This window comes from Castor canadensis, chromosome 8, assembly GCF_047511655.1.
Source record: "Castor canadensis chromosome 8, mCasCan1.hap1v2, whole genome shotgun sequence".
NCBI lineage: Eukaryota > Metazoa > Chordata > Mammalia > Rodentia > Castoridae > Castor > Castor canadensis.
The window spans coordinates 40,820,578-40,964,756 of NC_133393.1; the positions used below are offsets into that span (position 1 = coordinate 40,820,578).

Sequence of the window (144,179 nt, forward strand, 5' to 3'; positions counted from 1 at the left end):
TCAAGCTCCAATATCACAAAGACAGAGGTCCCCCTGACAAATGACCTTGTCCCCCAGTGTACTTCTTACATGGTGGGAGGCTCGGATTTCCTTTTCTACAGACGTGAATGCTCTTGATTCATTTTCTCAGTGCCTTTGTGGCTTTGAGCCCAGGGTTGGGAGACCCATACAGGAACATTAAGAAGGAAAGGGATGGCTGCCTGATTTTTGTGAGCAGCTTGGTATTCAGTCTTCTCCTTCTTTGTCCCCTTCTTCCCCATGAGCCCTGGGGAAATTCTTCTTGGAGGGTACTTGAGGCCACCACACCAGGGAGTGAGCTGAAGCAAACATACTCTGTGAATAAAGGAAACAACGGCATGCCCTGAGCCCTGCACCCAACAAATGGGGGCTTGTAGCCTTCCCATTCAAAGAAAAGGGGTCACTATATTCACTTCATAAATGGGGGTGCAGAGGAAGGCAGGCTTTTCTCCAGTTAAGAGCACAGGAGTCAGAAACCCAAGCAAAAGTCTGACCCCATCTCTGCCTACCTGGGGAAGTCTCCCTGGCAAGGCGGGGCAGGTTACAGGCTCTGTCCAAACATACCAATTTCCCAAGAAAATGTTCAGGGGTGAGTGCCCTTCAAAAGGGACAGCATAAAGAAATCATTTGGGGAAGCATAAATGAGTGAATGCAGCAGTAAAAGCTGGGACCTGGGTCAGCTGAGGGGCGGGAGATGCCATCCAATGTAGGATCCTGGGAGGTCACCTGCTACAGGGGAACAAGGACGCTCAATATGCTCCTGCCTGGGTGCTTCAAGGACTTTGTGGTGGAGGCTTCTTCTTCTTCTTCTTCTTCATCTTTTTTCCTGATAAAATTTTAAAGCAGACTCGCTTAGGACTTTAAAAAAGAGGAGTGTCCTTAATGGAACTTGATGCAACTATTAGTACCTCAAGATGGAGCCAGGGCCTAGTCGCTAGTGTCTAGCAGATTATGTGGGAGAGGGAGTATGGAAAGAAAGGAGGGAAGGAAAGAGGAAGGAGAAAGGAAGGGAGGGAGGGAGAGAGGAAGAAAGGAAGAGGGGAGGGTTGTAGTCAGCCATCTCTGCTTAAAGTATCTTTTTTTTTTTTGGCAGTACTGGGGCTTGAACTCAGGGCCTCAAGCTTGGTAAGCAGGTGCTCTACCACTTGAGCCACTCCACCAAAGGAGAGTATCTTAACACTCACAATCATTACAAAGGATACTAAAACCTTCAGGGCAAATCCAAGTCAATTTTTCCATCATTCTAAGGTAAGAATTTAACGTATGTCATCATGGGGGTGGTGCTGAGCTGGATAGAAAACAAATGCTGAACACAGGAAGAGGGCCAGGGTACCAGGAGGTACTCACTTTGGCTCACTAGCTCTCCATGTGCACAGAAGGGACAGCTCATGTATGATGTGGCATTCACCAGAGGGTGACTTCCAAGTGAAGAACAGTGGTGGCAGTTGTCTTCACGGAAATGGAAGAAGCGAACTCAGGACATGATTCGTTTATTACAGCTCTGATCTGCCTCTGGTCGCTGTGGCCCACATTACAGTGGGGGCTGAATCCAGCTGCTGGTAGCAGGAATGTCTGTTGGTTATTTTCACTTAGTCCTCCTCCTTGTGGTTCATCTTATCAACCTGTGCAGACCTCTATGTTCAGTGCTGACCTATAGTTGTTTACCCACTACCACTACATTTGCAATTTGTTTTACTCTCATAATTGTCATTACAATTATAATGTAATGTGTTCCATTTACAAATAATAGCTTATCATCCACATAGAAACCTGTCCCACAGTCTTTGCCTATCTCATCCAACCCATCATTGAGGAGTGGCATCTCCTGTCATGCTCTGGGCAGTGGAAACTCTGACACATTGTAGAAGACAACAAAAAGCAGAGACAATGACAGGATTCTGGCTTTTCATTTTGTTTTATTTTAAAACATTCAAAGTGTTATCTGGCTTTTCTTCATACTTTTATGTAATTAATCTTTCAGGCAGGGAAGTAAATTTTTGTTAATTTCTATACTAATGGCAGAGATCTACTGAAATTAGGAATATCAGTAGCAGTTCCTTTAACTCATTCAGCACATTTTGTTGTGTATCTGCTAAGTGTCAGTCACTGTTCTTGGCACCAGGAACAAAACAGTGGGTGAAGTGAAATTCCCTCTGAGTGATCACAATCTCCCGGAAGGGGTGGGGAGTGAGCATGTCTATGGAAAGTCAGGTAGTGATGCATGGTAAGAAAGAAAAAGAGAGCCAGGTAAGGGGACGGAGAGGGTCTATATGCTGTTTTTTGGTAAGATGGTCAGTGAGGGCCTTTTGATCAACTGAGAGAATTAGGAATGTAGTTTTTCTGGAGTTAGTGAACCAGATAGAAGGAACAGCCAGTGGAAAGGCCCTAGGACAACAGAACCTTGGCAAGTGAAAAGAAGAAGAGCAAGGAAGCTTGTGTGCTCAGAGTACATGTGTGTATGTGGGGGGCGGTGAATTGCAGGAGATGATGTCAGAAAGGTGATTGGAGGGTGAATCATAGGGATTCCACAGACCACAGGAAGAAATTTGGGTATTGTTCAGGGTGAGCTGGGGGTCTCCTTAGAGGTTCTGAGCACATTGTCCATGACATACCCTAGGCTTTAGAAGGTCTTCTCTGGCTGCTGAGCAGAGAACAAACTTAGGGAGAACAGACCTAGGGACAGGCAGGAGCAGAGGTCCTGGCATGAACTGATGGAACCTCAACTCAACATCACATACATTTGCTGTTTGCTGTATTTCTCCCTGACTCACATCAGCTATGTTGCTTGTTTGATTTAGTTTTTCATCCTTGGTAGAAATTGTTTCATATTTCATAGCTAACTATGAAGTACAGACTTTTTAAAATGGAATATAATATTGACTAAAATTATGTCATCAATATAATCTTTTCATTCCATTCACTCTGCTTTAAAGAAGGAATTAAAGATTTTTTTCTGCATTAAAAATCCTCTTAGCTGTCTCAAACTATTGAGGCTTTAGTAGACTATTACATTAGAAATTAAGAACTTTGTTGAAAGCTCTTTTCCTGTTGTGAAATTGTGTTTAATCACTTCTAAACTGCTCATAGCAGACTTTCAGTAGTTATCCTTAAAAAAGAGTCAGTGTGGCACTCATTTTCAGAGACCGAATCACATTCTGAATTACAGTATCTGGAAGTTTTCAATTCTACAAATATGAGATCATCACTTAAGGAGAAAGCAAAATATGTCATTGGTATACATTGCATCATTTGTTCGTAATATTCATTATTCCGTGTCCTTCTGTACAGACCAGTTCCTGCTGAACAATTATACTTCCGTCCCTTCCGACAGGCTTGATGCCTTGATTTGCTTTGGCCAGTGCACTGGAAGTGGCCTGTACCTCTTCTGAGCAGAAGCATTCAGAACTAATACGTGATCTTTCCTTTGCTCTTCCCACCAGCCATGAGGCAGACAGGGACTCATCTTAGGTTCTGGAATAAAAACAACACAAAGTAGAGCCCAGATGGCCTGCCACTACAACTTCAGAGAGGAAAAGACCTTGTTTTGGTTAAGATACTGAGAGTTAGGGATTGTTTGTTTTGCAGAATAACTAAACCTGAGCAGACTGATAAAGATATTCATAGTCCCTCCTTATCCACAGATGACATGGTCCAACATCCCCCAGTGCATGTCTAAACTCATGGATTGTACTAAATCCTACATATCCTGTTGCTTACTATATATTGTTTATATATTATTATTTGCTATATATTCTTGTTTATGATATATTGTTTTCTACATACACTATTGTTTACTATATGTTTGCTACAGTTTGCACTTAGAAAAGCATCAATGCTTGATGCTATTGGGGAAAGGTGGTAGAATCCTTTAAAAAGTAGGGCCTTATAGGAGGTCTAAGGTCTTTGGTGGCATGCCCTCAAAGGGGACTGTGGGACCGCATCTCTTCCTCTTTCTCTCTTGTGCATCCAACCAGGATGTGAGCTTTACTCCACCATGTGCTTCCACCATGATGTAAAGTGTCAGCACAAGCCAAAAGCAATGGGGCCAATGAATTGATTGAAACCCTCAAAGCTCTGAGCCAAAATAAACCTTTTCTCTGTATAAGTTGGTTATCTCAGGTATTTATTACAGAGTTTGAAAGCTGACTGACACAGAGATTAACAATTAATACTAATTAACAATTAATATTAATAATAGAATAATTGTAACAGTGTACATGAATGTCATCTTTCTCAAAATATCTTAATTACTTTATTTCACTGCAGTTTCAGACCACAGATGATTGAGGGTAACTGAAATTATAGAGAAGAAAATCATGGATGGGGGAGGTCAAACATACAAACTATATTTGACCTATTTTTGCCTCAAGTAGGTAAAGCCCTGAAATAGGATCTATTTCTCTATCACATATAATTACAACCAGATTTGGACTTGCATAAAAAGACCTGGAGAAGACTTTTGTGACATTTAGAAGAACTCTGAAAGTCTCAAATGGTCTCTGTTTGCTGCAGTGTAATTTTGGGAATTTTCTAATTTTCTAATCCAGAAAATATCCAAGGTGAATTTCATATGGACTTCAATTTCTTAACCTGGGACATAGGATACAACATATTTCCAAGTTGCCCTATAAACAGTGAGCTCAATTTTGAGCAGAGACCTGGTGGCATATGAAGGAGGCTAAGAGGGATGGATGAAATGCCATGTTCTCCAGCAGACTAAGTGATGTTGGCAGATGGGCCTCCTGGATCCTGGCTTGAGTACTGTTAATGTCTGTCAATAACTTCTCTCAGGAAGTGTTCTGAAGTTACCTAGAGATATTCCTGGATGTGTGTATAGAGCAGATAATTTATATTGGCCAGCTTTAAAATCCTCAGCAGCTCATCAATGCACTTAAAATAAAAATCCAAACTCTTTAACTTGACCTTACATGCTCATAAGCATGAACTGGATAGCTCCTTTAGCCATTGCCCGCCCTCTTCCCATTTGCTCACTCTTCTATTCATACTGGTCTTCCTTCAGTTTTCTGAATACATCAAAACCTTTTCCATATTAGAGCTGTGATAATTATTTTTTTCTCCTGGAACATCCCTGAATCTTCACCTGTTTTACTTTCCACAGTATAAAAGATGCTGCCTGAGCAGTTGGACCCCCTGAAAAGTCACGGTGTTTCAGCAGCCTACATGCTTGTCAGCTCTTGGGATAGACAAGAAAGCATGGAGGTTGGTAAGGGAAATTCTTCTCCACTCTTGATCAGGTTTTCCCAAAAGCCAGCCTTCAAATTACTGCTTTGCCCACTTTTTTACAGAGGGTCTACTCATGCCATTGAAAACCTCCTATGAATCAGAGGTACTAATTAATATCAATAATACTCCCTTTGTTCCCTAACTTTTCTGTCCCTGCCTAATTCAGTTTTCTTCCAGATTGCTGCCTCATTCTGCCTATATAAACTGACACATAATCAGAAGGCAAAGATTTTTACCATGGGGAATTAAGTGGCTGGAACTATCACCAGTAGAATTTTCACGTCGTGAAACAGTTCTGCCCTGAAGTGCAGCTGTTTCAGGCCCTACATTTGATTGTTGTCACTTTGTTCCCTAAAACCTACAGGATCCTCTTGAAAGTATCTTGGTTTTCTTTATTTCTGTAGGTCTTCCCTCCAACAGTGAGAAAAGAATGAGTTATTTTATTTGTTGTGTTTAATTTTCCAGATTTCTTCAGGGACCACACTGAAAATACACCAAACAACAGAAGAAAAATGAAATTATTGAAAGATGATTGATCCCAATGCTGTTTACTTGGCTTTAGAGCTAAGAAAAAGGTCCTTCAATGGGCTCTGGTCTATTTTCAAGGACTACAGAGAGCTTTTTTTTTCCTGTGACATTCAGCATGACAGAAAACGTGCTTCTTTTACACTTAGCAATATTGTACACATGAAGCACATACACAGACACATGCACACTTTTGCACATGTGCAAACCAAAAAAGATGAAGGGTTCCTTCTGTGATCTAGTTCTACAGCTACACCTAGCTCTACAGAGCTACATTCAGTGATGATGCCTGTAAGGGACTAAGCAAATACTCAATTTTTGATTATGACCCAAAATATGAGGGTTTTCTTTTTAACTCTTTTCAAAATTTTTGCTATCATCAGCATTAGCCCTATTAATCCAGTACAAACAATATAAAATATTAGTACTGCTGTCACTAATAAAAGCTAGATCTTTGACAACTTGTTATATGCTAGGAAATAGACCAAAAACATTCACAAGCATTATATGATTTAAGTTTTAAAATGACCTTACCAGATAGATATGATCGTAATTTGGTGGTAGTAGTGCTAGTATTATTATGATTTCCCACATCATAAAACTAGGGCTGAATAACTTGTGCAAGGAGCTCACAGCTCAAAAGGCGCTCTATCCTGGATGACTGTCTCCCAGTGACCCAAGGGTTAAAGATTTGGTGTCCAGGATGGCATTGTTGGGAGGTAGAGGAACCTTTAAGAGGTAGGGCCTAATGGAGGTACTTAAGTCACTTGAGGGCAGGGGGTGGTGTGCCTTGAAGGGAATTCTGAAACCCTGGTTGTCGTCTTCTTTATCTTTGTCTCCTATCCATGTCACTCAACCATGTGTTCCCCATATTGCCCTGGGTCTAAGAAATGGGTAAGCTGATCTTGGACTGGAAGCTCCAAAATCATAAGCCAAAATAAACCTTTCCTTTTCATAAGTTGACTGTCTTGGCTATTTCATTAGAGTGATGGGAAGCCAAAAAATACAAAAGAGGTAGAGGTGGGTTTTCAATCCCATTCCTCGGACTCCAGGGCCCTTGCTCCTAAGTAGAAATTGGTGCCTCACTATGTAAGCTACATGACAAGAAAAAGTAGAACAGCAAGACAACAGAAAAGTCACCATTTAAGTAAGGCTAAAATCAGTAACCATTTCACCTAATAAATCCAGTTCTACCAGCAGACTCTCCCTCTTACTTCAGTAAGAGGTTGAAGTATGCACTGCAACCATTGCTCCAAATTCTGGTCTCCTTCCTCAGTAACACTATTGCAATGTTATGTCACATTGGCTCTACCCATAGGAACAACAACGTATAAGAGCCCCAGGCTTATAAGAAATCCCTTTGGGTAATTCCTTACACCTCATTGTCTGGGATACAAGATGGAACCTTCTTATACTAAATTCTACTCTAAATTTTAAAATATTTTTGTAATCCCCCACTGTATTTATAGTATCTGTGAATATTTCTCTTCTCACTGGCAAAAGCCAGGGATTTTCTGGGTGAGATATTGCCACCAAGACAGATCATCTTTTCCGTATTAGGACTGTGAGGGACCAAAGAAATGTCATGATCTATTGGAGAGGAACAGAATGGAAATCATCCCTTCCAAAAGGACTTCATGAAATACTGTCTTAGAAAAAGGCACTCATAGTTTAGCTTCTGTACAGTCAAGGAACAAAGTTGAAATAATTTATATTTGATATCCACATAGCAGGGAGTATAGAATGCAGCTTTAAATATTAAAGTAAAAAACACAGAAAAATGTCTCTTTGGGGGAGTACAGCATGACAGCCAGGTACAGGATCAACACTAATGTGGCCAGACACTTATGTGATCACCTGCAAAAATCACAGCAGGTGTGGGGCTCCAGGCAGCCTCCTGGAAAATGTGACAAATAGTCTAGCTACCCACCCTGGGACATAGCTGCATATATTGGGATGTGAGTCTGACTAGTACATATATTAATTATTTCAAGGCCTGGCAATAACTCTTAGGGTGTCTACAATAGGATTTCCAGGCAGCTGTTCTGAGCACTGCAGAAAGAGGCCCAGGGTAAGACTGGGAATTTTCCCACGTGTGGCTCTAGAGTCCCCTCCAGCAAATACCTTCCTTTTCTTTAGCCAAACTTATATAATGTCCAAAGCTGGCTGGAGAATGGAATAATTTAGTTACTTCTCAGAATAGGTTCCCAAATTTGGACCCATTATTGTGCTGTTCCCAGCATGGCAAGATCTCATCATTCTCACCTCCAACAATTTCCTTTTATCTTCTCTCTGTTCCAAGCAAACCCATCTCTCACTGCACCTCCATACCACATGGTCATTCTGACCTCCTGGCTTCAGGTACTGCTTTCTCTCAGCATGGCATCTTTTTTACCCCTCTCCCTAAACTCGTACTTAAGTCACACTTGAGCAGCCCCTGAAGTCAGCTTGGAACAGCGGACTAATTATCTGACAGCTTCATAAAAAGTTAGTGTTATGATTTGAACCTGGAGTAGCTCACAAAGGCCATATTTGAAGGCTTGGTCCCCAGCTGATGGAACTATTGGGAGCTAGTGAAACCTTTAGGAGATGGGGCCTAGCAGGCAGAAGGAATTAGATCATTGAGGGGTGTGCCCCTGAAGGGGACATTGGGACCTCCATCCCTTCCTCCCTCTCTCTATTACTTTCTGGCCAGCATAAAGTGAGCATCTTTCTCTTCACTCTTGTCACAGTGTTCTGACTTGCCACAAGGCCCAAAGCAAAAAGGCCAAGCAACCATGAACTGAACATCTGAAACTATAAGCCAAAATAAATTTTTCTTCCTTATAAGTTGCTTATCTCAGGTACTTTGTCACAGTAACCCAAAGCTGACTAACCCAGGCTGTGGGAGATGACTATATACTCCATATCCTTGGGCTCCATATCCACAGATTCAACCAACTTCAGATGGAAACTATCCACAAAAAATGAATTGTACCTATACTGAACATGCACAGACTTTTTTCTTGTCATTATTCTCTAGACAATACAATATGACAACTATTTACATATCATTTATACCTAGAGATATTTCAAAGCATATTGGACTTACATGAGGAACTGGACATCTATGGATTTTGTTATCCACAGGGGTTCTGGAACTGATCCCCTGGGAAAACCCAGGAATGACTGCAGTTAGAAAGGAAAAGCATTATCTTTTGGATGCTCATTTCTGAAGACTGACAAACCTAAACCACATGCAAGGTAACACCATTCAGGGCCAGTGAATGTAAAACCCCCTGCTGTCCACTCCTGCGAGAGCTCCAGGCTGGAGCATAACAGAAAAGTGGGAGAAGTAAGGATTCATCTGCGACTACTCTAAATCAACTAAAGGGTGAACCAGTGGGAAAAGTAAAGAACTGTTTCACATCTTCTGGAATGTGGTGTGTCAAGAACTTCCTATCAGCAATATTATTTTCTCACTTCCCAAATGGCTTTTGAGACATGATGGAAGATAGCAGCAGGGTTTCAGAAGATACTCAGCTGCCAATCCTTGGCACATCCTTGGCACATCCTCGGCTGTGACTGGCTTCATAATTTCCCAGTATTCATTATCCATACTCCACACATTTGCCCTTTAATAAATGGCCCTCTATTTTTCTTGCTCTCTGAATATATTTCTTTTGCTACATTTCTAAAAAGCAGGACTCAGGCCCCATAGCCTGAAACTTAAGCATGTGCTAAATCTATATAATTACATAACCTCTAATAAGATATAATTAGATAGTTTCTCTGTCTTCGTATCATGTGAATACAACGGGGTGGGTTTTCATCATCATTGCAGAGTTTTTGTTTTTGTTTTGGGCTTAAAACAACATGAGTTACTATCTTACAGTTCTAGAGGTCAGAAGCACAAAATGGGTCTTACACCTGGGCCAAAGTCAAGGTATCAGCAGGGCTGCACTCTTTCTGGGGCCTCTAGAGCAGGTCATTCTCCTTGTCCTTCCAGCTCTGGAGGCTGCCCACATTCCTGGGCTCGAGCTCCCTCTCACATCTCCAAAGCCAGCAGCAGGACATCTTCAGACCCCTCTGCAGCTCAGATTCTCCTACCTCCTTCTTCTACTTATAAGGATCCTTGTGATGGTGACATGTATCACCACAAGGGGTTCAGGCTTGGCATGCTGAATATTTTGAGGTGAAGGAATTTCAGAACTAGCATGCACAGGAAGGTGTGTTAGTCAGCTTTCTATTATTATTGCAAATACCTGAGGTAATCAACTTATAAAGAGAGATTAATTCTGCCTCATAACTTTGAAGGTTCCTGTCCATGGTTAATTGACTCCATTGTTTTTGATCCTATAGTGAGACAAGACAGCATGCCAGGAGCATGTTGAAGCAAAACCACTCACTTCATGGTCAGGAAGCAAAAGAAAGAGGAGGGACCAGGGTCTCCTCCTCCCACTAGCTTCAACTCCTAAAGGTTTCACCACCTCCTAGTAGTACCATGCTGAGGACCAAGTCTTTACTACATAGACCTTTGAGTGTACCTTAAAATATAAACTATAGTAGAAGGTGTCACTGACTTTCTTCTGCCCTCCTCCCTAAGGCAGGTCACAACAGTGTCATGTGAAAGGCACCCTCCCTGTACCTGGAAGAATGAACCATCCTTATCTTTGGATGAGGGGCTCCAGAATCTAAAAATACAAGCCTTGCTCCAGTTTATTACCCTTATCTCATACTCTTTTTTAAGGTTGGGGGGGACATCCTATTTTTCCATGACTTTTCATTTTTCATCAAATCTACTACAAAAACACTTTTTAACTTTTTTGGAGGGGAGCTTCATTTTCTTATTAGGGCTCTGGTGTCACATAAAACTTATACTTAAGTCTGTATGTTTTTGAAGATCTTGCTCATCTGTCTTTTGTTACAGAGGTCCTGAAGAACTTAAGGAAGGAAAAGATATTTTTATCTCCCTTACACCTAGACAATCCAGAAAAATCAGTCCATCTCAAGATCCTTAACTTTATCACATCTGCAAGTCCCTTTTGCCATTAAGAGAACATGTTCACAGGTTTCAACTATTAGGGGGCTATTAGTCTGCCTCACACAAATAGAGAACTGTTACTGTGTTGGTAAGTTCTCCATCACTGTGACAAAATACCTGAGGAGATATGTATTTTGGCTTATGATTTCAGTGGTTTCAGTCTGTAATCACTTGGCCCTATTGCCTTTGGGCCTGTGTCAAAGCAGTACATCTTGGCAGGGAGCACATGGTAGAGCAAAGATACTCATTTCATGGTGACTGGGAAGTACAGAGAGACAGAGAAAGAGAGAGTAATGGTTAGGGTCCCAATGTCACCTTCAAGGTCACACACACATTGACCTAACTTCCTCCCACTAGACCTTACCTCCTAAAAATTCCACCACCTCCCAGTAACACCATAGGCTGATGACCAACCCTTTAACACATGACTCTTTGGAGAATATTTAAGATTCAAATCATAGTAGTTGCTGTCCCCAGACTGGAAGGGGCAGAATACAAAGAAATGTTTAGTGGGGAAGGGACATGCCAAGAGGTTCCATGGTAGTGTGGATAAATACCAGACCTCAATCAATCTCTTCCTGATTTGCAAAGTATCTTTGAGTCTATCTGACTTAAAATAGAAGCTGCGTAGCAAACACACACACACGTGACTTTATAGGTCTTAGAGGGAGGGTTAGTCTATCTGAAGGGTGGTCACTGGAACACAGTGGAGGAAATGAGTCCAGACTGTGGAACCACACTGCCTGAGTTCAATTCCCCGTGCTACCATTTACCAGCTAGGGGACCTTGGGCAAATCGTTTCAGCCCTCAGTAGCCCCTCTATAAAGCAGAGGTGACAGTAAGAGTGTCTAACTTGTAGAGTGATTGTAAGAATTTAATGAGTTGGCATTCATGGAGCACTTAGCACTGCTAATAGAAAGTGCTATTGTTATTATTCTTTAGAGAGGTTGAAAGTGGATTTCAATGAGAGCCCTCTAAATGCTGCAGACAAAGGAGACAAAAAATGGTTTCAAAGTAGAAGCTATGAGGTCAAACACTCAGAACCACAGACCCTGATTTTCAGACAACCTGTTTCTCATATTGGGCAGCTCTATGTGGGCTCCCTTCAGAGTCTGGAGTAAACAGGATTTACATATTTAAGAAGCACATCTGGAAAGTGTCCAAAAAATACCTGTCAAATTGAATTGACCAACAGCTCTGTGATGGATTTAAAATATGTCTGCAAAGTCTTCAGTGCTCTTGCCTTCAAGAGGTGAATCTTAATTCCCCTGCCCCTGAGTATTGCCCGGACTTAGAGGTTGTTCCTAATGAACAGAATAAAGCAGACGTGATAATGTGCAACTTTTGGGAGTGCACCATAAAGGGAGTTGTGGCATCCTTCCTTTTTTTCTCAGTCACAATTCTCCAGAGAAATGGAACCAATAGTGTGTGTGAGTGTGAGTGTGTGTGCATGTGTGTGTGACAAAATACCTGAGAAAAATAAAAGAGGAAATTTTATTTTGGCTCATGGATTCAAAGGTTTCAGACCATGGTCCATAGCTCCATTGCTATGGGCTTGGTGAAGGGGGCATAGTGGAATAGAGCTGCTTATCTAATGGCAGCCAGGAAGAAGAGAGACGAAAAGGGGCTGGGACAAGATAAACCCTTCAAAGGCATGCCTCAGTGACCTGCTTCTACCAACCATGCTCCATTTTCTAATAGTCTATTCAACTATGAATTCATCAATGGATTAATCCACTGATGAAGTTAGAGCCCTCATGATCCAATCACCTCTTAGAAACCCATCCACTAGCAACCAAGCCTCTAATACATGAGCCGTCAGGAGATATTTTTAGATTCAAACCATAACTATATAACATACATATATATATATAACCATTATATATACATAAATATGTATATGGATTTTTTAGCAATTGGCTCACATAATCACAGAAGTAAAAAAGCTGCATAATAGGCTGTCTGCAAGCTGGAAAGTCAGAGATGTCAGTAGAGTGGTTCAGTTCAAGAAGCCAGAAGCCTCAAATCAGAGAGGTCAATATGCAGCTCCCAGTCTGAGGCCAAAGGCTTAAGACCTTCTGAGGACCACTGGCACAAGTCCCAGAGTCCAAAGGCCAAAAAACCTAGAGTCTGATATCCAAGGACAGCTGCAAGAGAAAACATCCTACTCCAGAAGGAAGAGCCAAAGAGGTTTCCTCCTTCTTACACTTTCCTATCCATCCAGGCCCCAGTCGATTGGATGGTAGCTACCACCCACACTCAAGCTGGGCCTTTCCCTCTTGGTTCTTTGACCCACACACCAACCTTCTCTGAAAACACTTCACAGACACACCCAGAGACAGTGTTTAGTGCTTCACCAGTCACCTATAAATCCCTCAGCCCAACAAGCTGACACCCAATATTAACCATCACACTCACACGGACACTCAGGAAGTCTATGCAGAGGTTCACATGAGGATCTGAGACCTGACAGCAACTGTGAGGGGGTGTGCACCATCTTGAATGCAAATCTCTCACCCAAGTCAAACTGTCAGATAACTGCACCCCAGCCAACATCTGACACCCATCGTAAGAGAGCTACAACCACTCAGCTACTCTGTTTTCAGATCCCTGACCTTCGGTAACTGTGAGATAATGAAGACTTGTTGTATTAAATCACTAAGTTTTGGGTTAATTTGTTAGACAGCAATGGAAAACAAATAGGAGCTCTTTTGTTAAGATGTCAATCAGTCGGATTATTTTACTGGAATCATCTTAAAGCTTGTTTTAACATTATGCATATGTGCCTTATTCTCTACATTGGGCAATGAGCCTGAATCCTGCAGGATTTGTAAAGATGTTTTCAACATGTGCGTATTTGTATCCAGAGCACTGGGGTACATCTTGGGAGTTCTCTTCATAGAGCCCTTTTTTAGAGACAGACAAGCCTTAGACAGTGCTGTGTGATCTGCCCTGTTACTACATGTGGCCAGCCAGCCTTTCACTATCTTTGAGGGTCATATCAAGAATTTTCCTAATTCATTTCTCTGGCAATGACTCACACACACATATACATACACAAACTTAAGCAGCGCTAACGTTCATGCATGCAGCATTAATTAATTACTAATAAGTAGCCGATTAGTAATGGATGTGCCAAGTCCTCATCTTGACAAAGACAAAAAGATATAATCCCTGTCTTTAGGAACTTATGACACAATCACTGGAATACAATTTTGAAGGGACTGTAACAGAGAAGCATTCTGGGACTGTTGGAGGAGGATGGGAGACTGTGCAGACATTAAAGAAAAGAGATTGTTTCCACTGAGACTTGAGTCTGAGTTTTATAAAGGATTTTTGTAGCAGCTTGAAGATCATTACTCTTGCCCTGAGTGGAAACCAGAAGGAAGAGGAATATGATAGTTCTAATCTCTTATGTTATACAATGCTTCATGGATTGTTCAATCTCAACAAAACCACCAAATAACAACCATAATCTGAGTGTCCACATTAGCCCTAAACACCCTCTTGGTTTCTGTGAAAGGTTGGAAGTTGAGTGCTCTTTAGCTGACATTTCTTTTCCTTGCAGGCTTTGTTCCATGTCAGTTTGAAAGGTGCACAATCTGGCCTGGGCTCAGAATTCTAGCAGGTGGAATTCTGTATCTGTAAGAGCCTTCAAAGTGTTTATTCACTTGCCAGATTTATTTATCAGGTATGGGACTGAAAGGATATCCCCACAGGATATGTAGAGATTAGTGCTTTTTCAACTAATGCTTACACTAATCAGTCTTGGTTTCCATTTTCTAGCTCAATGATGCTTGTTACCCTTCGCTGGCATTTCTGGTAAGAACAAACACACGCACTGACAAACAAAACCAGCTGAATTGTGGACATCTGTCTATCACTCTGAAGAACAGCTGTCACTTTTTTTTTTTAAGTCCACAGCATATTTTAATGGTATGTTAGGTTAGTCCTTTGACAATAAATCCAGTCAAGGTCTACCTGAACCTCAGACATCTAAATGAGAAAAGGAAATTTCTTCCATGCAGTGCTTGTCTACTCTCAGAGTCAGTCATCAGATGACTTCCAGAAGCTTTGCAAGCCCATCCTGAGTCCTTGGAATGTGTTTGTTTGGATTCTGCCTCATCCAAGCTTAAAGATGCAGCTGAATGTACACCTACCTGTTGAAGGCATGGAAAAGCAAGGACAAGATTGCTCCAGCTAGCTCTTTGGATAGCTACTCTCTTTTGTGTGTCTACAGAGAGGCTAAAATGTCCAGATGAACAGTGAAAAACTCATCCCCTCATCTGGTCTGGCTGACGCCAAGCATCTGGATGTTATATAATAAGCCACTTGGGGTCGTTTTCCTTGCTCTCTTTAAAAAGCAATCCTAACAATTAAATCTGGGTTTTAAACTGCACAGTTCCTAGATTTTCCATAAGTTCTTTCAGCAGACTGGTCTTGATTATTCTTTTCCATTAAAAACTGTATAGTAATGCTCAGAGAAAGAACCACTGAGCTAGAGCTGACAAACCCAAGGTTATCACTGACTGTTTTCCCGATCTCTCAGATGTCCATTAATCATAGGCAAAGAGCCTTGCCAAGAGGAAGATGCCAACATGGCAACGTTTATAGGCACCAATGACCTACACTTTGAAAAAGCACTTATTCTGCACAGTGGCTTAGTTTTATACAAAGGTAAATTACACCAACAATTCAAGCACTTTCTTTTTGTTTCATTCCTTACAATTTCTCAAAACACTTTGAAATAGGACAATGAAATAGAAAGTGCTCTCAGGTCACAGCTGACTACGAGGTCACCAAGTTCTTTGTCAAACACAATGTGTAGTTATGAGAAGAGAGCAGCCTGTCCCTCACTGTGTCACATCCTCTTTTGATTGGCTCCTACCCCTTGCTATTTTCTTTTTTGCTTCTTGGTTGTTCCCATACCTCACTTACTGCCATCCACTTTACCCCAAAGAAATAAGCCCATAAGCAAAAGCAGCAAAACACCATGTTGCAGGCACTGTAGCAGACACTTTCTCCTTTTGAGAAAGGTATTATCTCTGTATCTCAGTTTCTACAGAAACTGAGGCTCAAGGTGATTAAATAATTTGCCTTCTATGTGACTGAAATGAGATTTGAATTAAAGTCTGTCAATCAAATGGCAGTGTAAAATAGCCATTAGGATCTTGGTTTTTGGAGTTAGCAGATGTGGGTACAAATATGAGCTCTGCCTTTACTGTGTAAATTAAAGTGGTTGTATGTCTAACCATAATCCCAGTATAGGGAAGTAAGACTGCTCTGACTGCTTAGACCAAAGGACTGCAAAGTTTTCTGTAAAGAATCAAGTAATAAATGATTTAGTCTTTGCTATCATAGGGCCTCTTGTCACAACTACAAATTCTGCTTTCATAGCGTGAAAGTAGCCTTAGGTAATAAGGAAACAAATGTACTGTCTTCATTCCAATAAAATTTTGTTTTCCAAAAGAGTTGGTAGGTAGGTTTGGCCAATCCTTGTCATAGACCAGTGATGATATTACTGAGCACATGGCTGCCCTGATTGCAATTAGATTCTATTAGCAAAGAAAGAGAAATGGCTTTTGGTAGGGTAAGCCACAGAGACACTAGCGTCACTTCTGGAAAAGAGGAAGGATTTCAAGTTGAGAAAACCAGTTTCTCATTAGTTCTGCTAGGAACTATACTTACGTAGACATGCAAGGAGAACATGCCCTTCAGGGGTTCTTGGGGTCTACACCACTGGTTGGAACTGTTTTGGAAGAGCTTTGAGGTTCTTCAGAGGTATCTGGCATGTGTGATAAGGAACCACAGGGAGGAAGTTGGTCCCAAGTCCCCTCTCCCATAAATTTATTCAGAGATCTTTTATGTCTATAAATTGTATTTCTATATATGGTGCGGGGAGCTTGCAGGGAGGAGAGGAAGCTGGGAAAAATTGTAATGATAAACAAAAAATTGAAGCCACTGGCAACAAAAATGAAGATCTCCTCTTCTCATAAAATACTCTAATTATATGTCTAATTCCCTCAAATACACTCAGCCCCCAGGAGATGCTCCACTCAAGTAGCCACTGTCTCTCATGATATTCTATCACTGTACCTGTCCTTCAGTCTGTATCTTCACTCATCTGCATTGCTGGAAACCCCTCCTAACTCTGCTTGGATGAAAAGTTTCCCCAATGCACAAAGTTTCCTGGCAGTCTAATGAAAACATACTTATTTTGTACTTTTTATGAACAAATCACCAAGTTACATACTTGGTATAAAAGAAAATGTATAGAAGTAGAAGACACAGTCTTTTTCCTTACAATTTCATCATCTAGTTACACAGAGAAAACATAAATTAAGATTGGGTATGAAGTGAAGAGCATGATTTTTAATATATCTTAAAAAAAAAAAAAGAAACAGATACTTCCAAGTGAGTTTTATCCTGCATAGATCTCTTGGAATATATGCTTTCCAGTAAGGCTACCAAGGCATATCTTCTGGAAGGATTTTCTGTTTTGGAATTACACTTAGATCCAGTGCTTCAAACACAGAAGAAAATTAATCCCATTCAGTTGGAGTATACTCTGTTTCATTTTACCCTAAATGGTTTTTCTTAGTTTAATTGCTGGCTTTTGCGCTGGACTTCAGATCACATTGGGATGGTTCCAAAGATCCAATCCACCATCAAAAGAGCAGTTGCCAGCATTTAAGGGATGCAATAGACATGCCACAGTTTCTAAAGGTGATTCTGCAGGGGAGGCCCCCTCCATCTAGAGAAATGGCTACTCTACAGCCGTTACTGTACCCTTGAAACAATGGAGCAAGGGAGGCTCTTTCTGTTAGCACAATTAAGGAAGGTTCCCAGCTGCGGAGGACTGGAAGTAAGCCAGGAAGTCAGGCAAGAGTTGGTCAAGGATAGGAACAAAGATTTCCACCTTCGGAACACACTTTAGTTATACAACTAGACTCTGAAACCTGGTTCAAATCCAACCATTGCCATTTACTAGCTGCAGACCTTAAATGAATTTCTTAACTATGAAATGGGAGTAAGAAGACGATTGATCTCTCAAGGTTGTCATGAGGATTAGATAACTTAGTATATGTAAGACACTTAGCTATAATGCCAATGTTGGCTTTTATCAGTGTCATAATTCCCCACCACTGAATGAAATCTCACTGACCAGCCTTCCTGGTCATGAATTGTCTCATTCTTCAGCTATTATAAAGTGTAATACAATTGAACTAAGACACCTAACCATCTCATTCAAATTGGCACTCTATCTTCCTGCTAACACCTGGAGACTGGCTTAGGTGTGTAAATTTGTGGCCAGGAGGGAATGTGATCAGTGTTTGTTCCTTCTTTCTGTATCCTCTGCCTTCTACAGTCACTGGCTTGTCTTAGTCCAGGCTGCTATAACAAAAAACCATAGAGGGGGTAAGGTCTACATAGAAATGTATTACTGTTCTGCAGGCTGGGAAGTCCCAGATCAAGGCACTGTTGTCTGGCATGAGCTCACTCTTTGCTGCACAGGTGGTACCTTGTTGCTCTGTCCTTACATGGTGAAGAAGGCAAGGCAACTCCCTTCAATATGTTTTATCAGGGCATTAATCCCTTAATCATGAATTAATCAATGCTCCACCTTTTCATACTATCACATTGCATATTAAGTTTCAACATGAATGAGGAGCAGAAAACACCAATATTCTCAAGTCTCTCGGGGCTCAAAGAACAGTGCTCTTCAAGGTGAGTTCAACTACTCAGGGGTTTATGCAGTTGGGGTTGGCAATGCATACATGCTAGTTCATTCTCTTGGGACTTTTTTATCCCCATTGTTGGATATCCCCTAGCTTCATTTCCTCAATATAAGCAGCCCAAGCTGCCTAGCCAATTACCAGCCCTCAGGTCTTGGTTTGTGGTGCTCACCTTGCTCCTGCCCCATATGGAGAGTGTGCTTTGCCAACTCTTGGAAGTCGAGCACCACTCTCTCACTTCTGCAAATGGCTTTCTCTGCTTTCAGGTCACATCAGTTCCCCAGCCTCCCAAACTCTAGGTGGTTTTCTGGAGTCCCCCTCAGTTACACTGAAGACGGGTGGAAAAGCACAGCAGGCAGACACTTCTCTAAAAAGAAATGTTCTGTTCTGGCCTCTCCTAGTCCTTGACCTGGAGGTGAGGGATGGCGCCAAGCACCCACCACAGAGAGGACTACACCTCACCTGAGAATGGTGGTGGTAGTTGTTTGTCGCATGTGTCTGGGTCTCAGCAGAAATTTCAGAACACGGGAGCCCCTGTTCAGAGTGGACAAACACCAGGTGGAGCAGACTAGGAGCTTTGGGGGAAATTACCTGGAAAGCAGCTCAGGGGGACAAGGCAGGGAATGGTGTAGACAGTGGGCAGCCCAGGTGTGCTTCTCGTAACACAAGTAAGTAACGCAGCCCCAGTTACTGGTCTGGCTTCCCGTCCACACACCTCGCTCGCTCTCTCTCTTTCCCAGTGTCGCAGAAGCCCAGAGAGCGCTAGGAACATTTTATTTAAAGTAAAAATATTGAGTGACACACATGTGCTTGGGAGAGGGGGGGCTAGACAGCAGTAAGGGGACATAAGACCAGCCACAAGCCAACAAGGAGAAAAGAATTCCAGGCAGCAGAAAGAAAAGGAGACTCCAATGGCTCACACTAAATGAGGACGCCTGGCGCCTGCGGCGGGGTCAAATGAGGTCAGACAAGCTTATCGCTCGTGTCCAGGGAATTAAGGGCACCCCGGGGACAGCTGCAGAGCTGGAGGTTCCGTGTCCTCCGCTTCCTAAGCAGGTCAGGATCCCAGGAGGCGAGTGCGGGGAGGCCGGTCCGTGGCGGTGGGGATTTTTGTGTTTTCCACCCACAAAAGGGAGGCAGTGTTCAGCGCAAAGCTCATAAGAGAGACAAAGAATAATTGACAGAGCGTTTATACGTCTCTTTAACAATCAACTCTTAGTGTACGGTCCCTAAAGCAAAAGCAAAACAAAACACTCCGGGAAACATCAACGCACTTGCACTTGAGTTCGGAAAAACGGAAACCAGGAAGTGCAAATCGCTGGGAGGCAACCCGAGAACCCGCCGGGGGTAGCTGGCCGGTCTAGCAGAGCCCGAAGCCCGGGAGCGTTCGCACGCATTAAAACTTTTGCAGGACAGGGCTGCACAGGCACGAGCGAGGGGACACGCGGCGCGGCACTGCCACCTCGTGGGTTTCCGCAGCAGCGTCCCAGCCGCTCCGGGAGCCGCGCGATGAGCCTAGCAGGCGGGGCGGGCGGGCGGCCGAGGGCTGGAGCCGGCGCCGGGCAGCGCACGTCCGCAGGAACCCGCGGGGGCGGGGCTCGCCGGCGCCTGTCACGTGGGTTAGCAACAGGCAGCAGCCAATAGGAGCGCGAGTCAGGTGTGCGCGCGCTCGCCGCCCGCGGGAGGCGCGGGGCTGCGGTGGGGGCGTGTGTCCCTGACGCCAGCGCTCGGCGAGGCTGTGCAAGGGAAGCCCCGGGTGCTCTTCTCCATTCTCTTGCGACAGAGCGGGGAAATCCGAGCTTTAAATTAGGACGGCCCCGCTCCCACGCTCCGCACCCTGGGGCGGGGAGGGTGGGGAGGGGGGAGGCAGGTGGGAAGGCACCCCGGAGGCGGGAATCCCTGCACTTGTTGCTTTGCCAAAGCCTCGGAACGGAGACTGTCACTTGCATCCACTTAAGGGGATTAGAGCAGAAATAAGGAAGTTCCTGGCAGTCGGTGGCAAGGTCCGCGTTGGCCGCCCTGCCCTCCCTGTAGCGGGTGGGGAAGATGGGCACAAGGACCTCACAGAGCTCCAGACCAAAGCAGAGCGAAGCTGGGAATTGGGTCAGAGAGGAAAAAGGCAGCTTAGTTGGTTTTAATTATTTTAAATGGGAAAGCCACATTCAGAAGTACAAATAATGACTTTTACGGTAATCCCAACATGTTGGCATAAACCAAGGCCACCCATGAACGCAGAGAAGGCCACAACACAAAATATCAGAGGTATATTTCAGGGCGCGGGCAAAATCGGGACCGACAGGCAAGCATGATTTCTATGAGATCGTTTTTTCTCTGGTTTCTTGGACTGGGCACATTGCATCCTGCTAATGAGGTCTCTCTCCAAGAGAGCAGATGACCTTAGAAGGCCATCTTATGCATCCCCCTATTTTGGAGCACTTTGAAAGACTGTAGGCTCTTAGACCATTGTGAAGTGTTATTTCAGAGACAAGACTCTCAACCTGCAGGATCTAGCCATCCTGTTCTTAAAGATCCCTAGGGAAAGATGTTGCATACTATTCTTTGATCACCCACTATAAATGATAACTACCTTAGCTAGTATATAGTAACTTTCTGATCCCAGGTTTTATTTGTTTCTCTTTAAGGTCATTCGGGGTCAGGCTGCCCAGAGGGTGACTGAACATTTGTCCAGTGGATGTGCACTTCCCTATGTTAGAAACAGGAATCAGTGAGCCAGCTGACACTGCGAACCAAGCCTGGTGCACAGACACCATCGGGGTCTAACGGGCTGGTTTGAGAAGGTGGTCCACTCTGAGATACACTTTATTCTTACACTTTGTGATCCTGCCAGCAAAATTCACTGATTGATTTTAAGAACAGGCCTGTGGACCTCTCATGTGTTGATTCATGATAATATCTCTGCAAGTTTGATATAGTATTTGATTTTTAAGTATATCAAACTCGTGATTCCTGACTAGGACAGGGCTTTTAAGATGTGTATTTTGTCTGAGTCAATAAATGTGTTGAGCTGTATGTAAGTGCCAGACCTCTGTTAGATACTGGGGATATGACATTGCAGTAAGGAATCAACAGAAAGAAATAGACTCATGAGGAAAGAAGGTAAGAATGGATCACCCTGACTCCACAGCTCAGAAGTAAATCATCCCCTGCACTGCTCACACTGCTCCCTCCAGCTTCTGCCTCTACGTTTTTCATTCTTCCTGGGATTTAGGGTTAGAATTAGGACCTCCCATACTTAACATTATTAAATAATATGATGTGATTGGAAGAACCATGGGCTAGGAATAAAAGAAAGTATATACCTAGTTCCGGCACTGGCTCTGCCACTTGACAAAATCCATAGTTTTCTACAAATCTTTATCATCTGAATCTTGGTTTCTTTATCCCTAGAATGGAAGGAAAATTCTTACTTGGAAACTCCACAAGGTCAAGAATCAAGGTCTTAGTTTTCTCAGCTGTGAATTGAAGGATTTGAACAAGATTTACAGTTTGAAATTTTTATTTAGCAGTGGCTCTCCCTTTTAAAAAATAAAGTCTAACATAAAATGTCAACATATAAAACAAACTTGCTTCTCCTGGGGATGAAGTCTCTTGAGTCCTGCACACTGGCTTCTTTCACCCTTGAAAGGTCCTTAAGGCACCTGTGTGCATGGAACCCTGGTGTCGCATTGAACATAGTTTGAAACTCACTGTGCTAGATGACTGTTTTCAAGTACCTCTGTTTCTAAAATCCTATGTTTTCCTAACATTGAATGTTTTTATGATGATCTCGAACTCCTGTTGCCTTTCTTCATTTAATAATAGGTTGCAAGAGACAGTCACCAACTTTATTGAAACTAAAATATGCTTCATTGCTTCCTACCTATTCATAAAACCAATCTCTCTGTCAAAGAATAAAGTTAGATTTTGATGGAACATAGTATAGTGTTATGAGAAAAACTCTATGCTGGGGGATGCCTTTAACTAGCTCTATAACCTTGATCAAGTTAAACAGTCCTATTAACCTGGCCAAAACAAGAAAATAAGGAGGTGGAGTAATTTCGTAATCCTAGGCATGCACTAATCACTAATCATTCCTGGATCCAAGGTCCTAATGAGTTTGTTTCCACCTGCCTACAGGCTGAGTGGCTCCATCACCCTCTCTACTAAGTATATACCCACCCTATTTAGAGAGGGGGAGGACAAGGAGACAGATTAGGTTACAAATGACACTATCAGGACATCAAACTAGAAACACCAACTGAATCGTTGTGTTTGCACAGATGGTTTGAGCCCACATCAGGCCTTGATCCCAACTCAAGCAGGAGCCTCCCCCCATTACTACAGAGAACCTGCTGTTTAGGCATGTTCATGAGAGCAAACTATAAAACCCTACAAAACCCCAGAGTTTGGAGAATGTTTAAAGCAAACAGTCTGGGTTAAGGACCCAGGATTGGACCAAAAAGAATGACCCCACAAGGGACAAACTATGAGTCAGGGCCTCTGAGCAGGCATGTCCTGGGAAAAGACAACTTAAGGGATAGACCCAAGAATACCAGTTCTGACATGACTGTGACTTGGTTACAAGTTAACTTAATGGGTCACTGAGTGTCTGGAAACAAACCATAAAAAGAAGAAAGGATGACTGAAGAGCTTTGTGCTGGAAATGGCTGTGACAAGTTGCTTCTGGAAGAGAGATGTGTTAACCACAATAAACCTTGATAGGTTCAGCCCTTGCCTGTTGAGTAATTGGTATGAAGCTGTGTTTAAGAGCAGGAGCAGAGGGAACTTCATTCCAAGCAGTAAACAATATGGTACCGAAGTGATACACATTACCAACCCTTCTTAAGAAGATGACTTCTAATCCCAGGAGACTACCTGGTGGCATGTCCTCTAGGCTCATCCTAAGGTCCAAGCAAGTGAGTAGAGTTTGGCTTTCATGATACTGGCTTTAAAAAAAAAAAAATCTTGTTCTTGGAACAGGAAAATATTTAAAGTAAAAATAAAAATATCAGCTATTGAGACTTGCTACCCTTAACTGTGTCTGTTTTGGGGAAAACAAAGCAAATACATAATGTTAACTTCCATCCAATCATCGACTCTGACTTTAGCATCCTTTGGTTAGGCAACAATTATTTAGTAAGCACATACTTTGCATAATCTGGTAGTATAGAACATATTATCCAAAGTTGTAGGCAAATGAAACAAGATTCTACCAGAAATGCTTCAGAAAACACACATCATTTTTTTCACTTGTTTTTCAAGGTTGGTAAAGAGGGTTAATTGCAAATTTCATTTAATGTATAATGTATAGCCAGACATTATAAATCTGTAATTCCAGCACTTGGAAGACAGAAGGATGGTAAGTTCAAGGTCAGCCTGGACTATATAGTGAGTTCCTGTTTCAAAAAATGAAAGAGAGAGAGAAAGAAGAGAGGGAGTGACTGGAGAGAGAGAGAGAGAGAGAGAGAGAGAGAAGAAAACAAAGTATGGTGAACAATTTTGGGGAGACCAGAAGACTGATCTTAACGATCATTACCCTGAGCCATGTGGTGATGGAACATAACATCTCATCTCTGAGGCTCTGAAAAAAGTCTCTGAGGGAGGTTAAACGAGGTCATATTCCTTTTCACAAAGATTAACTATAATAGTAGATAGTATCTATTGAGACAAGCACTTTGCATTCCTTATCAGTTATTCCTCATAACCACGCTATGAGGGGCACATTGTTCCCAGTTTCAGATAAGAGAACTTGGGTTAGAGAGGTTTTGCAACTTGTCCAAGGTCATGCAGTGAGTAAGTAGCAAACCTGACATTGAACTTAAGTCTTCCCACTTTCTAACTATTTCACAATACTGAACTGCCTTAAAGTTAACCCAAGAGGAAAAAAAAACATATTGTGCTACTTATACTGGCTGAGTATACTTTACATGAAATAATTAGGACCAGAAAGGTCTTTGATTTCAAACTTTTTCAGATTTTAGAATATTTGCAGGTACATGATGAGATATCATAGAGATGGGACTCATAAATCCATTATGTTTCATATATACCTTATATGCATAGCCTGAAAGTCATTTTATACAATATTTTTAGTGCACCTGTGTTTTGACTCATCACAAGGTCAAATGCCACTTGTGTATCATATTGGTGCTCAGAAATTTTGGATTTTGGATTTCTGGATTAGGCACTTTTTTTTTTTTGCAGCACTGGAGTTTGAACTCAGGGCCTTGTGCTTGCTAGACAGGCACTCTACCATTTGAGCCACTCTCCACCAGCCCAGATTTCTGGATTAGGGATGCTCAACTAATATCATATTTTCACCTTGACTTCCTCAGAGCTATTAATAGAAATCCTACATTGTCCAGTACTCTAAGGTTTCAGAGACTCTTCCACAAATACCTACTAAAGCAGAAGGTAGAAACATCTACTTAGGGAGAAGGGAGGTAGCTTCAGGGGCAGTGTGGTCCCTGCTGTGAGGATTCAGTAGGAGACTAGACTTTTGGTTCGTGACTATTCTGGCATTCAGGATCCACAAAGAAATGGTGCAGTAAAAAGACAAAGGGGGCAATGATGCCTGGCTAAGATCTTCCTGTCACTTCCTCTAACAGACCTCTTAGATAAAGCCTTAGAACATTTCTAAATGTTCCTATACCTGTTCAATCAACACAGCATCAGGTATATAGTTCAGTACAACTAAGAAAGAACAGTCAAATCCTTGTGTTGGTTAGCTTTTTGTCTTTGTGATTAAAACCTTAAAAAAAAAAAAACTTAAGGGAAGAAGGATTTATTTTGGATTATGATTTCAGAAGTTTCACTTCATGGTCAACTGGCTTCATTGCTTTTAGGCCTGAGGCAAGGAAGAACATCATGGCGGAAGGACATGGTGGAGAGCTTCCCACTTCCTGGTGGCCATGAAGTAAAGCGTCAGGGATAAGAAGGGGCTGGGGTAAAACATACCCTTCAAAAGACATACCTCAGTAACCTACTTCTTCCAAACAGGCCTCACTTACTAGTTTCCACCACCTCTCAGTAATGCCATCAAATTATGAATCTATCAGTGGATTTACCCACTGATTAGGTCAGAGAAGTGGGAATTCCATCACCTGCTAGTGATTGGGTCCACCAGCTGGGGACCAAGCCTTCAACACACGAGCCCTTTTGGGGGCTTCTTCATGTCCAAACCATAATAATCCTTCTTGGGAAACTGGGTGTTCAGAACACAGGCAAGGTAACCTGCTATGGATTCTGTTTTCCCCACACCTGAGGTCATTACTTCTGTATGGACATCTGCAGTGGCCCCGTGTTCCTCCACATGAAACACCACTTAAGCCCCTTATTCCGGGTGACCAAGACTCAGAGTCTTTGGAATTAAATGACCCCATTGATGCAATCAAAGTCTAACAGTATTACCTCCAGACCTTTGGGGGAAATGTTTTGGTTTCTACAAGGTCAAAAATTTTTAAAAATGCAATTTGTTCTGAAAAGGACAAGGATGACCTAAAGATGGATTGCACCTAGTCTCTGCTCTTGGAAAAACTCAGTCTCGTGGGGCACACCAGGGCTGCTTCTTAAGACATCTTTGGTTAGATCAGTTATCCCAAGACCAGAAAAAAGGTACATGAGAGATAAGTGCAAAAAATATAGAGAGAATATATATTGTATTTTATTATAAAATAAATAATGTTAAAATATTGTTTATTATATAAATTAATATTTAATATTATAATAATATAATGATGTTAATATTTATACATTATAATATGTTACATATTATTTATATATATAAACATGAACTTAATGGATTAAATAGAAAGCAATCAACTGAAGAATTTCAACCTCAAGAAATTTTATATTTTGTCTTGAAAATACTGGAGCTGTCAGAAATAATAAAAATAATCTTATCCATTATCAAGCTAGAGGAAGCAGTTATGCATATTCTCAAAATAACAGTAGAAGAGTTAATTCTCCATTACTTGTTTATATTATATTATTTTGAATCTGTATTGTAGATATAAATTACACTTCCTCCAGTAAATTTAATTTTGCAGATATAGATATACTTTTCTTCTGATCTATTCTTAGTTGCTTGAGAAATGCCCTACATTTTGCTGACCACACATATATTCTACAAACCCCTTTATCAGCTCCCTGGGGTAATAATCACTGTTTTCCCCAGTCTCTCCCAAGGAATGAGTGAATATTCCAGTACAAAAAAGTCTGACTTAGACCTGGGGGACCAAGAATTGATTCTAGTTCTGCCCCTAACCAGATGTGAATTTATACGCAAATAACTTCACCTCTCTACTTCTGCTTAAAGATAGGGAGCAGAATTTGGTGGTATCTTTCTAAGACTCCTTTTAGCTCTAAAATTCCATCTTGAGCAATTCTCTCAAGCAAGAGCAGGAATTCCTTGCTACATGAGAACACTGGAGCTAGGGAAAGTATCACAAAAGGGCTGAGAACTAGAGACTGAGCCTGGGACCCAGGAATGAGAGACAGCGAGGAAGACTGACACCTTTCCCCAGGAAAGAATTGGAAGTGAATTCCAGGTAAAAGGAGACATTCCTGCTTTTATCATAGAGTATAGAAGATTGGGACAATGGGAGCCTTTGAGGTGGCACATTGGGGAGAGTCATTTATTGTCCTCTGATTCAGCCAAGACTTTTCATCCAGCTACTCTCAAATGAATCCGTGCATGTATCTACATGTTTCTATGTGTATATGTGAGTCTCCATGTGTATCCTTGTGTATACGAGTCTGTGTGTCTGTTCACACAGGTCTATGTATGAGTGTCTGTTTGCCCATCTATCTGTCCATATTTGGATAGTAGAGACATGGGCAGTCACGGTATAAGGGCTTATAAGGGAGATGATGCTCCAGGCTAAAGGATGGCTTTCAATTATTTCTAAAATGCTTGAAAATTCCATCCTGAATGCTGTTCCTGCCCCCACACTCCTTGCTCAACACCCCATGCACAACAGCTAGTGTTCTCTCCAGGGGAGGTTTCAGCAGGGCTGTGCAGATTCCCACTCCACTGCCTATTCAGGTAGCACCTTTTCTCTCCTCTAGTCTCCCTTGAAATGATCACACATTCTAAGCCTCAGTTCCTTCATCAGAGAGATTGGAATGACAACACCCGTTGCAAAGGAGCAGTCTAAGCAATGAAGGAATTAACACAGAAGAAACACAGTGCTGGGCACATGGGAGGTGATCAGACATTTAGCAAGAAAAGAGAAGAGTGAAGTTGGGAGCTAGGCAGATATAGGTCAGGTCAAGACCTTGTTCTCACCCTCCCTCACTGTTTAACCTTGGGCAAGTCACCTAACCTCTCTAGACCTCAGTTCTAGCCTCCATTTCACCCCTGCTCCATTACTAACTCCACCTCCAGCCCCAGGACTAATCCACCTACACAGTGCTAGCCCCCTTGCCCAGTAAGCCAGGAAAAGCCACCGGCCAGACCAAAATCTTAGGTTCAGAATTGGACAAATGACCTCAGCTCTTCTAGCCAACAGGAAGCATATGATTTCTATTTGATGATTGAGAGAGAAAAGCTCTCTTTGCCAAATGGACATGAACAAGGAAATTTGCAGCCTCCTTATGTGGTGGCCATCATCTTGTGCTCATGTTGGAAGCGCCAGGTTCAGGGTGATGTTGATTTTAGGAGGCTGGAGAGGCAGGAGAGCGCTAAATCAGAATTATTGCACAACCACCACAGCCAATCTCACCAGAGGCCTACCCTTCACTGCACTTTTCAGCTACAGCAGTAAATTAAGTCCCTGTTGTACTTAGGCCTGTTGGAGCAAGTTTTCTGTTGGGTGTAACAAAGATACTCCTAAACTGCAGTACCACCTTATGCTATGACATGTTGCCAAGTGGAGCCAGATGATCCTCAGTTTAACTCAGGCCCATATAAATGGTCCAGAAGACGCACAGTGTCCCAAGTCCTTCAAAATGCTCATGTCTCCCTTCCCTCACTTTTTGCAGCCTGATTGCATAAATTGAGCCTCAGGATCTAGAGACAAGTATAGATCTGCTATGGTCTGAATGTTTGTGTCTTTTAAATATAATAAATTCATATATTAAAATTCTAATCCTCTAACTGATAAAAACTTTGGGGCTGATAATATCATGAGAGCAGAGCCCTAAATGAATGTAACTAGTGCTCTTACAAAATAAAGCTGAGAGAGGCCCCTCACTCCTTCCACCTTGTGAGGTCACAGAGAGTAAGCACCATCTACGAAACAGAAAGAAGGCTCTCTCCAAACACTGTGTATGCCAGTGCCTTGATCATAGACTTCCCAGACTTCAGAACTATAAGAAACAAATTTCTGTAGTTTGTAAGTTACCTAGTCTATGGTGTTTATTATAGCAGCCTAATTAGACTAAGATAGGATCATAATCCATTTCTACCCCAAACCATCCATAAAACAACGAGCATAATATGCCTGACCTCCCTACTATTGTACTGGTTAGCTATTGCTGCATAACAAAGTACTCCCAAAACATAGTATCTTAAGAGAGCAAATATATAGTACCTGAGAAGTCCAGGTAGAGCTTGTCTGAGTGGGTCTGGCTCAGGGTCTCTTATAGGTTGATGTCAAGGTATCAGCCAGAGCAGTTAACTCAAGATTCAACTGGGGTTGAGTCAACTGGGGTTGACAGATTTATTTTCAAGTTCACCCAAGTAATTGTAGGCAGGACTCAGTTTCCTATTGCTGCTTCTGTGGTCTAGAGTCTTCAGTTCTTTAGCATTTGAGCTTCTGTCTAGCTGCTGCTGCTGTGTAATCTTGGAGCTGATATATCATCACTCCTGCCATATTCTATCTAGTTACATAGACCAGGCCTGGTACAGTGTGGGAGATGGTAACATTGCATGAATACTGGTGTTTATACCAGGAAACAGTGCTTGTTAGGGGCCACAGCAACACAACTGCAGTGGGTGGGTACTTCTTGGCCCTTATTCTAGTCCCAGGAGACTTACTTAGTTTTCCTTTTCTCTCCTCTCCACTCATCTCTCTCCACCAAACAGTGAACTCTGTCCTTTAATCTTTGTCTTCTCTCCATGTTGGCAGTATTTCACCTGCTCCATAGGCATTCTCCAACAGCTCTCTCACCAAGAGGAATTATAAGTAAATCTTTTAAGAAATGGGAAGGGTTTTTTTTTTTATCCTGTTCTGGTATCTATAAATGTATTTATATATCTATTTATTTATCTTCCCTTGATAATAAAAGGATAAACTTTAAAAAGCTGGAAAGCACTGACCATTCCTTAAATTCTTGTCCCAATTTTCCCCACTCCTCACCCAAGATCACAGTGCCCTTTTCCTGTGGGAATTATGTATTTCTTGGAAGCTAGTGGGTGTCCATGTCACTGTGTGCTCTCCCCTGCACCACCCTTCTTTCCCATGCTTCTTTCTATCCAAGCTCTGTGAAATAGGCTGAGTCTGAGATGGTAGCTTCCCTCCTATGCAAGATGGTGGCGACATCCTGGGCTACATTCAGAATAACATAAATGGAGGTGGCTGGGCAGGGACAAGTTATTTTTCTCTGGTACTGCTATTGAGGTTAAAAGACCTGAGTTAAGAGGGGGAAAATGATATAGTAGAAGATGTTAGATCCAGAGTGTCCAATGACTAATTCTCATGTATGCCTATATTTAGTCAATATTAATGAGCATTTACCAGGAACCAGGCATGGTATAAATATATCCTAGAATGAGAAGAAAAATAAAGCAGAGTGACAAGATGCACATTTGTTAGATCAAGCAGAAAAGGCCTTTGTGGTACCCATCCTGTTTACTTTTATTTCCAGCTCTTAGACCTATTGAATCCAAAGAGTATAATTTAAAAAATGTGCTTTACCAAGTAAAGAATGTCACATAATAATAAGCCATAAGAAGTGGTAAGAGATAAAGGAGTTAAAAAAGGATTATGTCTTTTAAAAAACTCTTTATATAATAAGCACATATCACCTGAATCCACCAAAGAATGTATTAAAAAATCTGTCATTACTCTGCATCCACTGAATGTATCTGGGTTTATCTTACAACAAAAACAACATGTTATAAATAAAACCCTAAATATGTAGTAGTAGAAACAAAATGAGTACATGCCACTGATCCATTCTTTCCTGGAAAATTGGAATATTCAATGCACTTCCAAATCTTGACAAATAATGTAAAGCCAACAAACAAAAAATATCCATAATGAAAAATATATGAAGTGTTTCTTCCCTGGAGAAATCCTTCTTGATTGCACAGGGAGGATGGCAAATTCACTTATCCTCAAAAGCTGTTGCTGCAGCTTTCAGAGATGGACGAGGGAGAGGAGATGGCTCCTAGATAAAGACCTGACCTCACAGATTGGCTCCTGTTATGCTTTTCTTTCCAAATGTCTTACTAATATCTTTATCCCATGAGTCTGTTGTACGGTAGTCAGTGACCATTGCTCTGTGAGATCTGTGCACTTACACAAGATTAAACATCCTTCAATGGACTCATTTATCTCCCCCTTGCTATCCATACTACCTGCCCACACTCAGCCAGCATCAGGTTGTTTCCTGGGTGGAACCTTCCCCCACACCGTTTTAGCAAACTGTTTTTGGTATTGGCGATCAACAAAACAAAAAGATGAGAGCTCTAAAGTGCCAATGTTTGAAGTTTTCCTGTGCTTGCATGTCTATATATGCAAGCTGCCATGTTGGCATTTCTAACATGTTTTATAATGAACAAAACCCTCATTTCATCCCACAACAGTCCTGTGATCAAAGATGGAAGCTGGAATTGCTGGCCATTTGCCAAAAGCGTTTCCTTTTTGTCCCTGAACACGTTGTGAGACTGCTTCCCAGTGTCCCTTGTACTTAGGTGTGGATTTGGGACTGAGCCATGCAAATCTCCTGTAGGAGTCTCTCAACTCTTTCCTCTTCCACAGAAAATCTGTGAGGATGGAAGAGCTGCCACAAAAGGAGCTAGGGTCTCTAAACTACTGCACAGAGTACAGGTACCTGCCAATTACGAAGACTTATTTTGGGAGAAACAAAATGTTTCTTGCATTACATTGCAGATAGGTGGGGGGGGGAGTTTGTTATAATGGCTGGTGTTACCTTAATGATGCATATTTTTCCAGAGTTGTACATTAGTAGCACAACAGCTTCATAGGATTTATTTCAAGTGGGAAAGCTGAGAGCAAGTATTTCTGTTATGTCTCCCATATTTTAAATTGATCAAACAAAGGCTCAGAGATGTTAAGTACGCAAGAGACTGGTAATAGGTGGCATTATATATCTGATTGAGGTTGTTCACCCCAAACCATGTGGGTTTTTTCCATTAAACCATTCCAAACCCCTAAAATTTTGGCTATCACACTGACCTTTGTCTTCAAGGTCATTCTGTAGGAACTGATAGAGGGAGATTCTTTGGTACCTGCATTTGTTGCCAATGTTCTTCTGTTAATTGGAGAATTAATCTTTGGGCACAGTGTCATGACTTCCCACAGGGCTCTATAAATGGTCTTGTGGTGTAAGCCATTGTTCTTAGGTTCCTCAGATGCCATCTATCTACTGGACTTCATTTTCCTAAAAACCAATAGGAACAAGTTAACCTTTTCCTTCTCCTCCACTTAAAAGCACTTTAAGTTTATTCTTTAAATAACTATTGAAGGACTATTTAAAGCCCACTATGTGCAAAGCGCTGAGTATTTTATTTTGAGAGATTTAAAGATAAACACAACACAGCATAGTGACTGTAAGAAATAGGCTCGACTGTCCAAACTCAAATAATGGACTCCTAGACACATGAAGTACTGCAAAAGCGAGATTTTAATGACAGTCTGGCAAGATCAGGTGTCTGGTGAGCCAGGCACACCCAGAGTAGTTACAATAGACATTTTAGGGCTAGTGCAGAGGTCCCTCCCCCAGTTCTTCATTGCCTGAGTACTGCAGGATATACTCTTTCCCTGCTTCATCTGAAGTTTTATTATTCCTACTGGTTTATTTAAAAATGTCTCTCTCTTGGGATTGGTCCAATTTTAGAAGCAGACTTAAGTCTCCACCTCCCTTTGTCTCTTTGTGGCCAGAAGTCTTCCCTGTGATACTTGCTTTCTGGCACATACATACTCATTTCCTCATTTTATTTCGGCCCCTCCGCTATACCTTGTTTGTGACTTTCCAGATGCATACAAGCAAGTTATCAGTAATTTTTCATTCAGGGTTAAATGCTTTGCCTTGAAAATGGACCACCACTGACTTTATTTCTAACAGTAACTAAGAGGGCAGACTAAGTGCCTGAATTTAAGTTCTGATTCCACTAACTACTAGCTGTGTGATCTTGGACAAGTTCATTAACTTCTCCATTCCTTGGTTTCCTGATCCATGTACAGGATGTTAGCACCTACTGATGAAAATGTTGTGAGGATTAAATGCAAAAGCACATGTAAAACATTTAAAACGCACCTGGTCCCAAATAAATGCTAATAGCTATTAACTGTCATTCCCTGATAAACGAGGCAGATGCGCAGAAGCCTTGGCTCTCAACAATTATTTTTATCAGAGATTCCATTTTCCTCTTATGACTTAAAATTACCAAAATCTTGGTGCAATTTTTCTTAAACCATGTACATCTTTTTCTTTCACTTACTGGTGAGTAGCGTGTTTCCCATTCTCCAATCCTTCCTTCCTTTCTTTCTTCTATTTATTTTTATTATTATTGTTGCAGTGGGGGTACATTGTGACATTTGCAAAAGTTCTTATATCATAGTTGAATTCACCCCCTCCATCATTCTCCTGTACCCCCTTGTCATCAGGCATGGAGACACTTTTTTTCTTTCTGCTCTGCCAGGCACTACACTAAGCACTTGTGTGTCTTTGGTTTTGTTGTATTGTGTTTAATACTCTCAGCAACCTCAATTTCTCATTTGCAGATAGGGACCCATAGACTTCAGAAAGGATGGTGGATAGGTGTCAGAGCTGGGACTCAAAAGCCAATCTCTGCTGCTCCCCAGTCTCAGCTACTAACCCTTAAAACTCATCCCCTCCCTGGCCCAGTGTGGTGCACACAGGTTGCTCTGCTCAAAAGCCCCAGAATTTCACAACCTTCTAAGAATAAAGTCAAGAAAGAAGAGATTGCTGCTTTAACCTGCCTCTGAGTCTAGGAAATGATGATCCTTTCTGTTAACGAGGCAGCTTCTCTCCTTTGTGGGAAAGACCCTGGACTGGGGTGTTTTAATCTTGGGAGTCATACTTTATGATTGTGTCTGTTTGTATTTAGTACACTTGTTATCCTTGATGTTTTCGCCTGAGGACATCCAACAGAATGAAATTGCATACATCTTTGTGGATTACCTTTCTGCATCCATAAGTTATCTGTCCTTTTAAAATAATTTGCGCTAAAGCACCAAGTGTTTTTTCTAATGGGAATAGACAGCTAGTGTTTTTTGATGCAAATGACTTCTCTTCACAATCTCACCAGCCCAGAGCTAAATCTGCAGCAGCAAGGAAGGCTCAGAGGGCCCGGTGTTTCCAGAAGCAATTTAAGCACAGCAGTTGAGAGTTGCAGGGTGACTGAAAGCCCTGCTCTGTGTGAGGGACTGCTAAATGAGACATCAGAAAAAGATGAGCTATAATGAGCTGGGATGTTTTAAAGGCATTTATTATAATATTCGCTACTCTTGTTTTTAAGAAATTAGATTCCTTTCAGGTGGGTTTTGTGTTTATGTGTAAAGATTTAACTGGTAAATAAAAGTTTTGGCATAATCTATAATAACACACGGTTTTGGTTTGTCCTCGAGGTCAAATGATGAGTTTTCAAAAAAAAAAGAAACTTTAATAGTATTTCTAAACTCTATCCATTTGAAAACCAAGAACTTAGTCTTAACTTATACTCTTTTTCAGCACTTACTCTGATGTTTTGAGTTTCTAAGTATGTACTTTGGCTTAGCTACCTGAATAAATCACATGTCAGTTCAATATAATAATAGATCTAAATATTTAAGTAAAGAAAGGGGACAGAGGACAACTTGAGAATTGCTATCTCTTGGCTAAAACTAAATATGATTTTCACTATAGTCTTTTTTTTTTCCATATAATTGACTTTGGAAGAAAAACATGTAGGAAAAAAGACTATTATAAGACTGATGAGATGTTTAAGAAGTGGGCTCTGTAGGCAAAAGAAAGAATTATGCACTATCTCGATTGTTGTTGGGATCACAATTAATAATTGCTGTTAGTTCTTAAGCAGTAATTGCTACAGTGTCACTTCCAGCCATATTCTGGCCAGGGCACCCAGCGCAGTGGCATCCTGCCTATTCGCTGCTGGCCCTGCCGGCAGCTCTCTGTGGTGGGAATGGAGACAGTCTACCCTGGGAACCCTGACTGGAGGATGTTAAATCATTTGCAGACCATTCAGGGATCTGCACCCTGGGGGAGCAGAGTCCCAGAGCAACTTTCTCATGCATTCCACCCCCAGCCTCCCATGCCTTCTACTCTGTCCTCATCTACCCTGGATCTTCAGCCCCTGGTTCACTCTGTGACCTGGGCTTGCAGGACACAGACCTCCCATTTCAGTAGCTTCTCTTTCAACACTCCCCTCCATTCATTCCTCCTAAGATTTTCCTGGGATTCTTGACTCTACCCCTTTATCTCCTAAGGTAGCTCATACCAGTGTTTCTCAAGGTTGGATCTGCAGGGCCCCCACGTCAGGATGCATGCTTAATGTGCAGATTCCCAAAGCCTGCTCCAGACCTACTGCATTGGCGTCTCAGTAGGTCCTGGGAAAATGCACTTACTAGTTACCTTTCTACCTCCCCTGATTCTAATGCATCCTGAAGATCCAGTGCACATGGCCAAGGAAATGATTCACTTACTTTTCTTGGGCATCTCTCCATGCCTTTTCTTCTTAGGCACCTCTTTTTTTGATAGCTCATCACCATTCCCAAACACACAAAAGAGAAAGGCTCTAATGATCTTTGGTCCTCTTCTAAAAGACTCCCTTTCTTTCAGCATCACTTCCTAAACTCTTCTCCATGAACAAACTCATGGTCATTTAAAATCTCACCCTTCCCTCCTCTTGTACTTTAAAAGCAAATGCTTGCATCCTTTAAATAATCCTTCTGTCTAGCTGCAATTTCTTTTAGACCCTTAAGCATAACGACAATCAGAGTACAAATGCAGGCTCTTTCCTTGCTTTCAGGAACCCCGGGATCAGCCATCATATCTTTCTACCACTGACACAATGACCACTCCTCCTTCCACCTCGCATCACCACATCCGGCTTCAGAACAACTGGCCACTGGCTTCTCTCTCTCTCTTTTTCTTTCCTCTGAGCCCAAAAAGAGGAATGGTGGATTAGTGTTAGGATTAGTATATGAAAACATACATTGTCAGTATACCAAGCTGATACTAATCCCCAACAGTGGTCCCTCCTGCAGTTACACATGGACTGCAGGCAGCCTAAGAAAGTTCTCCTGCTGACAGCAAGAGTCATGCTCTTCTGGGCTTTTAGAGACAACCAGAGGGATGGGCAGAGGCCTTTTCTCTACTTAGTTCACAGGGAGAAGCTATCTCTAGGTCGTTGTGCAGGAAGGGTCATCTAACTGGCTCTTCTCAAACCCCTCCAGCGCCCCTTGTGTGGAAGGGGCATTACGAGTTCAAAGGACAACCATTAACTCATTTGAAACACTCTCAGCCCGCACATGAGTTGTGAATACTAAAAATCAGGATATTCTCACTTTCCCCTCTGTGCTCAGGGCAAATACTCCAGTGACTGCATGAATATAATCAGAGGAAAGAGCCGGCATTTAGGCACAGAAGGAAGCCCTTGGAGCATTTCATTTTGTTTTTGGAGTTGTGAAATCTACCCCTCTAGAGAGATATTTTTTTCTTTATGAGGTAGAATATTATTTTTTCATACTGATTCCGTGACAGAAGAAGAGAAGAAAAAAAAGGAGGTAGATGAGAAGGAGAAGGAGGAAGAAAAGGAGGAATGATGAGATGAGAAGGTTTAGGGTCTGAAATTTGCTCTCACATTCTATTCAGGGTGAGTAGGAAAGATTTTGAGGTGCTGTTTCGATCTCAAAAAGTCAGTGCATATCCTCCTCTCTTACTCTCACTGTTTAAGCAAAAACCAGCTGTGCTCAACATCTGGAAGAATGATTTCTGACTCTGTTTCATCCTATTTGATTCCCACTGACTTTTATGTTTTCCATAAATGATTGAAGAAAAGTTCTCAGTTGGAAAAAGCAATAAAGCCTTCCATAAATTCTTGGTTAGTACCAGCTTCAGGCAGCTTATTGGGTTCTTCCTCTGTATAGTCCTGAGTCTGTTAAGGCTGACGATCCAAGATGACACAAGGGCCAGCAGAGACAAAGCCCAATGACCGGTGTCTACTCCTTGGTCTCACTTCTGATAGCCATAGAAGATCAAGTGTTTCTTTTCAACCAAGGTCTCAGAGCCTCTACGTTCCACCTGTTGCATGAAGATAATATTAACATCTACCTCTAAACATGAGGACGATACCTAGCACATAACAGATGAATTTTTATTATTATCAATTTAATTATCTGTTGTTTAATCCTCAAAATAGTCCCATGAGTTGGATATTATAATTCCATTTTATAAAAGAAAACTTGAATTTTTCTCAAAAGTAAGTAACAAACTCTGGGTCTCAGCTTATAAAAAGAGGAGAGACCATGTTAAGTCAGTGCTCTTTCCAACATTAGCAATGCCCAGTGTTTATAGCCTATTGTGTGTTCTAGGTTCTGGGGACACAGAAGAGACAAAGTAGAGAAGGGCCTAATTGTCACAGACTCTGCATGCCACTTTGCCATGACTCCTAAATCCTAAGAGATTGGCAGTGATGTCACATATCATCAGTTGACAGTCAACTCCCTATAAGACAGTTTCTTTCCCTTATTCCTACCCAGTCCCCTGCTTACCTGGTCACCTGGCTTAGTCTCTGGCAGCTCTACTCATCTTGCAACTCTGGGTATTGCAATTCTCCTAGCTTCATTTCCATCTATTGGTAAACTAGGAGCTTTACCCAGACCAATTGTCTGTCAATTGGCTCAGAAATCTCATGTTATACTTGGGCAAGAACCTCCTCAGAAAGCCTGGCCAGAGGATTACTGCTCCCCAGATCCCAATGTCTGAAAACTGGAGAGAAAGGAAGCCAACATTCAATAAACTCTAAGAAAAACTGAGAAAACCAACCCAAAGTTGACTTAGACGCTATGTCATCTCCAGCTCATACTACTCACCAGCAGTAAGAGCAACCATCCTTCAGAGAATATGTGAGCTCTCTGATCTTCAACATGTGACTTCTTATCACCTCTCCAGGGCCAGATTTGACAATAATTTGACTCTAGCTAATAACTACATGAGGGAATTTTGCAAATTAAAAATTTCCGAAGGGCACATCAGCCAATATTCTATCATAACTTCTTAACTCCATTTCTTTCATTAAAGAGCTATTTTTGTTCTCAGAGGGGTCATTAGCATTTTCCCCATTTTGACTCATTTAACTCATATTATCAACTACTATCTGAGGTGGTTGGAACTGATGGGAAACTTCCTTCTTGTTTTGCCCAGCCGTTCACCAAAAGGAATCCTGTTAACTCCAATCATGTTTAATGGACTTGAAATGTGTTTCCTATGATGTTTTCTAAAACTGTAATAAATGAAGGCTATTTCATGTTTCCCATAGGATAGTCTTAACCTCACTACATCACAAAATTTCGGGTCAAATTTTATCTGGTCTAGAGGCATTTTTTAATAATCTAATGTCATTGTCTTAACTAAATCAAACTATCATTTATCTATCCCAAGTATTTTTCTTCCTGTCTACTATTGCCTGCTATTGTTTAGTTTTGGGTCAAAGTAAGGAGTTTATCTTCTGGTTTTGTTGTGGTGGTGGTGGTGATGGTGGTAGTGGGGATGGAACCCAGGACCTTACACATGCTAGATAAGTAGCCCCACCACCCAAACCTGCTTTTTAGCCAACAAGGCCATAGACTCAGGGACAAACCGTCCCAGTGAGTATAAGTTCCTGAAAATAATGGAGTGAAATAATTTTGTGACCTTTTCTTACTGGGCCCAAAGACTTCTGAGAGGTATAAAAATGGAAAGAATACTAGTGAGGCAAGCTAGTTTTCCATGGGCTTGGTGGCATTTTTCAGAAAAAGTAAATGAGGAATGGGATTGAGAAAATGTCTATTTTGGATTTGTCTTTACACCAGGATTTCACTATCCTTTCCAAATACTTCCTAGCATTTGCTGTACTTTCTCCCATCTTGTCTTGAAGCCAAACAACACTAATCAGTCATGGGAGAGGAAAGTAACATGCAAATTCTGCCTTCTTTTGCTGTGTCAACTTTTGCAATTGATTTTTCACAGAAATGTGAACAAATTTTGGATTTTGTCAATGTCTACTTAGTGCTGAGCATGTCTGAGTCCTCTCTCAGACTAATGAGATGGGAACAGTGAGGATAGAAAGGTAAGAAGCCAAACTGGGAGAGAGAAAGAAAAGAGCAATGTCCACAAACATGAATATGATGAACTCAGGTTGTGGAAGCCAATGAAAACTTTGTTAGGCCCAGATATAAATATTTTGCACCTTTCTGCCAGGCGCTGTGGTTTATTACAGGAACCATGGCTTAGAAATTCACAGGCAAGTGTTATAAATTTGAGAACGTAAGTTGGACCTCTTCCCATTCCAATAAGCAGTCGCAGGTGTGGTTTTCATGAAGTTGTATATTTAGGGATGGAGTAGGAGAGAGGGAGGTGAGAGAATTGCATGTTCTAAGCAAACTGTATTTGCATACACATTATGCATGTACTCAACACACACTTGTGCAATGATGATCAAATATGTTCTGTGTTGGCAGCCTCTTCCTGTGTTTCCTTAAAGCAGGAATAGCAAATAGGTTTATCTTGCATGCCAAATGCAATCTGTAGTAGCTGCTGGAAGTGCTATGTTGAGAAGGATTCAGAGGTCCTATCTGGGTTCACTCAATAAACTTTTATTTTGGCCCTAGGGTGTCCCAAGCAACAGTGGCAGGACTACATGTTATTACTGTGGAAGTACCTTCCCACAGAATATAATACAGCTGGTGTCTCCAGTATGGCTCAGTCCAGTAGCCCTGAGTGTGAGGTCCTAGGAATTCGGACAGATTTAGGAAAAGTGTAGTGATGGATTAGCCTTGTTTGCCAAGGCTTCAGACCAGCATTGGGGGCAGCAGTGTGTGTAGTGGGATGGATTCTGAGGCATGTTGCAACATTTGTGTCATGTATTTGTCATTCCTAATGAAGAACCATTAAAAATATGCCCACTTTACCATATGACATATACTTTGTTCTCCTGAACAATTCAGTATCTTGTCATGAAAGCACTTATACTTGGGACAAGGCAATGCACAAGGTAAAAGAATTCTCCATTTAATATAGTGGAAACAGAATCATTTCAGTGCTCCTGAATGTTCTGTCATCATCTTATCAGAGACTAAGTTTCTTAAAATTCTTTCTGAAATCTCTTTCTGTTCTATCTCCAGCTTCCTGCTCAACTTGGACACACTTTAGCTCTTCTTGTTGGGCCATCCATGGGCAGTCATTGAGTCCTAGGATAGAAGGAAGCTCACAGGTCCTTTGTGGGTTATTCTGTCACTTTGGGCAGGACCACATCCCAAAGGAAGTGAGACTATGTTTGTCCCTGATAGAATTCCAGTTGAGGAGTCTGCTGGAGTTTGAATGCGCTGGAAACTTAATGCTCATTGTGTTTGAGGTGGGAACTTTGGGAAGGTAGTTAAGGTTAGATGATGTTGTGAAGGCGGGGCCTCCATGATGACATTAGTGGCTTTGTAAGAAAAGGATGAGAGACCTGAGCTATACATGTGCCCTTTCTCACTTTGAGATGTCCTCCACCATGTTAGATGGAAGACGAAGGCCCTCACCGATGCCTGCACCTGCTCTTGAACTTCCCAGACTCAAGAACCATTAGTCAAATAAATTTCTACTGTTTATCAGTTACTCCAGTCTGTGGAATTTTGTTGTAGCAACAAAAAAAGAGACTAAGAGGAGTCCCACAGGCAGCCTGCAAAGATCTAGGCTGCATTCTTCCCTTTAGTATTTGAGTTCCTCCTGAGACAGAGGTAAGACCATGTACATTGAAATACACTGTTCTTCTCCTCAGCCTTCTGTAGATTAGTGTGAGGAATAAAGCAGGCAAAATGCTTTCATGCACAGAGGGTATAAACTAAACTAATGGTAGGATCTCAGAGCCTGTGCCCATTAATTGCTACAGATACAATTTCTTCTGCTTTTTCCTAAGTTTCCTTAAAAGTTGCAGATACAAACAGGGCTAATAAATTATTAGAAATTCCCTTATTTTGCTTTGATTTGTTTTGCAGGGCATGTTTTATGTGTAAAATATACTATTGGATAGAATGTAGTCAAGCAATGATCATTTGACTGTAGAGTCTACTAGGAATTCTTTCTCACACATGCATTTAGTACGCATCTGTGCATTCAACTGTGAACAGATAGACTCAGGCTTGGCCTTGGGAGTTCAAGGACCCCTGATAGTTCCAGGTACTCACAGGACAGTGCGGGAGGTGCTGAGGTGGGGAATGAGCTGGGTCACAAGGGAAAGGGCGTCTCCCTCTGACTTAGGTGTCAGGAGTGCATGCTCAGAGGATGCAACATTTAGACTTGGAAACTGAAGAACAATTTCCATTCAGGGAGGATGAAAAGAAAACATGTTAAATGCCTTAAAATTGTACTTGTCAAATGTGCTTTTCCTTTGAACCTGCAGCTCTGTTTCTAGAATAATTTCCTAAGGAACTAATCAGAAAAGTGCACAAATATGTAGATACAAGAATATTCATCACAGCCCTATTTACAATAAGAGAAAGAAGAAGAAAGAAGAAAGAAAGAGAAAAAATGAAAAGCCTAGATAATTAACAATAGAAGGTTGGGTAACTAAAGCAAGATACATTCATTTAACTAGGTATAAATTCAGCCATTAAAAGTCATCTTGTAGATGATGTTTCTTGATATTCATAATAAGCTCCTAACAGAAAAAAAAATCAGACTACAAAAAAATGGACCATTGGCAATCCACCAGTCAAAGAATGATCCATAGGCCTACTATACTGGCATCATTTGGAGCCTAATACAATGTCAAAGTCAGACCTACCATAGACCAATTGACTCACAATGCCCATTTTGATGGTCAGGCTGGTGACACTTGCTTATGGTTCCAGCTACTTAGGATGTGGGGGTAGGAAGATCCCCTGGGCAAAAAGAGACCCTCTCTAGAAAAAACAACTAAAGCAAAAAGGGCTGGAAGTGTGACTCAAGTGGCCAAGCACCTGCCTAGCAAGTGTGAGGGCCCTGAGTTTAAATCCCAGTACTGCCAAAAGAAATGCATTTTGATAAGATGCCTGAACTCTCACCAAAAGAGCCCATTAAAGTTTGAGACGCACTGGACAAGACTATAAACTGTTAATTAGCTTACAGTGAAGTCTCTGCAGATCCAAAGCACTGTAAGAGGAATAGGGGCAAAATGTTGATTCTGAGATTATAACCTTGCATTTATGAAGTTAGACATCCTCTCATGCAATGATGGTGCGTTTTCGACAGTAGGCTTCAGTTGCTGTTTTGTGGCAGTTTCAGTGGCTTTAGGTGGCAGAATAAACAGTTGGTATGGAAAGTCTGTGAAATTTTACTAAGAAATCTGAGAATCACGAAGAATGCTAAAGCCCACTGTTTTCTAGTAAAATGTGTATGGATATGCAGCTTGGCAAGGTGTCAATTACACAGGAATGATGCTTGCCTGAGGAAGGTGAGACTGGGAGCACTTTCAGCATATTCTTCTCTTCTTTTCTGAGTTGCCTGAGTTTCTGTGTTTAGTATTTAAACAGTAGGTTGAAGTGGAAGCTGAAGGAACATACAGAAAACAAGTTAGCCAATAGTGGAAGAACCTGTGCCTATCAGGGACTCCCACTACAGTGGTTATGCGCAGGGGTTGTGATGTCAATTAAGGTGGGATCTAATTCCAGTGCCCCACTTATGAGGCTTCGAAACCCTGGCCAGGTTGCATAGTGTCCCTTAGGCCTCGTGCTCCTTAGTTATAAGAAAGGTTCTGATAATAACAGCACCTAAACTCTAGGGCTGTTCTGAAGCTCATGGGAACTAGCATATGTTTTCTTTGACCAGGGCTGCTGAGACAAATCATCACAATCTGGGTAGTTTAAATAATACAAACTAATTATTTTATACTTCTGGAGGCCAGAGGTCCAAAATCAAGGTGTCAGCCAGACCATGCTCCCTGAAGGTCCTTGTGGAGAATTCAGCCTTGTGTTTCTGGTAGCTTCTGATAGTGCCAGGCATCCCTTGGTAGGGCTTCAATTTCCATGGGAGCTTCCCTTTGTCCCCTGTGTCCTCTTCTGTCTCTGATCAGCACACAGGTATCTCAGTGTATGACATCCCTTGGTAATCCAGGATGATCCCACTTTAAAATCCATAACTTACTCATGTCTGCAAAGACCCTTTTCCCAAGTAAGGAGACATTCATACGTTCAGGCTGAACATCCCTAATCCAAAATCCAAAGTCTGAAATGCCCCCAAATCCAAAACCCTTTGAGAGCCAACACAATAGAAACTCTATACCTGATCTCATGTCACAGTCAAAATGCAGGTGTGCTAAAAATACTGTCCAAAATTACCTACAGGTTATGTGTATAAGTTGTATATGAAACAGAAAATGAATTTTCTGTTTAGACTTGAATCCCTTCCTCAAAATATATCATTGTGTATATGCAAATATTCCCAAATCCAAAAATATCCAAAGTCTGAAACACTTCTTCCAAGATTTCAGATAAAGGATATTTGGAGTGTACTGGGGGTTAGGATGTGGGGACCACTATTCACCACTACAACGTGCAGTTTGACTTAACATATGACATGTACCAAGTGTCATTTTTATTCCACTTCAGTCCCTAGTGTCTGGGAAAATTTTATTCCTATGTTTTCTCTAAAGAAGCTTGCTTGGATAGAAGTCTCTTGTCTTTCAATTTCCAACCCGAGTGAATTATTAATGTTATTAAAGTTACCTATCTCGAGAACTGTTATTATTAAGGAAAGCAGAGCCTGTATTCCCTGTGATTACCACTTCCATTAAGAAGCGAGGATGAAGGAAACCATGGCAAGTCTTAACAGAAATCCTCTCCAGATAAAAGAGAAAGTAAAACTCGATCAAGAGTCACTTTAATCATCAAAATTCATGCCACTTTTCCATTTCTCCAGGCAGTCATCTTGCATTCATCTAACAAATAATTAATTCCCAGAAAGCACAGGAGTGGTTCATCTCCCAGGACAGCCTTTGATGAGGACCTTGTCAAAAGTGACATAGAAAGATGCAACCACATCGTCTTAAGCCATCATCCTGATGCAATGGGCAGCCTTGTAGCAACTAGGACAGGAAAATTGCTATCAGCACCAAATAGGATCCAACCTTGACTTTCAAAAGCTGAAATACCAGGCTTTTCTTGCAAATTGTGGCTTTGGATAAAGTTGTGCATCGAGCTGTAAGTACAGCACTGACCTGTGGCAGGAGCCCAGCATGTGTTTTGTTGAATGGATGACTTAGTGGCTTGGGAAGAGTCAAAATGTAGAATTCTAGGGGGTCATAGTTTTATCAGGCAAGTTCTGTTGATAAATATAGGACTTCTCACACCAAATGGGGTTTTCTCTACATGGGAGACTAACCTGCCAGGAGGTCGCATCATTTCTGCTTGCTGCCAGCGAGTCAGCCTTCCTCTGATGCATTTGCAGTGTCAGATGGAAAGATCCACAGCACGGCTTGTCCTGGACATGTATGGGGTGAGATCACCTGGTGGCTCCCCCATGGCGAGAGTTAGCATCACCTCTGTGTGACACTCAGTCTAGTAGAATAACGGGACACAGAGAGCCACAAGACACAAACTTCATCTGAGCCTCCTAGGTGGATCCAACCTCTGAATTGCCAACTCTGGCTACAGATTCCCTTTTCACAGAGAGATGTAGGCTTTCCTCATGTGTGCTCAGGAACACACTTGTAGCACTCACCAGCAGACCTGAGGACCGCGTAGAAGTCACTTAGGCTCTCATTTCCAGTATCTATTGAAATCCAACTCCCTCACACATAGCCCCTAAAATGGGCACATAGTGTCAAAAAGCTGTCATCTGGATATTTCAGACGGAAAATAAGTATTACCTCCTGAAAAATTTAAGCAACTCTGGCCAGTGCTGAAGCTGTTGTTTGGATTAGTGAGAAAATACTCAGCTCTTCCTTCAATCTGCAGTCACCGGTGAATGAAGGCCAGCATGACATCCAGCTGTTGGTTCACTGGCTTCCTCTGGAGTTCACCTCCTTCAGCATCGAAACCATTTTCAAAGCGTGTGTAAGTAGCGACTTCTAAAGAACCAACAGCAGTTACAAAAGTCTCACAACTGCGCTGTAGAACAGCTAATGGTGTTGCACCCACGTTACTTGGTGGTGGGTTTTGTTTTTTTTATTGCAGACTACAGGCTTTGTAAGAATGTGAAAATCAATAGGAAAGGTTTGTTGAAGGTGACATGTTTGTTAATGTTTTATTGACTGTGCTATTGGTTGTAAATTTTCTAACTTAATAAAGCTCAAGACATTTTTTTGCAGTAAAAGACAGAGGTTATTTATTTAACTGGCAACTTAATGCAAACTACTAACATGATACATTGTGACTGTTTCAAAGTAATACCCAACTATATCACTCTACAAGTAGGCATAATCACACACACACACACACACACACACACACACACACACGAGGATATTATGCCCTGGAAGGGAAGGCCGATATCAAAGGAAAAGCATCCCTACAGTGGTACTCAATACAAAAGAACCTGGCAATGTGTATTCACTGCTAATTTTTTTTTTTAAAGATTGAGCATGCACACAGCCATTTTCCTTGTAACAAGATTAGGTATAGGCTCTTTAAGAGCTCAGGGAAATTACAAGGGCCCACAATTAAGGCAGCATTCGTAAAAATAAAAAAATTCATGATAATCCATGTTTTGTATGCAAAACAAAAACTTGGTAACTTAATTCAATGATCTTGTGAAATCATAATTCCTCATTTAGTAAATGTAAGGAAGCCAGGTATAGTGGTGCATGCCTGTAATCCCAGTTACTCAGGAAGTGGAGGTGGTAGAATCTTGGTCCTAGGCCAGCATAAGTAAAGTTAGTGTGAGACTTATTTGAAAAAGAAACTAAAAGCAAAGGTGATGGAGCACAAACTGGAAGCCCTGAGTTCAACCCCCAGTACACCAAGAAATAAGATGAAAAGTAAGAAAATACATTTAAGAAGTTGCACAAATCCAGTCTTGGTATGGTTTATGTTATTCTTCCCCAGAACTGTTTGGTCTGTTCTATACACATTGTATTTTCACTGATTTTCTATTTTGAGTTCTGATTATCTTCTAATGAAGCATGCTGAAGCACAAAGCATTTATCAGTGACAAGTTTTCTCTTAAGAAGACAACATAGTCCCCTTCTCTCTGTTATCCTTGCCATTTTGTTCTGTTTAGCTTTTCCTAGCATCAGCTCTGACACACAGAGCTGTCTCTTGCAGCACCCTTCGAATTACATCATTGCATTGACCTTGGAAGGGAGATGGGTCCTGGTTTATTGCCCTGGGAGTGAAGTCTCCTGCTGTCCTCCATCGTCATTGCCTTCCAAGCCACACACAGAATGGGAGCTGGGAAATACCTCATCCAGTCCTCACCTTCCATTCTAGCAGCTAGCTGCCATTCATTCTACCTTCTTCCAAACTTCTTTCTTCCGGAAATTATTTAAACAAGTGTTTTGTGGACAAAAGCCTCTTGAATCACTGGCTCTTCCAGGAAATGGTAAAGATTCTCATGGAGCTGTTTCAATAAAGCATTTATTTTCTCTGAAGAATAGTGGAAGGGGAGGACTCCCTTCTGAGCACTAATTTCCTCAATTACCATCAGTGGGTTGTCTCTGTCCCTGCCAGGTTAATAACGACTCTGTTTTTATCACCCTGGCCATATAAAAAGCCTCCATAGTTGGTAATTTCCCTCTCTCCCTCCCTTCTTTCATGCCTCCTCCTTTTCCTGTTTCTCTCTCTCTCTCATTGTTTTTAACATGTCTTTTCAAGTCCTTTCAAGCTTTCTAATGGACCCCTCATGTGAACATTTTAAAATTTTCTTCTATTCTAAATTTCACATAAGCTTTTATAAATTTTCGATAATTATTCATTGATAAAATTTTCTATAAGACACTAGTTTTTTTTCTTTTCGCTCATTTATAAGTCTCCCACAGGATCCTAAAATATTGGGGAAACAATTTTTAAATGAAAATAATTCTACAAATATGTAACCATGAAACCAGATTCTCTCGGGACTTCTGGAAAAGCCCTTTTATTCTCTTTCTTTTCTTTTTATACAGCTTTGTACTTTTCAACACTATGTTAAGGAAAAAAATCCCACAATCAAAAAATCTTAGAGCTTCATATAATAAGATAAAATTGCATAAACATTTAAGAAACAAAGTATCATAGGATTATGGTTGTACTTTCCTTGGGAAAAGAGATGGGCTGTCCTGGTATGATGGCACAATAAAATGTTTATCAAGTTTCTAGTTTTACCTTGAGTGATGAGTTCACAAGAACTTATTAAGTAAAAATGAATAAATGAAGGCATACCTGGACCAGTCCTGAAAGTGATTGAGACTTAGCCCTTTATCTTTAAAATGAGAATAAGGGTGCAGCAGCTCATGCCTGTAATCTCAGCTTCTTGGGAGGTGAAGATAGGAGAATTCTGGGTCTAGGACAGCCCTGACAAAAGTTAGCAAAGCCCTATCAGAATAGTAACCTAAAAGCAAAAGGGCTGGGGATGTGGCTTAATTGGTAGAGCACTTGCCTAGCAATCACAAAGCCCTGAGTTTAAAACCCAGTACTATCAAAAAAAAAAAAAATTCATACACATGCTACTTGAGTCATTTTCAAGGGTCTTAGTGTTTTAATCTATAAAGGGGAATAATGATTTTATGCTTCTTGATTGGAATGTAGTGAGAGCAAATAAAAGTTGTTTAGTATTTAAAATGTACTTTGCATGTAGTAAGTCACATCAGTCATTCTTGTTTTGGGGTGCCCACACTAGCACAGGTGTGAGGTTTAATAGACAACTTGTAATGATTATTTTCCCTTTTCCCATGTCCATAAGATCATCTTGTGGAGTAAGTGAGGTAAGAAAGAATCGGCATGGTTAACTCTGAGGAACTATTGAAATGAAAGGGTGGTTTTGACAATAGCAAAGAGAAGAGATCTGGGTACCACCAGAGCCCCCAGCTCAGGTAGGAGATGCTGTGCTCTGCTGCACCTGCCTCTTCCCCACCAAGTGCCTTAATCTCACAGAGATAAAAAGTGAAAAGCTTCTTCATTGGTTTGTTTTACATTACTATAATGAACTACCTGAGATGCAGTGACTTATGAAGAGCAGAAGTTTATTTAGCTGACAGTTCTGGAGGTTTGAGGGCATGTTGTCCACATCTGTTCAGCTCTGGGTAAAGGTCTCATGGCAGATGGCACCACAGTGGTAGGAGCAGGGAAGAGGAAGAGGTCACATAGTGAGACAGGAAGTCAGGGAGAAGACTCTCTCACTGGGCCCTACCCGTTAAAGGTCCCAGCACCAGCCAGGCACCAGTGAATCACACATATAAACCTGGCTACTCAGGAGGCAGAGATCAGGAGGAATCATGGTTTATAGTCTGCAAGATCCTAGCTCAAAAAAACCCATCACAAAAAGGGGTTGATGGAGTGGCTCAAGGTGTAGGCCCTGAGTTCAAACCTCTGTACTGCCAAAAAAAAAAAAAAAAGTCCCACCACTGGGGGCCAAACTTTCAAGCCATGAGCCTTTGGGAGACAAATCATTTCCAACCAAAGCAGTTCCTGTGCTTTGGCCAAGCTCTTCTTCTGGTAGATTGAATGCATCATCTTTCAGAAGAGTTGTAAGAGAAGTTACATCTTCTCCAGGAAGCAGAGTGGCCCTCCTTGCCTGCTAATATTGTCGTTGTCTTCTCTCTGGTCAAACCCACTCAGTGATGAGTGCATGAGGGATTTCACTGCAAAGAGGGACAGACACAGGGACAAGGCCTTCCTGGAGGGCCACTGAGGAGGAGATTAGCACCCATTTCTACAAACTGGTGGTACAAGATCTTGGGTGGGGGCTGAGGATTCTGTCTGTCGTGGAGCTCTGGACTCTGTCCCTGGCTGTGGGATCATCCCATTGTCACATTCTGTAGGTTCCTTTGGTCTGAGGAAAAGCAGCCTGTGCCTTGAGAGGTGAACAGTGAGCTCAAGACCCCTGAAGACTGTTGATCTCAGCAGCAGCGGTGGAGGATGGGCACTAGCCTCTTGCTGGGTTTGGGGCAGCAACAACAGGGCCTTCTCAGTGGAGATAAGGAAACAAATTCTGCCCCCTCCTGGACTGTCCATGTTTAACCAGTCCACAGGCCCTAGAGTATTCTGGGAAGATGCTTTGATTCTCTCCTACAAAATGAGGGCAACTTTTGCCAGAGAACTTGCTGGAAGCCACCAAGCCATGACAACTGAGGAGCAGATGCTCGAAGCTGGCTGAATATTTGGTAGTTATAGCTTCATTATCATGCTTGACTTTTCCACTAAGCAACCACTCTTGGGCATGATTCTGAACTCACGACTTCTTCTGGTGGCCTGATTATCACGTGTGACACTCTCGGGCAGAAAGAAACCATGTTGAGACTAATTACTAATAATGAGAATACATTTGAATGCCTCTTCTGAGCAAGGCACTTACTTTGTTTAGCATTTTTATAAGCATCAAGTGCATTTTCCTCATAAGCACTCTAGAGAGAGGAACTGTGTTAACCTCTATTTTAAGAACAGGGAAACTGAAGCTAGGAGAAGTAAGATCACTGAGCTAGAAGTGACAGCACTGCCTAGCATTACAGCTATAACAGGGACTTAGAAGTTGTTTTGGCTGAAAGGCACTGGCTCCTCACTTGGACCTGCAAATGTCTACAGGGCAACTAAAAGCAAGAGAAGAGATTTTATGTTTGCCTCCTTTATCATCATTCTTTCTGCAGTCACCTTACAGCCACCTTGGAATCCAGGAAGGACAGGACTGATGGATAAACATCTCCTGACAAGAATCAAAACTGCCCCCAGATAACAATACCTTTCATATGGTGACTGGCTCAGCCTGACTATCCTGAGACGATGATCACCAGACATCACCTGTGACGCGGGCTATTTAGTTATGTGTGCCTCTTGCCCATGGGCTCCAGCTCTTCCTATATTGAAACCTACAGCTTATGTGCATAGCCAGAAGATGGGCTGCAGTGCTTATTTGCCTCTTCCTGGCATCATGCCTGTGACACATGAATGAACCTCCTTTCTCTGCCCTTTACCACGTTTGCCTCTTCATTTGGCATACTGGGGCCAGTGGCCAGATCTGACACGTGCAACCCTTGGAGTTGGGCCTGCAGTCTAGAACTGTGGTTTCAAAGCCATGAAGTGGCAGGAACAATGTGGATACAAGTTTTCTGGGACCCAAGGGTTTGTGTTCACCATGCAGTGATCTGCCTCTCAGAGGATGCTCTGTGTGTGTGTATATGTGTGTGTATGTGTGTATGTGTGTGTGCATGAGTGTGCATGTATGTGTGTGCATGTGTGTATATGGGTATGTATGTGTATGTGTGTGTACATGTGTGTTTGTGTGTGTGCATGTGTGTACATGTGTACGTGTGTGTGTGTGTGTGTGTGTGTGCATCTTCACGGAGATAACGAGATGTTGAATCTGGGGGTGAATAGCTCCCAAATAGCTATGCTACCTGTGTTTATTAACACAGTAAAGTCAAGGAAGGGATGGAATTTACTGTGCTTATTTACATGCAATATAATCTACATGTTTTAAAGTAAACTTTGAAATTTCTTTTCCAATTATCTTAGAGATGACTATGAATATTCAGAAGTGTCACACACAATCCTTGGCCTATGTAATAAATGTGGTCTTCTTTGGGATGCTTCTTTAAGTTGAGACTTTTACTAACATGGCTGTCTTTGCCTAAACCCTTTTCCTAAGCACTTTTAAGCATTGACTCACTATCATTTGGTTTCTCCAAAAACCTTTGCTTCCTTCAAGTATACCTTGTCAGGTGTTACCTTCAAGCCATGGCAACTCCCTGTCTGTGTATCAAAGGTATGTATTTGGCCCTTCCTTCTCAGGAGCGTGCTCTTTGGCACATTGGGGCTACACAGGATATAGCTTCCTTGCTAGAATGATTGCTGTGAGGATCCTCTCTTGGGAAGTTGGGCTCTTGCCCTGGTGTCTCACATGAACTCAGATGTACATGGACACATCTTAACCTTCCTTTCTGCTACCCAAGAGGTAATGTTGATGTTACTCACCAACAGGTTATTATTGAACACCTATGATAAAATTGGTATATGTGTTGGCATACTCAACCAAAGAGTCATTGTTTCTTCTACTGAGACCCTGAATATTCCCAACTTGTACGAAAGCAAATTAAAAGGTGACTTCGATTGCCATGCATTAATTAGTTCAAGGTCCACCTCTAAAATCTTCTCCAAAACCCTTGTCTTTCTGACTCCTTTCTCCATTTTGTTCAGTACCTCATCCTCACTCAACCCACCCAACATTGGACTATTTTCCTTTGTGGAACCTGGTACTCACTTAGGATTTTGCTTCCATTGCCTGCCTCTTTGAAGGAACACCTCTCCATTCCTCATACATGCCAGATACCCCTTTCCACCCTTACTTTCAGTGATCTGCTCAGGCTTTGGAAATAACTGTAGTCAAACTCTCTATCTTGACTCACAGAACAGCCATGACCCCTTAGTTAGGTGCCACTACTCATCTCCCTATTCGGCCATTCTAATGGAAACAACTCATGTTATTTGGGTGTATGTGGTTAAGATACCTCTATTAAACAAACACTGGAATAAATTCAGAGCTCTATAAACACAAAAGATTGCACTAGTTAAAAAGATCAGAAGGTAGCATTTGTAAGTGAACCACACTGGAGGGTAACCAAAGCATTTCAGTGTCTAAATATAATGAATCTTTAAAATAAGGGTGACAGTGATTAACCTACAATATTTCCAGGTGTTCCCCATCATATCTTCTAATGAAAGCATGATGGCAGCTATTTAGTGAGAAGTCCTAGGTTGTTAATTCTCTCCTGTCTAGTCTGTTTTCTGGCATTTCTTTGTACTGTTTCTGTCCCTTTGTGTTGGCTACTTTGCATATACCCTGTTTCTGCCAGAACAGATCTTTTCTGACAGCAAAGCTGATATGCTAACTATGGAGACTTTACCTGCCTGTCTTCCTGTCATCTTTCTGTCTACAATTTTTGAAATTCATCTTTTTGTGTATTTCCTGCTGCAGTTGTACCAAGTTTGTGTCTGCATTCTGATTAATACTGTACAAACCTGACCAAGGTTAGGACTGAAGGTGGAAGACCCAGTGGAGGCAGCAAATGAGTCTGCCTGGATGCAGACCATCTACTCTTCAGAGAAGAGGGTTTGTAGACTCCTCTGGCTTTAGGTGAGCAAAAAGATTTTTCCTTGACTGGGAATTTCCTGCTCCTCCATTGCCCAGTGGTCACCCTCCCAGGTGACTTCCCATCACTCCTATAAATGAAAAGTCTTTGCTGAAGGATGGAGACACTCTAATCAGCCAGGACAAGCTGCTTGGCTGAAAAGAGGGTAAGGATACAGGAGCTCATAGTGGGAATGTATTCGGTTCCTATTGCTGCTGTAACAAATTTAGTGATTTGAAGTAATGGAAATTGATTATGTTACAATTATAGAAGTCAGAGTCACAAAATGGAGTAATAGAGCTTCCTTCTGGAGTATCTAGGAATGAATTCAGTTCCTTCCCTTTTCCATTTTCTAGAGGCCACCTGCATTCCTTAGCTTATGGCCCCTTCCTCCATCTTCAGAGCCAGCAACATAGCACTTTTGAATCTCTTTCCCTCTCTAATCTTGACATTCATGCTTATCACTTATAAGGAAACTTGTAATTACATCAGCATCTCCAGGAAGAGATTAATCTCCCCATTTCAAGAGTCTTAACTTAATCATGGCAAAATCCTTCTGCCATGTAAGGAAACATGTTCACAGATTCCAGGGATCAGAATGTGGACATATTTAGGTCATTATTCTGTCTGCCACATGAATAACACGAAACAAGATTACCAATCTGAAAAAAATCAACCCCTAGTGGGGGTTGATTTGTCAACAGAAGATTCTCACTATCAAGGTTTCATGGAAGCCTACTACTATGGTTTGAATGAGTTCCTCCCATTTCATGTGTTGGAAATTTAACCTCTCAATTCATATGTCTGTAGTACTTAGAAATGGGGCCTTTGGATTAGATGAGGTCATCAGATTGGAACCCCATGATGGGACTGGTGGCTTTATAAGAAAAGTGAGACCTGAGCTGACACAGGCTTGCTCTGACTTGCCACATGATGTTCTTGGCCTCTGTCATGATGCAGTGTGATACCCCTCATCAGATGCTGCGAAGTTGCCAGTGCTATGTTCTTGGATTTCCAGCCTCCAGAACTGTGAGCTAAATAAATTTCTTCCCTTATCTAGGGCATACCCTTATAGCAACAAAAAATGGACAAAGACATCTGTGAAGTGGCCCTAAAAATGATCAACTGACACCCTCACTTATGAATAAGGAAACTCAAGTCCAAGAACATAAAATGCTTGCCACATATGCACAGTGGTTTAGTGCCCCTATGGGGAATCTAACACTAGAATCTAGCACTTGACTCCCGGTTCACCAAACAATCAAACCCTTTTGGTCACCTTCTTCCACCACACATTTTCTCCTCCCTCTGTTAAAAGAACCATGGCACCAAATGTAGCCTCTTCATTTCCTAGCCACTTCTGTGTCAGCAGGCTTCCCTTGAAGCTGAGAACCCCTTGCTCCAGCCTTTCTATCACACGTTCTCTAAACCTCATGCATTGTGCAGCCTTTTCTTTGAAGATTCTTTTCTTTCATCTTTGTTCAAAATAGCACCTGCCAATGCATTAGCCTCAGAAGCTTCAGAGGAGCCGGAGGAATGGGCAAATTTATCACCCAGTGAAGTGACCTACATTCTGCCTAATTGTTTTTGGCCTGACCATTACCCCAGGCCTCAGAGTCAGAAGGAAGAAAAGAGGTGGTTAGATCTTCATGCAAAGAGATTTTATAACTTGATTGATCCTTCAAATTAATAACTTGTCAGGAAGAAATTTAAAGGAAAAGGATTCTTAGCATAGAATTATTAAAAAAAACACTTCTGCTGATGTTTGAGGAAAAAAAATTCAGAATGATGATGCAGGCATTTTTCAGGGACAGGGCATCTTGATTAGTTTAGCTGCTCTTTTAGGATGATGTGCTGGGTCAGGTTTTATTTTATTTAAAAAAAAAACCGAAGTACATGCCACATCTTTTTTGTATAACTGAAGGAACAAAGTGAGTTGTTTTGAAATATTTACTGAGGGTGTTTTCAAAAGATATTCAAGATGTTTCTAAGGTCACTATTAAATGCATATTATCTCCCTGTTTCTTTCTTTTTTTTTTTTTTAATGTTTCAGTTGTAAAATCCTTTTGGAGTGCTTCAAAAAGGCATTTGCTTCCTCTTTATTTGATCATTTGGCACAATTGGCAGCTGTTGACTTTCATTTTCTAACATGTTTCCAATGGAGAAGTACATGGCAGGAATTGTTTAATACAATTTGTTGTTTATGCTTTAGCATTTGCGGCATTGCATTATCTACTTAAATGTGCAAAGATGAACAGGGTGAATATCTGGTTTGGTTTAACTTCTTTCATTGTTTCTTTTAGATTTTAAACCAACATGATTTTTCTGCATCTTATGAAATGTAATCAGTACTAGTAAAGTCTACACATTTCAGCAAAAGATTGATACTTCTTTGGATCTCTTCAGTCACCAGATCTCAGATTCTTATAGTAAATGTAAAATAAGTGAAATTCTAGAATAAAGAATGGCATAGCAAAAGAAATTTCTGGACTGTCAGGCAACTTGCATACCCCAGATGAAGAGAGCAGAGAGATAAACTCTGCTCACCTGACCACAGTAGGGTTTACACAGAGACTGTCCACTTGCATACTCCAGCACCATAGACACCTCCAAGTAAACAGCTGTACACCTGAACTGGTCCTTCCTCCAAGGTCAATCTTTTCCCACAACTTCCCATCTCAGTGGTTGACACCACCATCCCTCCAGCTGTGCGATCCCCATATCCAGTCACCAACCCCATCAGTTCTTATCACCTGAGTAAATATCTCTTGGATTCATCTATGCAACTTTAGGTCTGCTTGTATGGTCAAAGCCACATCATGACTTCAGAGGACCCTGGGCACTTTTGCCTTCATGAGCCATTTCCATCATTTAAAAAATCTTACAATTATGTTTTAAGACTTTGTTGATATAAAGACAAGTATCATCTAAGCTGGATTTTTTTGTTTGTAAGAGTTTTTAAATATAATTGAAATACTAAAACCTTATCATATATGTTCTCCCTCTCCATGAGCTGTCTTTCACTCTCTCAACAGTGTCTTTTGATGTGCAAGTTTTAATTTCCATGAATTCCAGTTTATCTATTTAAAAAATAGATTTGCTTTTGGTTTTTATGTAATATTTAAGAAACCATTGCCTAATTAAAGCTCACTACAACTTATATCTTTATTTCCTCCAAAGAGCTTTATAGTTTTACCTGGTATAGTTAGGTCTTTGATCCATTTTTAATTCATTTTTGCACATGTTGTGAAACAGAGGATCAAAATTCATTCTTTTGCATGTGAATATACAGTTGTGTCAGTATCTTTGGTTGAAAGAATTACTCTGTTCCTGCTGAGTTGTCTTGATCTTTGTTGAAAATCAATTGACTCTAAGCATAACAGTTTAATCTCTGGACTTTGAATTCTATCTCATTAGTTTATTTCCCCTTCCTTATGCCAGGACCATGTCATCTCAATTCCTGGAGCTTTGTATAAGTTTTCAAATCATGAAGTCTTCCAACTTTGTTCACTTTCAAGATTGTTTTTGCTGTTCTGTGCCCATTGCATTTCCATACAAATTTTAGTCAATTTTGGCAAAAAAAAGGACAGGTATATTTTGACAGAAACTGGGAAGAATGAGTAGCCTTGCCTTGTCTTGACTTTAGGGAGAAAGTTTTCAGTCTCAAGTATTGTCTTGGCATCTTTGTTAAATATTAACATTAAGTATGAGGCTTGGTGTAGGTTTTTCTAGATGCCTTTTATCAGCTTAAGGAAGTTCCTTTCTGTTCCTAGTTTTCTCAGCTTATGTGGTCCATTGATTGATTTTTATATGTTGTATTCCTAGGATAAATCCCACTTGGTCATGGAGTATGATCTCTTTAATATGCTGCTGAGTAAGTTTGCTAGTAGTTTGGTAAGGAGTTTTACATCTAATTAATGAGAGATATTGGTTTACCATTTCCTTTTCTTGTGATATTTTTGGTCTGCTTTGGAATTGAGGTAATATTGGTCTCAGAATAAGCTAGGAAATGTTCTTTCCCCCTTGTATTTTTGGAAGGATTTTAGAATGATTGGGATTAATTCACTAGTGATGCAGTTTATCCTGAGTTTTTATTTTCCTTTTTAAAATCTAATGATTTCCTATTTCTTCTTTTATTAGTTTTGGTGGATTTTATGTTTCAAAGATGCCTGCCCTAAAACTTTGCTCATATAGAGCTTTGTACTCCCACTTAATGTGATTATTGTCAGATTACATCTTCATGCATTTTATCACTATCAACATAGATTTATATGTACTGCTTTATGTAATTGTCATTTACATCAGATAGAAAAAATGAGGATTACAACAAAATAAAACATTAATTTTTTCATGTGGATTAAGTAATGGTTTAGTGGCCTTTTATTTCAGCATGCAGGTCTTCACATTTCTTATAAGGGTATGTCCAATAGCAACAAACTCTCTGTTTGTTTAGGATGTCTTCATTTCTCCCAAGTGTCTAGAGGATCATTTTGCTGACTTTAGAAGTTTTTCTTGAAGTTTCTTTTCATCATTCAACACTTTGAACATGGCATGCCACTGCCTTTGATTTCCATGGTTTCAGATGAAAAGTCAGTTGTGCGTCTAGCTGAGGCTGTCGTGTGTAAGGAGACTTTTCTCACTCATTGCTTTCAAAATTCCTCCTTTGTCTTTCAACAGTAACATTGGATAGAGCAGAAAAGGCAGTGGCTCTGGCATGAGGCAAATGTGTGTTTCAAGCCCAGCTATATCACTTTCTAGTTGCTTTACTCATGTCTGAAAGGAATATGATGATATCTACTGTTAGGGTTATTGAAAACAATGAAATATAAGTGAGGTATGAAGACAGATAACAAATCATTGTTCAATTTTTGTAGACACAGGACATGGCTCTGCCCAGGTTTGGTACTGTGGTTTGGATAAGTGTCCCCCAAAGACCCGTGTGCTAAAGCACATCCCAATCTTTAATGTCATTGGAATGTAGCAGAGCCTTTAGGACATGGGATATAGTGGAAAGAAGTTAGGTCATTGGAAGCATGCCCTTGAAAGGGATATTGGGACCTCAGTCACATCTCTTTCTCTATCTTTGCTTCTTAGTCACCATGAGGTGAGTAGATTGTTCTACAACATACTCCTTGCCATGATATGCTGCCTTACCATAGGCCCAAAATACCAGGACCATCTGATCATGGACAAGAACCTCTGAAACTGTGAGCCAAAATGAAGCTTTCCTCTTTTTAAATTATCTTAGGTAATTTGTTTTAGTAATTTAAAGCTGACTAACAAACACAACAGGCTTCCATTTCTTTGCTGACTGATTGGTTGTCATTAGTACTGACGTTTTATTCATTTTAAACTACATTTCTCCTCTACAAGAGCTACTGCCAGTAAACGTTGTTCCCTGTACCTAGGTTGCTTTGGTGTCTCTGAAACCAGTATTATTTCTTTTTTTTATTCATTTATTTATATGTGCATACATTGTTTGGGCCTTTTCTCCCCCCTGGCCCCCACCCCCTCTCTCTCCCCTCCGCCCCCCTCACTTTCACCTCAGGATGCTTAATAGAATACAATGTTGCCTCATGCTCCCCCACCCCCACCCCAACACAGTTGGTATTATTTGACTTTCCTTAAATAATGCAATGTTTTGAAAAAATGATTTCATCTTTTTTCTCTTAGAACTGTGTATTTCAAACTCTGCCTCATGAGGGGTCCCTAGTTCCATGTGTATGAGACACAGCAAACATTTCTGGATGGGTCCTCTGCAGAGAGAGCACTCATCTATAGATGTATAACTTGCTCCAGAAAGATTCAGTCTCTTTGAGCCCACAACTGTCCACACCTCCAGACAGTACCCAACACTGTAAGGCTTAAGAAAATGCAAAACCCAAAAGTCAGCCTTAGAATGCTAAGGTCAAAGGTCTGAAATCCTTCCCAACACTGCTTCCTGCACCCTAGTCTTGCCTATTACGTCCATGGCACTTGCCTGTTCCTACCCAACCTCCCTGCCTTCCAGGGACAAAGTTCCACCTCTAATTCTTGCTGACACTGTTGGATCTCTCCTTCTTGGCCAATGTACGAGTCTTGACTCTCCCTAAGCCTGTTTAATTTATTCAATAAATACTAATTGAGCACTTAGTAGATGTAAGGCTCTGCTTTCGGTGCTAGAGTTGCAGCCTGGAGCTTATCAGTTAGTTACAAATCTCCACTTTCCTGGAACTTACATTCTAGTTTGCCTCTAATACTCTGGTGTAGCAGAGTTCACTACCATGTCTCAGGAAATGGAATGGCTAGGGTAAATCTGTGTTCCTGAGGTGCTGGAAGACTCTCTTTAAATCTTGAAAAGGGTAGTTAGATTTGGGAAGAGGAGAAGGATCAGTGGGAGTAGGGAAGGGAAGACAAGATGGTAATGGGGAAAGAATATGATTGAGGTATATTATATACATGTATGGCATGTCATAAGAAACCCATTGTTTTGTACAACAAACAAATCAAAAAGAAAAGAAAATGGTAGTTAGAACTTTATACCCCAATGACCTCTAACAAACAGGTCAGGACATCCTTTTCTCTAAGTGTTTTGTGTGCTTCCTTTGTCATGTTTCTACTAGGATGGAAGCTGTAGAAGCAACTCTTTCATTGATGTTCTTGGGCACCATTTGGAGAATTTTGTATGGATGGGAATCTCTGACAACCTGTCACTACTTACTCCTGTACATTACATGTAATGACCAAACTTGTCATAATACTGTGCTTCTGTTACTGGTATACTCTTGGATGACAAGTTAGGGAACAGAGGATTTTTTTTTTCTTTTCTTATCTAGATTTTTAGTTTTAGAGTAGCCTGTAATCTTCTGGGCTTTTTTTTTTTTTTTTTTTTTGATATGTCTTCCCAACTTATTTCAACAAAATTTTAGAATTATGAATCCTTCAACATGGGAACCCAAGTCAGACCTCCTTGAGTCCCCAGACATCTTATGTAACATGATTATTAAGTGGCCCCTCTGTTTCTGTAGTGCATTTATTCCTTTTTTGTGTAGAAACATTTACTCATGGTGTTTACATTTTTAAACTCTTTTCCCCTAATTAATATTGATTCGTACCTGACAAATCACTTTCATAATCTCCTCCTCTGTTTTTTAAAGGGTGAGTTCTTTCATTCTGCTAGTTAGCCATATAGGATTCTTTTCTGAGGAAACTTGTAGTATACTATCTTCAGGCTTCCTATATAGACCCCACCTATGTATCAGCAGCACCTTTATCTGCTTCATTTGTTGTTATATGTCTATCACCCAAACAAGCACGATAAATGACTGAGTGAACTTTTAAAATAAATTTCTGTTATTCCTTTTTCATATTTTTAATTGTGATTCCCAAATTTGAGTCCCTATTTAATGGCTTTGCTTCCTCTCTTGTGGGCTAGTGTGGTTTCTCTTTTCTACCTGAATGCTATGTATCGTCATGCCTCGTTTGCAGAAACTTAAGGTTCTAGTACGGACAGATGCTCCCAGTCCCTGATCTTTATTAAAAAAAAAAAAAGTTTTACATTGTTTCCTTCCTTGAAGAGCTACAACTAACAAACTCTAGGACACAGAGCTAAGAACATCTTGTATCATGTGTTAGTTCTGGCAGAATGAGTCTCAGAGCAATGTGACCAAGACTGCATGCTACTCCCATGCATGTGTGGTCCACACCTGGGCTGTTCCGTGAACTAATGGTATCACCCATGTGCGTGAGTAAAGAATGTGAGAACAAGCACTTAAAAACTTTGTGCTCTTTGGCATTGTCACAGTAGCCAAGCACCTAGTTTTATATTAGTATTGGTCCATGATATAATGGAAATAAAACCACAGGTTCTTCACCACAAGTAAAGTGAAAAGCTTTCTCTTTAGTTCCTGGCTGGGTCAAAAGTGGAGGTGGCTCAGTTGATCTATGAAACTTGAGGATTGTCTGTGCCATGTGGCTTTCAGAAAAACTGAGGTAAAGACTACTGGTGGGTGGGATTCATAAGCCTTATATATGTTTCAATAGAAAAAGATTCTGTTTGTGGAGTAATGCACATTACCCCGAAGTTATGTAGTACAGTTTCTAAACCAATTTATCATCCATCTTTGCAGCACACAACTGTAGCTGCTCTACAAGGAAAACCTCATTCACTGATATAAAAAGCCAGCTGTGCTAGAGAAGAGGATAATAGGGGGAGCTGCATTGAGTCAGAATGTACCTCATTGACACTAAAGCTGATTGATGAGCAAAGAGCCTTGTAAGTCCAGAGGAGCACAAAATGGAAACAAGATAGACAAATGGTACAAATGATGTATATGAAACTGTAGGTGTGACACAGATGTGTGTTCTCTGTGCAAGAGAAGATTAGGGTCTTTCAAGGCTGACAGTTGTTGTCAGTGCAGTTGACATAAAATTTGCTAATGTTAATGGAAATGTTCTAGTGTGATTTACCAAAGCCATTTACAGCTGTTGAGTTAGGGTGAAATAGAAAGCAATTGGAGGAAGAAGAACCCAAGAGGCTTCACACTTGTGTGCACCAACGAATGCATATTTTAAAACTGCTAGATACATAGAATTTCCCCCTAATGTGGCAATTTTTATTTTATTCATTCAGATGTTAAGAAATCACAGCAAATTCTGTGGTTCCAAGAAAGCCTTCTCAAACTCTGCTTTCTCCATTCTGAGATGATACTTCCTATGTTAACAGGCTTTTATTTTTAACAAATCCATTTCTTAAGAGATTATACCCATTCATCCTTCCTCATCATGCTGGATGCAAAATGCTGGACATTTTACCTGTGTGGAGTCATAGGAGTCACAAACTATTCTGGAATGCCAAGACATTGCTTTTAGCCATGGTGTGGCAATGCCAAGGGCACGTGAAGTTGTTCCACATAAGCGACCCAATGTATAGAGCATCAAAAGCCAACCTTGAGGGGCAGAAGGTGTGGCTCATGACATTTCAATGCTGCTGCAGCCAATGTTTGCAAAGTAAGCCAAGGGAGTTGGTGGCCTAAGGTGCTAGGCAGCGTGGTGTGAAGGAAGCCAAAAGCTGGCCTTCCAAGCAAATAGGTTGCCAAGAAGGCTGCATTTGGTAGTTGGGGTAGTCCAAGGTAATGGTTGGTACAATTAAAAGGAGTCTATAAAAGAGAAAATAGGGGATTTGAGCAAGGACGGAAGGTGGAGAGTGGGTGAGGAACTCATAAAAGGATGAAACTAAGTTTGTTTTGTATAAGAGATGAAATCTGACATCCTGGACTGACTTCTTAAATGGAATGAGAAAGTCGGCCCAAGAAAGGAGGGAAAATGATAGCCCTGGTAACAACCAAGGCCTTTCTCTAATTCAGATGCAAATGTTTCTCCCTGCCTGGCATCGGAAACAGGATGGCATGGGATACAGTGCTTTCTCCTATGTTTTGCCCACTTGAATTGCACAGAAGCTGTGCTTCACTCGCTGCCTCTGGCTTACACTCCTGCTGTCTGTTAGCATCACCATGAGAGATGGGCCTGGGAAAATGGGGAACTACACAAAGGCCCATCAAATGCCTCTTTTCATCAGTGTCCTCTGCAGAGGAAGTTGAAGCTTCTGTGTTGTCCAAGGGGAGTAAAAACCTTGCTACACTCAACTCGCTTCACATTAATTCTCTGGTTTCACAATGGCAAAGATCTTGGAGACCCAGGGCAGATCAGCCACCTGAATTGTTTCTCTCCAAGCCCCCTCCAGGTCCCTTCTGGGCCCTAACCAGTTCATCCACTCATGGAAAAACATTTTGAAGTTTCCTGCTGACTTGGTTCTCCCTCACTCTCTCACCTCTCCTTACTCCCTACCCTTCCTTGATCTTGCCCTCAATAGTTCTTGGTTTAGCTGGATTCTGAATCCTTTTCATTATTCTTTGGATCTAGACGTGCACTTGCTTCTACATAAGCTCCCAAGTCACCCTTTATGAAAACTCATTCTTCCACTGATTTCCACATTTCTCCAGAAGCATTTATTGAGCTTCTGTGTGTCAAGACAGCAGACAGAGCTCAGGTTCTGGTTTATCCCCAGGGTCATAGTTTTCAACTCAGTATGCTGATATTATAATGCTAACAGTCTAAGGGGAGGTCATGTCTTCATGGTCCCAACACAGGTATTAAAGTCATGAAGGTAACTAGTTGTATTAGTCTGTTCAGTCTTCCACAACAAAATACCACAGACCCAGTCACTTAGAGAGCAGAAATGTATTTCCTCATAGTTCTGGAGGTTGGAAGTCCAAGATCAAGGTGCTAGCAGGGCTGGTTTCTCCTGAAGCCTCTCTCATTGGTTTAAAGATGGCCACTTTCTTGATGTGGAGGAGTAACTCAAGTGGTAAAGCACCTGCCTAGCAAGTGTGAAGCCCTAAGTTCAAATTCTAGTACCATTAAAAAAAAAAAGATGGCCACTTCTTTGCTGTGTCCTTGTCACCTTTCCTTTGTTCACAAACATTTCTAGTGTCTCTTCCTCCCCTTATGAAGATACCAGTCCTATTGGATTAGGACCATTTCCTTATGACCTCATTTGACATTAATTACCTGTTTACAGACCCTGTCTCCAAATACAGTTGTATTGGCAGTCAGAGCTTCAATATATGAATTTTTCAGGAATACAATTCTATCTGTACTATCAGTGAAGATGCTTTTGTCTATGAGTTGCAGAAAGTCAGTTCTCACATTGAGTTGTCCACTGTTCATTCTGGGACTGACAGAGTTATCAAGGGCCCAGATCAACAGTAGCCATTGGAAATATGTTCAGTTATGTGTATAGATCTAAAGTTAATTATTCTCGAATCCAAAAATTGTTTTAAGATTTTGTGCATCCATCCTGCCCGAGCTGATTAATATTTGTGAGAACTACCAACAAAGAACAATAGACCAGGCTACATTATTGCAGAGGCACCAAGGGGGATTCCATTTTCATCACGATTGGAAATGACATTGATATCATTTTCTTACTTCACTTATTCAGAATAGCTAGTGACCAAGAGTCTAGCATTTCTGAGGCCTTGAGTTAGGAGCTTTCAAGGCCACCAAAATGAATCAGACTTTGTTTTGACAATTTTGGGGCAAAGTTTAGCCACTTACACTCACAATGGGAGAAGAAATTTGAAAATTCAGATGTTCAAGACAACACGAGCAAGCAGTAAATAAATAAATGGTGGCCGTCCCCAGAAGCAGGCTGCACCTGACGCTGCATTAAAGTTACTGACAGTGAAGATTCGCACTCAGGGGACACCAGAGAAGGCAGTTGCTACTTTGTTTTACCGATTAGTGGGCTTGGGGGAGTTTTGTGGCTTTTTTCACTTGCCTCCCTATTTTCTTGATTTGTCACAGCTTCTAACAGTTATTAATCCTAAAATGTTCCACCTTTCTTTTCGCAGGCTGGATCTCTGTCTCCTCCTCCTCCCCACTAGTCTTTAATCTCCCTCCTCTCCTTCATGTTTCCACCTATCCCCACTAAGGGCTTGAGAGATCCAGACCCCTCCAGGGACCCTGGGTCAGTGTTCTAAACTTACCTCTGAAGTCATTTCTTACTACACATAGATACATTAGGTGGGACCAACAGCACTCTGTCCGGCCCAAATCTGTGTGGCTACAGAACCAAAGGCTGCACTGAAATGGGAGCTGGAGCACTGGGTGTTTCAAAAGACCATGGAATTCTTTTTCCTCAGCTCAGAGTCCAATTGGATGAGCACATGGAAGGTGAGACAGAACCAGGTCAAACTTTGGTAATTCCTTCAGTGACTGCTTCTTCCCTTTTGAAGGCTGTGGATTTGGGCACCCTTGTTGGTCAATTTCATGGGTTTTATTATTCTTGTCATAATGCACTGCTGGGAATTGAACCCAGGACCTCACTGCCAGGCAAGCATTCTAGCTACCACTGAGCTACTCCTCCAGCTCTAATTTCATATATTTGAACCACGTTGAATGGGGTATGCGCCTTGATGCTGGAACACCGTCTACCCATAAGGCCAGATTTTCTGGAGTTCCATTGTAGAAGTAAATTAACTCTGTCATTCATAAAAGCCAATAGCCAAACTCATCCTCCAAACCTTTGTGTTTATGAAGAATGTAAAATGCCAACACGTGTAACAGGACTTGGGACCAGGTGGACAAGAGATTAGTGCCTGGGTAAATTAAAGTTTCACCCAATAATGATGTTTATGTGCTTTGATAAAGAGGTGTTTGCTTATTTGCTTGTTTGTTTGTTTGTGTAGTTGGTTGGTTGGTTTTTGAGACAGAGTCTCCCTATGTATTCCAGGATGGCCACAAACTGGTGATCTTCCTGCCCCAGTCTCCTGAGTGCTGGGATTAGAGGTATGTATCACCACACCTAGCTGATTAAGAGGTTTTTAATAAACGCCAGTAATTAAAGAAATTTAGCAATCTTGGACTCAAAAGGCCTTGAGAATGGGCATATCCTCGTAAAAGAAGCTTAGGAAGCTGAGGGAAATACCTGGCATTATTGTCATCGGCAGAGTGAAGGATTTGTAAAAATATTAAATAACAGTGATTTGTTCGATTGGCATGTAAAGCAAATGCACAATCACCTGGCTGAGGAGCTTTAGGTCTGAGGCAGATGAGAACAGCCTGCAGGTGACAAGACATTTCCAGGAATTCCTCAAAACCAGATGCACCTGGTGAGCAACATGACAGGTTGTCTGGATATCACAGTAGTTTGTAGGGCAAGGGTCCAGGACAAACCCATGAAGAGCTGCAGCTCATGTCCAGCTCAGAACTCAAGCAGTAGAACAGGGAGTCACTGCAGAGATATGCAGGACACACAAAGTATAGTGTAAGTGCAAGCTTGTCTGCTAGAAGGAAAACAGGTGGCTGATTGGGAAGGATAAACAATTCCTAGATGTAGTAGCCAAAATGATTGCAAAGAGCATCAGGAGAAAAAGCATCAATAAGAAAACAGAATCGGGGCAGGGGCCAGGGTGTTAGTACACACCTATAATTCCAGCTGTTTGGGAAGTGGTGATTATAAGGATGGTGGTTCAAGGCCAATCCAACCAAAAAGTTAGTGAGACCCTATCTAACCAATAAGCTGGGTACAATTATGTGCACCTATAATTCCAACTACTTGGGATGCATAAGTAGGTGGCAAAAGCATGAGATCCTATCTGAAAAACAACTAAAGTAAAAAGGGCTGGGTTCATGGCTCAAGTGATAGAGCAACTGCCTAGCAAGTACAGGCCCTAAGCTCAAATTCTGTAGAACTCAGAGAGAGAGAGAGAGAGAGAGAGAGAAGGAGAGAAGGAGAGAGGAAGAAGAAGAAGAGGAGGAAGAAAGAAGAAAGAAGGAGGAGGAGGAGAAAGAATCACGAGTGAATGGAAAGCCCATGGCACAGGGAGAAGCATGCCCACCTGCAGCACAGTGTCTGGTACACACACTCCATGCTTATCACTAAAGAAGAGAATGAGACTCTAAATGCATATGTAGCAAAACTATCACCCCTATATATTTCAGGAATAGCCTTTCTCCAAGGTGGGGTGAATCTGGAGCTTCAAGGGGGGAACAACAGACTGCATGTCCTAATTCATGGGTGACCAAGGCTTCATTCTGCCCCTGGAAAAGGAAACTCACATGGTGGCTGGTGATTCCCCTTTGCTGGTCCAGAAGCAGCTGTGCACACACTTCTCATGGCCAATTGAGAGATAAGGACATGTGATAGACACATTTTCGGCTCCCCAGACTCTCCAACAGCCACCCACCTTACCTGCTTCAAGTGCAAGCAGATAGCAACCATATGAGAAGCAAACTTGACTGAGTAAAAGTAGTATTTTCAGCTATTCTTCTGTCAAGTGTCATGACCTGGGCAGTAAAGAGGCCTTCAGGAACTAGTAGTGTAAGTTATTCTTCTACAGTACACCCAGAGTTTTTTAATCAAAGTGGGCACTGCTTTTGTTTTGGAAGGAATGATAATTCATTGGATAGGTGCAGGCCTGCCTGCTGCCCACCTGTTAACACTCCCACCACACCATGTGACAACCAAGAAATGCCCCAACACAGTTCCGATCACCATCCTGTGGGCCATTATCAAAGGACTGGGTTTGTCTTCTGAACTACATAGTATGCAGTACTAAAATGAATGGCTCTTGGGAAAGAGTAGAAATTATCTTATAAATTTTGTATTCATATGCTTGGCAAGACTTGATAGTGGATTCAAGATGACTTTGAATGATATACAATGTGGAATAAGAAAAACTCAAACATGCACTTTGGCCTTGCCCAGCCCACTTTGCCCTCTGCAAATGTTTGCTCCATTACTGGCACCTATTGGGTGCCAAGAGTTGAGCAAACCTACTTCCTAAGATACTCCAGGCCTTGAATGCCTGCCTCACTTGCAATCTTGCCTGCTAATCATTTCACTCTCTGCTCTTCTACTTTGCTCTCCTGTCCAGCTAATATCCAGCTCCAGTCATGTCTTAGTTTCCTGGGCACTGATTTTGTACTGTTGTCCCATTGTGACAGCCCAGAAAGATGGCTTTGTAATGACCATTTTGCTCAACTGAGCCTTCAGAGAGCATCTACCCTTGGGCAGCATTGTTTCAGGGAGCCCTCATCCAATCCTGCTTCAGCCTCAGCTGCAAGGCCAAAGCAGACATGCAACAGCATGAACTAACAGTGTAAGACTGATACCTAATCCAAGGGCTGACAGCTTTACAATTTTACATGCAAATTCTGAGTATAGTGATACATCAAGTGATGTTCTAGAAGTAGAATATAAATGTGATCTCATGGGTTCAACTGAGAACCAGTGGCTCATGGAACAAAAAGTCTAGAGTAGAATTGGTTTTAAGCATGGGTGGATCAAGGAATTCAAATGATGATGGTCTTGTTTTTCTTCTGTGTTGTCTTCATCTTTGAGAAAATGCTCACACTTGAACTATGATTAAGAGTGCCACTAGAAAATACAGTCTACCTTCTGTCAAGTTAGTAAGCCCAATGTAAAAAACTCCTTTTCCCTCAATTATTAAAAAAAATCCTGGGCTCTTCTGGTTTAACAAAACATACACCTTATCTAATCACAAAGAGTAAGGATTTGAAGAACTCATATTGGACTCTGTTAGGCCAGAGGTTGGGAGGAGGGTTCCCCAAAGGAAAGTCAGGGTGCTGCTGTCCAAAGAAGGGGAAAAGAGTACTAAGCAGCCAAGAAGGACAGATGTCTATCATGCTGTTTAATAGCTCTCAACTTGGATTTAGTAAGGGGACCATACAGCTTTATTTTTTAATATATATATGCAAACTTATGTGTGAGTACAGATGTGATAAATATACACACTTACCTTATAGCACAATCATCAGTATCTTAGAGAGTAAGCTTGATAGGGCAGAGATTTCCTTCATCTATTTGTTCCCTTCTGCGTTACAACTATCTAGTCAGTGCCTAGAACATGGTGGGTTCCCCCAAAACAGCTGATGAATAAATGAGTATGAAAATCCATGCTATGAAGAGGAAAGTAAATCCCTTGGATTGCATATGAGTGGACACCATGACATATCCTGTAGACCACCCCCAGAAGGAGGATATTATTAATGCTCCCCTCACTCTGGCCCACTGGGGATGGATTTAAACTCTTCAGCCATGTTCATACCAATGATATGCCTTCTTTGACTTAGCTTGCTAGTAATTTCACTTTCATAGAATAATAGAGGTTGTGTTCCTTAAACCTACCTCTGGCCAACAAGTTAAAACCATTTAGAATTAAATGTGAAAGAATTAAGAGCCTAAAAAGAAAATGGCTATACCATCCAAGTTTTAATGGTATAGATAACATGCACTCCTAAAAAGGCAGATATATTGATTCAAATTTTCATGTGGACCAATAAGTAAGATTTATCTGGAAAAGTATGATTAGGAAGAACAATGTGGGCTCACTGGTAGAGGACTTGCCCGGCATGCACAAGGCCCTGGGTTCACTCCCCAGTGCAGGGGGAAAAACCGAAGCAAAACAAAACTAAACAATGCAACAAAATCAAAATTGGCAATGTGGAACTGAAGTGAAGAAAAACAATGATAGGCAAATTGTAGACTAGATATTAAAACACGGTCTAAAACTTAACAGTCAGAATGCACGGGGCTGCCTCAGAATAGACAGACAAATCAAAGAAACAAGTAGAGTCCAGAAATAAAGTGGAACGCATCTGAGAATGTGGTGCATGATACAGAGGACATTTCAAATGAGAAAGGAGAAAATGGGTTATTTGATCAATTTTGTCAGATTAATACAGAAGTCATCTTGAAAAAATAAAGTTGGATCCATACCTCACAGCTTGTATCTGGACAAATTCCAAGTGTAAAAAACAGAAACACCAAAGTAGGAGTAGAAAACATAAGAGTTTCATAACTTGAAGATGGGGAAGATTTTTCCAACTGTAGCATAAGATTAAGAATCCATACAGGAAAAGACTGATAAAAATTCTATCATGAAAAAAATAGAAAGAAAATTCTCTATGTAATGAATATTATAAGCAAAGTCAAAAAGACAAATGACAAATTTGAAAATAAAATATTTCTTCCATCACAGACAAAGACCTAATTTCTCCAATATGTGTTTCCCTCCAAATTAATTTCTGAAAGACCATCAATCCATTTTTAAAATGGCCAAAGAATAAATACAGTTCTTAAAATATGAAAAATGTTCAACGTCATTCATTTAAAACTACAGGTTTAAACTGCACCAAGAGGCTTTGTTTTTCTGTTCAAGATGGCAAAGATCCAAAAGTGCAATAACTCAGAGAGGCTTGGGGTAGAGAGAACTCATATATCACTGAGGGAAAATAAATTGGAGATTTACAAAGGTCCATACAGCAATATCTATTAAAAATTACAAATGTGCCTACTCTTTGACCCAGCAATTTCATTTCACAGTCTTTACCATGATCCCTATAAATACACAAAAGTCTGCAAATGCAAGGTTATTTGTTGAAACATGTAAGAGTAAAATAATGGAAGCTACATGTCTATAACAATGGACATAGACAAGGAAATATTGTTCAGCTGTTAAAAAGAATGAACGATCTCCAACATGTACTGGTATGAAGGAAATTTAAAAAATGAGCTGTAAAACAATGTGCAAAATGGAGGAGAAAGAAGGTATTCTATATGTGTATATTATATATAATGTATGAATATATGCATATATTATATAATACATGTTATATATTATAATTGTATAATATAATTATGTAATATAATATATATTCAAGTGTATAGAGGTCTCAAAGTGCATAAAAGCCTTGCAATGGATATGCACAGGACTGGGTCACTAAGGTCAGGCCATATTCAAAGGGAGGAGAATTAGATTCTATTTTTTGATGGGAGGAGTGTCAAAGAATCTGCAGACATATTTAAAACCCTACTGTGTTTATACTCCTAGGATTCTGAACAATGTGAATATATGACCTATTCAAATGTTTAGTAAATCAAATATTTAAAAAGCAATGATCAACCGTGAGTTTCAATATTGCAGCAGCTGGCTTTTATTAAAAGAAAACTTTCTACTTTAGAATTTTTTGCAAATTAGGCTTGATTTCATCCATAGAGCAGTCCTAGAAGGGGTTCTTCCTGGATTCTGGTGTTGATTCTAGCCAAACAGGGTGGGGGAATATACCCTGGTTAGCAGGGTGATGGTTGTTATGGTCTTCTCTAAATTCTTTTGTAATTCCTAACAGTTCCCCACCAAGCAAAAATAACTTTTATAGCCAGAAAAACTGCTATCTTAGCATATACATATTCTTTAATATTCACCTATTAGTTAAAATTCACATAACATTTCAACTTACCTTGCCTTCCAACAAAGGCTAATTCTTGGGAAGCATGTTGTTTTTGTTAAGCTAAAGGACACTCGTTGGAAATTCCAAAAGAGAACTGTACTAGTCTCCATGTTTTAAATAAAGGGAACTTGGGTGGATGAGCAGAAACGTAAGAGGGGTAAAGTCTGTAGTAAGGTTTGCTGGAGAGGTGGTAGGGAAATGTCACTGGGACAGAATGCAGCCATGGAAAACCCATCAAAAGGGAACATGGGGTCCTTCCATAGTAAACATTTGACACATTCATTGTATTGGGTATCATTAAGTGGGGTGTTATGATGGATTGGCTGTGCGGTATAGAATGTACAGTCCTTTCCAATTCCATCATGTAAGCATCAAAAGTTACGCATGGAAGCATAATTTTGTGCGTTTGAATGTATTTTTCACTCTTCTTTCCAATGGAACTTAGTGAAAGCAGCCTGTGCAAACCTCTAATTGGATAAGCGCATCCATGGCAGAGTCTTGGGACAGGAAATAGGATGGTCTGGGCTAAGAGTGTAAGAAGGTTAGCTGACCGGAGCAAAGCGTAATGGGAAGAGAGCGACGGGAGATGGAGTGTCTGAGATTTCTAACAAATTCTCACAAGGGGCTGAGGCTGGAGTGTGGGTTGGAGCGGTCAAGACTGGTGATAGCTTAGGGTTTTATTTCATACAAAGCTCATGGATGAGAATGGCAGAATAAGGATCATGGGCAGAAAGAAGCATGCAGGTGGGAGAACTCTTCAAAGGATAGCATCAGCAAGAGGTAGTGATGGATTTGATTTAGGTTAAATGAGGGAAAGGTGTCTGCAATGATGCCTAGGCTTCTTGGACTGGATACTGCCAGCAAAAAAAAAAATAAGAGGAAGCTTCTTTAGAGCAGAGCAATTTTGTAGGCCTTGCTGGTGGTTGGAGTCTAAAGTTTGGGAATTAACCTGGGCTAGAGGCATAGAAGCCGTTAGGATTCAGGCACATCAGCTCTAGAGAAGGTATGGGTTTGCCCCTGGAAGTTCAGCACAGTGAGATGGTGATGGGTCAACCATGAAGCCTTGGAGAGTGATGTTTGGAGTTAGGGACTTGATGACTCTAGAGTTTATGGCACAGATGGCAAGGTAGATATTTAAGTTCAGCACCCTTATCTTGCAGGTAATTGGCTCACTCAATTTATCTCAACAAAAGTAAGGGTTTGGGGAAAGATCTGGAACCAGACCTGAACACCTGAAAGAAGTGGGCAGGTCTGGGAGTGTCTGCCTCTCTTCAATCCTACTTCTGTGCATTTTCTTCACTTTCTCAGAACTCATCAGCTTTATTACCTCCTTTCTAGGGCTCATCACTGCAAGCTCTGGAAGGTCTAGGAACACCCTAAAGCTGTCAGAAAAAAGTCCCCTTTGGAAAGAATCCATAGCTTTAATAAGATTCTAAGGTGACCCAAGGTATGAAAGACGTCTAAAGCCTCCCTCATTCTTCTCTCAGAGAGAGAGAGAGAGAGAGAAAGAAGTTTTGATTTGCCTCTGCCCCAGCTGAGCTCCAATATCCTTTCACTCCAGAATATTGCAAATTGCAAAATCCTTTTCCTTTTCCTAGAGCAATTTTAGAGAAATTGATTTATTACATCAGGCCAAAGGAAGTAGAATTATTACTCTTGAGTCAGGGTGATCTAGGGAGAGGGGTGTGACAAGAGAATATAAAGCCAGGCTGCCAAGGTAGGAGGTCAGGCTAAGAAGCTTCCATAGAAGGAATGTGGTATAGACAGGGTGGAAGGTGATGCTTGGCTTAGGAGCATGACTGTTAGCCTTGATATAAGGCCCTTGAGGTTCTATATCAGGTTTATCAGGTTACATGATTAATAGCTGGCTTGTTGAAATTACCCCAAGATATTGGCTTCATGGATCAGTATTGAGTTGGAAGGAGATCTCTAATGGAATTGTTCAGATTGTATTCCTCAACCTTATCTTTTCAACATTGTTTGTCAATAAAAGCATATCAAACATAAATATCAAATTTGCAGATCTCATAAAGCTGTAGATAACATATTGGAAGACAGACCTTGGTCTCAAAAGGATCTTGGCAAGTACAATAGAAGACCAAATCAAACAAGATTCAATTTGATGGGACTGAAAACAAAATATCAGATTTAGAATTATTGAAATTAAACAGAGTGATAGCGTTAAGAGGAGGCCTGGCTGTATGTTCACACATAGCTTCAAATCATTCCAAGCCATCAGTGAAATGTTTGATGAAAAGAAAGAAGGAAAAAAACCTTTATTAAGTTTTAAATACCTGGATCCTAGTGGAATGGTGAGCTCTCTGCTGGTCAGATGCCTCTGTTTTCAGTGCTCACCTGTTGGGTCTGTATTTGGAAAGGTGTAGTCCATTCAGCAACTCTGTCCCTTGTGATAGATGTCTAGCAATAATTTGGATTTCTTCCTAAGATATTTTCTCTTCAGTTGCTCATCCATGCTCTATTTTTCTGATCCACAGGGAAATGATACCCTTATTCCGTACCTGGCAAAGTTCTAGCATCCAGTCTTCAGTTATTTATCCTGGGGAGTCATGCAACCCTGAACTCAAACCCTCATCTTCACAATCTTGCAGTTGTGCCAACTCCACATTTCTAAACAGATTTTTAAAGATGCCAATGAACAATCACAAAGACAGATTGTGTAGTCTTCATGCAGATCACAACAGAAGAAACTGAGACACAGAATAACATCCCTAAGTAAGTTACTAACACAGGGTTCAGACTCCATATATTTCACTCTAAAGGCATGTCCAGCTCAAGTCCACTTTTTTCAGTACCTCTGTGCACTATGCCAGTATGAAATCCCAGGAATCAATTTTTGCATCTTATTCTGCCCACTTGGAATTCTCTTTTCATCCCTCAAGTTATCAGCCCATCCGCCCTGCCCCCAAGAGGGCAGTATCTCCCTGCCTTGCCCTCTCTTTCACACACAGTCAACTCAAGACTAAATGTGGATCTGTTTTTGTTTTGGCACCAGGCCTTATTGGAGTTGGTGATCCTTGCTCAAAGGACACTGACAGAGATGTGGATAGCTTTGGTTACAGCTTGGAAAGCACAGGAAGCTGCAGCCCTGGCGGTGTGGCTTTCCAAGCAAGCTTGCACATAAATCTGAGTAACCCACACACCATGAGTGATATCAACATGCTACCAGATGAAGTTGTGAATGTCCAAAAATTGGTTGGTTTCTTTTCACATGAGATGAAAGTCAGCCATGTCGGAAATTGGGTTAATTGCCTAAGTGCAAACTGTGCAAAAATCTCAGACAAAATCCACTGAGACCACATGCTTGTCAAGAAGGGACTCAGGGAAGAAGAAACCACAGCTGTGTCCATTTCTAATTTCCTGGGGTTGATAGTACAGAAGGAGCAAGAGGCAGAGGCAGGGAAGGTCATGGGGGTAGGGAGGCCAGTCAGCTGGAGAAGCATGAATGCGACATCCAGCAGAGCCAAATGCTTGTGCCAGGCTCCCCCTGGGGAGCCCTTGCACTGACCTCAAGGAAACAGGGCAGGGCACACCAGTCCCAAGCACAGATCTAGCCAGCTCAGGGCTCTATAGAAGCCACAGAAGGCTGCCTCACTGGGTAGAGTGTGCAGCCTGCGTAGTCCCCATTCCTGTCCTGAAACCTACCTAGCAAGGCCAAGTATACATTTTCAGGCTAATAACCTAGGAGGATGCCAAAGTAAACTTCATTTTCTGTTTGAAAGGTTTTTCCATTTGGAGGCCAAGTAAAAGGCTTGGCACTTTCTTACACACGCAGTAATAACAATTAACCAAAAGCAACTGTGTGCCTTAGGGTATCAGAGCCCCACAGAATGTGTAAATGAGTCCCAAGACAGGAGTCAGACAAGGAGGTGGGGGCACAATTGCTGGTTTTCTTTTCCAAAATCTCTGCAGCTCTAAGATCCCATCTGGGCTTGCTAGGAAAGTGCAGCCCCAGTGACTGGTCGTTGCCAGCGGGGGCCGCACATGGCTCCCCAAGGAGCAATTCGGGGTGATCTTCCATACAACCAAAGAGCAGTTCCACACACTGAGCAGTAACACAACTCAGACTTCTGTGGTTTGTGTGGACTTAAATAAAAATTACAGCCTACTCTTGGAGAGCATAATGAAAACTTGGTCTTTTTTAAGGGCTCCAAACTATTTAATTGCACCAGTAACATCTGTCCCTGAACCTTGCACCTACAAAGTCACAGAGAGGACACAGGTTCCTGCCTGGGGCAGAGGGTGATGTCACCTATGCCTCTCCACAGAGGCTCTGGAGCACTGATCTGGCACAAGTCCCCGGATGTTTCTTGCATGAAACCTCTTACCCAGCATTTTCATTATGATTAGCCAAAAATGTGGAGCATAATGAAAAAGATTCACACATACAATCCACATTTTACTTTAATCCAAAAACAAATGTAAATTAATTTGCTAGTTGTCCTATGCCAACAATGCCTGATTCCCATTCCCACCTTAGTCAAGTAGAAAAGAAAGAGAAACCTTATACAATGTTCCCCTGGGGAAGTTACCAAAAACAAAATGGAGTCACTTTTGTCACAACCTAATAAAAAATAATAAATAAAGCAGGGAGGTTTCGAAGGAGGGGAGCTCATGCATGTGTGTCTGATAACAAGAACCACTCACAAAACACTGTCAGAGCCACAGCCTAACAAAGGCCATCATAACCTTATATAGAAAGTAATTCTGGGAGGGCTGGCAACTCTGTATTGTTGATCCAGAGACCAAGAATTATTGCTGAAAATATCTTCTGTAACCCTCCTCATTTGCTTTTAAAAGTTTCTCTTACCTCCATCTCCTTGAGTGCACATGCATTCCTATTACAATGCCTGGCTCATCCCAAATAAATTTACTGATCCTTGCAGATTCTTTCTCTGTATGCTGTTTAGGTGACACCCCCAACCTAAATTTCTTGACAAACTGTAAGGTAGTCTGGAGCTTAGAAGACACTTGAAGGATTATTGGCTCATACCACTCCTATAATAGGATTGCAAATTGTATTAAATATTTATCATTTTACAGATGAGAAAAGTGAAGCCAGACTAAGGCTGTTGGGAAACCTTGGAATGCTGGATCTTAAGTGTCTGCAGAAAGGAATCCCAATAGCAAATAAGCTTCCAAAGCCCTAGGAAGACCCTGAGTGTCACTGAAGGGGAAACCATGACACTGAACACAGGAAGGTGGATTGGATGTTATGAAAGAGGCTGGAAGTCTTCCCACTCTGCTTGTCCAGCCAGGAATCAAAACCCCATGTCCAACTACCTAGAGATGCAGGATCTTATTTGGAAGACAAAATGAACAAGAGGGACTCCAGAATCAAAACCTGGGGGAAGGTCAAAGAGAGGGGAGGGGCACTCAGCTGACATCAAGGCAATGAGGAAAAGTCCCCAGCTGGATGCTAAGACCTCATCTCCACCCAACTTTAAGAAGGCTGGCAGCCAGGCAGTTACCCTCAGAGAGGAAACTGAGTGTGACAGTAGGGAAGGGTATGCCATGGCCCAGAGGTTGAGATGGTACTGTAAGTGGCCAGGCGGGGAGAGTAGTGGGCTTCGAGCAATGTGAGGTAGATAGAGCCAAAATGGGTATTTTGCACCTTGCCTTCTAGGCTTGAAGGCAAGTGTCACCGGTTCTGGTAATCCAGAGAGGAAATCTCCAAAAGGAGAACAGGAAAGAGGCCTCTGTCTGACCTTGGGTGCCAAGTTTGTGATGCTGTCACAGAAAAGAATTTTAGGACACATGGAAATAGAGACCAAGAGTGTGGTTAGTAAAGTAAAACAAAGGAAAGATAGAAACAGTATACAACCCAGACATTGGTGTGGGTACATCTGATAACAGGTGCAAGGAATTCTCTAACATCAGGGGTATTTATAGTGAAAAAAAGTAGGTTGGGGGTTCAGCTTGAATTTACCTTAGGAAAAGTGCTCCTCTTTGTTCTGACACCTGATATATTTTATGATGTTTGCTGTTACACTGTTTTATCAATTGGGCCCAGAGACTTCAAGGTTGACATGCTTTTTAAATTGGGACATTATAACACGGATGTTTGTATCCCTCTGAACAAAGGGTGGGTCCTTCCAGATGCTCCCTTAAAACAGGTGTCCATCTCTGAGATAAGTATTTTCCTCTGTAAAACACTGCACCCAGAGGAGTGTTTTCTCCAGGATGCATATCTTTCTTTAAGATATTCTTGCTCAGTTCCCAGAGCACATTAATTATTTGGGCAAGCAGGCAAGGTCAGAGGGAGAAAACTGCTCTTTTTCCCCTTTTAAAAACAAAACAAAACAAACTAAAAGTTGCATCTTATGGAGGAGGGTGTAAGGCTTAAAGCAAAGAAAGCAGTATCTATATGCTTTTAATCAAGCTATTCATTATGCAATGCTTATTTTTAAAGTCCTGGTTGCTGTTTCCTGTGGCTCTATTTCCCTGACCTTCCTGCCTCAGCCTCAGAAGGACTTCTACAGAGCTCTAAAAAAAAAAACCAAAAAACAAAACAGCATAATGGTGTGATCACATCAGCACTTGAAAACAGTCGCTCTGGTGGCAGAGGGGGCTCTACATGGTTAGAGAGGTAAATGTGGGAAGTCTGGGTGGATGCAGTCATGAAGCCACCTCCTGAAAGAAGGTGCACAGGAGCAGGAAGAGCAGATTCGAGATGGGAAAGAATATCCAGGAAAAGTTAACCAAAAATATTACAGTACATCAGTCTCTCGCTGACCTCTTATTCCAAAGGGTCCAATGTTGCCCTTGTGACTCTGCCGGTTAATAGACTCAGAAAAACCTGAGCTATTTAATGCAAAGTCATATTACAAGTTGAGCAGAGTGATCGCTGTGATATTTTCAAACTTTTGCCCATCTCTCACCAGGCAATGTCATTTCATTTTGGGTTAGATGGATATGCCAGGAAATATCCAAGAGTGCAGAAAAGCTGTGGAATACTGGTCAATTTCACAATTATGAAACAGCTAGTTCTTCCAGAAGCACCAGAATTCATTGGACCACCTCCTCAAAGCACAGTTACTAAAATTATACGTGCAAGCCTGTCACTGGGGACCACTTGGGTGATGGTGATTTGTGTATGGGGAGTATTTTGGGGGGCAAAAGGCTTCCCTACAAACCTCAGCAAGGACAGTGCACCAGAAATAAACTTGACCCTCTTCATATCCCCCCATGACCTGTACAATCTTGGACTATCCATGGGATGTACAGATTTGGCACTGTCCCCAAGAAAATGAACTCCCCTTTTCTCCTTCTACTTGGTACTTACTAGAGTTTGTCCCCTAACAGCTCATGCGCTGGAGGCTTGGTCTCTAATGGTACGGAGACAAGTGGACCCTTTAATCAGTAAGACCCCATGGAAAGTAAGTAGATCATTGGGGCACCACTAAAAAGAGATTAACGCCCAGCTTTTGGGAGTGGATTAGCACTATGGCTTGGATCTTGCATGGCCTCAAAGGCCCATATGCTAAAGGTTTTGTCACCAGCCTGTGGAGTTATTAGAAGGTGGTAGAACCTTTGGAGGGTGGACCCTAGTTGGAGAAGCTAGAGATTTTGGGTCATGCCCTTGAAAGCTATATTGGGATGCAGCCTCAAAGTCTCTCCACCACCCCCTTTGTGCTCCTAAGCATTTTTTTTTTTTTTTTTGTGCTGCCTTATTGAAGGCCTAAAAGCAATAGACCAACCAATCGTGGACTGAAATCTCTGAAACCGTGAGCCAAACCAAATCTTCCCCCTTGTATGTCATTTATTCTAAGCATCTTGTCATAGCTGACAATCAGTTACTGTGACAGCATGTAGTTATAAAGTTTGGCTTCCTCAGCTTTCTCTCACGGTGTGATCTCTCTTTTGCATAGGTTCCTGACTTGTGATGCTATCCACTATGAGTCCTCACTGCAAGATGACGCCGGGCCCATGATCATGGACCTCCAGAACTCTGAGCTAAATAAACCTCTTTCTTTATAAAATGCCCACTGTCAGATAGTCTGTTATAGCAACACAGATGGACTAGGCACTAAAATAACTGTAGCTGTGACAAAGCAAATAAAATATGAATTCAGTTCTGGACTTTATTATGAACTAGAAGAATAGTTCAACAACCCCTTTTCAGTTAGAAGATGGGGAGTAAATGTCAGCTGGTATCTTTAGCCAGTCAGAACATTCACCCTGCCCCCCAAGTCATACAATGCCTAAAGGGGGCTGGAACTAAAGGGAGATGAGACAGACTCACCTGGTGGGCAAAACACAGGGAGCTCCAGAAACTCAGCCATCATGATCAATGATATCTTCATTCAATATCTTCAAAATCAATATGAATTTTTAAAACTCCACCATGGACAAATTAGCACCATTTTATACAACGACATTAAGTGCCTTGCTGAGTCACACTGGGACCTGGAACAAAAAGAAAAATCAGGAATGCTAGCTGTTTATTGTTTAAATTTTTTTATTTTGCTCCTTGTGAATTTTTTGGCATTCTTTTTGATTTTTAAAAATTTTGACATTTAAGAATTTTTTAATTGAATTTTTGGATACCTCCTTAAATCTTGTGCCAGGGAACATGTACTCCAAAGCTTGGAGAATTTGAACCATTTGACACATTCACTCATAGCTTCAGACACCCCACTCCACCCCAACACACATGCATGCACACATGTGAACGTTACATGTACACCCACTGACAGGAAGAAAAGAAAAACCACTCTGGAAATCCAAGCATACATCTTGTCCAGTCGTAGAGGTTACCAAGGGCATTCTTAAAACAACTTTTCTCATTTATCTCTTCAAGAGCCCAGCTATCCCCTGTAAATACACACCTGAGGTCGGCATTTGTAACAGAGCTCTGCGCACAAGTTGTGCTCACAGAAAGGAGGAAAATCAATTTCAATTCCCAAAGGACTGAATTACTGGTGTAGAAGGTCACTAAATGCAAACGCTTGCTCAATGGGCTTGGAACAAGATCCTTGTCTTCTTTGCCTCGCTGCACTTCCAGAGAAAGAAGGGGGAGTTCTGGAGCCTGGCTCTCACCAGGAAAGAGAGAGCTGTCACTTGTATCAGCCACAGGATAAACATACCACACAGTGAAAGGGACGAGACAAACACATGCACATGGGTTGGCACCTAACACTCTAGAGAAATTTTCAGTTGATATTTCCAATCAACTGAAAATATTACTGCTGTAATTCTCTCGAGGTCACTTGTCAGACAGGGTTAGCTGCTCCCCAAGGGCTTGCCACACAGATCATCCTTACCAAAGAGTCAGAACTCAGGCTTTTTCTTGGGGCCCTCCCAGGTCTGGTTGCCATTTTGCTCATGTCCTTGCTTGCCAAGGGCATCTGATCTGATTCAGGCCATCTGTGGTCTACAGCTGAGAGCCTGTGCCAGTGGTCACAGCAACCCTGTGCCCTTCCAGACATCAACAGACTGGTGTCATTTCTGTTGCTTCAGAGATTATTGTAAATATTTGGTTGGAAACCACACGAACAGTAACAAGGTTTGAGGCACAGGGAAGCAGCTGGGCATACTCTGTAGGAGACATGTGAGAATTGTACTCCTATTCCCAGGAATAAATGTGGCTTCCCCCCAGGGGGTGGGTTAGAGTTCAAGGAAGCAAGCTAGAGCCCAGAGGTCACATGGATCTGCTGACCCAAGTGTGGATCCTGGCTGCACACTAGCTATGGAACTTTGGGACAACCTCTCTGAGGTCCAGTTACCTAATCTATAAAGTGGAGGAAAGCTAATGGACGTAAGTTCCCCCTTCCCAAACAAAGACCTGTACCCTGGGGCCTCTTTTATGACCTTCTCTCCACAGATCCATTTTCCCCGCAGCATCCCAGACTGCTCTTGCTTCCTGTCACCCCACTGGAGGCCTGGCCTGGCCTTCTCTTTACTAAGCATCTGGCATGGGGAGACGACAGGATTTTCATGAGAAAAAAATGAGCCGGTATGGTGTTTAGTAGGGAAGTGGTGACAGAGAAAGGACCAAGTCACTTCTGTTCCTCTCTTTGCTCTTCCTGTGCTTCCACCTAGCCCCAAAAGCTGGTCTCAATGCCACATTCCAGTCAATCATCTGCTATTCTGAGTGAATCAAGGGAAGGTCATGAAGGAGCTATTTAAGGAGGCTGCAGGATGTCTGGTCCCTTGTCCTCCCAGGAAAAGTCACAGGAGCCTGATGGACTCTAGCTATCACCCAGAGCTCTAGTATACCTGAGCAGAAAATATGGTGCACTTTTTTTTTTGAACAAAAAGTCCAGGACTCATTTGCTGGCAGTGGGAAAGAAGAGTAGGGAATCTAAGATATAGGGCTACCAGTAGCAGTAGCCTTCTGTCAGCCTGAATAACAATCACAGAGACATTCTTCAAAGAACAATATTTATTTGGGAATAGCAGAGCTTTGAAGTGGGAATATGGGTACCACAGTATGCAGAACAATTGAAGGAAAGAAAAGTTTATAAAGGCAAAATAGAGAGAAACTTACATAAGCTACTTGAAAACAGACTCCATTGGTCTTGGAGACCCAGGCAGGAGATGGGCACTCACTCATTGGTGGATGTGTCCTGTTGGACAAGCGTTCTCCTAAGAGCAGCTTATCTGAATTGTTGCAGTCTTCAAGAGTGTTGAAGATAAACTTTCTTAGAGACACCTGTGCGTGTGGGTGAGGCATGCAAAGCACGAGAAGTGTGGAGGATGAGAAGGAATTCTTGTGGGCCTGTAGGAAGCTCTTGAGAAAGTACTCATCCTTGAGAGGAAGGCCTGAACCTTCCCACTTCATTGCTTCCTGACTGTAATTGTGCTGGGTCTGAGAAGCATGATGTCAGGCTGGCATCCTCATCTTTCACACTCCTTAAGAGAGATTATTTGGAGATTGAATCTGAAGAGTCAGGCCCTTCCTGGGATTAAGAGTCCTGTGAAGCCTTCACAGGCGGAATGACAGCTGACATGCCTGGGTCAGACCATGGTTTTTTGCTAATTGTTGGGGAGCAAGATGTTTCTAAATACAGCATTGTGCTGGTGGGAAGTACCTTAATTCCAGGAACTGAAAGAAAGCTCAGGAAATTAGTTTCTTATTTGGGGAACTTTCTTGACAAGAGAGGCTTTTCCAACCCTCATGGGCCCAGCAACAGCAGGAGCAGCAGTAGTCAGCTTCTTGCAGCCTAAGCAGGAGGAATGGGGGGAGGGGTCACAATTGCTGAATCAACCTTCCAAGGAGCAGAGCAGAGAATGGCAGTGGCCATACCAAGAAGAAAACATTGATGGCAGCCAAGGGCAATGGAGGGTCACTTGGAACACACAAGTAATTGTGCTGTGTTTGGGATTCCAGCCTTATTTGGTGAGGGGAATGCAACATCAAAGGAATTTTTATCAAGGTTGTTACTCATGTCCCTGATCATGGAGAATTTGGGGAAATAAAGTTATACCCAAAACTTGTTAATATTTGTAAAGAATATCAAAACACAATGAGCCATTTGGTGAAGATCATTTGGTTTAGGAAAATTGCAGTTGATGGATTTAATTAAGGTTCAGAGATTATTTATCTATTTGTGCTGAGGTTTGAATTCAAGGCCTCGTACTTGCTAGGCAGGCATTCTACACAGTGGTTTAATAGGCAGTACCTTACAGGCAGTACCTGTAAGACTATTAATGACACAGGTGATGTTTTTTGAGCCACACCACCAGCCCTTTCTTGCTTTAGTTATTTTTCAGATAGGGTCTTATGTTTTTATCCAAGGACAGCCTTGGACTGCCTACCTCTTACCTATGTATCCTGAGTACCTTACAGGCATGTACCACCATGACTCTCTTGTTTATGATATGGAATCTTGCTAACTTTTTTCCTGGACTGGCTTTGAACTACAATCCTCCTGATGTCCGCCTCCCAAGTAACTAGAATTATAGGAGTGAGCCACAGCACCCAGCCCTAGAAACCACTTTCAAAGAAGGTAAGATGGCTGATTTCTCCTCTCTCTGGTTCATGTTCATCCACTGTTTGGCCTAGTCAGATGGGAGCAAATTCTCCTCCCTTCCTTTGTTCTTCTTGACTCAATCTATAAAGAGGGGGTCCACTGACAATTTCAGCTGCCTCTTGCTGCACCTCACATCCATTCTCTGGTTCCCCAAGACATGAGCCTAGCCTCAGAAAGAAAAGGTAGAGAAGGAAGCAACTCCACTGTCACTCCCAGCAGCTCTGGGGGACCCTAGACAAGAAGAAAAGGAGGACCCTGGGAATGGGTCCACTGAAGCCAAGTAGAGCAGGAAGCAACTTCTTAAATGGCAGATCTAATTATGCAGCATCTTTCAGAGGGTATCTTCCGGCCTCACCCTTTGTCCCCACTCAAGCTGCCCTACATCACAGCTTCCATCCTCCTAGGGAGGAAATCACTTACCGAGCAGAAAAGAATGTTGCTGACAATTTAGCACATTCTTTAAGCCAGGTTTTACACAAATGTCAACTCATTTAGTTCTTACAACACTTCTAGGAGAATATTATTACACCCATTTGACCAAATGAATAAATTAAGGCATCAAGAAGTTATGTGAGGGCTGGGCATGGTGGTGCATACCTGGAATCCCAATAAGGCATCAAGAAGTTACGTGAGGGCTGGGCATGGTGGTGCATACCTGGAATCCCAAATACTCGGGAGGCAGAGATAGGAGGATCAGTCATAGGCAAAAGTGCAAGGTTGTATCTGAAAAAACAAACTAAAAGCAAGTGTGAGGCCCTGAGTTCAATCCTGAGTATTGCTGGAGAGAGAGAGTGAGAGAGACATGTTAAGTGATTTTCCCGGTATCCCTGGACTAGTGAATGACAGAGCCTGGATTCCAGTCCACATCTGTCTGACTCCAAAGATTATTTTCTTTTAAGAACAATGTGTATTTTGTCTTGTCTTATGTGCTACCCATGTTTGTCACTGTGACAAATGCCAGAGAAGAACAGCTTAAAGAAGGAAAGACTTACTCATGGTTCATGGTTTCAGAGCTTTCAGTCTGTGGTTGACTGGTTCTATGGCTTTGGGCCTGAGGTGAGGCTGAAGAACATGATAGTAGGAGTTTGTAGCACCTCATGGTATCCAGGAAACAGAGAGTGAGAGAGAGTGACAGAGAGGGAACCAGACAAGAAATAGGCCCCAAGAACATGCTCCCAGTGACCTACTTCCTCCAACTAGGCCCCACCTTTGGATGTTTCCATCACTGCCCAATAATGCCATCAAATTATGAATGCTTCAATGGACTCATCCATTGGTTAATGAGTCAGAGTCCTCATGAGCTTGTGGGGAGATTGTGCCAGCACTCTTCAAGTTGTGGGGGCAGATGGTCTACTCTTTTATGTATGAGCTGGGTCCTGCTAAGAAATGGCCCAGCAGGTACCCTATGCACCTGTGCACAGCCTTGAACTCACAAAGGAAAAGTCCCCACTCCTTTTTCTGAGTCCACAATCCACACATATCATAGCATGGCCTGGTTCCAACTTCACTCCATGCATATGCTTCTCCTCCTTCCACCCCCCGCCAGTTGGAAATAGTGATACACAGCCATCTCACAGGGCTGTGGGGCAATTTAATTAATGTTTATAAAGCGCTCTGAGGTCTTCAAATGAAAACTGCTGTGTAAGTGCAAAATTATTATTAGTTCTCAGCCTCCCATCCCTTGACTTCTGACACAGGCTTTTGTTGTCCTTGAATGGGAGTCATTTATGGGCTGTCCAGCTGGCTTTTTCAGGGACATGGGCAAGTGCATACACATTTGTAGATTTTTTTCCCCTCCTTTGAAAAAAGCATTCCAACTCTGTGGGATGTCTCAAAGCTTTTCAGTATCTGAATTTCTCTCTACTTGTCTCTACTAAGTACTGTAATCTGCAGGAGTAGACTGTAAACAGGTTGCTTTGGCAAAAAGTGGAAAGGAAATGGTCAATTTAAAGAAATAGTTCCTCTGATAATGAAGAAAAAAACAAAACAATATCTCCTTCTTATACAGAATCTAAATGAACCACTAAGTGAGGTCTGACTCTCTTGCCCAGAGGGATACTGTACGTTTTATGCATTGAAAGGAGAAAAGAATAGATTTGCTTTTAGTGCCTGAGTTTCGCCTCCTTCTTTCACCCTAACTTCTCAGGAACCATGGAAACAAATACACCCAGCCTAGATGATGTTTTCCTGATAGTCCTTTGTACCAAACAGTGTGCTGCCTGGAATCCCATGGGGGGGAATGAAATAAAGAATTGGAAAAGAAAAGAGTTATGCCTGCATGTGAAATGCCTTGTCTCTGAAGGACAGAGTGGGGCACGTGTGGAGTTTATTGAGCACTGGGACAATGAGCAGTGTGATATCTATGATGTGTTCATATGCGTCCTCTGTTACGATGCATGACCCATCATGCTGCCTGGAAGGTAGCTCTTGGTTTAGCAGCAACTTTGTTAGGAAGGTTTGCTCGTTACCCAACTGCTGGAAGATTTTACTTTTATAAAATTGCTAAGGAGCAATTACATAACATGTAATCACTGGGATAAAACATAAAGGCTCAAAAAACGAGAGAGCGAGAGAGAATCCAGTGTTAGTTATATGATTGTAAGCATAAGAAAAATAAACCAAGAGTTCAGACAATGCACACCATGTTTCCTAAGTCAACTAATCACTGATTAAATGTAATATCACGTGACACAAGGGGAAAACCGAGAGCATTCTTCGAGGGCAGGAAAGTTGAAGTGGGAGTAAAAAAGACCAAACCCAGTTTGAAACATGGAAAGTATGACCATGGCCGTGACAGTCTCAGTGGCTGTCTCAGGAGCTTTCCTGGCGTCTAAGATAATTAAGTGCAGCCTGTTGTATATAGATGCAAAGATAGGATCTTCCTTTCCATTCTGTCATTTTTGAAAAGGAAAAGAGGCCTTGATAAAAACAAAAAACAAAGATAAAATCCCAACAAAAATAACAAAGCATATTACAGCAGCTAGATCGTAAGTAAACCCAGAACTGAAAATTGAAAAGACAATGTACAGGAGCCAGCTGGTTTCCATCTCTCCTTTTTCTTCCACCGTGCTGTGCTTTCTGGGCTATCAGTCCCCTGCATGGTTTTAACACCTTCCACTCCTCCAGCTCTTTTGTTTAGTTCTTCATTTTGTTTTCCTGATTATTATTAAAAAAATTGAATCCAGGATTCCTCTCTACTGCCCCACCATGCAAACACTCTATGACAACGGGCCCATCTTCACCACTGCCTCTTCCCTACACCACCTGGGTTGGGGGTGCCCTGTGTCTCCACAACATTCAAACAACCTTTGGGTCAAGCCTGCTTTCCACTTTCTTGACTGAAAGACTGTGCTCTTGACCATTCCTACCACCGTTTTCTGCCACTCAAAATCCTACTTATCTTTTCAATCCAAGTTCAAAAGAATCAGTTCTGCAGAGTCTTCTAAGGTGTTTCCAGAAGAACTTGGACATTTCCACAGTCTTTTCTTCTATGTGTGTGTGTGTGTGTGTGTGTGTGTGTGTGTGTTTACACTCCCCATTCTTATACCTCCCTGATGTTAATTAAAACAAGAATCTATGCAGGTGCACTGAGTTAATTTCTCCTTCCACTAGATTGTAAGCACCTCAAAAGGAACTATTAGGCCATGCTTTTTTATGTTGAATTTCACCTATCACACTCACACAATTTTTTTAAAAGCAAGTGGTAGAATTTTAATTTCTTATATAATTTATTGGTGAAAAATAGAAAATAAGCATGGCCAGTCTTGAGAGAACAATAAATAGCAATAGTAGACTCTGAACAAAGAGCTGATTGAGGGTACTGGGGTTTGAACTCAGGGTCTCGCACTTGCTAGGCAGAGGCTCTACCTCTTAAGCCACTCTGCAAGCCCAGTGGAGAATGATGGAGGGGGTAAATTCAACAATGACATATTGTAAGAACTTTTGCAATGTCACAGTGTACCCCCAGCACAACAATAAAAGAAAAAAAAAGGATGATTGATTGACTCTTACCAACCAATTAAATCAAAACTAGCTCTGTAAACAATCAGTCACAAAACTCAAAGGGACAATTGCTGGTGAATTAAGCAAATGGCTTCTATCCTAAGGTTTTTAGCCTTTGGCTATTTTTACAAAGGAAAGATAAAGTATTAAACAATTACCCAGTCAATGCCACCAAATAAAACTGCCAATGTGGAAAGGGGTAGGGAATCAGAATTATTCTGACACTCCCAATTCTCACTGTGGTGTGAGGTCAAACACATGGATTCACTTTTCTGTCTCTGTGTCCATAGGCCACAACCGCAGCAAATAATCACACCCTGCTGGATTCCAGGAGTGTGGCCAGTCTTTTCTATGATGGAACCTGCTAAGTATTATTATGAATACAAAAAACTGCACGCTGTCTTTTGGAAGAATGAAGCTGATATTCATGCCTGTATTTGTGTCCTGAGACATCCCAGGGAAAAATTATTCCAACCGTGGACCTAATTCCATGAACAAAGGAGATCCCTGAGAACAAAGTTTTCCTGGCAGTGAAGACAAACAATACATGTGGTCCATGAGCGTCTTCCTCTCTCTGAAATATCTTGCTAGGACTCAGTCTAGGCAATAGAAAACCAATTCATTCTCATGATAAATTCTGCCCTCCTATCCCTTCTTCTTTCTACCTCCCCCACTTTCTTTTTCTCTCTCCCTCTTTCTCTCTCTCTCTCTCTGTGCTCTCACTCTTGCTGTCTTTCTCTCTCACAAAATACTAGGTATTAAACATTGAGTCTCAAGTTTCAATCATGTCTCTAGTTTAAGGCAGTTCAAATGGACAAGGACAGGCCTCTTCCCTGCTCTCTCTCACACTGCAATTCTAATGGCCATGAAGCATTTAGTTTATCGTGTATTAATTCTCTGAAGACAACATGAGCCACCCACCAAGTCAATTCACTCCTTTTAACAAAGCTAGTTTGTCAAAGATTCATGGGCACTGACAATTTCTCTACTCCCTTTTCCTTTCTTGTTCTAAGGTCAATCGTAGGTTCATTATTTGGCTAGATACTAGGCCAAGTCTTTGGATATGTTATTTCATTTAACCCCCACAATGCATCTATTAGGCAGATTACTATTATTCTTATTCTAAAGATGTGCCAAGTGAGGCTTAGAGAGGCAAGTCCCCTAACCAAGGGTTCTACATTACCGTGTCTAATGGTCTTCCCAGCACTTTTGGTAAAGTTCCCTTCTTGAGAATGGAATTGATTCCGTTGAAAGGAATCCATAGCTTTTAGAGACCTCTTATGCACATTCATCTTTGTAAAGAGCCATTCACCTGTGATGATTTTCTATCACCATTACTTGTACAGATTGTTAACATTTGTTTTGTTTTGTTTTGGCTGACACTGGGTTTGAACTTGGGACCTCATGCTTCCTGGGCAGGACTGTTAACATTTGAGGGTTAAAAGAGCTAAAATCACATGAGAGTAAAACCTCATGAATCCCAGGTTCAAAGTCCCTGAATTTACACATCTTTCTGAAGCATATACCCCCCTTCTTTCCATCTGTGGAAAGCTGATGTGTACTAGTTGTGTGGTAACACAGCTCCAGGACTGGTCAGAGAGACTCTTTGGAAGGAAGGGTGCTGTCTTACAGAGGCCAATCCACCATGTGTACCTCCTTCCCAGAGGAAGGATAGACTCGGCCAATCCTTCATCTGCAATTTCATCTTGGATTCTGGTTCTCCAACACTCATCCCAAAGTCTTATGAGTTGTTTTGAATATTAAAAACAAAAACACTCCCTAGTCACATGCATATTTTTAATAACACAATGAGATGACAAAGAGGCAAAAACACTAAGTCAACATGTTATCTCTTTCACTCTGTAGTATTAATGAGGGCCATGCACACACTACAAGGAAGACACAATCTAAGAAAAGCAAGTGGGAAAGGGGCGAAGTTTATTAAGTGAAACCTAACAACTGCCAGAACAACAGTGCAACATTTGTTGTGAGCTCCCTCCTGCCCGTGGCCCAATGGCTCCCAAGTATCCATCTGTTGAAGAACTTTTGGCCTGTGCTTCAACATCAGAACACTGAACTGGTCTCCTTACTGTCCCAAAGAAATTCATACAGAAGACTATGAAAATGTCCTCCTTGTAGCCTTCTTTGTTTGGAACAATGGGAAATATGAGAGGGGAAAGGTACCTTCTCATCCCCAGAACCCCAGCATAATAGCAGGGGTTATGACCCAAAGGAGTTTTGACTTTGTATGGTGCTTCGTGCTTTTTAAAATCATTTTCATACATTATTTTAATCAATTCATATAATAGCTTTCTTGTTTACAACTAAGAAATACAGCCCACAGAAATGTGCCCAGGATCTTAGGGCTAGGCTGGGACAACTGTGGCTAGAATCCAGATGGCATGGTTGGCCCATTCTTTCCAGCAGGTCTTGGTTCACTCTCTAACTTTTTGCTCCATATTCAGGTTGCTTTGTCAGTTAGCAATGCCATCTAACTACACATTGATTTCAAAAGAAGAAAAACACAAATCCTTCATTGACATGTATATGTAGATACAAAAATAAATGTAGCATTCTTCTTTATTGCTTTTTTTTTTTTTTTTGTTAATGGATGTCTTTCCCAGATGAAAAGGCCCTGTTGGGGAAGTTTGTTGATCTTTTATTTCTAGGTACATATAATACTCCCTAGTAATAGCACAGCCTTCACACCAGGAAATTATATGCTAAATATTTCCCACTGTCTCACAGCTTGGCCTGTCAATTTCTCCCAGATGTCAGACATCTGAGTGAGTGCAACAACACACAGCAAATTCAAAGTGATTTTTTCAAGATGTGGAAGAGGACAGCTGTCCTCAGGAGTCTGTCATAAGTCCAGCTCTGGGCATCCACATTTTCCAGAACCCCCTTCCAACTCATCTCCCCATAGCTTTTAATGACAAAAAAAGTGTCCAGGAGGTTGACCAGATATCTGCATAACGTACGAAGCCTGAAGCCATGAAGAGTTAGTGATGGCCCCATGCAATGTGATCTGAAATGGTTTTCCAGACCCTGCTGGCAGAAACCGGGGCAAGATCCACTCTCAAGTGTTTTCAGCTGAATGAGGATGTCACAGGAAGATGTCATCTTCAGTGTGGGGCTGCTGTTCAGGGTGGTATCCGGGCACCACTGAGCCCCTCGACTTTAGCAAAATACAGCAGAAATCCTGCTCACACCGTTTCTATCTTGGGAAGAGTCACTGGCCCCAAATGTTTATTTGGGGAAGTGACTGGAAGAAAAGCTTGTTCTGCGCCAGGTTTAGAAAAATCTGGGAAAATACTCTGTAGTCGTGCAAATTTCTGAAAAAAGTAAAATAAAAGAGACAAATTGAGAAGTGAATGATTGCGACGATGCAGCAGTTGTCAACCCTCACTTGACTGCCATTCTCTAAGAACTCTCTGGGCATCTCATTCTGGAAGCCCTTCTTATACCTGTCACCTCATTCACTACAAATTTGGGCCAGGAGATTCACTACTTACAAACTTCAGTAGTCACAAGCCTCTACTATTAGAGATCTGTGTGGAAAGGCAGTGCCCATGGAAGCAGGCATTTGCCAACAAGAAACTAAAGTTTTTAAATTTCTGTTTTTTTAAATTTACTGTCTTGTAATTTTAATTATCTTCTTACATGCAACTAACCCTAATAACAAAACTGTAAGCTCTATGAGAGCAGGAATAATGTCTTAACACCTTTTTATAGCCTCTAGAGTTTTGGCAGTGCTTTGTATTCAGGAGGTGCCCACAGGAGCCTTTTCTTTGCTTATATCTGGGTTTTTTATTTTAAAATCTTATAAAATAAAATAAATAAAGCAAGGAATTTATTTAAGATTGCTCCACCATTTATTTAAAAGCAAGGCTTTATTTAAAGAACTTGCCTGACATGGATGAGGTCCTGGGTTTGAGCCCCCCCAAAAAAAAGGAAAGGAAAAAAATTACTTTAAGAATTCTTTTCAGATTAATTGACATAGGTCATTCTTTGAGAACTTGAAAACATCCAGAAAAGTCATGGGTATTGTAAAGGTATAATTTCTCATCTTGGTCTGATTGTAAAAGACTATATTTCATCTTGCTCTGATATTTATTTTGCTTTTTAATAAGCTTTTTGAGCTACATGTAGTAATTGTACAGATTTATGAGTCTGTTAATCTATGTCTAAAATAGCAATCAGAGGGATAGTCCATAGCCAAAGAGGCAAGTGAGTGAATACAGGTCACAGTGTGTGACAAGAGCTGGTCCTAAATTAGATCCTGGGTGAGTCTATTCTGGTCCCTGTGGAGCTGGGGAGCCAGCTCTCCCTGGTGGTACTAAGACATATAATGAAGATACCTTCCTAGTGGGTCAGAGCTTCAACTACCCTATTCTGCCATGACCATGGTCAGCCCAGGTGCACAGCCATACAGAGAGGATTGGGGGAGCTTCAAGCTAGACACTGAGACTCCAAGGCCTTTGGCTCTTCAAGAGCATCTTTTGGTACTTCTCAAACACTCTTCACTGGTCTGATCCCATTTTCTTGTCACAAAGCTCCAGGTGTAGCCACGATTGAAAGCGAGCTGGGGAGGCTGTAGAAAGCTTCCTCTCATGATTTCTCAGTACAGGGGGCCTCAGTGAGTCCAGGCTTCACAGCATCATCTCCCTTCCCATTACTAATGGTAATACATATACAAAATACAATATGTATTGGGATTGGTGGCCCCCGGTGGCTTTTTCATAGTAATAAATGTTTTAAACAGATACTTACACAAGTGAAAATGATGAGTGTTAAGTAGAAAATGACCAGAGAGGAGAGCAGTACAATCTCAGCTCTATACTTCTTAAAAGTTGTTTCTTTAGGTCCCTGGGGGCATCCTTTTAAAAAAGAGAGAAATGTATGAAGCCATTTAACAGAAATTTTCTACTGTGATGAAAACCTGAGAATGTTTCATTCCTAATTCCTCTAGGAAGTCCCCACACCCATCCTCACCTCTGTCCAGGAAGAACCACAGTCATGGTTAAAGTAACAGCAGTGAGTGTTCACTGTGACTCTGTGCTGGCTGAGTGCCACCGATATGTACATGGCGTCTCCTGAACTTTCAGAGCAGATCTGAGAAGTTCTATTTTACCAATAAAGCAGCTGAGCTCAGAAAAGCTAAGGACAGGCAGGTGGCAGGGCCAGGCACCCAAGCTTCTCCTGCCACCTGTCTGCTCCCAAGTCAGATGCCAGGCCTTTCCTGGCTTTTGTCTTGACATCAGATGAACCATCATTGGTTAGTACATAAGTTACATTGACTTCTTTAGGTTAAGAAGACTTGGGGACTATGAAATGGGGTAGCAGACCAAAAAAAGCAATGCATTTTGGGAAAACCACAGCTCTCCCACCAAACTGGGCAACTTAGGCGGCAAAAAACAGCTCTCTCCTTGATGTGGCTGCAGCACTTGGAGGAGGAAGGGCCCACCCAGGAAAAGCCAGGGAGGGAAAGCCTCTTTCTATTCAGGTGTCAAATCCAGCGGACTATGGCTACGCGGGTAAGCAAGTTTGCCTTGCGCTGCAGTGAGGCTACTAACGGCTCTGCTTAAGGGCCCAGGTAGAGCAGTTGGTAGCAGCTGTTCCCAGGGAGTTCCTCCCTGAGGCCTATGGATTTAGAATTAGACTTGAAATTCCATCCAATGATCTGAGATGGATTCTCTTAGGGGTTTATAATTCAATGAAAGAGATCAAAAGCCACTATCCTATTAGTCCCTAACATTGATTGAGCATTCAGTCTACCCTAGGGATAGCGCTCAGCATTTTAATGCAATATCTGATTTAATATTAGCATCAAGCCCGAGTGTAGAAGTTATTGTTCCCATTTTAGAGACGAGAGAATTGAGGCTTAGTGGGGATCAGTGCTGGGTCCAAGGCCACATGCTAATGAGCAGCAAACCTAGCAATTGAGCAAGGGTCAAGTATTCCACTGTGACCCCTTCATTTGTAGACAGCATTATCTTGAAAGAGGAAAAAAAGAGGAATTCATTTCCTCTCTGCTTCCCACGGGACGTCTGCTCATCTTGGCTCTTCCCTGAAAGGCTGCTCTCATTTCTTATCCATTGAGGGCCTACTGTAGGATGAGACAATAGAGAACAAGACAGAAGATCTGTGTTCTCTTGGGGGAGCCGGAAGTAAACTGATCCATACATAGCAGGTCAGGTTCAAAAAGTGTCATGAAGACAAACAAACCAGGGCAAAAGGCTGCAGATTAAGGAGGGTGCAAGGTATGTATGTGTCACACACACACAACAGCGAGCAAAATGCAAACACTGCCCCTTTAAACAGAATTATGTATGTTGAGCTAAAGAATATTATTTTGACTCTGATGGCTTTCAGATAAGGAGAAACTAGGTATTGCACAAAATCAAGAGTTTATGGTCTGTTGGTGACCAGGCATGACCCTGGACTGGGAATAATGGAGTTTGCACAGCCTCTCCATGTAGGAGTTTGCACAGCCTCTTCTACCATATTTTTCCCAGTACTTCCTAGCTTGACCTTTGTTCTCACATCTCCTTGAAGAATACAACCTGCTGTGTCCGCATACCAGCAAAACTAGATAAAAGTACCAGAACTGTTAGGAGACTCGCTGATGCCAGATTAATCAGTACCTTAGATAAGGTGTCCTGAGTGCCTTGATGGTTCCAGAACTGATGTGCTGTAATTAAGCTTCATTAGCCTTAGGAAAATTAGCCCACCAAACCTCATTCCTTTCACCTTGCATCAATTGTTAAAGCTTGATTTTTACCTGAGTCTTTTCCTTGTACTGACCTATAAAATAAACACTCTGGCTCAGGTAGGCGCTCACGTTTCCCATCAGGAACGTGCAGCCTTCCCGTCCCCAGCTCTTCTGTTTTATGTTGTATGTCTGTATGTTTGTGTGTGTTTTATTTCTCATTCCCCCGTTGCTCTTAGGCTCACACAGCATACCCACGAAGGCCGGGGCAATGGTCTACATAATGAAATGCACTGAAAGCTGTTGAACAATATGGGGTAGGGGAAAGGGAAGGAAGAGTAATAGAGGAAGTCTGACTAATTAAAGTATGATAGATGTATTTACAGGTGAAATACCAAGGCAAGACCCCCCCTTGAACAATGAAGGACAGGAATGTAAAACAGGTTATGTTATGCGGAGGGGTCATGTTAGGGGAGGTTATAAATGGGAGGGGGAGGGCAAATGAAGAGGGTAAAGGAGGGTGAAAATGGTCGGTGTACTTTCTATATGTGTTTTAAGATGTAACACTGAAACCTGATGAAGTCATTTTAAAAAGGGGAGAGGGAGATGAGGGAGAATAATGGTGAGGAAGAATCTAATTGGGGTACAGAACCCCCCTGTACAACTATTATATACTAATGAAAAGGTTAAAAATGTAATTATAAAAAAGAGTTCATGGAAAACATGTTTGTCATTTCCAGCCTTAGTCTGTAACAAGTGTTAGACAAAAGTCAATGTATCATTTAAGCCGTCTGAAGAAAAAGTGATGACGTTCTTGCAGAGGAATTCAGCTGCCAGCCACAGATGTGATCCAAAGCTGGAGGCTGAGACTGAGAAAGAGAGGATGGATTGATTTCAGGACCTAGGGAAAGTGCATACCGATCCTTCAAGAAGAAAACAAGAGCAGCAGGTCAGCTCACCTGTCACTTTCAAAGTCACCATGGCACTGAAGTTTCTCTGCCCTCCAAGCTCCTGCAAGGTGCACCTGTATGTCCCAGAGCTGCAGATGGTAGTGTTTTGGATCTTCAGAGAATAGTGGTTTTTCCTGGGGTCCTCAAAAGAGCCATTTTGCCCCTTGTGATGATAGCGCAGCCCACCGAGGTGCAGGCCTTCCTGGGGGACTTCCAGTCTCTCCTCGCCACCCTCCGTGAGCTGTGAAGAAGCAACCACAGTGCATCACACTCACTGGTCAACCCTGCAGGCTCTGAACTTGTACCAAGGCTTTACAACTTGTTTTCATAAAAACATCCAAAAATCATGCTTCTAAAGCAAGATCCAGTGCTTTTTTGTTGTGTATGAACTCTGGGGAAGGAGAGAATCTATGAAGGCTATATTTTCTTTGAAATAAGATCTGGCCTGTATTTTGCAATTCTAAAACCATATCCTAACTTCCACTCTATAGAAGGGAGAGAGTGTTACTATTGACTATGGTGATGAATATGAATTACTTTGTACTCAATCCAGGTGCTGTTATTTCTATACTAAATGATCTAGTTTCCTTCAGATAGCAGCTCATCCACTGACTGATTCTTAACTTTGATTGCCAGCCTTTTATTTGGAAAAGTTCTTAAGTCTGTTACGATCATTGCCATCTGGGTACCAGTGGCTCATGCCTATAATCCTAGCTACTCAGAAGGCAGAGATCAGGAGGATCAAGGCTCGAAGCCAGCCTAGGCAAACAGTTTTCGAGACCCTATCTTGAAAATACCCAACACAAAAAAGGTCTGGTGGAGTGGTAGAGTGCTCAGGTGGTAGACTATCTGCCTGAGTTCAAACCCCAGTACTATACATCATCACAAGACAACTCATCTTAAACCAGAGGTGCAGATGAGCAGTTCTTCCTGGCAACAGTCACCCTTCTTCAAAGGCTATGATGTGCATATACCCATGTTGCAGAAAATGCTGCCTTTTCTCTCTGCTGAAGAGAGAGTCGTGGAGGTTTCATGGGTCAGACCATGCAGTAATGACATCAAATTACCCTTGGAAGGGCAGTAACAGTCTGCCTCTCTCTACCCACCACAGGCCAGCCCAATTTAGCCAAGCAATTAATCTGGCTGGGTTTCTCTCCCTGAAACTATCTTTGTGATTCAACTGGTGGGGTGTTTTCAGCATCTAACTCTTCAGAGATGTGGCACACACCACATTCACCATCCCTTCTCTCTTGCGTGGCTGTATTTCTAATTTGCCTGATGAACTCGCCAATTGCTCCTCCTCGGAAATGTGTTAAAGTTTCTAAAATGGATTTGCACCAACAGTAAAACATATCGATGCTTTCAGTGCTCATGGTAGCCCTTCAACATGGGCCTCCCTAGCAGTACCTGAGCTGAGAACAGCAGGGAGCCCTGGGTCAAGTGGCCTCCCTTATCTGTCCTCAGCATTGTAACATCACCCAAGAGCCACCTTAGAGAAAGACAGATTGGCTATGTCCTGTGTGGGGAGCATTCTGCAGCTCTTCTTTGATGTCTAGAAAGGACTCAGCAGGGAAATGCATAGCCAAGGGATTGGGGGACACCCTATAAAAGAACACACACACACACACACACACACACACAAACTCTCTAAACTCCTTTCCCTCTCTCTCAGCTTAATTTATGAAGCCAAGGCCAGCACTACAAGGTCACCCCAGCTCAGGCCTCAGCCTTTGGTGGTTAGTAGTTCCTGTAGAGTGGGCTACAGAGACCTCTGCTGGCAGATTTCTGGCTCACTCCTAGCATGAGGCAGAGAAGAATTCCTTTTTTCAGGCAGAGTCTGAACATAAATCCCATTTCTGGATGGTCCCTCGGTTTCTAAAGGTTCCTTCCTAAATAATCAAGAGCTACAAAAGGAAGCCAAATGACTGGGGCCTTTGGGTGTTCAAAAATAAAACAGAGAGGTGGCTGAAGATCCTTCCATGAAACGAAAGGCATCCAACTGATTCCAGAACACGTTGAAGTGAGCACAATATTCCCTTTCCGAGCCCAAGTAAATCACACACTATCCATTCTCTCCCCACCCCCGCCCTCGCTCCACAGCCCAGCAGAGGACTTCTTCCTACCAGACAAAGTTCCGGCTAACAGTGCACAGCCAATTGGTGCCACTTGCCCTGCATGGCCAGTTTAGACTAATTAACTCATCTCAGTCTCTGCAGGACTTATGCCAATGCTCCATCCCACTCTCTTTCTAAATTAACCTCCAAATGTAAATGCGGCCGGGATGACCTACCTCGGCTTTTCTCCTGAGAGCTTCTAGCCCATCCAGCCCCCTCTCCTTCAACTCAGAATAGCCCATCAGAAAATCAAGATTAAAGTTTGCAGAGCCCCCTGGGGCTGGTGGAAATGATAAATGATGGTGTCTATGGATGGCCCCATTATGGAGGCAGCTGCTGGGAATGATGAAGCAAGGAAGTGTTGGAGACAAAACTAGCTGGCAGTAGCCTTCCACCTATCTGAAGAGGAGAATTCATTTTAAAACTCGGCAGTTATACAACAAGGAAGTTTATGAGACGGTCCATGGTCTCTGGCAAATTTCCAGCCTTTGGTTATTTTTAAATGGCAACAATTAAAGGCAGTATGGAACCATAAGAAGGACAGGAAGAAGAACTGGGGAGAAATGCTAAACAAGGAACACGAAAGCAACCTCCTTCAGAATTCTGATTTGTTGACTCATCAGAGCTATCAGCAAGATCACTGCAAAATATCTCAGGGTCATCTTCCAAAGACCTCTTCTGAATGACACAGAGAGCTAATGGCATACCTGAGAGCTCTTGCCAAATGTTTGGCTGGCGCGCTTGGCTTTATAACTAACTGCAGTAGTGCCCCTTCCTCTCCAAGGCGGATGCATTCCGAGACCCCCAGTGGAAATCTTATAGTACGTATAAGAACCTTATACGTACTATGTTTTCCCTACATATACACACCATTGACCAATTTAGGCACACATTTTTAATTCATGTCTTCCACCCACCAATCAATACCTTGTACATCTCTCATCTAAGCACTTATCACACACAGTGTACATAACACTTACAGTCTCAGGCGTAACAATTCCCTTCTCCACAATTTCAGGCATAAAAGATTCATTCTTGCCATAGATTTTAGCAACTTCAGTATAAGATTTATTTTTTTCTTATTAAGTCAAGGATTTTACCCTTCCACTTGAAGGAAGCATTTTACAGCTTCTCTTTGGCATACCCGAACTATCAGCATCACTAGTCTTGTGCTTTAGGATCATTATTAAATAAAATATGGAATACTTGGACATAACCACTCTGAAGCCATGATAATCCATCTGAAGCAGCTATGATGTGACTACTAGGCAGGTAGCATACACAGTGCGGATACACTGAACCAAGGGACGATTCACATTGTAGGCAAGACAAAACGTGAGGTTTCATCAAGCTATTCACCATGGCAAGCAATCGAAACTTGCAAATCTTTTATTTGTGGAATTTTCCATGTAATATTTCCAGACTCAGGTTGATCATGAGTAACAAGAATGGAAGAAAGTAAAATCATGAATAAGAGGGGACTGCTATGTAGCAAAGAGGACCTTCTGCAAAAGCACATAATACACCTGCAAATATTTCATAACCCTTCCTCTAGTTTCAAGTTCTAGGTATTTGCAAGGTCTATTCCCCTTCCTTTTGCCACTTTAAAATACACTATCTCATGTGACTCCACCTGAGTAATCTGGGATGTGTTCACTGCTGCAGAAGAAATGGTTTTTATGTTAATGTTTCCTGCTGAAAGTGGGGTAGGGCACTAGCAATAGGTACCAAGGAACTTGTTATGCAAACGTTCACATGGTTCTCAATAGATATGTGTCATGTGAGTCAGCTGTGGCAGAAACAGCACCAAGATCTGAAGGAGAAGGTTCAGAGGAAGGGGAGTGCGAAAGCAGCAAATGGGCAGTTCTCAACTTTGCTTTGTTTTATGAGTTCTATAAGCATTGGAACTGGCTCAAAATCAACCACTGGCAAGAATGGCTTTTTAAACATTCCAAGTCTAAAAGTGTTTCATTGCTTCACTGCAAAAGCATTCTAGGAAATAGTAATTTATAACAAAGGGAACCCTCAGATTCATTCACAGCCTAGCATAATTGATGGGAACTATTTAATGCACACTTCACGACGCTAATATTGGAGTACAATGTGCCGAAGCACAACACAATTTGGGCAAATTAATTCCTCAAGACACACATCCCAATAATGTTTTAAAAATCTACACTTTGTGCATTAACTTCCATGCTGATAACTCTGTTTTCTGACTGAATCAGAAAAGAGTAAAATAGAGGATATCTCATTTTCAGAAAGCCTAGGGACTCTGACTTGTCTCAAGACCTCCAATTTGACTAAATAACTTAAATACCATATTCTTTCTCTGAAATAAAGATTTGACCTTAAGAAAACCACAAGCCCTAAATTAAAACAAACTCTCTTTAATTCACTGAATACTACATCAAGCAAACACAAGTACTAATTTTAAAGGCACATGAATTAAACAGATTTTTTTAAATGATGAACAAATTTGAACTAGAACAAAAGAAATTGAATGAATAAATATGGCTGGACTTGAGCCAACATTTCAATCAAAAACTATTGTAGCCAGTGCTTTTAAAAAAAAAAAGCTTATATAATTTTACACAAATACATGCCAACCTCATAGATTACCATATTCAAATGTAAGAGGGCAATGGTTCCATTCCTATAGCAAAGGTTTTGATCACAAACTCGAAATCCAGCTACATTTTAGCAGATACATTAGATCTGCTAAAAATGTGATATAAGCTTAACAAAAGAAAAGGACGAGATTTCTTTTGAGAGGAAAAGATGTGTGTATGTACATAGGCATATAAACATTTCACTTAACAATTGGACAAAACACATTTAAAGGTCTTTAAGTATTTAAGTATTTAAAGGTTGCATTAAATTAATCTGATATATTCCAAGCACATTGGAACAGCTTTTTTCTTTATTGCATCTCTTGTGCACTAACATTCATGTACCTTGGTTTCTAACTCAATTAAAGTGCCAATATAATCCCCATTCATCATAAAAACGGCTTTTATAACGTGCAAAATAGTTTGGCTGGGAGGTTGATGTCATAATGAGGGTAGAATGTATGAACATTAACATCGGTTTTTTTCTAAGCGTAGTTTTATTAGAAAAATGATTTTCCACTTTGAAATTTGCTGGGGCTAACAGACAGAGTTGAATTTATGGCTGTTAACAAGAATTATGAGTATCACAGAGGCAGTCTAATTAAGAGCACAGGCTTTGGAGTTGGACAGAGCTGGAACCAATCCCAGCCCTACCACGGCTTTTCTGCTCTTGGCCAACTGGCTGCACAACTCCCAGAATAGTCTGTTGCATTGGGACCTGGGGGTGATTGTGTCTCACAGAGTTGGTGAAGATATTAATGAAGGTGTGTACAGACACCCAGCAGAGTACCAATCACATGGAAAGTCCTGCAGATACTACTTAATCTCTCTCTCTCTCTCTCTCTCTCTCTCTCTCTCTCTCTCTCTCTCCCCCCTCCCTCCTTCCCTCCCTGCTCCCCTCTGTTTCTCTCTTTCTCCAAGGTTTCATTCATACTAAATAGTTTCTTACACATAGAAAATATTCAAAATGTATTTTCTGAATAACCAAGTGAATTTTAGAAATAATGAGAAAATTACAAGAGCCTTGGCCTTGCCATCAAAAGGCCTGAAGTCAAGTCCCAGCTTCTTCATTACCTGTCTGGGTCATCTTCAGTAAATCACCTCACTTCTGAGTTTCACTTCCTTGTCTGGAAAGGGATTATTATAAGAACCAAATGAGAAAACATGCAAAAGTGACATAAAGTTGACAGTGTCGGTAACAGAAATTGTTGTCACAATTGGCTGCTTTGCACTCCATTCACATTCTGTCATTCCTTGCAGCTGATACTTCCTGTCTCCTCTCTGGTGAAGTTGCCCTACAAATCCCCATCTCTGCTCTAGGAAGCTTTCTTTCCACCCACAATTGCTCCAAACTACCCATAACGTTCTTAATTTTCTAATTTACCATCATAATAATATGACAACAGCCCTTTGGAACTGCAACTTGAAGGCACCATTCACTGTTCACACCAACTATCCATTAGCATCTTCTGGGGCCTCCTGGATCTGGAAGAGGTGACATCAGGAGCTCTGAGCCAGGTCCTTTATAGAGTGTCACACTTGGTTCTACAAGAGACACATGTAACTCAGGCCTGACATCCCACTGTCTCGGTTGGTTCTAAAGGGTCCTGGACCCAATCAAAGCCACTTGAGAATAACTAGATATATTAGAAGAAAGGTACAATCTTTTCCTTCACACTTGTCTTTGGAAAGACACCCAAGTCTGCAGTTACCAGCTAATATCTCCCTGCTGGGTGGAGGCTAAGAACAAAACTAATATAAAGGAAGAGTTGAGAGATGGAAAGTCACCAAGCCCTGGGGATATTCAAGAACCTCTCAGTCAAATCATATTTGTTTTCTAGAGCTGCTGGTGACAAAGCACTTCAAACTAGGTAGCTTAAAACAACAGAAAGTTATTCTTGCATGTTTCTGGAGGCCAGAAGTTGAAGATCAAGATGTCAACAGGCTATGTTCTTTCTAAAGGCCCTGGAGGAGAATCCGTTGTGTGCATTTCTTTCTCCTTCTAGGGCTGCCAGTGATCCTTGGCATCCCTTGGCTGAAGATGTAATCATTCCAATCTCTGTCTTCATATTCTCATGGTATCCCTGTTATCCCAGTTTGTCTGGGTTTGTGTCTGTTTTCTCTTTTTATAATGACGTCAGGCGTAGTGAATCAGGACCCACCCTAGTCAGATATGACCTCATCTGCAAAGACGTTATTTCCAAATAAAGTCACAGTCGCAGCTACCAGGAACTTAGCATGTCTTTTCATTGTGAAATTGAATTGTGGGGACACAATTCAACCCACAACACTAGCCATAACTAAACCATATCTTGATTTTTTGGGGTTTTTTTTCCCCATTCATATGTGTGTGTATCTAAATTCCTTTTATTTAAGGTAGGATTAGATTTCCAATCCTTGTAGCCAAAAAAGTACAGACCCTGAACCACCACATAAATAAATGTGGCACCAGGCGGGGGGGGGGGTGGGTTACTGTGCTTCTCTGTGTGGCTTCAGCCTCTTCATCAATCCTGCTTGGTCCTTTGAGGTCATCTGCCACACACTCCTCATGGAATGAGACCTCAGGTCCTGATCAGATACTGAAACTTTGTTCTCCAGAACTGACCCAGAAAGTCTGGTCCAAGGTGATTATGAATTGTTTATGTCAACTAGCATCCTTCTTTCCCCAAAGGTTTTCCCTATCTGATCCCATAATTCTGCTGAAGAGCCATCAGCTCTTCTGGAATCTATTCTCTCTTTGAAGAACTAGAACAAGAACACTCAGCAGACTAGTTGATGCTCCAAAAAAAGGTCAAGTGATATTAACAAGCCTTGGGCTCCCAAGTACAAACTAGTTACACATGGCACACATTGGAATTTTACCCAAATTCCAATGCAGTTTTACTCAAAACAAAACAAACAAAAATCCAAAAGCATGTTTAGGGGTGTGAAGGAGTCTTAGGGATATGCTTTGGCCCACCTCTGGTTTGAGTTCAGGACTATTGGTGGGAAATTTAGAATTATTGTAGAAGTAGCCCAGAATAGATCATGGAAACAGAAGAACCATTTTTTAGGTAATGAATCTGTGTTCAGTCCTGCTCTGCATAAAACCTTCCTCTACGTCACAGAGACCTCCTCCAAACTTCCCCTTTTTCATGTAGTGACATACCAAAGAGCTTAACTAAGACAACCAAGTCCTCATGTGATTAAGGTTCCCCCTGTATTCATGGAAAACACATGGGGATTTTGGTTTTCTGTTTGTTTATTTAACATTTCCTTCTTATCCTTTTCAAGCTGAAAAGTCCAAAAACCTCTGTGGTCTACCACTGTCATCTGAGAGTTCTTCCACCAGCTCTTAGACAGCTTCATGCTGCCTTATCTGTTCCTCTGTAGAATCACAGGGACAAGACGAGTAACCAAGAAAATCCAAAAAAGTAAGGAAAATTCCAAGCATGTGTTCAAGTCTTCATTGAGTTAACCTGATGGGAATTTCACTGTAGTGAAAGAATGAAGGCTTCCCCAAGACTGCTCTGGGATGAATTACATTCTATCCCTCACCATGAGAACTGTGCTTTTCTTTAGAAATAACTTGCATTACAGCAGTCTCTTTGCTTAAAATCTTCCAATGGCTCCTGACTTCCACAAGGGTAACACTCAAGTCATTACAGTTTGACATGCATGGTCCTTCACAATCTATCCCTAGCCTACTTCTAACATTATCTTTCAGTCATCTGCTGTATCATTGTCCCTTCTAGATCCTAGTTACCCCACAGGTCCCCAAAAAGCTGTGTGTATTTCATATCTATGCCTTTTCTTACAATGGTCCTCTGCCAAACGTTCTGTGTCAGTTTGGAAGTACTTGGTACACATTTGGGACTTACAAAGATTTACTAAACAATAAAAGTGTAGACAAACAGAGACATCTAAAAACCAACTTTACATCTTTCATAGTTCAACCTAAAAGTGATTCCACCAGGCCAAGGAAGATAGGTATCAATGAGGACAATCTGATTTTTTTTAATTATCATACATTGTTTTCACATTTCAGTTTTTCAGTTCTTCTATATTTAATGTAGAAATGTTTTCCTTTTCTCCTAAAAACATATTCTTAAATCCATCTTCAACAGATGGCATTCTAGAATCAAGAAAGTGGCAATGGGTTCATCAGGGTCTGTGGCTGTACAGCTTGTATCAGCTCTATTTAGTCCCTCCTTTCCTAAGCACTGTGCTTTCCTCAGGGCCCTCACCTTGAAGCTCATTGTCATGCAAGATGGTAGAGACAGAAAATATAATTCCATTCAAGAGGAGTTGATCAACATACAGGGAAGACAACTTCATAATGAGTCAAGGACAAGTGAGATTGACACGGATTCTGTCCTTGAAATGTTTTAAGTAACCTTGTGAAAGCCATTAACCTTCTCTACAATAGTTCCCTAGCATCAATGTCAGAAACAGAACACTCCACGGGATAGTCCACGATCTACCACAGCTGGGGCTTTTCTAACTATTATAAAGGTCAAATCTGATCTGTTCTCTGAAACTACTCTTACTTCCTCTTTCTCCCTTCCTTTGGAAATCATTTAAATAAGGCACTAGTCTTATGACGCCTGGCTGTCCTCACCCCCGCACCATCACCCAGAGATGACACTAGATATCCTCTTTCACTTTGCATCACCATAGGTTGTCAGGTATCCTAGCACATTACAAGATGGCTCTGCATCTGTTAGATAAGAGACCACTCATCATTATTACTACTGGAGGATATCAACCATGCTCAAAGCAGCCCATCCAGAGATGTTTTCTCTCTCCAAGTCAGGTGAAATTTCATTAAAGAGAGTGTGGACAGCGGCACTCCACATGAAGCACAGGCATTTTGCATGGTCTTACTACTGACAGGCATGACACAGTGCTATGCCCTCTTCTACCAGAATTTAAATAAAAGTCACAATCAGTGGAAGAAGTGTGATGGATGAAAGTCTATTTCCCAAAAGACCTCTCCCAAAAACATAATTGATTACAACTTTGAATTAAACTGTACTATGATCCCAAAGGATATAATTTATTAATTTTTCTATTTCTCAATCATCCATCCTGCTAAAAAAGTCCAAGAGAGGAAGGGATAAGAGGACCCTTTGTGGATCCAGGTAGGAGCAAGGAAGAGCTGGGCTAACAGACATTGGGCTAATGCCATTCACTTTTGCCTTGCCTTTGACACCCTGTGCATGTCTATATGGGTTCCCTCCTCCCCCACTGCATCTTTGAAACAGAGAAAATAAAGTGGACACTGTTCCTCCCCAGCTCATTAGTGTTTGTAATATTACAAACACTAACTGGATGCCATCTGCTTGGAGTTCTGGGTAAAAGGCAAATGATTGAAAGAAAATATGGTTTGGATGGGCTCTTTGCTAATCACAAGTCATCAGTGCCAATTAGACAATGTCAGGATGCTCTGTGGTGCCTGGGGATGAGATGGTAAATGGAATTTTAAGTCGTGAGTCATTACAACCATCATTGGGGTGTAGAGAAGGCCTGCAAGAACAGGACTCTATATGGCAGACGTGAAACCCCAGTCCGAGGGACTCCACTTCATTTGTCAGGCACACAGTCTGCTCCTGTGTAGGAGAAATACGCTTTACAAAGGCAGGACAGTGACATGAATGGCGATGAGACGAACTTGGTGTCAGGGTTAAATTCCCCACTACATGACTTCCTCTCCACTTCACTGAACACTCTATAAGAAACTGTGGGAAAAATGACACAATGCTTAATCTGAGCAATGAAATACATTCATTGACCTTATTTCCAGAATATTCTACCCATTTTGTTGTATGATTAATGAAGAAGTATAATTATTGGGCTGGAAAGTAACAATTATTTACAGACTATGCTGAGACTTGTTAAAAAGTACTGGGAAAAAATGATACACGTCAATATCAAGGTATCTGGTTAGTTGATTGACACAACACAGATCTATCTACCAATCTCATGGACCAACAAGAAAAAAAAAAAGAGAATGCCTAAAAGCTGCTTTTCTTTGGGACAGAATTTGGAGAGACCTTCAGGGCAAATCCTGCAAGAACTGTGTCCAAAACACAAGAACATACATTATAGAGTTACATCATCGGCTGACATCCAAGGAGAAGTCAAAGGTTAATTGCTATGGTTTACTGAACCATTCCAAACGACCCTGTGCAAGAAGATTTAACTTGACAACTGTTTGAACTTTATAGTCTGAAATTTCATCTACTTGTTTCATGAGGACTTTTTAATTACTCCCCTGGGGATATTAATAATGTTTTCTTCTTTTAATTACTCTCTGGAAGGGATAGTGGTTTCATGTTTTCTTTCTCCTTTGAGATAACTAAGTGTATGCTTGGTTTGCCCAGGGACACTTTTATTTTCTCTACCTTAAGTAATTAAGGTAGAAAACAGAGCTGTCAGGGTTGACTTCTAACAACCCAAGAGCTGGAATCAGACTACTTAGTTGAAAGGCCGCCTCCACTATTTGGCCAGCTGTGTAACACTGAGCAGGTGATTTCCCTCCCCTGGGCTGTTTCTTACCTGTAAAGCAGGAACAGTAATAATACTGATCGCCTAAGTCCAGCACCGGAAAGGCAGAAATGGATAATGTATGCAATTATTTATTTCAGAGCCTGACATACAGTGATTACTCAAATATTGGCTTTATAGTATTTTTAAGTGCTATTGTTTTGACTATGTGAGCAATTTTGGAATTGTTTTCTCTGAGTCCACAGTGAAATAAGGTAGAAATGAAGCAAAATACTAACATCCCACTACACTATTCAGCCCCAAGGCAGCACCATCACCACTGTTCATCAGTCATGGCGCTAGCTGGGGCTCATCAAGCACCTTTGCAATTAACAGGGCAAGCACTGGTGTCTGCCAGAATGCTGACAATCCAGTTAAGAGAGCAAACATACACACACACACACACACACACACACACACACACACACTCATACACACGATGACTCCTATGCCGCTTTGCCCTGTAAAATGACCAGGCACGTGCAGGTTTGTATAGGATCTTTGACGGTGGACAGAAGAAAGCCTCGCATTTTGTAGAAAGCTACAAACGTCTAGAAATTTCCTCCAAGATAAGACAACAAATCAGGGAGAGCCTCAGAGTGGGCTATCACATTCATTTGACTTAAAATGGATTTGTCCTGTGACAGTAACCACCAGTAAAGAAGGAGAGCAGAGGACCGCTACTATCAAACCTTCTGCTGGGCTTTAAAATGGCCAGCATTTTAAATCTTAGAATCTTAGACTGTTCTAGTAGAAAATGTAACCTTAAAACAAGCCTTCTGCATCTCAGTTCTCCCACTGTAGAGACAGCGACAAGTTATTACGCATGCTCAGGCCTCTAGCTCATGAACAACCCCCCCGCCCCACCATCCTCCTCTCCCCTTCCCATAAGGATGCCCTCCCGGCTGGACAGAGGAAGAAGCCGGGGTGAGGGAAGAGACTGAGAACATGCCAGAAAGGGGAGGACTACTGATAAATGCCTCCTATGTGTGAGCCATCCTAAATCACCTTAAGGATGTCCTCGTCCTTCCCCTCAAATTGCCCCCTCCCTCTCTCATGTTCTGTGGGCATCACGGTCAAAAGACACAAAAAAACAGAAGTCTGAGGACAGTCCACCCCTCCACTGCCCAAAAAACAGGCCCTTGTTGCTTTCATCCTGGCCTCCTGGCTACCACCACAGGTGGCCTCCCGAATTAATCCAACCCAGAGCTGTCTGCCCTTCCAAAACGTCATATTGGGGTCATTCATCCCAAGCCACCTTTGAGGTCTAGCGGGAACAAACAGCTGGATTCGGGTGGGGCGCGGATGGGAGAGGTGTGTCAGAACGGCTGGTACCGCACCCAGACTCCGGGCCACACTGGGTCGCCAGCCTCAGGGAGCTAGCTGGTGCTGCTGCTCCGACAAGGCCTCGCAAACCCCGGCCAGCGGCATCGCCGAGCTTACCTTGGCCCAGGAGACAGTGTAAGAGACCTGAGGGTCCCGGGGGGCGGTGCAGGGCAGGTCCACAGTCTGGGAACAAGCCACCTTCACGTCCTGCGTCGCGAGCGCCAGGATGCAGGCTGCAAGAGAAAGGGAGAGAGTGCGCCGTGAGCCGGCGACCTAAGGGGGTGCCGCGGCCATGCGGGGGGACAGGCTGGGGGACAGGCGACCGCGGGCCCTACCGCAGTTCAGGAGCAGGAGCTGGAGGCCGCGCGACATGGCTGGAGTGCTGCGCCGCCGCCTCGGGGCTGCCGGCCTCTGGCGCGCTCGCGCCGCGCCACCCTCTTGTACCCCGCGGGCTCGGGGACTTCCCCGTGCGCCGGCCCCGGGGAATCCCCGCCGGCTGCGGAAGCGGGCGCGCCTTCTCTGTCCCGCGGCAGCCCGGGCGCCCCCGTCCCCGCCCCCGGCGCCCCCGCCCCCACGCGCGCGTCCCCGCCCCCCGCGCGCGCCCCGGCCGGGCGCCCCAAGTTAGCGTCGCTGCGGCGGCGGCTGAGCAGCGGCGACAACAAGCTCCGCGTAACGGCCCGCGCTTGGGGCTTTGCAAACCGCGATCACACGCATGACAGCGGCCCGTTCACCCTCAAAACGAAGCCGGGAACCAAGCCATAAAGTGGGTTGTGCCCATTTTACAGAGACGAAACCAGATTGAGAGAGGGTGGGCTGCCTCCCCCACAGCAGAGCCTGTCCGCGGTGACGTCAGTGGCGAACCTAAGCCCTCACTCTTCTCCAGATTCTCTGATAAGCAAAGACTTGTTAGATTGATTTCCGTAGGAATGGCATGAGACTGGTCCTGGGCTCCTGCCTTCCCTGGAGGAGAGGGGCTTCTCCACGCTGTTTAAATTATTTCAGCAAAAGAGAACTCCCCCTCCTAAAATAATAACTATACACGCACACATACATGCACAAAAAGTTTATTTGAAAAGGACAAAGAATGATGATCAGGTCACCTGTAATCCATTCAGAAACCTTTTCATTAATATTTTGGCATATTGGCTTCAGTGCATTGGTAGGTATTTTTAATGATTTATTCTTCCTAGTATTTGTACCCTATTTGTACTATTTTAGTTTAATATTTTGCAAACGGTTCCACAACATTAAAAATTTCAGCAGCATCTTTTAGGTGGCTGTGTAATAATCCATTGCCCACTAGAGCCACAAATTAAAAGCAATTAGATTGCCTTGGGCATTCACGTTGCATCTTTGGTTATTAATATTACAAAAAGCAGTGACTCCTATGATGTGCCTTAGTGTAGATAAACCTTTGCTTTTAGATTGTCTGTTAGATGGAATAAATGCCTGGAGGCCATTGTGCTAGGCTAAGAAGGAATTTCCAATTTTGTTAGGTATTGCCATAGTTACCTCCAAGGCACTGTCTTGGACCTGTATTCCCATCTGCAACTTATGAGCATGCCAATCTCCCACCACTCCTGCCAACACAACTGTTACCTTTGTTCATACAAGAGGTTCAAGTGGTTCAAGTGGTGGAGCACCTACATAGCAAGAGTGAGGCCCTGAGTTCAAAACCCAGTACTACCAAAAACAAAAGGCGGGAGTGGTGAATACCAAGAAAGGCACTGTGAGGATTTGATTTGGACATGGCTGTACTAATTGACAGTTACATTAGTTATATGTGTGTGTCTTTTCCTCATAATCCTCACCAAATTACATTTTTAGTTAGGAAATGTTTAGGCATACAAAAATAAGTACAGAAGAAAATAGAATTGTGCATAGTAGCATACAACTTTTCCTGAGAAATAAAACATTACTAATATTTTTGAAATCCTCTATATGCTCTCTTCTAGACCCCACACTTGGCCGTCTATGCTTCCTTCCAGTTTCTCTCCAATATAAACTGTTTCAGGGAAACTGAGGCTGTCCAACCCCTCTGGCTCAGCAACGCACCGCAGTCCTGCATATCTGCCCTCCAGAGTGCATCCACTGGCCCTCCCCTCAGCAGATCTCAGCACAGCAGATTGGTTTTCATTTTTGCCTCTCTAATGAGTGTGAATTGTTTGGTCCTTTCTGCTTCATTTGCATCACATTGGTTACACTGTTCTCAAGATGCTGGGTCCCCATTCATATTCTTTGGCTTTTTCCACTAGAGCTGTTTATAAATTCTGGACCAAATCCTTTCTTGGTTATGCTCATGCCAAATTCCTCCTCCAAGCTTAAGATCTGTATTTTCTGCTTTAAGATATCTTTAATGTACAAAAGAGGTTTAAAATGACATTTTAATGTAGTCAATGTATCAGTCTTTTTATGTATGGTTTGTGCTTCTGCTATGGTGTAACAAATTTTTCCTACCCTGAGATCCTAAAAATATTCTCCTTCATTTTCTTCCAAATTTTTATATTTCGGTGTTTAATCCATTTAAATATGGTTGGATGTAGTCGTCTAACTTATTGCTTCCATATGGATAGCCAATAGTTCCAAGGCTGCTTCTAAAAGTCCTTTCTCCACTGATTTGAAATGACATCTCTGCTATATACAAATTTCCATATATGAGTAGGCTCATATATGTATTCTGTCTCTCCCTGTGCTATTATCACACTTTCTTCTAACTAGGACTTAATTAAGTCTTGCTATGGTATATGTGAAAATAGAAAAATGAAACCTGTTGAAATTGTTCTAAAAAGGGAAAGGGGGCAAGAGGGAGAATGATGGAGGGGGTAAATCCAATTAAGATATATTTTAAACACATATGTACATATCACAATATGTCTGCTGTACAACTACTATATGCTAACAAAATCATTTTTAAAAAGCCTTGCTGTGGTGAAATGAACTTCCTCTTCAAAATTGTCCTCATGATGGGCTGGGGGCATAACTCAAGTGGTAGAGTGCTTGCCTAGCAAGTGTGAGGCCCTGAGTTCAAACCCCAGTAATGCAAAATTGTCCTAGTGTTCTTGTTTCTTTACTCTAACCTTATACAAATTAGAATCAACTTGAGAACCCCCCCAAAAAAACCTAGTTTCAGCCAGGTGCAGCAGTTCAGTCCTGTAATCCTAGCTAATCAGGAAGCAGAGATCAGGAAGATCGAGGTTTGAAGCCAGTCCCAGGCAAATACAATTTTCAAGACCCTGTCTTGAAAATACCCATCACAAAAAAAGGACTGAAGGAGTGGCTCAAGAGGTACAGTGCCAGCCTAACAAATGTGAGGCCCAGAGTTCAAACCCCAATACCACTACCAAAAAAAAAGAAAACACAAACTGGTTTTAATTTTAATAAAAATACATTTAAGTTGTAAAACTAACATATTTAGAAATCAGTTCCACAAATCCATCAATATTGTCTATCTTTCTATTTGTCTTCAAGGATTTTAAAATTTCACACATAATGGTTTTACATATCTTTTGATAGATTAATGCCTAATTACCTTTATATTTTGGATTGCTACTTTCATATACATATTTTCTAAACTGCTTTTTTTTCTAGCTGTGCAATGAAATGAAATTTACTTTCTTATTACCATTAATAACATCACCTTAGACTCCATGCTAAGGCTCTTCTCTAATCATGAATTATTTAAAGGGTTTTAGGAGGGGACAAGGGTGTCTTTTAAGCAAAAAAGAATATCCAGGGAAAAATGAATCACTAAAGGAAGGTTAAAAAGAAACAATTCAGGGCCAGGAATGTGGCTCAAGTGGTCGACATCTTTTCCAATACATGGTTTGGATTTCATTGTTGCTACTGGTGTCTAACAGTTGAGAATGCTCAAGTATGTTAGACTCCTTATTGCACAAGAATTGCTTCCTGGCCTTAGGTGTGATCTTTTGGTAAGTGCCTGGGTGCATTCTTACAAAGAGTCTACATTCTCTATATAAGTCTTTTTGATCATATTTGCTCATTGTGTTTGCCAGATCCTCTATGTTCTTTCTTTTTGTCATTATAAGTTACCAATTACTGAAAGAGATGTATGTCCCTTTGTGACTACAGACTTAATATTTATCTTTGAAATTCTGCTTTTTTTTTTTTTTGCTTCATATGATTTGATGCTATGTTTTAGGGGCCTGCAAGTTATACCTTTCCAGAGAGAATTCTTGGTTTTTTTCTTTTTTTCATTTCTTTGGGCAGTACTAGGATTTGAACTAAGGAGATGGTCGACCACTTAAGCCACATTCCCAGCCCTGACTTGTTACTTTTTAATCTTCGTTTAGTGACTCATTTTCCCCTTAATATTCTTTTTTGCTTAAAAGACAGCCTTGTCCACTCTTAAAATAACCATCCTGCTTTCTTTGGCCTGATAGTCTACTAATACTTGCCATATTTTATAGTCAACATGTGTTTGCCCTTACACTCTAAAGGTGTCCTTCTCTTTTAAGCCTATGCACATAGTTAATGCATCGTTTAATCAATAAACTGACATCTGTCTTCCTAACAGAGAGTTTACTTTTGCCTAGTCTCTAGATTCTGCTATATTTGGGTTTATTTCACTCATCCTCTTTCATGTTTTACACTAAACCTAATTTTTCTCTGCTTCCTTTTCCTTTCTTGCATGTGTTTTATTGACCATTTTTTATGTCCAGTGCTGCTCTCTTTACTGATTCAGAAGTCATACACACTATTCCTCTTAAATGATGATCTTTCCATATTTTAATAAGCAAACTTGCTTTCATAAATTCTGTCGATCACTGTTGCCACCTTCTCCCCAAAACACCTAAGCGCCTGAGTTCTGCCCCTCCTACACACTATTATGATCACTATCTTTGCTCCACCTTGCTTTTATACTCCCCAACTAGTCTTCTTTATGTATTAAATATCTGTTCAAATGTGTCTAATATAGTACAGCTCATTGCTCCTTTTTGCAGGGGGAGGGTCAATTTCTTCTGAAGTACATTCTTGAGAAAAATCTTTTAGCAAAGTCTGTTAGTGTTAGATGCCCTGAGTCTTTATCTGAAATATTTATTTTGCTCATATTCATGAATGTAGGTTACCTATAATACAAGATGGTGACTACTTTTGAGGCAGGTTAAGATAGGGAGAGACTGGGACTCTTATGACTTAATATTGTATGTTAGATTGAATCTCTCTCTCTCTCTCTCTCTCTCTCTCTCTCTCTCTCTCTTTCAACTGCAAATATATGCAGATTATTCAGGCCCTAGCCAGGGACAACTCTAGCCACCATCCTAGCCCAGGGACCACCCAAAACCCTCTCCACTCATGGATTATTGGTGATCTAGAACCAGCCATGCTTTGCCCCTCACACAGGCTAGAGCCACCTTTTAAAAACACTTGGTAAGAGAGAACTATTTCTCTCTCTCCTGCCTCATACCTGGCCCATCGTGGTCTTTTGTAACTTTTTCCCCTAACCTTTAATAAACTTTCATTATCACTCTCACAGCGTCTACATATCCTGCCTGGATGTATCATATGGGATAGAAAAGTCTGGATTTTCTGTTTATCACTGACTACACTTTCTCCAGGACCTTGCATGTGTTATTCCACTGTCTTCTGGATATTTTTGTTGCTGTTGCTGAGTCAAGATGATCTGATGCTTGTTCCTTTGCAGCTTGTAGGATCTTCAGCTTTGTACTTCTGATGTCCTAGTTACATTGTGTTGTTTCATGTTGTTTAACCTGCTGGGGTTCATAACTTTTAGTGTTTCTCACTTATTCCATCTTGAAATATTGTCTTACCTCCGTTATCTATTTTCTGGTAGATACTGCACTCCTTGTTAGTAAGCCATCCTTCCACACATGCCTCCTCTCCATCTCTCTGCATAGACTACTCAGCATCCCTCAGATCTAGCTTTCCATTTCCTAGTGATTTTATTCAGTGGGATGCATATTTGGTTTATCTTAAGTTTTAAACTGTAATTATTTTATTTCTGAATTATATCTCATTTCTTATTTAACTCCATTATTTTTTATAGACTTACGTTCCTTATGACTTCCCTTATGACATTTATTCTTTTAAACATGCTTATTTTATAATCTATTCTATAACCTATAATCTAGGTAACTATGTTATCTGAAGTTGTTGGGGTTTTAATATTGCCTTTTCTTAAGCTGGAGGGCCTCGAGTGACACTGTGGCCTCTCAGAGAGACTTCATTTGTGTTTCAACAAGATGGCTCACAGGTATTATCAGCCTGTGATGGCATTTTGTGTTAACTTCTTGGTGGCTGTGCATGAAACTGTCTTTATAATGTAAGTTTAAATGGCACATCCATGAAAGAGTGCATGTATGATTATGAATCCTAGCAGGAGCATTTTTTCTTGTTTTTCAAACAACCTCCCTTCTCACCTCCCCATATGACAAGGCAGTTGGTTCTAGTTCATCCTTACTATGGGGTCTCAGTTCCAACTTCTCCAAGCCCCAGGGCCCCTCTGATCTCCAAGCCTGGCCAACTGCCCCCCCACCCCATTCCCAGCACCCCAGGGTCTGCTCAGGCAGGTTCCCAAGTCTTTGTTCATTTTTGACCCCTCAGATAACCCTTACTTTCTTGCAGGTGCAGCTGCGCATGTGTTAGATTTTATTCACCATTTCTAGAAGTTTGCAAAACACATTTATCATAATACATGAAACCCATAGTGTTGGAAACAGAAGTATAGAATCTACCACTCAGTAAACCTGAAAGTGTGATTTCCCAGCCATCCCCTCACCCCATATATGCATCAGGGGATGTTTTTCCTCATGTTCTAAATATTCCCACACACTGAGAATGAAGGTATTTGTGACGAAGGCCATTTCCAGACTAACTCCAGGCCACATAACAGTGAAAAACTGGGGAGGATTCCATAACAGTTGTCTGAAAGGAGAAAGCTACAGTTCCAAACCCTGACCTGGGCTGACCTGGGGTCACCCTTGAACGTAAGGGAGGCAGGAGGCTTTTACACGTAGATGGGTCTTCACATTTCACTGGGAAGGGAAAAGCAAAGTGAAGGCAAAGTAAATGCTTCTTGCCTTTCTGAAACCTCTGGCACCTTCACTTCTTTATACTTTGTTATTTACAAAATAAAACAAAAAACATCAAAAACAGAGAAACCTCAACTCATCAGAAAAACATTGTGGTTCGACATTCTCACTGCCAAGGGCAAATGTCCATCAACCTTGGGCAATAAACAGAGACAGCCTGTGCTCTTTACCTCCTCTGATTCCCTGAAATCCTCCTGTCTTGGTGTCTTATGTCAGGGCTCTGTTGTTTCTCTCAAAGAGCATACACACCAAGGGAACTTAGCATAACATTTTTAAGTGTAGTCCTTTGAGTGGTCAGTTTGGAGGTTAAGGGAGAAAGCTCTAGAATGTTAAAATTCTCCTCACTTAACTCCTCCCAAGGCAGGGGAGAGGGAAGTAGACATGGAGAGGAGGAAGTTTTAGTTTATCATTAAACTTTTACTCTTCAGTGTGGAAGTAGTGCACAGTGGAGAGGGTTCTGGAGCAGTTTACATAGGAGGAAAGTGTTTCTTGGTATAGACTTGACTTGCTCTCAGATTTGCACAATTTCTCTCTGAAGGTCTGAGGAAGGTGGAGAGGGACCTGTGGGTGGAGGGCAGTTCTACAAGGAGGAAGGGAATAAGTGAAGCAGTGATCTGGGGAAAGAGAAGATATGCTCAGGAGAAAAAGGAAATGAGAGAATAGCATATCCTTTAAGAAAAAGTCCCGTAGCAGGAGGGGCCCTGACCATGTCTGTGGTGTCATTCTTAGACATCCTCAAATGTGAGCACATCACAGATAGGCAAAGTGTGCTTGAAGTTGACTAAAACTAGGGGCAGCTTCTCTGATGACTGCTGCTGGGCAATGGGGGACAACACCCATGGCCACTCCCCTGTGAACCTGCCTCTCCCCAGCTCTCCTCTCCTGGGCCAACTACTTGACGGATGGGGAAGTCCTTCAAAGGGGAGTTCCCTTTTCCCAAGTATGCTTTCTGAACCTCCCTTTCAGAGTAGCCTTTGGGGTGAAAAGAACACTTAGGCTAGTCTGCCACCAAATCTAGCAAAACAGCTTCCTCTTGGTGAGCCTTTGGCAGAATGAAGCTCTGTGGTCACCACCTTCTGACTCAGCAAATAGCCCTATGTGGAGAGACCTGCTGGCCACAAGGTCTTGTTCCCAACCCACAGCCTTCCCTCAAGGCCCAAGAATCTTCCCGAACTCCCTCCCCCACTCACTCTCCTCCCAACAGTGTGGGGGCCTGAACACCCCCTTGTCCTTAAGAAGCACAGAGGGGTTGAAAGGAAAGCCCAAGGCGTGGGCTTGTAAACTATGTTTTTAATTAAAAGTTTCCCCACTAGGTTTTTCCCTTAGTGCTACTTCTTAGTCACCATGTACTTTCCAGCTAAGAGCTTATTTGTTCACTTAATGGATCCAGCAAAGAGAAATATCTCTTATTTCCTATATTTGTATTTCTTTTTGACTTTCTTTTTTTCTTGAGAAGCTAGTAGCATTCAGAGACCCTGGCAGCACACAAACAGAACAGAAAAGCTGGTCTCAGGTCTGATATGAGGCCTGATGGACGACCTTCCCTCTACTCTGGGTTCCTCACAGGCCCAGCACAGCCCTCCAAAGACCTGGGAAGGAAGCCTTCCATAGGGTGAGTGCCTTGGGCATGGTAACACCTGTGCCAGGGCCCCTTGTTCACACATTCATTGGGCCTTGCTTATTCCTCTCTCTAGAACTTTCTTGTCCTGAATCATAGCCCAGCTTCCTCCTCCATTTCACTCAAGTCTGCTCAAATGACACCTTTCCAGAAGAATCTATCTTAACTACCCTATAAGGAATTAACCTCTGCAACCTCCCCTTGCCTTGCTGAGTGATTCCTAGAGTACTTTGTACAATCTGACTTGATCCTACACGTTTTGTCTGCTTATTGTGTTTGGTCTCCTCTACTGGAACTTAACTCTGTGTCTTACTCACTTCTTTCAGTTCCAGACTTTAGAATAGCACTGGGCACTTGGTGTTCAGTAAATGCTTGATGAACGAATAAAGAGGTATTTGCAGGGGTGTTGTGGCAGCATGCACAATCAGCTTCATGATGTGAGAGTTCAGGCCAACAGCAAAGATAGGAAACAAGTCACACAAGACTATGCTCACTGTCAACAGCCAGTACAAGGGGTTCCCAAAGCCACCCTCAGGTTTGATAATTCACTGAAAGGACTCACAGAAGTCACTGCAAGCTGTTATACTTGAGAACTAGTTTATTACAGAGAAAGGATAGAGATTAAATCCAGTTTAGGGAGAGTTGCATAGGCAGCCTCCAGAGAGGGAACAAACATGGCACTTCCAGGTGTCCTCTTCTTGTGGAGTTATGGGTGGGGTTAACACCTCCTGGCTATGATGTGTGACAGTATGTACAGCATATCACCAGTCAGGATGCTCACCTGAGCCTCAATGTCTAGAGTTTTTATCAGGGCTCAGTTACATACTGCCCACATGACTGACTTTAGTTTTGAGTTCCTCTAAATGTATAACTATTACCATTATCATTACCAAAAGTCTCCATCATGTCATATTTTTAGACTGTCTGGTGGCCAAAACCCCTGTAGCCAAAGTCAAAAGCCAGGCTTCTCTTTGGGTGAAGTGAACTTTTTACTATACACAGGCCTTATAACTTTGTAGTGCCCTATAGCTGTGGGCAAAAATACTCCCTGACCTCTTGACCTTGGGTTTGGTCAGATAACTTGGCCACGGAAGAAGGCAGAAATCAAAGTATGCTAATTCCACTTTCTCTCTTGGGACCTCGGCTATCGCCATGAGAAGATTGTGTCCAGGTTGGCCCACTGGTCCCAGAAAGCATGACAAGCAAAGCCACCCAGCCCCACTCCAATCTCAGCCCAGCCTGGAGCTGATAGTCATGTTTGGGTTGAGCAACTGAACTTCCATGGTGTGCTGCTATAAGATACTGTGATGGATTTTTAAGCTGCATTGCTGTAGACATGGTTAACTGATAAAGGTATCACCACTTTGAAACCAGTCACGTTCTTCTGTGAGTTTGCTCCTTGGGTTGTCATTAAACAGGTTGTGGAAATGGGCACAAGTTGACAAAGTTTGGATGGAAGAAGTTCAATGCTTTGGTTATGGTTTGAATGTGTCCCCAAAGGTTTCGTGTGTTGGCAGCTTGATCCCCAGTATAGTGATGTTAAGAGGTGATGGAACCTTTAAGTAGTAAGGTTAACTTTAGAAGTGACTGACTCACAGAGGGTCCTGCCCTGGGGAAGAATGTCATGTAGTTCTCATGAGAGAGTTGTTACAGCATGCCTGCCTGACCACTGTATCACTCTTCTGCTTCCTGTCTTGCTATGTGATTTCTTCCTTTCACATTGGACTCTCAGCCACCAAAACTGTGAGCTCAATAACCGCTTTTCTGTTTAAGTTACCTGGCCTCAGTTATCTGATTATAGTAATGGAAAATGGACTAATGCAGCAGGTGATGAGGGAAGAAGCTTGCAAAGTCTAAAGCAGAGACTACAAACACACCCACAGGACCAGGAAGGTAATGTGAGTGAATAAAGAAAGTGAGTTGCCTGACAATAAGCATGGTCTGTGTGACAAGGGAACAACAGGGGGTGGTGGGGACTGCAAGAAACTGAATAGCATCAGTCCATCTAAAAAGATCTGCCATCCCTTAGATCCAGTCAATTGTTGCTAATATGAAAATGTTAACCCAGTGTTGCCAAATCTACTGTTTCTTTTTTTCAAAGAAGCCAAAACTTTAGATATTTCTTTTTCTAGACATTTTTATTAGCACATATTGGTGGTATAGGGTGACATTTCCATATATGCTTACAATGTACCTTGGTTAGATTCATTCACTCCCTCCTTCATTCTCCCTCATCACCCCCCCCCCACACTTAAAACAATTTCAGCAGATTTCATTGTTCTATTTTCATCCAAGTATATAAAGTACACCAGCCATATTCACCTTCCTTCACCCTCTCCATTCCCTCTCCCCACTCCCTAACAGGACCCGTTTTATATCCCTGCCCTTCATTTTTTTTTTTTTTTAGGTTACTACAGTCAGATTTTATTACCATTTAAAATAGCAGTTTAAAGTTTTTGTGATTATAGAGAAAAAAGGTTTTTTATTAGGTACCAGTTGGGTTAATTCTCCCTTTTTGGATTTTACTGCCAACAGCATATAATATCTGTCTCCACTTTTCAGTTGTTAAACTTTAAAAGCATTCATTTTTTGGCATTGTTTACTATTTAAAAAAAATTTTTTTTCCTTTTTCTTTTATTATTCATATGTGCATACAAGGCTTGGTTCATTTCTCCCCCCTGCCCCCACCCCCTCCCTTACCACCCACTCCGCCCCCTTCTTCTCCCCCCGCAATACCCAGCAGAAACTATTTTGCCCTTATCTCTAATTTTGTTGAAGAGAGAGTATAAGCAAACAGGAAACAGCCAAGATGCCCCACCACTGACGAATGGATTAAGAAAATGTGGTATTTATACACAATGGAATTTTATGCAGCCATGAAGAAGAGCGAAATGTTATCATTCGCTGGTAAATGGATGGAATTGGAGAACATCATTCTGAGTGAGGTTAGCCTGGCCCAAAAGACCAAAAATCTATGTTCTCCCTCATATGTGGACATTAGATCAAGGGCAAACACAATGAGATTGGACTTTGAGCACATGATAAAAGCGAGAGCACACAAGGGAGGGGTGAAGATAGGTAAGTCACCTAAAAAAACTAGCTAGCATTTGTTGCCCTTAACACAGAGAAACTGAAGCAGATACCTTAAAAGCAACTGAGGCCAATAGGAAAAGGGGACCAGGAACTAGAGAAAAGGTTAGATCAAAAAGAATTAACCTAGAAGGTAACACACACGCACAGGAAATCAATGTGAGTCAATGCCCTGTATAGCTATCCTTATCTCAACCAGCAAAAACCCTTGTCCTGCCCTTCATTTTTAAAGTGTATAGTCATTGTTCAAAGGGGTGTCACCATGGTCTTTCACCTGTGAATATATTGTACCTTAATCAGATTGACCCCTTCCTTCCATTACTCTCCCTTACTCTTCCCCCACCTCTTATTATTCACCAGCTGTCAGTCTTCCCACACAGATGCAGTGTATTTCAATATTTTCCACTCGCTATCATTCCCTTCTCCTTTCCCTCCTCCAAGTCTTCTCGGATAGTCCCACTATTGCAAACGTGATATAACTATAAATATATATATATATATATATATTACATGCTGCAAATGATTCAAAACATTGAGCAAGACAAACAAAGCACATGTGTGGCAGTATGCAGAGTGAAACCTTTCATTTATGTCGTGACGTGAAACATATGCTGGCAGAAAGCGTAAAGCATGTGTGGGGCTTTAGGAAAGGATCCTCAATGGGCTGGGGCAGCAGGAGGTCACCAGTTGCCTCATGTGGGGCTGGGTGATGGGTCTTACTTAAAGGCAAACTCATGCTAAGAGGAGAGGGGACATAACAAATGTCCAAGGCTTAATTGGAGACACTTAAGGATTGCAAAATTATTCCTTAACAGTTTTCTTCTTAGGGGTGTAATACCTATAATAGTCAGGCAAGGCATAAAGCATCTGGCTTAATCATTTGTATATATAACCCTTTGTGTGATGCTGGTGAACTCCATCCACACTGCATGGGGAACCACCCCATCAGGAACAGTCTCCATCTCAGGAGAAGAAATAAAGTGAGAAATGATAACCCAGCCCCACACGTGCTCATCCCCAATGGGCACCACCCATTCCTGACCCTCCATCATGCCTGTAAGTCTGCAGAATTTGGATCTTCAGAACAACACTGAGAGGTGGGCTTTTTGTCTATTTGTGACTAAAAGCTTGGGACACCAGCACATACTCTTCCCCAAATGAATTGAGCTGTTTACACAGTAGAGCTGTCAGTAAGTCCTGTGAATGTCTGTCAGGTATTTATTTTGCAGTCTCAGGTCTCGATGTTAACGTACCTCTGCTCTACATGTGCAAGAATCATTATTCCAGAGACAAGTTGTCTGTAAGATGATGATATTTATTTAGTGCCAGCTGTTGCTTGCTTTTCCTCCTCACCTTGCTGTGCATAGCCCTGGGGATGCTGCATGTTTGATGATTTTGAGGAAGGCCTGGGAAGGTCTCCCCCACCCTAGCAGACATGAAAGCAGCTGCCAGCAAAAAGAACAATGATGGTGTTCGTCTTTAATGGTAATGGCAGTTAGACTGTTTTGTGCACAATGGCACCTAAGGTTGCTTCAGGTTTTATTTTCAAGAATGAATGTCTGTCAACAGAGCCATGAAAAGCACATTCAACTAGAGCCAGAAACAGAAACTAACATGCCCTGAATAAGACTCACCATTTAAGCCTAATTCCAGTGGGTAATGTTAAAATGTCCACTTTTACACACAAATAAATTAATGCTCAGATATGTCTGAGTTTTCTAGATTTTGAATAATTTGTTCGACAGTTATACCATCTTCCCTGGTGGTATTTCACTTAATTTCTAGGCCAGTGAGAAGACCCATGTCCCTATTATTCCTTAATATCTTACAAAATTTCTGTACAATATTCTAGAAATGTCCTCCAGGTAACACAAGAGAGTGTTGTGCCAAAAGAAAAGATAGAATTCAACTTTGTCTATGGTCACTTACACAATACAGAAGCAAACAAATTAAAATACGTTGAGAACATACATACAGTAAATTACATGGGACCAAAATCTCATGGTGTCACTAAATCTTTCTGTTGTCCTATGGCTAACCTAACAGAATTTCCATGAAGACCTAAACATGATCGTATAGTCACCTTTCTACCTTTCCAATGGCAGGCCTGCATGGGGGCATGAGTCCAGAACGTATATCTGTACCAGGAAGCCAGCCAACTAACACACTAACATCTCTTCCACATCCTCCCTTCACACCCAGTTTGAATCCCTAGCCCATCATGCTGATCACCTGTATCCATATCCAAGCTCAATTTAAACTCAGTTCCTTGCCTACTCAGCTTCCAAATGCAAGCCATAATATGGCCCTAGAGAAAAACACGTAACTGCGGCTGGTTTTAAACACCTCAAGAGGGCCTCCAATTATTGTTCCTAGTCAACACACTGTGAAATCCCTCTCTGCAAGAAGTCAATTTCCCATCTTCTTTTTCCCCATCCTCAGCTGATGGCCTTGGTTCTAGAACACAAAATCTGAAGCGAATTCTACCAACTTCCCACATCTGTAGTCTCTGGGTTCTTTCCTACCCTTCTCCACTTGTGCATATCCAATGACTTCACAATTGTCCTTTCTACTGCCTCAACTCTCTGTGTTTACTCTTGTTAGTCTATACATATTCTGCAATAACTTTTCTCATTTAAAAAAAGTCTGTATGAAATTTCAGTGGCCCTATAAGATTTTAATACATATTATCAAGCCCTTACAGTCAAGACAGTGTGGTATGAATAGAGGAAAATATTATAGACATATCAATGTAGTACAAGTCAAGAAATAGACCCAAGTACTTTGAGAAGTCTAAGTTGTGTAAAGTTGGTACCCTAAAATCACTGGGGCAAAGGTTATGTTAACACAAGGCACTGGTACAACTTGCTAGTCATTTGGAAAATATCAACATTTATTTTTTCCACTATACATACAACAATTGCCAAATGAATTGGAGATCCATATGCAAACTAAAATTGTACAAGTACAGAAGAAAACATAGATGAATTTCTATACAACTTAGATGGGAAAATATTTTCTAATATGACTAAAAATTAAGATGCCACAAATAATAGAATACAGATGCAGGAAGTTGTTGGGTTTGAGTACAAAAAAAAGCAAGGAAAAATTTAAAAAACATAATAAAAACACAAATGAAAGCCTACCGAAAGACATTTTCAGTACAGATTGTAATTGACCAATATCTCATATAAAAAAATTAAAAAATGAGAAAAAGACTGAAAATTCGACAGTAAAACATGAGCATACAATTCATTGAAAGATAAAATTTCTCCTTGAACATATGAAATATGAAGAAAAATGAAAATTAAGTCCATATTGATTGAGCTTTTTACTCATCAGCCTGACAAAAAGAATTCACAGATTCAGAGTGTACACTGTTGGTGAAGGTAATGAAACAAGTCCTCCAGTACAGGTCTGGTGACGCTATGATAGGGTTCAACCCTCTGCAGGGCAATTTGGCAATGTCTAACAAACTACTTTTGTGTTTACCCTTTCACTCAGCAATCCATTTGTAGGGATTTATTCTAATGTGTACCTTCCATCAGGTCAAAAGACATGCCCAGGGTTATTCATTGTAGCATTATTTATAATTACAAAGTATTGGAAACTACCTAAATGGCCAGGGCTAGGAGACTGGCTGAATAAAACATGATATATGCATATCACAAGGCGTGAAGGAACATCTCTGTGATCTGATAAGGAAGCATTTCCAGGAGGTTTTGTTAAGTGAAAAGGCAAAGAACAGAAAAACATCTGTAGTGGGCTGCCTCTCGTGAAGAAATAAGGAAAATAACAAAGCTATACATCTGCTTCTCTTTACAAAACAAAACACAGGAAGAACAAAATTCTTGTAGTTGGTTTCCTTCAGGGAAGTTAGGGAAATAGCAAAGAAGAACTGTGAGAGATATAGTGATGTTTCTCTGAACATACATTCCTGTAGAGTTTTGACTTTTGATAGCATCGTAATGTTCTGCCTAACAAAACAAAAAGAACTCAGTAATAAATCTTAGCACCCACTGCCCATTTGCCCTTCTTTGGGCATCCACACCCTGATTTTCCTTGAGAAAGCACTCTTCTCGTATGTCCCAGAGTGTCTCATGGGTGGGTATGTGGCAGTCCTGCAAATCAGAGCTTTTCATACTGCTGGCCAGGGGGCCTGGTTCAGGGGCTGGCACCTAACACAATGGGGTCAGTAGCATGCCACACGGCTTTAGCTTCCACTCTTCAAGGAAAGACCTTCTCCTCTTTTCCACTTGGCTTGGAAGCACAGAGAACCCTCTTGCCACCACCTGGAGTCTTGAAGTGAAGCCAACATGGAAGAAAGAAAACAGAGCTAAGAGAGAAACAAATCAGCTCCTGGAAATATTCAAAACTCTTCTCCTTATATTTAATCACAAGAATCAATCATTCCAAATTTGCGCTTGTGCCTGCTTGAGTTGGGTTTTCTGTTGCGTGCATTCAAAGAGACTCTACTGATACACTCATTCAGAGTTCTCATTTTGTAGATGTGGAATCTGAGGCCCAGTGAAGTAAAGGAGTAGGTCCAAGATCATGCTGGAAGACCATGGCAGAGGAAACACTAACACTCAGTGTGGTACATGGCCTTTACCCAGGCTTCCTGAGGGAGATGCCAGGGAAAGAGTCACATCCAAGATGGAAAAGAAAGTGAGCTAGGCTTCCATGGTACAATGTGTCCCAGACCTTTGTAGCAGTTCAGGCCAACTTTCACCGATTTGGACAGTGTCACCTTCAGATGGGGACAGGAGGTTCTGAGCCATCATGCATGGCCGTCAAGCCTCCAGCTATGGTGGAACGAGCTTCACTGGAGAGAGCTGCAACTTCTCAGCTCTGACAGAATTTGGTGTCCAGTAGATGCAGGCTTTAGAGAGTAGGGTGAAACCTTTTGTGTACCAGGCATGAGCGCACTTGAATGTGCCCTGAGAAGATCTAAGAACTGGAGAATCACTCACGTGATGCAAGATCCACCAACCTGGAGTAAGAAGTCTTGAGTCTGACTTGGACTCTCCCACCCACTAATGTGCCTGGGGATTTTGCACATGTCAAGGAAGGATGATAACAGTGCTGTGAACAGTCAAACAACTAACACCTAAGAGAGTTCTCTGTAAGTCAGAGTCCCCCAACCAGCAACCAACAAGCTGGGACATAGTCCACAGGCTGTTTTGATTCACCCTCTTATACTTTCATTTTTTGTAATAAGCCAGCCAGTGTTTAATAATTGGGATAGTTCACATAAAAATCTAGAATCCTGAATTCTCTTGAAAACAAGATTGAGAACACCTGGCTGGAAATGTGACAGCCGTGCCTCATTGTTCAAGCAAAAGGGGCCAATGAGCTCTTCAGATCCCATAGCCCACCCCCACCTAGATCACAGCTGAAAACCCAGACATGGGTTCCAGTGGCCACCTAGTGTCTCGTACATTACTTGTCTGCCAGTTGAGGAGGACTGGTGCTTTGTACTCAAGTGCCTTCCAAAGCAGAAAACTGAGGAAGGATTAACTGAGAGGTCCCTGTCACACCTGATCCCACTTCCCATGCTACCCCCAGGACATGATCAGTTGGTCCCACACAGCCTTTGAGTTTGCAGACACAACTGTAAATGCAAATTCCTACATAAAATTCGTGAATTCGACAGAGGAAATGATAACCAGGACTGTAATTCTGTTGACTTAGATAAAAAACCTAGGCTACCCATCCAGACATGGGTAAAGCAAGTGATTGGCAGTTGGACTAATGGTAAGCTTCAGGGATCAAGGACAGAGGGAAGCAATTTCAGAGGCAAAAATACACCTTTCAGCCTAAGGCCAGGTCTTGGACCAAAGTGGAGACTCCTGGTGGTGTGAACAGGTACAGCTGCTCAGGTTGGCCACTAAGACAGGAAAAGAGGCAGACTTTCACAAAGGCTGGTGACATTCTGGTGAGCTCCCATGTGGAACACACAAGAGGCCAGAGTTAGTCTTAAAATATTTATGGGGAAGTTCCCTGAATCTAGTTATATGCTTTGACAGAGGAAATATAAGTTCTCAGTAAATCTAGCGAAAGCTCTATCAAAGCTTAAATTTCAAACACAAACACATACACACACACACTTGATCCTGCCAGTGTTGTTCATTATACAACTCATTCCACACAAAACCCTTGTTCTCAAACTCAGCTAACATGCAGATCTTTTGAGATACCATAAGTTATAATCAATACCTTATGTTTATTTTTAGCCCATGATTTGAAGTTGGTGAAGCACCTGAGCTGTTGTGGACAGTGGTTCTGCAATGAGAAGGTAGGTTGAGTTTGGATATGTTTCATTCATTTGTTCAACATTCATTTCTGTGTCTAGAGAGTTTACAGCCTGTTATGCTGAACACTGTGTGGGATTCACAATGAATAAAATGCTGCCTTCTCCCTGGAGCAAGGTACAGGCCAGATGGAGCTTGAGTGTGTCAGGAGTTCTGGGGAGTAATAGAGGTGGAGTCGCTTGTGCAGATACCTATTGCACTTCTGCAGGGGTTGCTACCTAGCCTGATAATGATGCCTATTGATAAATATTTTTAGTATGAATTTTTTAAGCCAGACTTTGCTAGCTAAGAGCATAAGAAGATTAAAAAAAAAAATCAGGGCCTCAACCTGCTCTTAGCAGCACAGCTTGAGGCTAGCAGTGTCTCTATAATACCAAACCAGATTTTTATAAAGGAAAAAAACATTTGATTGCTTCCAAGTAACATGATGCTTATGGGATTTTCTCTAGAGCTGCCATTTATCAAATACTACATGCTGCTGCTGGGATTTTGCATTCATTTTTTCATTCAATCTATCTGCACGACATCCTTATAATTCAGTTGCCTCATGGCATTGCACCTGAAGGCTCCTGAGGTTTGATATCATGCAAGTTCTATCTAGGTTACTTCTGAAGGTCCTGTCATCTATATGGGAACTTTTTTTCAGTGCTGGCGATGGAAGCCAGGGCCTCTCCCATGCTAGGCAAGCGTTTCTGCTCTGAGCCTGGATGGTAACTTTTAAAACAGCAGCTGGCCTTTGTCTATAGTGTGGTCCACACAAATCAGGTGTTAGATGTTCACCTCATCACATTCTTCAGTACAGGGAAGCTGCCAGGAGTTGGTGACCAGGCTTCTGGGGGTAGTTTGGTATCAGATAGACATCCAGAGACTACCTCAGGGCAGACCTCCTCCTCCATTAGCCACCTGCTAGAGAAACCAAAAGAAGAACTTGCAGAGGCTATCATGGGATTTGTCACTTGTGGCATTGTGATGTTTGGTTGCAACAGGGGTTTTGGGGAAGGAAGCAATGCTGACATCATAGAAACAGAACTGAAAAAGATTCCAGGCAGCCATCTTGTCCAGGCTCCTGGGGGGACAGGACACTGTTCTCTTCTTGCAGGTCTCTCCGCTGATGTTATAAAAACTGGTACTTGCTTGCCAATGTCTAATGGCCCAGACAGAGAAACTTTTCTTCCAAGGCAAGTTATTATTTCACTTCAGTCTATTACCTTTTTCATCCAGGAAGGTGAGCCATTAGTCCTCTGTCAAACTTCCTAGCTCTTGAAGAGTGTCACAAGTGACTATTAGTCATTTCATTTCAACCTAATGAAACATATGCCTATACCTGCATTCTTCCCAATTCTGGAATTGAACTGGGGGGTTTAGCTCAGTGGTAGAACACTTGCCTAGCACACACAAGGCTAGGTTCCATCCCCAGCACTGCAAAATGACAACAAAAAACACCTGTAAAGTTATCCCCATCTGGAGCAAGTCTTTGCTTTGGTGACAGCAGAAACACAAGAAGCCAAGTCACATCGGGCAAGCACATTTAAAACTGGTTACATTACTTTCACAACTATTTTTTAGAGTAAGTTATACAGCTGAGCCAGACAGTTCATGTACTGAGAGGGTATGTGAACTACACAGATTGGGCTTTCTCCACTATTTTTTTCAAGTATGTGACTAGTAGACTGAATTATTGTTTCCCATTCTCCTCTCTCTCCCTGTTCCAGAATGGCACATATGTGGCTCTGGCCATGTGACTTTACACTACACACACTAGAATTGGTGTGTTTTTTCTCACCCCATTGATGTTTGGCTCAGTCATATAATTTGCATTGAAGACTGATGTGAAAGTAAAGCTTTCCCAATGTGACTTGGCCTCCTGGGTTTCTGCCATCATCAATGAGAAGACTTGCCCTAGGTGGGGCCAATTCCAGAATGAAATACATGAAACAGGCCCAAAGTAGACTCGGAGCTTGGAGCCATGCCCTGCAGAACTCAGCCAAGATCAGCTGAACTTAGCCAAGATCAGCTGAATCCTAGCCAATCCTCAGACCTAAAATAAGAAAAATAAATGTGATGTAAGCCACTGAGATTTTCTTTGGGGGTGATTTATTACTCAAAATGATTGCTATAATAGATGAGTAATAAAATTGCAAAAAAATAAGGTCTAATCTAAATGATAGCTAGATTATCGCTGATCCTATACTCCTCAAGCTCCCTTTTTCATGAAAACTTCCTTCACTATTTCAGATCTTTATAACTTGACCACCAAGACCCTTCTTTGTTGTGCTGTGATGTTTGGCATAACTTGCTCATATTCAATCTAACACTTTCTAGCACTTATCCTGATATATTATTTAATACTTGCATACTGGAAACCATATCAATAAGACTGTAAAGTCATTGAGAACAGGGACCATGTGAGTACAGAACAGGCAACAGACACTGTAATTACAAAAACTCTGTATTACTATCTCCTATCTTCATCAGAATAAGGCTTGCAATTCTTAGCTGGAAACACATTGTCAATGCATTCCTGGGGCTAGCATAAGGCCATATACACAGAATATATAAGACACATCCAAATATTTATGAAATCTCCTTTGGAAAGCCAAATATCATTCAGTTTTTGTGTATCAGATAAATATTTCTGGTTTATTAATACTGTTCGTATGCTTTTTCTCTTTTTAGCTAAGATAATATTCAATTATCAATTCCATGAGATAGTAAATATAAAAAATTCCCTTTCCCATTCAAAATATGTTAATAGATGGAAGTTAGAGAATGCACTGATGTAAAAGGACTATGAAGTAAAACCTGTGCAAAGCATACGTTCACTCCCAATTTGAGAGTTTTAAAGCTTCATTTTTTATTAATAAAATACACCTGGGTGGATGAGAGCCAATCATCTTCGATTTTCATATTCTATATTTAAGATCAGAGAAAATTCTTCAGAATCACATATTTTCACTCACAGTCTAGTTTCAAGTGCACTGTAGTTCCTCTTTTTATTTATGCAAGCCGGAAGATGTGTTTTATATTACAGCATTCAATGAACTGTTGTTTTTTAAGACATTTACTTTTCATATACGGGAACTTTCCAGATGACTGGTTAGTTCACTACATTCACGTGGTACATTGATCTGGAGTATTTAAAAAAAGAACAATAGAATAAGCTTGCCCTCACCCCACACATAGACACACTATCAAAGAACCTGCCTGATTTTCTGATATGCCAGAAATCATAAACCAAAGTGAGTCCTGTTCTTAAAAATGAGTCATCTTAACCATTTACACCAAGGAGTTAACTAGTGCTCAAACTGTGTTGAAAATCTTTATATGTCCTTCAGAGCCTGCTGCCCATCTAAAACGTTAAAAGCAGGAAATCCTTGTCCTTTGAGAATGAACACCATGTTGGAAACAGAAAAAGTTATTTGGAAGCAAATTCAGTGAAAAAGAGGAACAATCAAGTCAGGTGATATAAAGAGGCAATTTAAACTGCTGTGTTATACAATCCAGAGATAGCCACCATAAACACCCTGGTATATTTTCTTCCAGCAAGTTTTCCATGAATATATTTTACCACAAATGGGATAATGCTGTACATGCAATTTTAGCTCTCTCTCTCTCTCTCTCTCTCTCCCTCCCTCCCTCCCCACCCTCAGTCGGTATTCCTATTTTTCTCATTTTATGAGGTTCAGAGAAGCTATGTAATGGGGAAATAGCCATGGGGAAGTACCCTAACTTCCAGCTTCTTTCAAATGTGCAGAAGCTGAAAAAAAGGTGAACAGGTAACAGAAACAATACTTTATTTTCTAGTCTCTGTTCCTTGGCAATAATATCTCACACAAATACTATTTGGTCACCTGTGCATGACAAGTGAGAGAGAAACCAAGAGTGAGAGAGGAGGAAAGTTTGTGGTTCTGGCAGAGATTAAGGAGAATGGGATGCCTTGCCCAGGTAAATCATGTATATAGACTCTCTGTGTATGTGTGTGTGTGTGTGTGTGTGTGTGTGTGTATGAATGTGGCTTTCATTACAAGTCACAAAAGTTTATTTTCCAATGCTCAACAATGGAGTAAAATCTCTTCAGATGGAAAAAGTACCACATAAGGCAGCACCAGACAAGATGTTATGAATGTTTACACTCACCAGGTCTTCTCAAAAAGAGAGGGAATTTTGCCATGTTGAAAAATACTGTTGTAAATTCTGTTACACACAAACTAAAAGTTTTCCAAACTCCAGACCTAAGGTCAGAGGAGTGTCATCTCCATCTTGGTTTGCTGGTTTGGATCTGAAGTGTTCCCAAAAGGCCCACATGCTAAAGATTGGGTCCCTAGCCCCAGACTCTATTGAGAGATGATGGAACCTATAAGAGGAGGGGCCTAGTGGAATGAAGATAGGTTACTGAGGGTATAAAAGAGATCTTGGATCACCAGCCCTTTTCTGTCTCGTCATTTCCCATCTGCCATGAGATACACAGGCCTCTTATGATGCACACTCCCACTGTGAAGTACTGTGCTGTCATAGGCCCAAAGTAACAAGGTCAAGTGACATGGATTGAAACTGCAAGCCACAATAAACCTTTCTTCCTTTTACATGGATTATTTCAAGTATTTTGTCATAGCAATGGAAAGTTGATTAATATATGGACCTTTATGGCTCTAGTTCCAAGAGGAAGAGAATGTTTTCTTGAGATTCTCTCCACCTGGGTTGAGTTCTGTAGTCATAGAAACAAGAGCTGAAATTCTTGATCTCCACTTTGCCCCAACAACTAAGGCTTTCTCCCCACCACCTAATAAGAAATTCTGAGTTAGAAATTCTGTTTGATTTGATCCCACACAAGTTACTACAATCTTCATACTGGTATGAAGATGGTCTCTATTACGATCTGAAAGTTTATATTCCTCCCAGGTTTATATGTTGATGTGTATTAGGTGGTGGGGCCTTTGGGGTGATTAGGTCATGAGGACAGTGCCCTCAGTAATGGAATTAGTGCCCCTATTAAAAGAGACAGCAGATAGCTCTCTTGCCACTTACTTCATGTGAGAACACAGAGAGAAGGTGGCATCTATGAACCAGAAACTGGATCCTCACCAGACACAAGATCTGTTGGCACCTCAATATTGGACTTCTCAGCCTCCAGAACTCTAAGAAGAGAATGCTGTTGATCAGCCACCTTGCCTATGGTACTTTTGTTACAGCAGGCTAAAGGACTAATTCAGTCCCCCTTTGTCTTTTTAATTTTTTTAGAGCCAGTTAACTGAGTGGAGGGAGAGTCAGTTGTTGAATCTGACAAACTCTTCTGCCATTTCCTAACTTAGTCAATTTTGGAATAAGACTTCATCTGCCTCAAAATGAACTCCTTCACCCAGGATAAAAATGAAGAAATCAGAGCATGAAATTGTACCATAGACAGTACATTTGGGAATATCCTAGAAAGCCAAGCCTCTCCAACTGTACCCATGTAAAACTCTATAGGCTGAAAAAAGAGAGCTTAAAAAGAATCAAGAGAGTTGGTTATTGCTATGTAGTTCAAGAGACAGCCCTGCCTCCTGCTCCACAACAGCCCACCTTGGTCTAAGACCAGAGAAGGAAGATGTCTGGTAGGAACTCCAATAGCTATAAAAAATGAATGTAAACCTCACAAGACTTCAAAGTCCCTTGAACGCAGCACAATGGGAAGCAATAGAGAATTTATTGAGCGGCAACCCAAAGCAGAAAGCGCTGTACCAGCAGAGCTGAGTGTTCCCCAGGATCCAAGAGGGGCAAAGGAGTGGCTGAGGGGAGCCAGACCCAAAGACCCTCATCAGGATGAAGTAAAGACAGTGGCAGGGCTACACAGAGCAGTGACAGGAGCCAGGTGGAACCCGGATACACAGGAGAACACCAGCATGGACAGGTGATAACCCTATGTGCCCCACTCCATCACCCACACCACTATAGGAATGAAGATTAGATTTTTCCAATGCTTTGGAATGGGAGCACTAAGAGGAAACTGAAATTGAAATTAAGTACAGTTATTAAAAGTTACATTTTTTACAAAATCCAAAAGAAGTACTCTGATATCTAAAATGCTGCACACATGAGAGTTGCACAATAAATTCCAGCTCTTATTATGATACTACTGACCAGTTACATTTTCTTTCTCTGAAGAAGGCCAGGAACTAACCTTGAGCACTGAAACTAAAGACAAAGCAGCCCTCACATATTAAACCTTGGAGAACTACTTTATTTTTCCTCTTTTCAACTCCCTCCCAACTACAGCGATCATATTATTCTCCAATCAGCATTCATGCTCCTGGTTCACACTGCAGGATGGAACAATATTTCCCTTCTCCCCTTGACTTTGAACTTGGCCATGTGATGTATGATGTGCTTTGACCAATGGGATCTGGCACACTTGGTAACAAGCCAGGTCAAGATGAGACTCTCAGAGGCATTTTGTCTTTCCACTTCCTGCCTTGTACTCTTGCTACGGTCCTGGAGAGAAGGATTCCTCAGGTGACTATTATTCTTCCACCCTGGGTCTCAGAATGAAAGACACATGGAGTTTGTGAACCTGACCCAAAGTTTAGGAAGTCCAGTGGAACCCAAAAAATTTAAGCAAAACACACCCAAGCCACAGTTGACCTACTGCCCCATGAATGAGAAATGAACGTTTGTTTTCATAAGCCATTAAAATTTGGGGCTCTTTGTTACTACAACAAAATCTGCCTAATACACTATCAACAAAGACTACATTTAGCATATGGAAGTAAAAAGAGAAAGGAGAAAAGGGAAGGCAGGTTAAACAAATATAAGGAAACAACTTTAAGAGAAGAGGGGAAATATTTTTTCAGGAACTTTTCTCTGGCCATTGGTAGAAGAAGATGAAATCACAGCATCACTGGCAACACAGGAAGTAGGGAAGGAAACAGAGTTCTAGAAATGTCTGTGAGTCTTAGCAACCCTAAGGAGGAAAGGTGTAGGGAAATACCATTTCTTCACTCTCACATTCTCTCCTTTAATTCTCAGCCTGCTGTAGTACTGTCTGTATGTTAAGGAGTTAAACTTCCTCTCTAAGCATCACATTGGGTAAACAAACTCTTATTATTTGCAATGAATTCGCATTGCTAGCTCCTCTGCTTCTACTTGAAATGCAGCAGGATGTGCATTTGCTGTTGACTTGGTCTGCAGTCTGAATTGCTCTTGTGTAGGTATTTGTCAAAGAACAGATGTTTTCTCCATGTGTCATTTGAGACGGGTTAAGTATGCCCAGGAGGCTATGGTTGATATAGGGGTCTCTCCCGGAGCAGACAGGTTACTTAGAAATTGCTCTGTGGTTTTTCCAAATCCTGTAATGGCTGGAGTAAAACTTAGCAGCTGAGCAGTTACCCCATTTATTTAATTTGATTTTGATTTTCCATTAAGCCCTCATGATTTATTTAAATAGGTTCTGAAATACCAAATTGAAATGTGATGTGTTTCGCATAGAGAGGAATTAAGAACCAAAATATGAATTGAATAAAATCCATTTTGCAAATCTCCAGACCTGTCCAATAAATCGCTTGGGGAACCTGCGTGGAATTACTCCTTAAGTGGCTGTGAGCATCAATATGACATCTGTGTTTCATAAAACATGGGCTTCAAGTAATAACTTCTTCCTTGGGTTTGTGCTTCAGGACTTTACCATGAAACCTCTGTGCTGTAACCCAGATCCGTAGTAAGGGGCCTTTTTTTTTGTCACCTTTACTCCAGAGGCAGATTGTTTGTTCAGCTACTCACAAACTTAAATTCAAATTTTATTAAGGTACAAATTTAATCATTCTGTCAAAGCCCTAATTTCAAGACCAGGATTTAATGGAGAAAATAAGTGATTACATTATTCATGGTCAGATAAAGAGTAAACCATTATGTCTGTACCCCCAGGGTTTCCTGAGCTGAAACTCTTTTCAACCAACTAAAGTAGGGTTGGGCTTTTTAAAAAAAATTCCTGTGATTTTTCAAAAGTTTGTACATTTCCATGTAAAACAGAGGATTTGGATCTCTTAATCCTTAAGTTACCTTTAGCTCTAAACTTTATCAATATTTCAGGTTCTTTTATTCCTCAGCACCTCTAATCCAATAGCCACCAGCCAAGAGAGAATTAAAAGGATTAGTTGTGTACTTCAGGAAAGGAAAAATGTCCAAAACCAAGGTAACTTAGAATCTGAGGTCACCTGACAAATTGTCCTGAAGATAGCCAAACTCAAAATGGCATCACCAGAGCCCACCACCACAGAATCATGTCTGAAATGGTGGAGAGGGTGAAGGCCAGCATTTGGAATGAAATTAAGGAGTCAAATCACTCTGGGAACATCTCTGAGGAGGTCACCATGCTGAGGACCAATCTGTGGTCTCGCCAAAGTTGCCACAGGCCCAGTCTCCCACCCAACATTAGGACAGTGCACCCTTTCTTTGACGAAGAGCAGTTATCTGGCATTCAATATAAAAACATGCATATGTCCAAACACTAAAATGCCCTCAAATAACCAACATGCTTACGCCCTGAGAGGCTGGGATCTGAGAAAAGGCCAAACTCTGGTGTCCCGTTCAAGTTCACGTGAGGCCTCAGGCTCTGTGACTGTGAGTGAGCGTGGACAGCCGGCAGCTCCAGAGCATGGTTTCTCCCCAGCCACCTGCGGTCCTGGTGGTAGGAGCTTTGAGGATTTTAGGAACAGCTATGCACAGAAAATGATGAGTACTGTGAGAAGGCTGGCTGAGCTGTACTCCTTCCCCATCAGGTAGCAAGACAAGAGCCTGGGCCAATGGGTAATAGCACCATTTGTACATGCAGAGCTGGGAGACAGGGCTAGTGGAGCCTGAGAGAACAATGGATGCCACTGACTGTGGATTGCCCAGCCTAGTACCACACCATCTTCCAGCAGCTGAGAAGGCTACCTGGGGTCCACATGCCAGGTCCTGCCATGGGGTAGACTGTGGATTTTTAGAAAAATGACCTGCATAGATGGAATCTTTTAAAATGTACTTTGCTACCCAGAAATCTGGAAACACTGTTTCTGGGGCATAAGTAATAGTAATAACAACACATATCGCTTGTCCATTGTCATCTGGTAATATTCTAAGTGATTTTCATGTACTTGCTCACTAGTTCCTCACACCATCCCTGGGAAAGAGATCCCTTAAATTTGTCATTTCATCAGTGAAAAAACGTATGCACAGAGACTCCAAGTGACATGAACAAGGCCACACAGCAGCATGGTTCTAAGCCATGTGCTTAATCGCTGTGACGTTGCCTTTCAGAGTTCAAAGACATGTTGGGTGTCTCTTGGCACCACCAGCATTTGTCAGAGGAAGTACTCAGTGTCACTCTATTCTCTATTGATGAATGATAAGTAAATGAGCAAGCAAAAGGAAACTCATTTGCTGAGGCACTCACAACCTCTGAGTGGCTTTTAGTCAACTTTTTTTTATTTTTGAAACACTGGATTTGAACATAGGGCCTCACACTTGCTAGGCAGGCACTCTAGTACACGAGCCACTCCCCCAGTCCTATTTGCTTTAGTTATTTTTCAGATACAGTCTCATGTTTTTGTCCAGGATCCTCCTATCTGTGCTTCCCAGAAAGCTGGGATTATAGACATCCTCCCAGCATCCACTTCGGAGGGCTGGGAAGCATTTTTTCTCCCCTTTCTTTTCTTATGGAAGAAAATAACATTTCTTAGGCTTGAAGACTGAGATCAGAGAAATGTCCATTCCAAACTTTGAGAGAGAGAGAGAAGTCAGTGTCCTCTGGTCTCACACTCATGATGTCCCTTCACAGACCCCTGCTGATGGGGTCTGGGTTCAGACCCACCTCCAGGACCAAGGAATGGGGGTGCTCAGTCCAAAGCAAGGATTCATCAGAGGGGAAGGAGGTAGACTTCCAAGCCACTGCAAGAGAGAGAAGGACTTCCCTACAGGAAGCACGCAGGGAAACGGATAGCCAGGGGTCCCTTCCCTGTAGGTGGCTTCCGTGTGACTTGTGTACCCACCATGGCTGCCCTTGCTGCTCACTCTCACCTGGTGTCCCTCACATGCACTGGAATGCAAGTGCTGTCAACTGCAGAACATTCAGAACTCATACTCATAGCTACAGATAGTGCTTCTCAGTCTAGGTTGCCCATCTTGGCTTTTTGGACTTCCATTTGCTCAAGGCTCCTTAATGGACAGCCCCCTGTCTCCTTTCCACATGGCCAGTGTCCTGTCCCTGATTTCACAAGGGAATTGGAAGAACTCTTTACAGAGGCACTGCTAACTACTCAAGAATGATTTTTATGGCCTCTGCAGGACTGTAGAACATTCTAATAGTTATCTACTGTCAGGTCTTAATTTCACTTCCTTTTAGTCTTTGATCTGAAAATGAACACTTATAATTACTATTAGGACAATATGCAACATTTTTATAAGCCATTTCTGTGACTTTGAGTAACCCTCATGACAATTTTATAAGGTGGCATTTTTCTTTTTTTTTCCCCTGAGGAACCAGGCTCACAGAAGTTAAGTAACCTATCTAAGGTCACACAGCTAGCAATTTGCAGAATGTAGACTCAGCTGGAATGGCTTTTTCCTCGGTCGCTTACCAGCAATGAGCTCCCGGGTAGAATGAAGAGTGGAAAGGCCGGCCAGGTTCTAGGGTTTTTGGGTTTTTGTTTTGTTTATTTTGGTGTTGAGTTTGTTGATTTTTGCCTTTTTGGTTTTTGAACAATTTCATATTTGCAAAATTCAGAGGATGGAACAGTGGTGTTAGAGCCAGACATTACTTCCAGCTCCCTAGACCTGGGTGTGAAATATTCAGATGTTTAAGCCACCTGCTAAGCCATGGGTACTTTGAAATTGATCATATGCAGAACCCCATAGAAACAGGCAAATGGTATTCCAAAAAACAGAATACAGAATAAATATATACAACTTTTAAAAAAAGAAGAAAAAAGAACTGGGCAACTGCTTCAGATTTGAGCTTTGCACTTCCTGGCTTGTTTGCCAATACACACTTGCCCCATCACCCAGCTTCCAGAATCATTATCAGCTGACCAATCTGGTTTTATCTACACTGATACTCATTTATTTCTTTGGATGACTTTATTTATTGAATTATTTATTTATTGCAATACTGGGTTTTGAACTCAGGGTCTCACACTTGCCAGGCAGGCACTCTACCATTTAAGTAATGCCTCCAGCCCTTTTTGCTTTAGTTATTTTTTGAATAAGGCCTCACTTTTATGCCAGGGGCCAGCCTGAACCACAGCCTTCCTATTTATACTTCATGTATAGCTGGGATGATAGCTCCTCACTACCATATCCAGCTTTTTCTGTTGAGATGGAGTCTTGTGAACTTTTTGCCTGGGCTAGCCTTGAACCATGATCCTCCTGATCTCAGCCTCCCAAGTAGCCAAGATTACAGGTGTGAGCCACCATGCCTGACTTTCCAATAGTTTGTTTTGATGCACACCCCAGATATCATCTTCAGTATATTTCTCTAAATGTTAAGGCCTTTTTAAAACAGATCCAAAGTGCTATTACCATGTGTAAAAGTCTTGCCATTTCTTAATATTGTCCAATACCCAATGGCATATGTTTACACACAATAGAAATTTGTCTTCTTACAGTTAAGAGGCTGGAAAGCCAAGTGAGGTGTTAGCAGAGCTGGTTCATTCTGGTGGCTATGAGAGAGGTTCTGTTCCGTGCCTCTCCCAGCTTCTAGTGGTTGCTGACAATCTTCCATCCTTGGTGTTCCTTGGCTTGTGGATGCATGAACCCAGCTTCACCTGCATTTTCACATGGCTTCTTCTCCATGTGTGTCTGACTCAAAACTTCCCTTCTAAAGTTGCCAGTCATATAAGATCAGGACCTCATTTTAACTTGATTACCTTTGTAAAGACTCCACCTCCAAGTAAGGTCACATTGTGCAGAAAAGGAAGCTAAGACTTCAATAAATGGATTTCAGTGGGACCTAATTCAACCCATAACAGTTCTTTCTCTCTCTTTGTATTGTCTTGTGATTTTAGTTGTTGAAGAATCAGGACACTGGTTTCTTCTGGATTTGGCTTAGTTCTTCCACAGACTCCAATTACAACATGTTCCTCTGTCTCTGTATTTCCTGTGAACTGGAAGGTAAACCTAATACCACAAATGGAATTGGATCTGATTACTTTAGCAAGAACATACCAGGAGGCTATCACTGCCTGTGGCTCTCTTTTTGTGATGTTATGACCAATCAGAGACTGAAAACCCATCGTATAGCTCATTGGAAGAACTCCTGCTTAGTATGTACAAGGCCCTGGATTTCATACCCAGAACCATTAAAAAAAAAAAAAGGCTTCCATTGGCCTTTCATGCAATGGCTTGAATAGCCACTGAAGATCATTGCTTAAATCTATTATTTCATTAGAGGTTGAAAGAAGTAACTTTTTATTCTTAGTTCTGCATTTTTTATCTGAAATTCTTCCTCAATGAAGAATATTCTGATACCAGTTACGGGCTTACCCTGAAGTACAGTTTACACAGCCAAGACAGGATAAATATTTCATTCATAGTGACTTGGTTCATTTTTTTTTTGTAGTGAAAGTGATAGTAAAGCTTACTAGGAAAGAGGTACACTGTCAATAAACTGAAAGTGGGTCATTTCCAGAGAGAAAACAAGAATGACCAATGACTTAGTTCTTGACCATCTTCCAAAAGGGAACAATGAGAACTGTTTTTTTAGTATTATAATTGATTCAGGGGTTTTAACATATATGGTTCATTATTATTTATTGCAGTTATTCTTTTTGATGCCCAAAATTTCCCATCTTTGCCCAAAGAGAGCACTATCAAGTTGGCTCAAGAATGCTTTTGTGACAACTCCAAAGTCTTTGATAGTGTCCTTCCTTTTCAGTAACTCAGTATGATACTCTTGTCTCAGACCTGGAACCAGCCATTTCTCAAAGGAGTGCTGGTTCCACTTAGTGGAAATTGGCATTTAGAGGACAATATCTGAATACTAGGAATGTTCACTGTTATAGAATTTTATTAAATTATAGAATTTTCAGTGGACAGAAATATTTTTATAAAAACACATACATCATGAGTTCATATCAATATTGTCAACTTAAATTTAGAACCATAGGGTTTCTATATAAATTGTTTAATTTTAAACTTGTATCTTTTTTAAATGGTACCTAATAACTAACATAATTATCTATTTGCACATATACACACGCATACATTTCAAATGAGCAATACCAATGTTATTACCAAGTAGACATATAATTCACAAATATTATTAAACACAATTTAAAATTTATATATAGTTGTTTGGTCCCTTAAGGTATAACCTACTAAGGATGTTCGCTTAAATCACAATGCTTTAAAGTTACATGAAATAGTTCCTTTCCATGTGGTTAGTCCATCCATTCAACTACTGACAAATTACTTTCAATTTTTTTTTCAGCCTCAAAGGAATAGGAAAAAAAATTTGCTTTCTCTTGTCAAAGATTGATTGCTATTTTGATTTACTTTTATTTTGTAATCATATAAAATCCAAAGTCAAATCAACAAATGCAAACTCAGAGTATCTGGTTTCTTTTCCCACCTCTCCAACCTATCCCTCCTTTCCTGTAAATCTCCATTTTTATGAGTTATTTTTCTATTCTACCAAAAAAAATCAATCAAACAGGACTCCAAATGTATGCATTCCCTTCCTCTGAATATAGTTTAGCATTTTTTTCATAAAACTTTGTTTTTTCACTCAATATATCTTAGATATCACCCTATAGAGTTGAGATTTAAAGTGTTGCTTTTAATAACAACCTTCCTTACCAAACACAAAAACATTTTCTTATCACAGCAGATCTAAGCCCAACAGAAAGATGGAATACCCCTGTCCTGTTGATGTCAGAAGTTTTTCATAAGTGAAAAAGAAACTACCAGTTCAAATTTCCTTAGGCTGCTTATGAAAGCTCTCCAGAAATCATCCTGTGGGCAGCTTTCCTTACTGTGAGGACACTAATAACCACACTTTTGTGTGTGAAAAACACAACAGGCTTTATGGGAAGGAACTTTGGGGAAATGCAGGGCTAGACCCTGTCTTGACATCATGGCTTCCTAACAGTACAACCTTGAACAAGAAGTGAGTTAATCCCTTCCTCAAAGGGTTCATATGAGAACAAAATTAGATGAAGTCTGTTCAGTGCCAGGAACAGAATCTGGCAGACATTAGGTACTTAAAATGTGATGGTTATCGTTTTTATTTTCAATAAGCTCTTTCGCCCATCATCCTATTTTAATTCTCAAAGTAGTCATTTGAGGTATCACAGCTGGCACTATTTTAGGTTAAAGTTATGACACAGTGGGGTTGCATGGTTATATATTACATCTTCATTAAGTAAAATTTAATTACCACTTGCACAATCCACATGTGTCAAGAAATATGTCTGCATTCCGAACTTGAACTGTGGTTTTACTATACAAAACAAGGAGATTTTAACCACAGAATAGCTGCTTTCCTGAGAAATTGCATTTGTATCTTGGATTAATTTATGTCCCTCTCAGTCCTTAATCAAAGTCAACCAACAATTGGAGCAGGACTCCTGCAGGAATGTATGATCCCACTGATGACAATCCATTATGCGATTTAAATTGCAAGAAGGCACTGTGGGGTACAGAGAAGCAGAGATCTCATTTATAAATTAAACCTTGACTTTTATTTGAGCCATTCCTTTTAAGTGGTTCATTCCCTTGACTCAGAAGACATTTTCGTTTGAAATAAATATTCTCCAATAACTGATGAAACTATTATGTGATAGTTCTGAACAGACACATTGCAAGATAATAAATTCCACATGTGTATTTGTGTATGTGTGTGTGTACATTTTCTTTAGCACAATGGTTCTTTTTTTTTTTTTTTTTTTTGTCAGCACTTGGGTTTGAACTCAGGGCCTCATTCTTGCTAGGCAGGCACTCTTACTAATTGAGCCACTCCTCCAGCCCCTTAGCCCAGTGGCTCTTAAACTCATCTGAACATTAGAATCCCAGGGGAGAGAACCTAAAAACCAATGCTCAAGCTGTGCCCCAGACCAACAAAATGAAACTCCCCCAGGTGTTACCCAAGCATCAGTTTTTTTCCAGCTCCATCCAAAGTAATTCAACTATTTAAGCAGATTTAAAAACTCACTTCGTTGAGTAGCTTGATATAACACTCAACACTTCACCCCTATAACTCAGGAACTGCAGACAATGGTAACCAAACTGGCAAATTCCCACCTTAAGGAGTTAAAGATTTTAGGCATTCAAAGAGGAAACAACTTGGAAAAGGCCACTTCCAGGAGTTTAGATGGGGCCTTCCAGGCCTAAAAATGTCAAGGCCTTGAAAGTACCACCACCTCAGAAAACCCCTGCTTGACATTGGCAGGCATACTTCTCCTTTGTGGCCTTCAGGGCCCCAGGCTGAGAGCAGGACACTTTGCCACCCACAGAACCAGCCCAGGCCCAGTGGGGCTGGGAGCTTAGTAAAGACTGTCCTGGGGTTGCCAAGTAAGGGTACTGACTGAACTGCCAGGAACTGCCCTGGGACTTCCAATGGTGTGACCAGGTGACACACTGTGTGTTCCACACACATCCTTCATCACAAAAGTCACAAAAGGTTGAAACTAAGAGGGGCCTCAGAAAGTCTCTGTCTTACATTACATTGGTAGAAAGGTTTTGTTTGATTCATGTTCTTCTGATCTGAATTTTGACATATATTTTCTTCTGTGGATCTTCTAGACTCTCTTGAAAAAAAGATATCTAAATCGAGTTGTTTATCTTAAATGAAGTTATTTTGAGCTCTTCTTGAAGTGTATTGTACTTTCCACGTTTGGAATTCTTTCTGCAAAAGGAAGCTTGCACACATGTCCAGGAAAAGTGAGTCACTTGGGTTACGACAGGGCATGGCACCTAAAATCCAGCCTTTAGCTTTGGCTGCTGCAGAGTCCAGGGAAGGCCAGTTGGAAGCCCCGTCCCCCAAACTCCTGTCAGTGCCTCTTGTTTTTGTCAATGTGAGGCCCTGAGTTCAGTCCCCAGTATCACAAAAAAAAAAAAAAAAAAAGAAGGAAGGAAGTGAGGCCCATCTTTCCATTCTGTGACGAGTGAGAACTAAAAAGCAGGGGAGGACAGAACTGGGAGGAAAACGTGTCCTGACTCCCTCACTGGTCTTGCTGCCAGCTTTGTTTACACAAGAAAACAGCTCTGTGTCCCTGCATGAGGCCAATGACCAAAGAAGTGCTCACATGCTGGTGGCAGCCAGGTCAGTTTGTCCCCCTGGTTCAGCTGGCAGCTCTTCCTTGGTGTTCTGGGATGCAGATAGCTTTGGTTAAATCAGGTACTGGGTAGTCAGCACTTCAGGACCTTCAGACCTAGCCATCTCTCCAGCAAATAAACATGTCAAATTGAATTAAGGTTGGCCTTAGGCTGCCTCGCTACATAGTGAACCACAACCTAACCTGATGTTTAACATAGGCAATGTCTAACAGCCTGAAACCTAAGAGTATGCATTTGTGACAATAGCAGAGTCTTAGCCAATCATAGGCTGAGGGCTATGGAAACATGTCCAAATAAGGCACACATCAATCTGTAGCCAATGCAGTGCTTCCTGTAGCCCCTTTCCTTTCTCTAGCTATAAATATAGTATACCCACTTTGTGGGGCACAGTATTTTGAACTACTTTTGGACCCAAGCTGAAAACCAGGCCTTGAACTTATGATGTAGCCCAGGTCGGCCTCAAATTTATGGTCCTCCTGTCTCAGCCTCCTTAGTGCTGGGATTACACACATGTATAACCAAGCCTGGCTTTAAGATTTTTCTTTCAACAAATATTTATCCCTGTTGTTCTTCCTTAGCCTCTATTCTCATTCTCATGCAAGATAGTTCAAGAGCATTTTCAGGGAAGAAACCGTTGAAACACTTGCCTGTTGGGGGGTGGGGGAGGTCCTTCTTTGTGCACATAACATCCCATGGAAAACTCAGATGATCCATGTTAGCCCATCCTGACATTGGTTAGGTCCTCAGAGTAGAAGAGATCTCAAGACCTGTCTCTGAGCAGCCCTCTAGAACAAGGAAAGTGTGTCTTTTTCCCCAGTTCTACAAGAGACAGCTTGCTGGTAGTGGCCAAGTCATATTTCTGTATCTCTACAAACAAGTTGCAGACATACACAGAAAGCACTTTTTGTTGTCTGATGAGTGAGTGAGAATAGTCGCTACCACTTACGTAGCTACTTCCTCATGCCAGGGACGCTAATCCTCTCAATAACCTAGGACCTAAGTGTGATTACCATCTTATCAGACAGCTGAAGAAGTTGAGGAGTGCTCGTTTTGGCAGCACATATACTAAAATTGGAACAATACAGAGAAGATTAGCATGTCACCTGCACAACGATGACACGCAAATTTGTGAAGTGTTCCATATTTTTTTATCTCAATTAGCAAAAACCCTTGGCCCTTCTTATTATTGTTTATACTCCCTCTTCAACAAAATTAGAGATAAGGGCAAAACAGTTTCTACCTTGAAGCAAAGGGGTCAGGGTCGGGGGGGCAGGGTGAAGGAGGAGAAATGACCCAAACATTGTATGCACATATGAATAAAACATTAAAAAAAAAAAAAGCAGTTGAGGAACAGAGGAGTGAAGTAGCTCGCCCACTTATAACTAATGTACCTTTTGCTGCTCGCACCAATGGATGTCATAACCCATGCAAGTTAAGACAAGAGATGAGGCAGGATATAGTTCAGTTCTAACCTGAGCTCAGCCAGGACCTTGTCCTTAAGGATTCTTTTGCTCTCTCGCACACATCCATCCTCTCTCTCTCTCTATCTCTCTTTCTCTCTCTCTCTCTCTCTCTCTCACACACACACACACACACTAGAATCCACCCCTCAAAAGTATATACAATTCAGGGACTTTTATTATTTCCATGAGTTACACAGCCATCACTATTCTCTAACTCCAAAAACCCCATACCAAGTGACAGCCATTCCCCAATCACCCCTCCCATAGCCATTGGTGATCAACCTAATGTACATAAATGGGATCATATCATGTTGAGTAGAAGGCAGCCCTTTTTGTCTGCCTTCTCTAAATATGTCACATTTTCTCCTGTTCCTTCTCAGATTATTTTGCCCTGGTTTAGATGAATGTCACGACAATTTACCATTTTACAATAGTTTCTTAAACTCAAGGAGAGCATCTACTCTGCCTCTGTTCCCTTCCAATCCTGACCTTTGCATCTGAGCTCAGGGGCCAAGGTTGAAATTGGGCCAAGAGGATCTCAGAATAACAGAGGTGGAATCTACAGGCAGGGCTCTGAGGACTAAAGTAGGAACTGAACTGCCTTAGGAGGTGGGGCAGCTGGAGCTGTCCTGGAGGCAGGAGGATGACCTCCATCCAAGTTTGGCCAATACTGGTTTTGAACCATCACTCCACTTTCCACTGAGCTCTGATCAGAATGGTTTTAATGCTCTAAAATCCAAACCACAGACATGAGCCACACAAATAGAGAAATCAGAAACAGATCCTACTAAAGTAAGCTTTTCAAAATAAAAGTTTCCACTCCACTCCTACCCCACCCCATGGCATTGAGACATCTCAGCTTCAGTTTGTAATTTAGGCCAGAAGTTGCCTAGGCTGGCTTTGAACTAGAGATCCTCCTTCCATCCTGAGTAGCTGGGATTACATATATGCATACCACACCCAGGTCTGATGCATTTTTTAAAAAAATAAAAATTCTTGAAAATAATTTCATACTTATGGAAAAATTACAAAAATAATATAGAGAGCCCCAGTATTCCTTTCACAACTGCTTTCCCCTGTTGTTATTACTGTGTACTTTACCAAAGACAAAGAAATTAACATTGACACCTTATATAACTGTACCCAGACAATATTTAGATTTCACCAGTTTTTCCACTCATGTCCTTATCCTGCTTCCAGGATCAAATCCAGGACACCACATGGATTTAGGCCTCATTCTCCTTATGCTTCATCTGTCTGCGACAGTTTCTCAGTCTCTTCCTTATTTTTCATGGCTTGCACTGTCTGGAGGAGTACTGATGTGTATTTCACACGATGTGCCCTGATTTGGATTTGTCCAGTGTTTCCTTCATGATTAGACTGGAGCTACCTCAGTAGATTTTTGACTCAGAAATCTGGGAGATCTAAGAATCTAGATTTGTAACATGTGCTTCAAGTGGATGTGAAGCAAATGGTCCCTAGCTCACTTTTGAGAAATACTTCCAGACATAGTAGTGCTATATTATGAACTATAGTGAATTAAAAGATTAAGAAATATAAAAACATTCTAAAATGGTTTTAAAAATCAGGAGCGAAGGGCTGTAGAACGGCTCAAGTGGTAGCATGCTGTCTAGCAAGTGTGAGGCTGGTTTCAACCCCTAGTATTGCCAAAAAAAACCAGGAGCAATTTAATAAAACATCAAACAAATCTGTGGAGAACACTTTTCACCTACTTGGAAGGTTAGGAAATTACACAAAATAAGAATAGATACATTTGACCATGTAAAATATAGTTCCTTTTAATAAAAATGATTTGCCTTTGCATGGCAAAGGGTTGTTATCACTATAAAGACATGTTTCTAATGAATTGGGAACACATGAAATACCTGTTAGATAAATTGAGAAAGACATGGACAGATGTTTTGTTCTCCAAACAAAAATACAGATGTTTGGGAAAATACAGTCTCATCAGTAAATAGATGATGTAAGTTAAAAAAAAAAAACCAAGTTATACGCTCTAAATTCACAAAGGTTTTCTTTCAGCAAGATCTTGTGCCGGTGAATTTTTGGTATAGTTAGAGTGTCCTTCATTGTTGGTGTCATTGTCGATTTGTACTGACATTGTCAGGT

At 41.6% G+C, this 144,179-nt stretch overlaps 1 protein-coding gene, 2 long non-coding RNA genes and 1 other non-coding gene across 6 annotated transcripts; 2 read left to right on the top strand and 2 right to left on the bottom strand.

The window, feature by feature from the left end:
- Window positions 1–1,967: 1,967 nt before the first annotated feature.
- LOC141425474 (uncharacterized) lies at window positions 1,968–79,231 on the bottom strand. 2 transcript variants are annotated; one of them, XR_012450480.1, is made up of 5 exons: window positions 78,820–79,231; window positions 78,234–78,397; window positions 31,967–32,118; window positions 21,867–21,950; window positions 1,968–3,489 (listed from the first exon to the last, which is right to left on the bottom strand). It is a non-coding gene; the product is annotated as an uncharacterized lncRNA (long non-coding RNA). The 2 variants fall into 2 exon arrangements; XR_012450481.1 differs by lacking the exon at window positions 21,867–21,950 and having other exon boundaries at window positions 78,820–79,228.
- LOC141425475 (uncharacterized) lies at window positions 19,338–77,967 on the top strand. Its single transcript, XR_012450482.1, has 3 exons — window positions 19,338–19,602; window positions 64,449–64,504; window positions 77,860–77,967. It is a non-coding gene; the product is annotated as an uncharacterized lncRNA (long non-coding RNA).
- An 8,520-nt stretch (window positions 79,232–87,751) lies between the features above and the next one.
- On the bottom strand, window positions 87,752–106,754 carry Cd83 (CD83 molecule). 2 transcript variants are annotated; one of them, XM_020184827.2, is made up of 5 exons: window positions 106,546–106,751; window positions 106,328–106,443; window positions 93,640–93,871; window positions 90,742–90,848; window positions 87,752–89,303 (listed from the first exon to the last, which is right to left on the bottom strand). In XM_020184827.2, the coding sequence occupies exons 1-5, from the start codon at window positions 106,580–106,582 to the stop codon at window positions 89,175–89,177; spliced, it is 621 nt and encodes a 206-aa protein (XP_020040416.2). In that variant the 5' UTR covers window positions 106,583–106,751; the 3' UTR covers window positions 87,752–89,174. The 2 variants fall into 2 exon arrangements, with proteins under 2 accessions (XP_020040416.2, XP_073938978.1); XM_074082877.1 differs by lacking the exon at window positions 87,752–89,303 and having other exon boundaries at window positions 90,762–90,848; window positions 93,647–93,871; window positions 106,546–106,754.
- Window positions 106,755–141,627: 34,873 nt separating this feature from the next.
- Window positions 141,628–141,734, top strand: LOC141426009 (U6 spliceosomal RNA). The gene has a single exon (XR_012451123.1). It is a non-coding gene; the product is annotated as a U6 spliceosomal RNA (small nuclear RNA).
- The last annotated feature ends 2,445 nt before the right edge of the window (window positions 141,735–144,179 follow it).

Bases quoted from the DNA above. Each gene is read 5' to 3' on its own strand.
- Cd83 (XM_020184827.2), bottom strand. From the start codon at position 106,582: ATGTCGCGCGGCCTCCAGCTCCTGCTCCTGAACTGCG. The intron at 106,444-106,545 runs GTAGGGCCCGCG...TTTCTCTTGCAG, and splicing joins GCTCCTGCTCCTGAACTGCG to CCTGCATCCTGGCGCTCGCG. The intron at 93,872-106,327 runs GTAAGCTCGGCG...GCTTCTTCACAG, and splicing joins ACACTGTCTCCTGGGCCAAG to CTCACGGAGGGTGGCGAGGA.